At 42.8% G+C, this 144,179-nt stretch overlaps 3 protein-coding genes across 3 annotated transcripts; all 3 read right to left on the bottom strand.

Moving 5' to 3' along the window:
* Positions 1-22,144: 22,144 nt before the first annotated feature.
* Positions 22,145-27,694, bottom strand: SLC30A10 (solute carrier family 30 member 10). The gene is given in 5 exon segments (XM_056853371.1): positions 22,145-22,635; positions 23,890-24,129; positions 25,274-25,374; positions 27,148-27,271; positions 27,274-27,694. Coding segments are annotated over 5 exon segments (1,377 nt in total).
* A 26,500-nt stretch (positions 27,695-54,194) lies between these two features.
* Positions 54,195-118,170, bottom strand: EPRS1 (glutamyl-prolyl-tRNA synthetase 1). Its single transcript, XM_056853370.1, has 35 exons — positions 118,128-118,170; positions 116,485-116,569; positions 112,652-112,751; positions 109,485-109,641; positions 101,698-101,843; positions 100,423-100,517; positions 98,978-99,104; positions 95,352-95,544; positions 94,200-94,371; positions 91,673-91,906; positions 90,468-90,552; positions 88,598-88,657; positions 88,287-88,307; positions 85,686-85,796; positions 84,609-84,745; positions 84,135-84,342; positions 83,446-83,558; positions 80,571-80,688; positions 74,109-74,486; positions 72,760-73,005; positions 71,762-72,013; positions 71,170-71,403; positions 69,444-69,712; positions 68,290-68,341; positions 67,112-67,321; positions 66,682-66,754; positions 66,186-66,265; positions 65,221-65,322; positions 62,046-62,201; positions 61,771-61,968; positions 61,182-61,355; positions 59,530-59,690; positions 58,892-58,970; positions 55,590-55,654; positions 54,195-54,558 (listed from the first exon to the last, which is right to left on the bottom strand). Exons 1-35 carry the CDS (start codon positions 118,168-118,170, stop codon positions 54,408-54,410), a joined length of 5,085 nt encoding a protein of 1,694 aa, XP_056709348.1. The 3' UTR covers positions 54,195-54,407.
* A 5,292-nt stretch (positions 118,171-123,462) lies between these two features.
* Positions 123,463-138,782, bottom strand: BPNT1 (3'(2'), 5'-bisphosphate nucleotidase 1). The gene is made up of 8 exons (XM_056852849.1): positions 138,662-138,782; positions 133,915-134,019; positions 133,403-133,510; positions 131,656-131,704; positions 129,478-129,569; positions 128,564-128,761; positions 124,893-124,998; positions 123,463-123,635 (listed from the first exon to the last, which is right to left on the bottom strand). Exons 1-8 carry the CDS (start codon positions 138,779-138,781, stop codon positions 123,487-123,489), a joined length of 927 nt encoding a protein of 308 aa, XP_056708827.1. The 5' UTR covers position 138,782; the 3' UTR covers positions 123,463-123,486.
* Positions 138,783-144,179: the final 5,397 nt, after the last annotated feature.

Here is a 144,179-nt window from a genome sequence, read left to right as displayed (position 1 = left end):
TGCCTTAAGCAATGATTTGTAAACTAAAATGTTTCTAACCCACTTTCCTCCATTCCCTAAAGGGGGAGAAGGACATCACGTGATTGTGTCACCCAGCAATGTGCTGCATGAGGCCAGAGACAGTCCATGAGGCCTCTGCAGTACCACAGGGAGGGCATGGCAGGGTTGCCAGGTCCCTCTTCGCCACCATTGGGAGGTTTTTGGGGCGGAGGCTGAGGAAGGTGGGGTTTCTGGACGGGAGGAACTTCAGTGCCATAGAGTCCAATTGCCAAAGTGGCCATTTTCTCCAAGTGAAAGGATCTCTGTCGGCTGGAGATCAGTTGTAATAGCAGGAGATCTCCAGCTAGTACCTGGAGGTTGGCAATCCTAGGTCATGGTGAGCAAACAACCGCACTGCTTTTGCATTCCCTCCTGCTGCACTAGTGGGGTTGCCTACCTCCAGGTAGTAGCTGGAGATCTCCTGCTTTTACAACTGATCCCCAGCCAATAGAAGTCAGTTCCCCTGGAGAAAATGGCTGCTTTGGCAATTGGACTCTATGGCATTGGTCCCTCCCCTTCCCAAACCCCGCCCTCCCTAGGCTCCACCCCAAAAACATGGCAAACCTACAGGTAGGGCACAGTGAGCAGACAACAATACTGCTTTGGCTTTCCCTCCTGCTGTACTACCACCTCTCTCTGGTGTTTTTCATTCTCTTTTTAAATTTTATTTATTGATTGAGCTGGAAAATGTCTACCTCATTTTTTGTTATTATCTCAAGCCAGCATACAAAATATGGCTTAAAAGCATAAAATACAATGAATGCAACAGAACAGGCAGCTAAAGTAAATAAAGCAACCAGTGCTAACACAGTACAACTAACAACCCAACCCAGCACTGAAGCCAAGATAACATGGGGTACGACAATTGTCCGGGACCCAGTCATTTCGTGCATCAGCACTTCTTCAGCTACTGTGTGGATGTATGCAGTATGGCTCCAATTCTAACAGAGACGTTTTTTATTCTCAAACTCACTCTAGAGATCTATTACCACCTTTAATTTTTAGAAAGCAAATATATATATGAGTCACTTTGCTCTAAGGGTTCGCCATCAGTTTTCCAACACTACCCTTGACTTTCATATACCGGTAGCCTGCATTTCATATAGCCTGTTCTTTTTTCTTTTCTTTATTAACCAAATGTTTATTGACGGAAGATGCCCTTTTTTAAGTGGGTAAAAGTTTCTAGAAAACAGAAGTTCTTGTTCAACTTGTGTTTCTGAAGCACATATTAGACTTCAGAGCTGGTTACAGGATGGTGGAAGTTTCTGTTTGTTGCAGGGAAATCATAAGCCCTACCTGGAAATGTGGCAGCCCCACCTAGCGAGGAATGCTGGCTATGAACTTCTTCATGTTCTCTGTAACAGCTGCCAGTTTTCTGTCATGCTGTGATAATCTTTAGAACTGTAGCCATTCTCCACTAGAGGGATGCATTTCATCACATTTGAGGCTCTTATGCCCCTCATGACACAAGCACAGTCTTACTTTTACAAGGTTTTAAGAGTTCCTCTGATTCAATTTCTTGGGTTCTGGTTTTTAGTTTTTGTTTTTTGCCATCAAGTCACAGCTGACTTATGGCGACCCAGTAGGGGTTCTGTAGACCGTGTTTATTTACCAGGTTTGAAATATTTTCTTCATGAAGTTCATGATTATGTGTACTGAATTTGCATTTATTCTTACTGGCTTCTCATGGCCTGTTAAGAATTATGTGTGTGTGATTATCTAAGGTCCCAATCTAAGGTCTAATTCAAATTATATGAACAAACAAAGGTGTTACCCAAATTAGTCCCCATAGCAGGCCTGGAGAGCAGAACTAATATACGAGCCCCAAGACAAAAAAGGATAATTTAAGTCAGTTGCACACCCAACTTCCAGTTTGACACAATAATCCTTAAGGAGAAAAAGATGGAAAAGAGACATATACTTAACGAGCAGGTAACTATTCCCTTATCCAAGATACAGAGTAAAAAGAGGAGGGGAAATCAATACGTAAGTGCAAGACAACAAAACTGAATTGTTCAACTGCAATAATAATATGACAATTGACATGGGATGATGCAATTAAAAAAAAACATTCGCATTTGCACAATCCTAGTGTGCAGTTGCATTACTTTAAGACAAATACCCAGTTCAAGTTACTCCAGATTTAAGTTCCACAGAGAAGAGATATGTGTGAGGAAGCCCAAAAAGGAAGCAGAAGGTGCAGTGCGATACATGGAGAAGGGATTTGGGGAGAAAAGGGAAGGAGTTCCTAGCCAGCTGGGGATGGTAAGGGAAGGCCAGCTGGCAGTACGGCAGACTGACCTGGAACAGGGAATGGAGAAGTGATGAGAAGAGAGCTGGTAGGAAGATATGGAGGGTTAGATTTGGGAAGGGAAGCAAAATGGGAGAAAAATATACTCTTCCTGTCTTGACATGGAGGGTCCAGAGATTTCATGCTTGTGGTGCTGGAAGAAAATTCTGGAGGAGGAACCAGCTGATGGAAGCCATGGATTTCATTTTACAGATTAATCTGTAGAAGTCTATATATTTTTATCTTGCCTTTCCTACAAGGATCTCGAGTCTATGTACATAGTTCTCTTCCACCCCAACCCCAATTTAATCCTTGCAACAACCCTGTGAGGTAGTGTAAGCTGAGAGAAAGAGTGCCTGGCCCAAGGTCCCTCAGTGCACTTCAGTGTTAAGTGGGGATTTGAACCTGGTCCTTGTAGGACACTAACCAATACACCTGCTGTCACTTTAGGGCACAATTGATAAATATATACATTAAGAGTACAATCCAAAGAACACTTTCCTGGGAATAAGCCCCACTGAATAGACCAGAGTAGAATTCAGAGCAGACCTGTTTAGGTTGTCACTGCAAGACACCTATCCTTGCACACTATGCAGCTGCCAAGGTGCATTTGGAGCTGCTGGTTACCTATTTGGGGATTTAAATTTTTTTGGCATATCTTGTTAAACAGCCTTCTGACCTCTATTAATACTGAATACTGTATACAAGAAATGGATTAGCACCTTCAGCAACATGGAGTGGTGGGGGGATTGAGCAATGAAAATTGGGTTGTTAAAACTATGCCCCTGTTTTCATCTTCAAAATGCAGGAAGGTGTGCACAAACTGAGCCACTTGTGATCTTGTATCAAGAACTTAAATGCAGCCTGACAAGAAAACTACAGTCAAGTAACTTGGAGCAGAAATCAATGTCCAATCTCATTTTGAACCGACGTCACTAATTTTCCGCAATTTGATAAAAATACAGACATAGGCTAGGGTGCAAAGTCAACCAGCGAATAGTGCACATGTAGACGCTGTGAATGTTTTTTAAAAAATGCTTCTTCAAGGTTTTCTGAGCTTTTATTGCATACAAATAATAGTTTCAAGGTCTTGTTCGTCACCTCATAAGAGATGCTAAGATGACCCATGCTGCAAGGTGCATGCAGCAGTTCCAAAGGATGACTGATAGAGCCGGTTTAACCATTCCCACCATCTGCCTCTGATAACATAACAGAAATGGGCCAGCAATTTGGATCAATGGCCTCTGGAGAAAGCTGTTTGGCTGGATGTGTGTTGAGGTCTGTTTCTTACAAAATTGGCCTTCTTTTGTGGCTGCTCCAGAAGTAGATGGTGCTGCTGCAGTCGTCTTGCTTGTGGGCTTCTTAGAGGCACCTGGTTGGCCACTGTGTGAACAGACTGCTGGACTTGATGGGCCTTGGTCTGATCCAGCAGGGTCTTTCTTATGTTCTAAATTTGACTTTCCAAATTACTGTTGTTTTCTGCAGTTTCTACCTGTTACTCTGTGAAGAGAAAAGATGCTTTATGAGCTAAGCTTCTCCTGTAAACCTGCATCCCATTCAACTTCCCAGCGGGTCTATGTTGCTGAGTTCAAATATAGCACAAAACCTTGTTGTTTTTAACATGTGGATAGGGTTTGAAACCAGAATTGAGCTTGGTCATACAAATCTGGCTTCCCTTGCTAGATGGTGATTTCATTGCTTTTGCTCTTTCTTTTGCCATTTCAGAGACACCTGGCTGGTACCCCTGCCTGCACTGAGGCAAGTCCAGGGAACAAGCCAGAATTAAGCCAGGATGTCCACATTTGTACATCAACAAAACAATAGTCGAAACTCAACCAGCGGGTTCTGATCCTGGCTTGATGTATCCTAACTAATCAGCTAGTGGAGTATCCCACATTTAGACAATTGTGCTAACCAGAGTTTGTTTCATTAATCCATGATTTCTTGTGATGTCTGCACTGAACCAATAACTCCTAGTTCTTTACCTGATTATTGTTGCTAGCACACTTAAGGCTTCAATCATCAATATGCTCCTATAGAAATAAGACCGACTGAAAGTAATGGGACTAACTTCTGAGTAAATATATTTGGCGTTGAGCTGCAAAAACAAGTTGTCAAGGTGGATCCATACATCTTTCTTTCAGGAAGTCTTCAGAAGTGGAGAATATATTTTCTAAACCTTCAAACAACAATATTTTGCTGATGGGAAAATTTCAGTTTTCTGTTCTCCAGCTAGTGCAATGGCAGTAATTGGGAACGCTGCATGCAATGTAGTTACATGGGAACTGCAGGAACCTACTGGTTGGTGCCTGTGCTATCACTGACAAGACACGGCAGCTCCACACATACCCAGCCCCAATATCTGTACCACTTAATTAACTGTTTCCTAGAGGATGGGAGCTCCCACACTATGCCACTTACGGTACAAAAGGGAATGCTTATCTAGTTGTTTTAAATAGGGTGTTCTGAACAGTCTGAGCCTGCTTGTTGGGCTACTCTTCACATATTCATACAGTAAAATGCACAGTGTTTCATGCATGCACATTCTCACAAAGACCAATGGGTAGGGTTGCCAACTGTCAGGTAGTAGCAGGAGATCTCCTGCTAATTCAACTGATCTCCAGCCGATAGAGATCGGATCACCTGGAGAAAAATGGCCGCTTTGGCAATTGAACTCTATGGCATTGAAGTCCCTCCCCTCCCCTCCCCAAACCCCGCCCTCTTCAGGCTCTGCCCCCAAAATCTCCCACCGGTTGAGAAGAGGGACCTGGCAACCCTACCAATGGGAGTTCTACTTTCCCCTTTACCAACATACCCGTTCTCACTGCATGCTTCTCGGCAGCCAATCATATAAACAGTGAGCAAATCAGTCATATGGTGATTATAAATGAACACTGGGTGTTCTTAACTTTTACCATTTGGTGTTTTTTAAGTCCATGCTATTGATGTTATTCTATGAATGTGCATTTTTGTACAGTCTTATGGGCGACATTTCCCCCTGACACATCATTTATTTTCCTGTCCCAGACACCCCTGGCAAGAGTCATCTCAAAAATTGTGAAAATGCAAAAGTCCCTGCAAGGCAAGGAAACACAACTCTGCCAACCACAGCTACTTTGCGACTCCAAAATTCTTCAAAAGCCATTTATGGTGAACAGTCAAGCAGATTGGACATTCAGCTCATAGCTGACTGTGCCTGCAAAACATGTTCACCATGAAATTAACTGTATTCCTACTTTTAGCACAAAATGTAAAAGGCAAAAACCAGCAATGCTACCCATTCCCTCATGCAGCAATGACCCATCATTCCACACACTTTCTTCTTCTTAGTAGGCCATTAACTATCTAGTGCTAAGAAAAATCACTCCTAGTCTTTTCCAGTATTTGATGAGTAAAAATGACATTTACAGTACCATCTTAAGCAGAGTGACACCCTTCTAAGTCCGTTAAAGTCATTGGGCTTAGAAGGATATAACTCAGCTTAAGCTGTCGCGTAGGGCAGAACTACATGATATGCCCGACACGTGCTGGGTTACAGGTAGATGACTGAGCTTGCAGTCAGATGTGCACTTGGGGAACCCACCTTAAAAAGTGGTCATTCACTTGGTCCTGTGACAGTCTGTTGGAATTGGAAGCTCCTTCTCATGCCCTCACAGTGCTCTGTCACTGACATGAGAAGGAGCTTCCAATTTCCCTTATTTGCCAGCAGAAAGGTAGGTTAGAGGGCTTTCGCTCCCTTTCTCTGGCTCCACACGTCCTTTCTATAGAGCCAGAAAAAAAGTTTAAAAGCCCCCTGCTCATTTATGCTGGTTTAAGCAGTTAGGGAGGAAAACTGGAGGCTCCTAATCCCCCCAGGCATCACTCGCTCAAAGAGCTAAGCAGATGGGCAATTTTTAAGGTGAGTTTCCTCAATGTACATTTGACTGTGAGTCCAGTCATGCACCCATGACCTGGCACGTGTTGGGCATATAGTGTATGTTGCCTTTAATAACACAGGTAAAATGCCTACATGTTCACAAACATACTCTTCATGCAGAGTCAAACTAGATAAGACGATAGATCAGTTGATGGAGACTGGATTCTTTTTAATCTTTAAATTTCAGTCATGTAGAGTCCCAAAATGGATCAAAGCCATGGCAACATAGATGACCAGGAGTCTCTGCTAAAAGAAATGCCTGCTTCTCGTTGCTTCATGGAAAGGTTTAGCCTATCACTATTGCTGAGAGCCAGCATGGTGTAGTGGTTAAGGTGTCAGACTAGTTCAAATCCATACTCATGCCATGGAAGCTTGCTAGGTGACCTTGGGCCAGTCACACACTCTGAGCTCTGACCCTGGCTAATATTTGGATGGGAGACCTCCAAGGAATACCAGAGTCATAACGTGGAGGCAGGCAATGGCAAACCACCTCTAAACATCTCTTGCCTTGTTTTCCTTTCCATTCTCATTGTTGTTCCCTCTTTTCTCATTAACGTCAAGGTTTATCTTATCTGTCTAGGTAGCTTTATATTTGTATCTCATCTGTTCTCCATGGAGCTCAGTACACGGCTCTCTGTTTCCCCAATTTCTCCTCACAACAACTCTTTTAGATAAGTTAGGCTGACTGGCCCAGGTCTTCATGGCTGTGTGCAAATTTGGTCCAGGCTTCCTAGATCCTGATGCAACACTGGTTCTTCTCACCAAGGTGTGATGTAACCAAATAACTGGCCCCTCCTGTCTGACCTTCTAAAATCAAGCCTTATTGCAGAAGAGTGGGAAGCTCTTCTACAAGGACTCGGATTTACGCTACTCCTGTTTACTCCTGCTTGTATAAGAATTGGCCTGCATTTTGCCTACTGAAGGCTGTTGGGGTTTGCATTCTGTAAAGCAACTAGTCCTGCCTCCTCTCAGACCCAAACGAAAAAGTTGTTTAAGGGGAAGAGCAGGGGTGAGGATGCCTAAGGCTAGTCGCTTCCAGCCTGGCGTTCTAAGCAGTAGGGTTGCCAACCTCATCATTGATTTTCTACTTTGTTTACTTGGAGACTGCCATTGAGCTTTTTGCAATGAATTTTGTCACATTGTGAACAATTGTTGTATATATTGTGTACATAATAATTTTTGTTCCACTTGTAATGTCTTGTGTTGCACGGTTTTTTGTAATTTGGTTATTGATTATAGAGTTTGATATCATTGAGCCTGCACTGTTTTTTTTATTGCAATTGTTGATTTACCAGTGATTGTGAGTCTTTGTTACTACAGTACTTACAACCTCCAGGTACTAGCTGGAGATCTCCTGCTATTACAACTGATCTCCAGTCGATAGAGATCAGTTCACCTGGAGAAAATGGCCGCTTTGGCAATTGGATTCTAAGGCATTAAAGTCCCTCCCCTCCCCAAACCCTGCCCTCCTCAGGCTCCACCCCAAAAACCTCCCGCCGGTGGCAAAGACGGACCTGGCAACCCTACTAAGCAGATACTCTATTGGTCTGTCCAAAGGGCAGGGCAGGCAGGACATTTCCACAGAGGCTCAAGAGAATCCGGGGTGCTGATTACCCCCATCCCAAGACTATAGGGGGGGAAATCTCACCTGGATCTACTTGAGGGTTATTTTGTTTAAATCAGGGGGGGGGGGGAATGAAAGACCATGGACTTTAGTTCTGACGCATTACTTGCGTCAAAAATTTATGCAAATGCTTGAATCACACCAAACTCTGCTACCTTTGAGCTTCTTTTAATTAGGCAATAATGATTAGAGCTGTTAGTTTCACCTTTTTTTCCAAAACAGAGAATCAAGGGCATAAAGAATGCCCTTGTTTACCTATTATATTATATGCCTTTGGCAGAGATAATATAATTGCTTTGCAATACATTGTTCTGTAAGACAAGAAAGAGGCAGTCTGCTTAGCAGTCCATATCATGGCATGGCTGATTCATCTTGGAACATGTTTCCATTACTGCAGCATTTATATTGTGATAAGGCCATGAGCACTCCAAAAATTAATTGGCCAGATTTGTTCTTTTAAGCTCCCTTGATGCTACCTGATTCATTAGTGGTAACATTAGCAGATATCAAGCATGTACAATTTATGACCTCCCAAACTGAATATAATCCACTTTGGCAACCCCGTTTTTCCAGCGAACACCATTATTGCACCTTTGCTGGGATGCTGCACATAATTTTCAAGCTGCATCCAGCTTTGTGGGTTACAATTCATAGAGACCTGCCATAGTTTGGGGGAAATAAGTTTGACTGAACTTAGATGGGAATTTGTTGGAGTTTCATGGTATGTCCGCAAAATATTTGATTCATTCATTTATTTCAGTCAAATAGCTAGGGCAGCTTATTATAATGACAGACACAGAATTACAACAATTCAAATGCTAAGTAAACAGCAGTGCCCACACAAACAAATAAAAAAAAAACCCTCTGCAGCCCAAAATTCAGATGGGTGACACAGACTTCATTTGGCATGCAAAGGATGCACTGCAGGTGATGGGGAATATGTTTTTTATACCACGTCATGCTAATGATTTTTATACTATTGTTAAACCTATCAAAATAACCAAATTGAATGACAGGAGAAAAGATTGGGAATCTTTGGGAAAAGAGGGAGAGAAAGCAGTGGAGAAAACAACAGACCTGGAGCTTATTCTTTTAAAGAAAAGGGAGTTGACACATCCCAAGGTCTTCTGGCAATGCTCCCTCTCAGGATTATGTGATTGCCCAGCTTCTGTTATCTTCAACCAGAAGCTTATAGATGGTGAGAACTGTCACCCTGTTCACTTTTGCCGTTTACCTCAGCGGAATCATAAGGTTCATTGGGTGCGTTTATCATACCTTTGTTTGCTTTGCAGTCACCTGTAGCAGCACTCTGAGTTTTCCAGCCCCTGAGTTCAGTGGCAAAATGATTTCTTTAAAAGAAACTGGTGACTCACCAGCAGAAATAAAAGTATTATTTGTGAAAGACAACAGAAATGTTTTATCCACACAACAACCTTGTGAGGGTGAGACTGAGAGCGCATGACTGGCCCAAGGTCACCCAACAAGCTTCCATGGCAGAATGGGGATTTGAATCTGCTTCTCCCAAATTCTAGTCTAGTAGCACCTTAGAAACCAACCAGGTTTCGGGGGGTATAAGTTTTCAAGAGTCGATGCTCCCTTCGTCAGAGCACTGAATATCGAAAACGTATACCCTAAGAATCTTGTTGGTCTCTAAGGTTCTCCTGGACTCATATCTAGCTGTTCTGCTGCAGACCAGCTATCCTCTAAAAAATTCTAGTCTGATTCTCTAACCATTATACCATTATAGTCTGATACGCTAACCATTCTTGATCACTGACTAGCGATGGATGTTCATGTGGAGTTGCCAACAGGCTTGGAGACAAATGTCCTATCCCTTTAATGGAGGATTAATGTGAAGAAATGGGCAGCAGATGCTTTTTTTGGCACAGAGGTAAATAACATGATGTGGTAAATAACACCCCATTAAGTCTTTATTAAAGGGACAGGTCATTTGCTTCTCCAGGGAGCTGGCAACCCTACAGGCATGTTTCTTTCAACCTCAATATCTGCTTGCTATGCTAGGGATTCAAATATGATGATAACAAATATTTAAATTAACATACATTAAAAATTTAAATTCAAAACTTTGGAACTTACATTTGAATTTAAAAATCTGAATGTGAATGCAGATTTGAATTAGAATTTCTTCACCCTTCAAACAAGTTTCATCTTCATCTAATGCCATGAAAGAAACAGTGGTGAGGGTGAACAAAAATCAGCTGGATTCCCCTCTGTTTTCAAGTCCGTTTTGTTCTGACCTTATCTATCGCAAAAACAAGAGCCGGACATCCCTGGCAGCCACAGCCTCTCCCTGATATCATGGAAGGCAGTCTGGCTTTTTGGAGTCAGTCCCTTTGTTGCCCTGTTGGCTGTCACCCATCTCACCCATTGTTCAAAAATGCAGATATGGGCTGCATTCCCAAGAAGTTTTTCCTGGGATTAAGCCCCAGTGAGCCAGCATGGTATAGTGGTTAAGAGTGGTGGTTACGAGCGGTGAACTCTAATCTGGAGAACCGGGTCTGATCCCCCACTGCTCCACATGAGCGGCAGACTGTAATCTAGTGAACCAGGTTGGTTTCCCCACTCCTTCACATGAAGCCAGCTGGGTGACTTTGAGTTAGTCACAGTTCTCTTAGGGCTCTCTCAGCCCCACCTACCTCACAGGGCGTCTGTTGTGGGGAAGGGAAGGGAAGGGAAGGTGATTGTAAGCCGGTTTGATTCTGCCTTAAGTGGTAGAGAAAGTCGGCATATAAAAAACAACTCTTCTTCTTCTTCCCACTTTTGATGGGGTTCAACCTGGATCCACACCAGAGTAACATCAAGACTGGACTATTGTAATGCACTCTGTACAGGTCTCCCTTCAAAATCAACTCAGGAACTCCAGTTAGCGCAGATTGCTGTGGCTCGGTTAATAACAGGAACTAGGTGATGCATGCATGTTACACCTGTTCTGCAATCACTCCATTGGGATGCCCATTAGTTACTGGGTTCAATTCAAGGAACTGGCCATCGTGTAGAAGGAACTTCATGGCCTTGGACTCTCAGATGTGCGGAACTATCTCTCCTCCCTTGTCCCACCACCTTTGCTCATCGGAACAGGAACTTTTACAGGTACCGCTCTGCAGATGGGCAAGATCAACTACTATTTGTACACGTGCAGTCTCGCTAGAGGACCCCACCCTATAGAATGCCTGCTAAGGAAGTCAGGAAGACTCCTACACTTTTAGCTTTGCACAGACAATGTAAAACATAACTGTTCAAGAGGGCATTTCTATAAAGAAACAGGGCTGCTTTATAACAGAATGGTTCAAGAAGACATTTCAGTAGAGAGAATGGGACTGTGGACTGTACTACTAATAAGCATTTTCTGTTGCTGCATGTTTTTATTTTGCTTTCGCTACATTACATTTTGTCCTGACCTGGAGAGCCCCAGGCCAGCCTGATCTCTAGGGTTGCCAACCTCCAGGTACTGGCTGGAGATCTCCTGCTATTACAACTGATCTCCAGCCAATAGAAGTCAATTCCCCTGGAGAAAATGGCCGCTTTGGCAATTGGACTCTATGGCATTGAAGTCCCTCCCCAACCTCCTCAGGCTCCACCCCAAAAACCTCCCGCCAATGGCAAAGAAGGATCTGGCAACCCTACTGATCTTGTCAGACCTCAGAAGCTAAAAAGGGTCAGCCCTGGTTAGTATCTGAATGGGAGATGACCTCCAAGGAATACCAAGTGTGTGATGTGGGGCATGCAATGGCAAACCACCTCTGAACATCTCTCTCTTGCCTTGAAAACCTTACAGGGTCACCATACGTCAGCTGTGACTTGACAGCATAAATATATATATATTTCCATTTACATAATGCCATGTCTTTTATTGTTTAATATGTTGTGTTTAATACTCAAGCCTTGTTTCAGATTTCTGAAATCCTAGTCCTATTACATTGTTTTAGATGTCTCCTCATCCTATTGATTGTAGCAATTTACCTTCTGTAATCCCCTTGAGTCTGTGAGAAAGGCAGACTCTATATACATACATACATACATACATACATACATACATACATACATACATAAAATTAAACAATTAGAATGGTTCTGTTAGCTACATATATTCCAGCTATCCCCATTTACCAGTAATATGTCTACTGCCTCTATTTTATCCCTATTTGCATTTTGAGGAGATTCTGAGATGCCTTTTAAAAAATGTTATTGTGCACATAGGTGGTCTAGAGTTTTTAGGCTCTGCCCCTTTCCCTGGGTCTGTATATGTAACCCTCTGGGCAAGTGGAAGGAGCTGGTGTGGTGAGCCTGGTTCTGCTCTGCCTCTGCTATCAGCTCACCAGGTAGCCTAACTTTCTTGCAGGCTGCAAGGAAAAGAGGGGAGGAGGAGAGGGGGCAGGAGCTGCTTAACCCTTTCTGCCTTCTGTCCATTCAGTTCTGCAGTTTTGTCTCCTGCAGCAGAAAAGATGTGTCATCCCCATATCTCTTCCTTTATGAAGAGAACAGCAGCTTAGGGGGAGCAGTTCTGTGCAGACACATCAGGTAAGCAAAAGGTTAAGAGGGTGCTTCTGCTGCCACTCTTCCCCCTTAGCATCACAGGCTACAAGCTATTTTTAAAAAAAGAGTCCACCACATTTGCCTGAGGCCACTTGCAGTGCAATACCTTCTAAACCCATTGACTTGGATTTAGAATGACAGAACTCTTCTTAGGATAGGGTTGCCAGGTCCCTCTTTGCCACTGGCGAGAGGTTTTTGATGCATGGAACATGGGTGGGGTTTGGAGAGGGGAGGAACTTCAATGCCATAGAGTCCAATTGCCAAACCGTGCATTCTTGAGCCACGCCGGCAGCCAGGACAAAACTCTTGTGGAGGCCGGCGAAGGCCTGCCCTGGCACAAAAGCCCACAGCGCCAGCGACCGAGCAGCGTATGCCGATGTTTGTGGCCCCAGCATAGCAGCGCCAGGACGGGACACTGACGGTGTCCAGACACTGGCAAAGGCTGCAGCAGAATCCCAGGAGGTGTCCCCGGGGCGTCTCAGCGCCAGCCTGGGGGCAGGGCCACCGTTAGGGAGCCTCCTAAACCATTACGGCTTGGGAAAGCCCCTTTTTTTTAGGCTGAAGGCCCAAAACCTCCTTTGGAGGCAGCGCCACTGCGTTGCCTCCAAACAGCAGCACAGGCATTCCGCTCAGGAATGCACTGAAATTGGCCATTTTCTCCAGGTGAACTGACCTCTGTCGGCTGGAGATCAGTTGTAATAGCAGGAGATCTCCAGCTAGTACCTGGAGGTTGGCAACCCTAGCTTAGGATTACACTGCTGGTGTGTTGGTGGCAGAGGTGATGGCGGCCTCAGGCATGGATTTTGTTTGCTCTTAGGGATGACAGTTCAAGAAGCAGATAGAGCTGGCCCATGGAGTCCTCCGACACCGGGCCCTTTGCAAGGAACAGGTATTTCAGGACGAGGAACTGTGTTAATTAATAGGAGCAGATACCACAAGGATTTTCCCATTCAGGCACTACACCATCTTTGGCTGGAACCTGAAAAGAAGGTAGTGGGAGAAATTAACTTCCTGAAGAGTGACTTTTGTCTTCTCACAGAGGCCAATGGAATTCAGCTACTCATTTTCCTGAATAATAGCTTGAATAAATAGAAAATATGGAATATTAAAATCATTTTTCTTTAGGAATACAATGGGTATTGAGTTAGTCAACATTTTGTAACTATCCATAAGAGTGTATGGGTTGGGGGGTAGCCTATCTGGCCACAATATTCCCTCGTAATCACTTTGGCAAACAATCTTGAGACAGCTATACTATACATGATGGGATAATGAGTTCAAAGCTGTAAAACCTAGAAATCTTTTACCTCCGGTGGTGGTGTTATGGGTATTAAAGGTATAATATGAGTTGCCGACGTTGCCACCACAATCTCAAACTGATCAGGAGATGTGAAGCGGTGGCAGTTTAAGACTTCCTTTCCAAGAACTACTGTACTTAAACTATAAAACAAGGAACTCTTTGACTCAGCAGAAACATAATATGGTTGGCTCTGACCTAAGTTTACATTTATCACAGGTAGACACAAGCATACACAACTTTTTTAAACCCTCAAATACTCTACTTAATACAAATGCATTAAACATTCTGGTAGCCCGCTAAAGCAAGTGGGGTTGGATTATGGACCATAGTGGGAAAACAAGAGAAGAAGAAGAAGAGTTGGTTTTTATATCCTGACTTTCTCTACCACTTAAGAAAGAATCAAACCAGCTTACAATCACCTTCCCTTCCCCTCCCCACAACAGACACCCTGTAAGCTAGGTGGGGCTGAGAGAGTGTGACTAGCCCATGGCCACCCAGTTGGCTTCATGTGCAGGAGTGGGGAAACAAATCCAGTTCACCAGATTAGCCTCCGCCGCTCATGTGGAGGAGTGGGGAATCAAACCCGGGTCTCCAGATCAGAGTCCACTGCTCCAAACCACCACTCTTAACCAGTTTGCTTCCATGTACGTGGAGACAGATCGATATCTATGCACACACACACACACATGCATATCGATGACTAATTTATAATTAAGCACACCCACAAAATAACGCTAAGAATACTGGACTGCAGATATATTTCAAAGGCATGTTTAAACGTACTGCCTAGTAGACAAAACCAAAAGGGAGCACTAATGAGAATCTCGTTGAGATAGAGAAGGGTTGAGAAGGACCCCCTGAATGGTGCTTCTGTGTGAGGATCATAGACCAGAGATCCCTCAGTATTTTTACAAGAGCCATCCAAAAATGTCATGCAGGCTGAAAGATTACAAGGCTGGTCACAACCAGAAAAAGAAGATTGAGTCTGAACATGCCTGCAGAGAGCTAACTGGGAAAGCAAGATAACTGTGGAGGCATCTGGCATTGAGATTAAAGAGACTAACCATGACTGAGCATATTGTTTACAAGTATCAGGGCAACTGGAGGAACAAGGGTCCTTAAAAGAGGCTCTGGGTGGATAAACCTTTGAAAGAGCACATAATAAGCTTTGAACCTCTCTCACCAAAGCAGAAGCAGCAGCAGAAGAAGAGTTGGTTTTTCTGGGCCGACTTTCTCTAATTTTTAAGGAGAATCAAACCGTTTTACAATCACCTTCCCTTCCTCTCCCCACAACAGACACCTTGTGTGGTAGGTGGGGCTGAAAGAGTTCAGAAAGAACTGTGACTAGCCCAAGGTCACCCAGCTAGCTTCATGTGTAGCAGTGGGGAAACCAACCTGGTTCACTAGATAAGAGTCCACCGTTAAAGTGGAGTGGTTAATCAAACCCAGTTCTCCAGATTAGAGTCTACCATTCTTGACCACTACACCACACTGGCAGCTGAAGATCTTGGGGGTTTCATGAAGACAGTAGTGATTACCTCCATAAAACCTTATACGGTGTGCTGATTGATTTACATCATTATATTTGTGGGTTGTGGATGGCTGAAAATATTTCCTACTACATGTTCCATTGTTTTATCGCAAAACTATAAGGAAAAATTTCTTCCAAACCAATAAAAAATGTATGTTTATCAGTTAACACAACAGAAACTAGATTTATTTTATTTTTGCCAAACAGGGACACTACTTGAACTTTGGCAACTTGGCAACTGCAAAACAAAAGCAAATCTCTTATGATTCATGTATGGGCTGTAAGCTCTTAAAGACACTTCTCCTTATGATTTAACTGCTGTGTACCTTTTAAGGTTGCTGTTCTTAGATTTATTATGGTTCTTTTGATCTGACGTACAGATCCACTGTACAAAAGAGACTTGAACCCCACTCTGCCATAGAGAACTGAACCCCACTCTGGGTGAACTTGAGCCCGCCAGCCACTCTCTCTCTCTCTCTCTCTCTCTCTCTCTCTCTCTCTCTCTCTCTCTCTCAACCCAACCTACCCCACACAGGGCTATTGTTGTGAGGATAAAATGGAGTGGGGGAGAACAATATTGTAAGCCATTTTGGGGGCCTTCCATGACTGTTAAACTAGTGCAAAACCAATACAAGTTTTCTAATGCAGATATTATAGATGTAGCAAGAAATGGCATGGGTGATATTTCTGTTTGAGCATGTCTTGTGGCCAGACAAACAGGCTGCAGAGCCTCCCCCTTTCCCTATCAGTCTGAGAGAGAAAGTGGCTGTATGGATAACAATAATTTCTAAGTTGTTCAGCGATCAAATCAATGATATTGCTTCACTTCATTACTGAACTTCAGTCCTATGTAGTTACAGCGTGCTGTAGTGGTTAAGAGCGGTGGTTTGGAGCGGTAGAGTCTGATCTGGAGAACTGGCTGGGTTTGTTTCCCCACTCCTCCACAGGAGCGGCGAAGGCTAATCTGGTGAACTGGATTTGTTTCCCCACACCTACACATGAAGCCAGCTGGATGACCTTGGGCTAGCAGTCACACTCTCTCAGCCTCACCTACCTCACAGGGTGTCTGTTGTGGGGAGGGGAAGAAAAGCCGGTTTGAGAAAGTCAGCATATAAAAACTCTTCTTCTTCCTCTTCTTCTTCCTCCAAGTTCCAACCATTCTTAACTTCTAAGACCTGACGAGATCGGGCTATACCATGCTGCCTTCCCTTCTGTGGTGGATTGGTGATCTGAGTATTAGAGACACATGACAAGTTGCTTAACACCTCTCTTATTACTTATTATTGCGAAGATGACCTGGTTCAGGGTGTTCTAATTCCCTTAATTTTTGGCACTTTAACTTCCATCATCATTCTGGGGTTGGTGGCTAGTTGGCTGACCCATGACACCAGTTTGGCAACCACTGGTCTGGAAATCTGTAATGAAAGCTTTAGCTCTGCCTAGATTGAGAAAATAATTTTGGTCTAGAGATCAGTTGTAATTCTGGGATATCTCCGGGCCCCAACTGGAGGTTAACCACCCTGTTTGTTACATATCTCATCCTTGCACCAATGAGCTTTTAAAGCTCAGTTTCCAAGGTACATTGGGCTGGATTCATTCACGGCCACCCAGTGAGATTTATAACCCGTAATTTGAACCCAAGTTTCCGAGATTCAGACCCCAAACTCCAGTATGCATACCCATGGTCACTCTGCAGCATTCCACAAAAAGCATGGGAATGGATATGTGCCATTTCTTTCTTTTTTTGTTCACAATCTCCAGACTCAGTTAGAAGCATGTATATTTTGGTATCCATACCAGAGTTCAAAAAATAAGGTGGGAGTTTGCCCCAAGTGCATGGCTGAAATTAATTCCGAGGGCATGTCCAGAAGGTTCTAATTGTGAGGACTGAATGTTCTATTCTTCCATTTTGCTTCGGCCTACGCTGATAGAGCAGGGGCCAGTTCTGTCCAGACAATTCACATGTTTACCTTCTGATGAAGGGGGTATGGAAGAGGGGTAGAAAATACTTTACAATACAGGCTTGCATCCCTGCTTTTGAATATTGTAAAGAAACTTTAAATAAATGTTACAGGTGCACCTACTTTAAATAGGACAAGAGGATTGTGTTTCATAGCTCTGCATTTGTATACAAGCACAGACTATGAGAATCAGCCCCTTAAAAGTTTTTGACAGACAAGCACAGCATATAGTGTTTATTTAAAAATACATTTTTATTCTGTGTTAAACATTCTTTTCTTCAACAACTACAATGTACATGATGAAATTTCACACTGATGGCTTCATAAAAGCATATTTACAATGCAAAGTTTTCCACAATTTGGTAGAATTGGATTTCTGAAACATCACTGAATTCACCTAGGAAGCAACAATGTAACTTCACAAGTTATAACATCAGCCTTGGTATAGTGAAGCTCTCAACAACTATCCCATTCTCAAGATTAAAAGTGGCCATTTACAGAAGGTTTGTCAAACTTTCTCATTCAGACATGGATCCCACATTCCAACACAGAGATAAGTGAGCTAATACTCTTATGTAGATTGTGCCTGTAATATTTCTCAGACTATAGAAACATTCTGAATATTTGGGGAAGGATTCTTGCAGGCTTTTGACTTTCACATTCCAACATTACAATGATTTTCCTTACAATGATTTTCTCATAACATTCACACTGCATCGTGGCTGCATGAGTGCCAAACGGCTTTCTTCATCATGGATTACTTCAATAGAACTTTGGATCCAGATTTCATGCTAGGAATCAGAAGCAAAGCCATGTAGTGATATATGTAGTACAGCCTGATTAAAAGAAAACGAGCATCCACATAACACTCCCTTTAAAAAGATCTAGCAGCCATGCCTAAATAATTAGAAATACTCCCAAATTTTATAAGCTAAAAGAAAGTTGGAGACAGTCATAATGGCAAAAGGCAAATCTCTGCAAAAGTCCCTTCCTAAGGTTTACAAATTCTAGAGAGGTTAATTTGTTTACCTTTAAGGTGCCACAAGATTCCATTTTTGTTTTTCCTTATGGAATTGAAAGGTAGCACCATGGACAACCACTTTCACAAGTTTATAAACTGACTTGCCATGAGCAAAATTCTGTACTGTAAAATAACAGGCCAATTCCATGAACTACTAGACCAGCAAAGTAGCATGTCTGGCCTGGTGCTAAAGTACATCACACACTATGTACTGGTGTTAGTTCTCATACTGGACAACTTTATATCAGCCATGTAAAACCAGAGCAAACCTGAATGGGGTCAAATATGGGATTTCTGTGGCAAGGAAATGGCCTTATCGGCTGAACTGGATGTTCAAATGTGGGACTTTTAAAGTGAATTTCCTATTTTTCTGTTATTACATTTCTACAAAATATAATGGCACTTTCAGACTGATTTAAACAGATCTGGTTTTCATTCATGTTTCTTTAATCCTTATGTTTTTACTCACAGACATGTAAGATTCGAGGCAAAGTGCTTATGATTGACTTCACTATACAGCAGTGGTTCTCAACCTTTTTCGAGTCGCGACCCCCTTTTACAATTGCCAAGTAACCTGCGACCCTCGTCATATTTGCATAAATTTGCATAAATGACATTTTCAATAGGATAAAGAAAACACATTTGTTTTTTTGGCAGTCCAAGGTATCCATATATATAATTACTTTAAATTTTAAAGTTTAAAACAAACAAGAAAACGGTACTACCACCTGTTGAGCAGCGGCTGTGACTGTGTGGTGCGGCAACCTTTCCTGGCACGGAGGAAAGAGTGCCTCCGAGCATGCACTGCGTTCCTTGTCCTCCCCTCTCTCCCCAAAAACTCTTCCAAGCAGGCCGGAGCTCTCGCGAGGAAACCCCCTCTCTTGTGACTGGGACACTGCTTGTGCACAGAACTGCAGTTATCCCTCAAAGCGGAGCTCCGTTTAATCACTTCACGAGAGCGAAGGGCCAGGAAAGAGCCGAGGGCCACTTATCCCGCTCGGACTTTTCGTGCCTTTTTCTCCCCTCCGCCAGTCACCGCTCCTTCTGCGCCTCACCGAACCTGCGCGCTCGAGGGGGAAATCCCGAACTGCGCATGCACCTCGACTCTCTCCCCCTTGGCCTTGCCAGAGTGGAACTGATGACTCAGGGCAGAAAAGCGAAGCCACACTACAGACATGCGCACTTGGATTCTAGGCTGAAGCTCCCGCCCCACCCGAGCGCAGCTAAAAGTAAAAACAACGTGGCTGTAGCGGCCTCAAGGGAGACCGCCCTCTTCTCCTCCGAGACCTGAACTGGCCGAGCCAGGGGAGCTTCCTCGGCCTCCCACACATCCTGCCGCATCATCCACCCGGCGCAGGTGCGACCGCGCCCAGGGCTGGCCCGCCCACCTCTCAGCTGGGCAGCGAGGCTACAGCTGGTGTGCGGCGGCACGCTGCCGCGTCTCTGCAGCCCAGCTCCTTCTGGCTGTCGGTCAGCCAGTTCCTCACCTCTCTGCTTGGGGTCTTCCCTGCCCTCACGGACGGATCAGGGTTACAGGGCGTCTGGGTTAGTCCTGGACAGCCCGGGATGGGGGCTGTCCCAGGACAGTGGCGGCGACCCCCCAGAAAACACTTCGCGACCCCCTTGGGGGTCCCGGCCCCCAGGTTGAGAACCACTGCTATACAGTCTGGTTAGAGAATACACTTGCAAGAGCTTTGGCAACAGATAATAATTTATTTTTTTTAATCTTACAGAAAGAATATGGCTTATAATAGAATGTATTACTATTTATTCATTGCCTAGAGTTTGGAAATTAAAATTATATTTACCAGTTCCCCCAAACCTAAATGACTGCCTATTTGAAGGTATTTACATAAAGTTCAATTAAGAAGATATCTTTAAAAATTTGATTGCCATATTTAGGTGAATATATTTCTTTTCAAGGCAATATAAATAGATGGCTTACATATAAAAAAACATTCAAGGCAATGTTGCAACTGCAAACTAAAACAAACAAGAACCATTTCAAATTAGGCTACAAAAATACACACATTCAGTTAAATGGCAGAATAATATACAAGCAGGAGATGTAAGCCATAGGTTCAACTGAGGCTTTCAAAGAACCAATGGAGGATGAGCAGCAGCAATACTCTGGTGCACTGAACAAAAGTTCATTACCAGTAAGGCAGTTCTCTCTCTGCACCCAAAACTCAATGGCAGAATTAATGGCATAAGTATTACCACTCCCAAGAACGGGTCATGGTCCTGTCCTGATTCAATCTATTACCATTGCATTTGGCTATAATATAAAGCCAGATAAAATGGATCCATTAAGACTGACCGGCTTGTTTTCCAGTGACTATACAATCCCTGATCTTTGGGCTGCCTTATCAAAGTTTTAGAAGGTTATGACCTCTCAATATTCTAAAATCAAGGTCCATCCTGGATCACCTCATACTTTATGTTGTAAGAAGATACAGAATTAAAGGTCCACTTGGTCAAATAAGAAATCTGTGGGTCTTACTATCAAATAGGAATTATGGCATAAAATGGGTTGAGAAGTTATAATCCTTCAATGAATTCCAATAAGTCAGGAAGAAGCCATTTAAAAATGAAATCCTACAAAATGACTTGAAAGAATTGCCATGCTTCAATAAATACATTAAATAGCACCATATTGAAAAGAATGAGAAAACCTCAGTATCTCGTTCGTGACTAAGTATAACTACTTATTAATTTAACATAAATGACATACTAAGATTTTGTTTCTTGAAGAAATCACATAAATACCTCTTTCATGTGGCAAATTAGACCCATGAAAGTTATTTCAATCCCTTGTAGGGAGAAAGCAGCACCCCTTCGTTACTGTGGTAAAAAACAAAGGAAACATTTCCTAGTAAAGAAAATAAACAAATAAACAAAGAGTATTCTATCACTAGCTTCACAGACTTGCTTAATCCCATCGCTTGCAATTGGTGAGGATGGCTGCTGCAAAGGGGCGTACTGATTGGTCCAGTGGGCAGAGCATCACACTGACGTTGCCCCATTTAGACAAGTCTAGGCAGCCCTATGGGCAGTGCTCCCGCACCATGTTGGCTCCCGCACCATGATGCTGGGGGGCCAGTGCTACCACATACATTAGGGTTTTTTTTCTTTCCTCCTAGGTTCCTTCAGTACATGTTCTGCCCTATAAACTCATGCAGCCCTTTGCCTTCCTCTCTTCCTTTCATCCACATTTGACTTCAAGTAACATTTTTTTTAAAAGGCTGAGTGAAATTTCCACTTGTCTTCTTTCATAATGAAAGGGTCCTTCAAGCTAGCACAATCATGAGATCACTAATAGGCTTACAACCAGCAGCCCACCTCAGTAGGACCAGACAGAAACCCTCGACCACCAACTTTTACACCAAGACGGTGAGAACATAGAGATTATTCACAAAGGGGGGGAAATAGCACCCAGGTGGGTCAACCAATTAAGAGTTAAAACTGCACTGGACATATTTGGAGGAAACAAGGTCACCTTAAATCCAAAGATCCCATGACCAGAAAGCACTTCTCCTTGTGTGGGGGAGGTTCTCCAGCGGCGGCACCTCCCCCCGCCCCAAAAGAAAAACTAGATTGAAAGGGCGACAGGACCCTAAGCTCTGTAGTGGCTTTTCAGGGAGAACTAGGAAGTGCAGACAGAGGGGAGCCAATGACTTCCCCTGCACAAGTGGAAGTGCCTTCTGCTCACATAGTAGGATGTTTTGATGCGAGCCAAGAACACCTGCCGTGGAGTGAAAATTTGGTCATTGCATCTGGTAGCCAGCTATCAAAGGCTGTTTCCCAGGACCAGCACAAGCTCTGACACCAGTCATCTGCTATTAAGACATATAGGCTTTGTTCAAAGGTTTTGCCATTGATTAGTTACAAAGCACAAGCTAAACGGTCTAAAATCGTGTACTGCATACATATGGTCTACTATCGCCAGTTTCTTTGAACGCGTCCTTTTCACACCTGTCGTTTTTGACAACATCTTCCGCCCATATGGGTTCAATGGGAATCTCCACCGTATCTTTTTTACAGAAGGCTTTCTTCAGAGATGGAGTGATGCTGCCGTTTTTCTCACTGAAGCCATTCCCTGCTTGGACAAGGGTTGCTTCCTGCTGGCTACAGCATAATTGGGGATCACAATCTTTGGAGATACAGGGGGCACTGCACAGGATCTCGGGACTCTTGTGATCTGTGTACTCTGGCTGGATGGTCACTGAATGGACCCCTGCTTCATGAAACACCTCCCTCATTTTGTAAGAAGCATCTAGGTAATCGGAAGTGGTGTGACATTTGACGTGGAGGGTGGCAATATTCTTCCCACTGACAAGCTCCCAGACGTGCACCTCATGAATGCTGTTAACACCTGGCACTTCCGATAGTTTGTTTGCTAGAAAAACAACAGAAAGAAGGAGAAAGTAAGATTCCCTGCTATTACTTTTTTTTTTAAGCAAGGGGCTCAAAAAGGTATTTTAGATTCCCAAATATCAGTATCTACTTTAGGGTTTTTTTCCCAATCTTTCTCTGGAGAATATCTGATAACAGGATAACACTCGTATTCCATATAAATGTGGAAGTAAATAGCTTAGTTCACTCTATTGAATCTGTTGAACTAAGGAGTTTGGTTCGGACAAAATTTCCTGATAATTTTAAAAAGCAACATCAAAAGCAAAACAAAGCACATTACGTACAAGGTAATGTTGGCGAAAGAGCAAAACTAGGGCTATCGAGGTAGAGGTTTCTGCATACTTAGGAGTCCTCATAAGGACTGAAAATGCTTCAAAAGGGACAAAATGCAAAGAGCAGCTGAGTGTCAATTAGAAGGGGCCGCAGGAAAAGGACACCTCAGCCTGCTTAAGTCCCTGAGAGTTAAAAGATATGGGGGGGATAGACTTGGAATGGTGGTATGGGATTTCAAAATTGTTTATCTCAGACCCAGTATTTCCTTGCAGACTTTCAACTTCTACTCTATCATGCAAAACCATTGAGCAATGACTGGGCTAGAAACCTCTAAAAATGTACCATATTTTTCGCTCCATAACACGCACTTTTTTCCTCCTCAAAAGTGAGGGGAAATGTCTGTGCATGTTATGGAGCGAATGTGTGCACAGAGCCGGCTGGGTGTGCTGGAACGACGCAAGCCGGCTCTGTGTGCCCCGTTCCAGCGCGCCCAGCCGGCTCTGTGCGCCCCGGGACACACAGAGCCAGCTGGGCACGCTGGAACGACGCGAGCCAGCTTTCCCCACCCAGCTGGGAGGCGGGCGGGACGCACAGAGCCGGCTGGGCGCGCTGGAACAGCGAGCCGAGCCGGCTTTCCCCGCCCCGACGGCCAGCTGGGGGGGGGCATGTTATGGTCAGGTGTGTGCTATGGAGTGAAAAATACGGTACATAGCATCCCAACAAATACTTGCAAAAACAGCAGCTGAAGGTTTGCTTCTTTTTTTGTGTGCTTGTTTTGTAGAAGTACCACGTTCTCGAAATGCATGCTTTCACTAATCCAGCAAGATTTGAGTCATGTTGCTAAGACACCATCATGTGACTCAGATATTCAACGCTCTTGAGAATTTAGAGCTGGCGTGAATGTCTAATCCAGAGACTTTAAAATATGCTACTAGCAATGCCTCTGCAGTAAAACGGAACTCACCCAGAATTTGCATATTGACACTCTTGGGAACCATCTGCAACAAGATTATCGCTGTCTCCTTGATAAGCGGGAAGGCTGAAGACAGAATGATGATCACCATAATGATGGTGAGGCTAGGATCGATGTAGCACTGCCAGTTACACGGGGTATTCTCATCCAACGGAAGCGCATAGAATATTGACGCAGCGACAACCACGATAACTGAGCCAAGGGCATCTCCCATCACATGCAAAAGCACACCTGAAACAGGACAGGAATCATAGGCTTTGATGAAGACAAGAAAGGACAACTTCCAGGGCAGTGACTGTAAGCTAGAGCTTAATCAAAACTTGCTTTTGAAAACATCTAATGTTAAATACAATCAACACATGACTAGCTAGTCCAAATTTATTTGTTCAGGATATTTCTACACCACATCTTAAGAGTCCTGCTCGAGGTGTCTTACTATTAAAACTATGTAAAAATATTAAAAACAACCCATTGGACACAGACTTTGTAAAAGCTATTCATAAAACAGAAGCTGTCAATTTTAAAAGCTGGTAAGATGAAACCTCTAATTAAAAGCCAAAAGAAAGTAAAGTAGGTGCCAAGCAAGCCTCGAGGGAAGGCATTCCACAGGCAAGGTGCCACCACACAAATGTCTCTAGACGCTACCTGCCTCACCTTTGAGGGGCACAGAGAGCTGGGCTTGAGCATTAACAGAAATTAGTCAACAGAAGTGATTTAGAGAATTGCCTTTGAGAAAAGAATAAACTAATATGGGTCACTTCATACATGAAATTTGACTACATAGGAAAATTTGGCTAAATGGGAAAACTGTGTTCACAGCCATGCATGAAGGTCACACAGGTTCTCTTTGCCACATACACACTGCCCACTGTGCCTTCCCATTGCCTGTGTATGCAGTAAAACAAGCCTGATTTTCCCACACTCTCCCGTTCCCATATAAATAAAATGTCATGATTGTTGTTAATCTTCAAGGTGACACTACTGTTTATGTGTGAAGTGGCCTGATGTTCCAAAAAGCCACACGACTGCACAATTAACTTTCTCGGGATAACGTTAATATGAATTAGAGCCATAGCGGTCTGCACATTAAACCATCTATCCCTTTGCTTTCTGCCTACCCTCATTTTCGCCTCCATAGTCCAGCAGCTGTGTCAAAAGCTCTGCTAGTTAAATGGGGCCAGGCTGGCTGGTTTGGGGAAGCCAAAGTCTAAATATATTATTTTGTTTGGTAATTATTCTAAAAACGTGTTCTTGTATGCATAGTGCATGAAATCCAATATACACTTGTGTAGAAAGCTTGGTATTGAACAACAGGAGGTTAGCCACAAGGATGGTGGCCAAACTTTGGAGAAGCCAGCAACTGATTGTGCAGTACCTCTGATATTCAAGGCTTCAGACTTTTTCTCTTTTTTCTTTATCACTTCTTCTGGCTTTTTCGGGATATTTATAGAGTCACCTGCATTCAAAGAAGAAACGCTGTGTTGTGTATAAGTTCTACAAACAGAAAAAACATCAATCTTTTCAAAACCAACTTAAACAAATAGTCAACATTCAAGCTAGTGCCTGCAATATTATTTTTCTCACTCACATACACAAACAGCACGCATAACAGTACAGCACAATTACCAGACAACCAAGTACATCATGGACTTTGCTTTAATGATACTTGTAAAACGTACAAACTCCAACACACAGGAAGATAAATGTATAGTAATTTATTTGTATTTAAGAGAGCTGCAGCCTTCCTCTGTGCTTCTTGGTATACGAAAATCAGGAAAACTAACTTTAAGATGAGCATGAGAACATTCTGAAAACCAAAAGTATCTGGGGAACAAAAACCTAACAGAGAAAAAATGTTGCTGATGAGGAATAACAAATGTGAAAGACAAGGAGAGAGCATAAAGGAATTTGAAAGATGGGAAGAAAGTGATAAAATGTGCAAAAAAGGCTTGACAAGAATTTTAAAAACTGGTTGTGGCATTCAAAGAATACTTCATTCAATCTACTTTAATGGGATAAGAATTATATATTCCACATTACTGAACTGCATACTGAAGTAAAATTATATTATAATGTATATTATAATGTCTATACTATGTATTTATCAAAGGGGACAGGCCAAATAATGATAAAAGGAACGCAGATAGCTGGGGATGGGGAACATGGAATTGAGGGCAGGAAAAGACTTGGCAAGGATTTACAAAGACAAGCATTTGGGGAAGCTAAGTGAGTTTCAAAGATGAATGGGTTTGAAAAACAAGAAGAACACAGAATGGGTGGGCTAGTCAAATATCACTCAAAATATAAATTCAAACTATAAAGAAATATAGCCCTCAATTTGCAAGACCTGAGCAAGGCTGTCAAAGATAGGACATTTTGAAGGACTTCGATTCATAGGGTCGCCATGAGTGGGAAGCGACTTGATGGCACTGAACACACATAAAGAAATATAATATAAAGAAATTCCAAATATAAAGAAAAAGTTGAGTAAAAGTGGTTCGAAACAGCTGAAAGGAAGCCTCAAAAGGATGGAAAAGGAGAAAGCAATTGGAAGAAAATAAAGAAATCAGGGGAATATATTGATTGTTATAGTTGTAATGATGTTTAGTAACTATGTGTGTTAAGTGCCGTCAAGTCGCTTCCGACTCAAGGCGGCCCTATGAATGAAAGTCCTCCAAAATGTCCTATTTTTGACAGCCTTGCTCAGATCTTGCAAATTGAAGGCTGTGGCTTCCTTTATTGGGTCAATCCATCTCTTGTTGGGTCTTCCTCTTTTCCTGCTGCCCTCCACTTTTCCTAGAATGACTGTCTTTTCCAGTGACTCTTGCCTTCTCATAACTTGACCAAAGTACGACAGCCTCAGTTTAGTCATTTTAGCTTCTAGGGTCAGTTCAGGCTTGATTTGATCTACTGTATAACCCACTGATTTGTTTTCTTGGCCGTCCACGGAATCCGTCACCCTCTCCTCCAACCCATATTTCAAAGGAATCTCTTTTCTTCCTATCAGCTTTAGTCACTATGCTTAGTCATTATATTTTACTGTGTTTTGACCTTAAGTATAGGTTCGGTATTGTAAATTGATTATTTGCTGTTGCATGACATGTTATTGCCATGGTGAAGCTCAAGACCTTTGGTCAAAGGAGCTAGTGAAGAAATGGAAATGGGAAATGAAGAAAAGGGGAGAAGCAATGGAAGCGGAGGGGTGCAGAGGAGCGGGGGGGGGGAGCTGTGAAGGCAACCGAGGGGCACCTGCTGCTCGCTCCGTGCTGGAGGCCTGGTCCTCCCCTCCCGAGGGGCCCTGGAGGGCGGCGGGTGCGGGCCCCTGCCGGGGGTCTCCGCCTGGGCGGGCCGGGCGGCGGCAGCAGGCGAGGGGGCAGCAGGAGGCCCAGTCCTGGAAGACGAGCAGCCCCACGACGTTGACGGCCAGGCCCAGCGCGCCCACCACCAGCACGAGCGGCGCGTCGCGGATGGCCTCGGGCCGCGCCAGCCGCTGCAGCGCCTCCACCAGGATGGTGAAGGACAGGGCGGCCAGGAAGACGGCGTTGCTCAGCGCGCCCACCACCTCCGCCCGCCCGTAGCCGAAGGAGGCGCGCGCGCCGCGGCGCCGGCGGCGCGAGAGGCGCCCCGTGGACAGGCCCACGCACAGCGCCGTCAGGTCGGAGAGCATGTTGAACGAGTCCGACACCAGCGCCAGCGAGTTGCCCACGTAGCCCGACACCAGCTCGGCCACGAAGAAGCCCGCCGTCAGCGCCAGCATCACGCTCAGGCGGCACGCGCGGCCCGTGTAGCGCCCCATGGCCGCCCCTCAGGTCAGGCGCGGAGATGGGCGCTCTTCGCGCCTTGGCCCTTGGCTTTATAGGCGCGCGGGGCCGCCCCGCCCCGCCCAGAACGCCTTGGCGGCGCAATCGCGGGCGGTGGCGTCGGTTTTTCCGTCATTAGCGCGGTCAGGGAAAGGGTGCGAGGGGAGAGAGGGAGAGAGGGAGGGGACCCACCGCACGCACCCCACGCGGGCAGGGCCTCTGCGCCCCCAGGGCCGGGGCTGCTGCCATAGGCGAGCTAGGCGGTCGCCTCGGGCGCAGACCTCAGAGGGGCGCAGGGCTGGCCCGACTTGCACCGGTTTTAAACAGATTAGTTTCTTGGGGAAAAAATTCTGTACATACACACACACATATATATAGACACATATATACACAGGGGAGGTCTTGTCGAAAAACAGAAGCACAAAACCTTTTAAAAGACCTTATAATCAGTTATATTCCATAGAACAGTTCTATGGAGCTGTTCTAGCACCACAACAGTTCTATGGAATATCATTGATTATAAGGTCTTATAAAAAGTTTATATATATATATATATATATATATATATATATATATATATATATATATATATATATATATATATATATATATATATATACACACACACACACACACACACACACACACAATTATATTCTATAGAACTGATATATATATATATATATATATATATATATATATATATATATATATATATATATATATATATATATATATATATATATATATATATTAGGATAAGTACAACAGTTCTATAGAATATAATTGATTGTAAGGTCTTATAAAAAGTTTATATATATAATATATATATATTAGGATAAGTACCACAACAGTTCTATGGAATATAATTGATTATAAAGTCTTATAAAAAGTTTTGTGCTTTTATTTTTCGACAAGACATCCCGTTTTTGAAAATTGGTTAGCAATGGGGGCGGGGGGAGGCACAAGTAGTTAGCCTTGCCTAGGGCGCAAAAATGACTGGCACCGGCCCTGTGTGTAACCTGACGCCAGACTTTCTCATCCGCCGCTGTGTCTCAGGGGCGAGGTACCTGTTGAATGTCTGCTTTCCGTGCAGTTGGCAAAAGCGCTGGAAGCACCTGGGCTCAAAGAGCGGTGCCTTTTCAGAGACGCTGGGGGTGGGGGAGAAAGGAAAAACGTGGGGAGTAGGGGAATGGTACTTGTGTTATGATCTTTCAACCCCTGTCTAATTTTGTACTTGGTAGTGCTTAGTGTAATCCTATGCTGTACTAATCCTCTGTACTAAATTTTTGTTCTGAGACCGTTACTTCGCGTTTTGCGTTTCCATGGGGTTTTCAGCAGAGTTACCCTCTCCACTGAACTCAGTGGACTTAGAAGGGAGTAATTCTGTTTAGGATTACATTGTTAGTGTCAATCATAGAGTCATAGAGTTGGAAGGGACCACCAGGGTCGTCTAGTCCAACCCCCTGCACAGTGCAGGAAATTCACACTACCTCCCCCCCCCCACACACACACACACCCAGTGACCCCTACTCCATGCCCAGAAGATGGCCAAGATGCCTTCCCTCTCATCATCTGTCTAAGGTCCTAGAATCAGCCTTGCTGACAGATGGCCATCTAGCCTCTTCTTAAAAACCTTCAGGGAAGGAGCGCTTACCTCCTCCCGAGGAAGCTTGTTCCACTGAGGAACCGCTCTAACATAAGTCACAGTTGACTTATGGCTACCCCGTAGGGTTTTCAAGGCAAGAGACGTTCCGAGGTAGTTTGCCATTGCCTGCCTCCGCCTGGGCTGAGAGAGCTCCGAGAGAACTGTGACTGGCCCAAGGTCACCAACAGTCACACCCTTCTGTATCCATTCAAGTTAATGGGCTTGGAAGGGTGTACCTCTGCACTGTTAGTAAAACATCAGGTTTAGAAATGCTTCAGCATAGTGTCAGCTCCAGAGGCTGTAATGTACAAGAAACAATCGCACGTAGATCAGCCTTGTTGCCTGGAGACTTTCCACAGCACTGCCAAGCATTCCTGATGCTGGCTGGTGCTGCCATGGAGGCAGAGGGGGTCTTAACCATAGAGCAACAGGGCAGCTGCTCTAGACCCACGCTGGGGGCCTGACCACCTACAACCCCACCCACCCCAGCTCAGTGGGGACAGCCAATTGCACCTGCCCTGCTTGGAGCTTTGGCAGCTGGCTTCCTTCATTGGCTCTCACCCACCTCATACAGGGCAAGGACGCCCCTTGCCCATTGGAGCTTGTGGCAGGTGTGGGGGGCAGCAATGGGGTGGTGATTCTGGGGCCCCAACCTGGATTTTTCTCAGGGCAGAATCACTCAGACCGCCCCTCCATGGAGGCTCTCCATATGTTGGATCCATCCATACAGAGATTATTGTTCCTATGAAGTTTATTGCATGGGAGGGGAGAGAAAACACTTCTTGTTCATTAAAAAAAACACACCTCTTTCCTATCTTTTGCCAGTCTTGGGCATAATCTTTCATGAAACTAAGGCCTGATCCCACAGAAGGGCCATCAACAGAGCCTTTTCCTGCACTAGTAATTCAAGAAAGGCCTTTTTTTAAAAAATCGAAAATCCAGTTTAAGCGTAACTATGGGGCAATCCATAAATAATTTTAAAGGCCCTGGCTCTCTTAAGTGCAAGTTTGACAGTTTAGAAGTTATAGATAGCACCACTCTTAAATCCCTCATTTCCACTTGAACTAGGACTGCAGTAATATTTAATTCAAGCTTACATAGTTATTTCTTTCAAGATTTCTATGTAGTATTCCAAATTGGTTTGTATAAAAATAACATTAATTACAATAATTAATTACCATAATGTCAATTAAAATGACATTAATTACATTGGGCATGAAAATGGCAAATGAGTAAATGTAACGTGATGCATATTGGGGCAAAAAATCCCAACTTTACATATACACTGATGGGATCTGTGCTGGCAGCAACAGACCAAGAAAGGGATCTTGGGGTGGTGGTGGATCATTCGATGAAAATGTCAACTGTGTAAAAGGCAAATTCCATGCTGGCCATAATTAGACAAGGAACAGAGAATAAACCTACTGCTATCATACTGCCCTTATACAAAACTATGGTGATACCATACTTGGAATACTATGTACCTTTCTGGTCACCACACCTAAAAAAGAGCTTGAGAAGGTGCAGAAAAGAGCAACCAAAATGATCAGAGGGCTAGAGCAACTGCCCTATGAGGAGCAATTAAAACATGTAGAGCTGTTTAGCCTAGAAAAAACGCGAGTAAGAGAGACATGGTGTGGAGAGAATGGACAGGGAGAAGCTTTTCTCCCTCTCTCATAATACTAGAACACGGGGTCATCTGCTGAAGCTCAAGGTTAAGAGATTCAAAACAGACAAAATAATTTCTTCACAGAATGCACTGTTAACTTGTAGAACTCCCTGCCCCTGGATATAGTGATGGCCACCAACTTAGAAGGCTTTAAGAGGGGAGTGGGCATGTTCATGGTGGATAGGGCTATCCATGGCCACTTGTCAAAATGGATACTAGTCTTGATGCATACCTATTTTCTGCAGGATCAGAGGAGCCTGCCTATTATATTCGGTGCTTTGGAACACAGGCAGGATGGTGCTGCTGCAGTCGTCTTGTTTGTGGGCTTCCTAGAGGCACCTGGTTGGCCACTGTATGAACTGACTGCTGGACTTGATGGGCCTTGGTTTGATCCAGCATGGCTTTTCTCATGCTCTTATGTACTTAATTTTTACAGGAAATAATTTATAGGCAATGTGACTCTGTATAATGTATATATATGTTACAGTACAGTTCTGAAATGTGGAGACTTGAACTATCCTGTTATTCCCCTGAGATATCAAAAAAATCTAGACAAGCATTTTTTAGGGCTAAGGAGTTGGGATTACTGCTGTTGCGGTCCCTTTCAAAACCAGTGTTCTGAGAGATGGTCGGTAATGCTACTTTCACTTTCCTTCTTTCATATGAAAACTTTTATATGATTGCTGTAATCACAAACAGGGCAATGAACTCTCTGCACTACTCTGTATTGTAGAAGAGATTGTTTTATCATTTTCATGCTAGTTCTCAAACTGGCCTTTCGTTAACAATTGCTCGAAGGTACCTCTAGGCATGCTTCTCTGATACTGGAGAGAATAGGTATGCATCAAGACTAGTATATCCATTTTTGTGACATCTTCTCCGGAGGCTGCTCTTTTGTTGCAAATAAATGACATTTTCTTAGCATTGTACTCATTACATTTCATACCTGACATAAAGGCATTTGTCCCTCAACACATAATCCTATTTATGACAATTGTTGTATGGAATGTGTCTATTTGAATATGAAGTCCTCGGAGACTTCAGCATTCATGCAGTAGTTGTGTTGTCAGGAGCAGCTCAGGATTTCATGGCCTCCATGACAACCATGGGCCCATCTCAGGTAATAATTGGTCCTACACATTGTGCAGGTCACACTCTTGATCTGGTGTTTTGTTCTGGGCAGGATTAATGTGATCTGAGGGTGGAGGAATTAATTACTGTTCCTTTGTCATGGACTGCCTGCTTGGGTTTAGATTTACAGGGATATCAAAACTGTGCAGGAATTGGGGGGGGGGGTCTATCAAGTTGATCTTCCCTCGGAGCCAGATGGATCCAAATGGTTTTCTGATGGGTCTAATGCATTTTCCTGTAGATACAGTTGGTGCTCTTGTTGATGTCCTGGTTGACTTCTGGAATGAGGAAATTACCCAAGCAGTTGACACAATCACTCCCAGGCACCCTTTCTCAGGTGTTAGAGCCCTGGTAGCCCCTTGATTTACTGAGGGGCTATAGACGATGAAAATGTAAGGAGATGGCTAGAGAGACAGTGGAGGCTCCTGCTCAATAGGACATGGGGAAAATTCATTTTAAAGAGTATTCCATGGCAGTATGGCAGAAAAGAAACAATACTTTCTGCCACCATTGCATCTGCACAGTGTAGGCCAGTGGAGCTGTTTGGGTGGTCAAAGGGCTGTTGGCATCTGGCCTGCAGGAGTAGGTGAACTCAGTGGCTCATAGGGATGCCAGCCTCCAGGTGGGACCTGGGGATCCCCTGGAATTACAGATCATGTCCAGGCTACAGAAATCTGTCCTCCAGGAGACATGGCTGCTTTGGAGGTCTCTGTCCTCCCCAGGCTCCATCCCCTAATCTCCAGGAGTTTCCCAACCTGAATCTGGCAACCCTACTCCTCCGTCCCCTGCCAGTGGCCCTACCTGGAAACCCTAGTGGCTCGCTGTGGCCATTTTGCTTATCACTTTGCTGATAAAATCTCTCACATCCATTCCAACTTGGACTCCACATTAGCAGTGACATGGTCAGACGATGCCAGGGTGCAGCCTTGTTCAATTGTTTGGAATACTTTTCAGTTTATTCAGTCTGAGGATGTGGATGGGATCCTTAGAAGTTTGAGTCCTACCATCTGCTTGTATGACCATTGCCCTTCCTGGTAGGGTTACCAGCCTCCAGGTGGTGACTGGAAATCTCCCACTGTTACAACTGACCTCCAGGCAACATAGGTCAGTTCGCCTGGAGACAATGGCTACTTTGGAAGATGGATTCCTTGGCATTCTACCCTACTGAAGTCCCTCCCTTCCTCAAACCCCACCCTCCTCAGGCTCCATCCAGGTATTTCCAAACCCAGAGCTGGCAAACCTACTTCCTGGTTACACAATCTTCCAGTGGTGGGGACTGGCTAACTGGGTTCAACAGGAAGTTTATATTTCCTTAAAAGATTGGATGATCACCCAACCTTGAAACAAGCTGTGGTGTATCCACTTCTAAAGAAACCTACGATTGACCCATGAGATCTCAATAATTATTAGCCACCCTCAAATGTTGCATTCTTGAGCAAGGTGATAGAACCGTTGGTGGCTGGACAACTCCCAAGAATTCCTGGATGAGGCAAATTGTTTAGACCCCTTCTAGTCTGGGTTTAGGCTTGGTGATGGGACTGAAACACCCTTGGTCACCCTGGTGGATGACTTGCACCAGGAGATGGATAAAGGGAGTGCAACTCTGTTGATTCTCCTGGACCTCTCAGAGGTTTTCAACACCATCAATCGTGGTATCCTTCTGGAGTGCCTATCTGGACTGGGATTGGGAGGCACCGTTCTGTGATAGTTCTGGTTCTACCTGTTCAGGGTTCTGTCTTGTCCTCTGTGCTTTTTAACATCTACATGAAATCGCTGGGTGAGGTCATCTGGAGATTTGGGGTGGGTTGTCACCAATACGCAGATGACACTCAGCTCACATTTCCAGTTGATCCCACGGAGGCTGTAGAAACCTTGAACCATTGCCTGAAGGCAGTTTTGGATGCATGCTAATAAACTGAAGTTTAATCCCAACAAGATGGCCTAACCTGGTATTTAAGCTGTCACCCGTTGGACCCAAGCCTACTGCCGGATAAGCAAATGGCTGCTGTGGCCAAGAAAGCCTTTTACCAGGTTCCACTGAACAGAGATGATCTAGACACTGAGGTGCGTGCCCTGGTTACATCTAGATTAGATTACTACAAGGCACTCTATGTGGGGTCGCCCTTGAAATGTGTTCGGAAACTTCAAATGGTGCAGAATGCCAGGATATTGACTGGAATAGGTCATAGGAACCGTATCACTCCAGTCTTGGCTTGTCTACACTGGCTCCCAATTTGTTTCCGGGCACAATTCAAGGTCTTGATCTTCAAAGCCCTTTATGGTTTGGGACCAACATATCTGAAGGACAGCCTAATCTCTTATGAACCAGCCCGACCATTACAGTCATCTTTGGAGGCCCTGTTTTGGGTGTCCTCGGCTTCTGAGATCAGGTGGGTGGCAACCTAGGAGAGGGCCTTCTCAGTCATGGTACTCTTTCCCCAGGGAGATTCATATGTCCCCTTCTGTTGCCATCTTCCACCAGTGGATGAAGACTTTTTTTTTTTTCATTTGACGTTCCCTCAATGATGGCTTCTTTCTATCCAATGTTTTTTATGTTTTTATGCATTTTAACTCTGTTTTTTAACTCTTTTAAAATTGTTGTAATGATGTATGTTTGGGAGGTTGATTTAAAAAAATACCTTGTATATTTTAAATTATTAACCACCTTGGTAGCCCTTGTAAGGGCAGAGAGATAGGATATAAATGTTGTAAATAAAATAAATATGCACCAGTTGGGGATGGCAATGGCTATGCCATGAATGGTGCTGAGACATACTTCTCTCTATCATGCCTGTGCCATGTTGTGACCTTTTTTAAAGCTAAATTTCGTTCCCTTTTTTAATACTCTAGAGACTGAGTGCTACCTTTCTGTGTCACTCAGCACTCATTCGGGGTGGGGGGACGCAACCCTCCCTTCAAAAGAAATGCCTCACCTTTTTGTGAGCTTTTTAAAATAAAGTTTAGGGTTGCACCTGCACATTGTTGGATACTGTGCTATCATTATGTTGTAGCAACTTGATTTTCCAGGTGTGGGCAAGACAATCCAGTTGTGAATGCTTGTTATGGCACAGCAATAATACAATATCCAATTATGAAAAGATGCAGTTTAGGTTTCTGGGATTTGTGTGTGCTTCCCTCTTCTAGTGCTGGTGCAGTGTATATCTGCCTGTATTTTTGAAAGAATCAAATAATTTTATAACTATCCCCTTGCCCCTTAGCTCTGCCCTCATTCCATCTTACATCAATAATATGTATTGATTAGCTACCATGCCACTGTCTTTGAAAGGGACTTCAGAAACTAACATGTCAATGATATTTTTGTCATCAAAGCATGCATCCACTGAACATCTAGCTAAGCCAAATGTTACAGGTTCTGCACACAGGTGCTCTGATATTAAGTGGGAAATGTTGAATACGGTAACAAACCCAATAAATCTGTGCTGTGATCTGGTTTACCCACTGTTTACTGTGTCTTCATTTCTATAAGCAGAAAAATAAGTAGCAAACCAAAAAGTGATCAGCAAAACCGTCAGTGGAATAATAATGTGCCTTTTGAGAAAAGAACCAAAGGAGAACTGGAAAGATTTATCTCTAGCATAAGACTAACAACTGGTTTGCAACCCACCACACTTCATGTCCAGTGTAGCAGAAATAAACCTATAATATTGTCAAGATAAATGGTCACCTCTCTATCAGTCAACCTGACAGTTTAAACATCAGCAGTTGGCCATGTCATAAATTTAAAGCAATTGCCTGTTTCCTGATGTTATCCTGATGTTAAAGAATGTTCCTTATGTTAAAGAATCATATGGAGAGAGTTCCATAAAAAACACTTAGCACTCTTCCACCTGTTCCCAAGCTAAGATGAAAAGCTTGAGATCACACCTTTACATTTCAAAGTGATCTGACTTAACTGCTTTCAGCTATGTCAGATAGGAGGATGGAGTCTTGCTCCCCTTCGAGAATCATCTTTTGGATCACATTCTTTATTGGGGGGTTCAGTGGTCCAGTTTCCTATAAAGTTAGTCTATAACCATCTAGCACAAGTTTCCATGCTGGCCCAATAATCACATCAAGACCAGTAATGGGCCAGGGACCATCTCTCTGCATCTCCTACCTGCTGCTTGTTACTTATACTGATTTGCAGATGTTGTAACCTGCCTGCCTTCATGTCTGTAAGTGTATATTGGGAAGTTAGTTTTGTTATTCTATTGCACCTGCTTATTCTTGTCTTATGCTTAAACCTGAATCTTTTCTTTAAGCGCAGTGTAGTGGTTAAGAGCAGTAGTTTGGAGCTGTGGACTAATCTGGAGAACTGGGTTTGATTCTCCACTCCTCCACATGAGCATCGGACGCTAATCGGGTGAAATGGGTCGGTTTCCCCACTCTTACACATGAAGCCAGCTGGGTGACCTTGGGCTAGTCAGATCTGTCTTAGAGCTCTCTCAGCCTCACCTACCTCACAGGGTGTCTGTTGTGGGGAGGGGAAGGGAAGGTGATTGTAAGCTGGTTTGATTCTTCCTTAAGTGGTAGAAAAAGTCTGCATGTAAAAACCAACTCTTCTTCTTCTTCTTCTCTTAATAAAGCCTGTTACTTTTATTAGTGTGTTACAGTCCAAACTCAGCTTTGATCAAACTATCAGGAGATTTGTTCCAAGGTCCCAGGTTTGGGGATAGGAGAATCAAGTCATCCTTGCAACGACATGGTGAGTCAGGAAGAAAAAAACCCAATCTTTGACAAATATAGCTGACAAAATAGGATCTTTTTTATGCATCACATACCAAGTATAAATCAAGTTCTCCAAGCATTGTTGCAATAAAATTGCAACAGTATTAAGCAAAAGAATTAGCAGCGATGAGTGGAAGCCAGTCCCACAACCACGAGCAATGCATTTATATGATACGTTTGCAAATGTGTTTGTTGCATTCAGACTGTCTTCCCTACTGTACAGTTACACCCTTCTAACGTCCATTCAAGTCAGCTCTGTTTAGGACTGCACTGTGAACATTTAGATACATTTAGAACATCTTTGCTGTGCACTTTAAAATGTATGTGCATTGGTCTACTTCTATAAACTGTGACAACAGATTGGCATGTTCTTTCCATATTAATATCTAAGGTACTCTTAATTATTACAACTGCAGTGAAAACCCAGCTAATCAGTATCTATACATTAATCAGATTATTAAGTGCTAGAAAGCAATATTGATACCTCCATTGACGTCAGCAGGCTGCAGAGTTATCACTGAGGTGCAGAGTGTGAAGACAATTGGATTGCATAGCTTGGAATGTCCTTTACAATCTGTTTCTGCTCCTGGCAGGGGAAGTTTGTGCAGACTTTCAGGGGACAGGTCAAGTCCACAGGGTTGATTTCTTAAGTGAACATTACCTTTCCTTCCCCCCCATTAAGTATAACTTCCAATTTTACAAGTGTACTTTGGCCAGAGTTGTGGCTAAAGCTGAGCAGGAATCTCTTACAGTAACCCCTAAGAATCTGCCACAGATCCCCAGCATCCTGGGTTATAGTCTAGGGTGGATACCAGTTCATGACACCCAGGATTTTTGGGGCTCCCAAAAGTAGAGTGTGTTCCTTACAACACCCAATATTTCCTGTGCCTAGGGTTGCCAGGTCCCTCTTTGCCACTGGCTGGAGGTTTTGGGGGCAGAGCCTAAGGAGGGCGGAATTTGGGGAGGGGAGGGACTTCAATGGCATAGAGTCCAATTGCCAAAGCAGCCATTTTCTCCAGGTGAACTGATCTCTGTTGGCTGGAGATCAGTTGTAATAGCAGGAGATCTCCAGTTACTACCTGGAGGTTGGCAACCCTACCTTTTAGGGGAAATCAGTAGTGGTAGGGAAACCATCTTTTCTGGGAAAGCTCATCTGCCATTATTGTCTTTCGCTTATTTATTTTATTTACCTTTAATCTTATATCCCGCCCGTCTCCCAGCCGGAGCCAGTCTCAAGGCGGCTTACAACAATAAAACAATATAAAACATAACAGTATATGAATTATCTAAATGATAACCAACTGTCTCTAAATTTAAAAACCAGATGGCGCTCATACAATACACAGAGGCCAGGGGCCGGCCGGCTTGAAAGCAGCCAGGGTCGCCTAATCCAGATTTTAGAAGGCAGCAGTGGAACAGGAAGGGAGACCAAATATGTTGGGGGAAAACCCTGTGAAGAACTCCCGTGTTCTGCAGAATATAGGCTGAAGATCATTCCTCAATAAATGGAATTAGCAACTGAAGATGATAAGGTGGCAGCATATGTCAAATGTTGCTACCAAGAACCCAGCCACGAAGGGATTACATGCCTCCCTCTACCAACATCTAGTGAGAAAGAATCAACATACAACTTTCAACATTTTATTGCATTTATTTATTTAACATATTTGCATCCCGCCATCTGGCCTGGCTTGAGGACACGCAACAGCAACAGAAAGCAGAAATTCCATATTTTGGGGACAGATTGTGGGTTTAAGATTGTTACAGCCAGCAAAAAGAAAAGAAGTTGGGCAGTTTCTTTCAAACCAGAACAAATGTGGTCCTCTCTGGAGGATGCTGAACAGCAGGGCATTACTGCATAGACATTGCATACTTCACTCCAGAACCTCATGAGGGAATTTGCTGTAGAGCTCCTGCTACTTGTGATTGTAAGGGCTAAGAATTTAGAAGTCTTTAAAGGAGTCAAACCGCGCATTCCTGAGGGGGGGGCCGAGTTCTCATAGAAGGCGGCGTGACCTCGCCACCAGCGTAAGTGCGTCTAATCACGCATTAGGAAGCACGCTGGCGGCGAGGGCAGTTCCGCCGGCGCCCGAGTGCCGCAGAGCCACACCTTGCCCCTCCACCAGCACAGCCTCTCCATGGCGCAGGCCACGGCGTAGAATTGCCGCGCTGGCATGGGGGGCTTTCCTGGGGCAGGGCAGGGGGAGGAGCCACCAGTCGGCAGCTTCCCTGTCCTCATTCACCCCTTTATGCTGGCTTTTTAGCAGGCACAGCCTCGCTGTTTTCTATGGGGCAAAAGGCCCCGTTAAACAACAAAAAGCCGCGAAACAGCTTTTTTCTGTTTAACGGCCAATGGAGTTAGGAGATGGCTCACCTGCGCCTTCTCTCTGCCGTTCCCATACGTCAATTCTCAGGAATGGGTGGAAAGACTCATTTCCATTGTCTGGCCTTCTCCCACAGGTCTACCGTCTAGGGATTATTCATTCAGATTTATAAAATAGATCCTTTTACAGCAGTGACGATTTCTGCTTCCCCTCCCCACAACAAAACATATGCAAAACCTCTACATTTGGGCTACTTAACGAATAGTATTAGTCACATATACTCACACATATTCATAGAGCAGCAGCTCTGTGGATACCTTATGTAGATACTGAAGGATGCGTTGTAGAGACTCACCTAAAGTAGGGATGCTTAAGAAATTGTCCATAGCTGAATTTCTCCGCCGAACTTGATTTGGCCATTCATTGACATGACAAATTGGAATAGTTCCAATCCCGTTTTCTTTCTCCCCTGTCACTTCACCACCTAAGGAATGATAAGGTAAAACATACATGGCAATGCTTATTTTTCCAGAACAGTGTACAATTGCAGTGTTCAGTCTGACAAAGACATATGACAAATAATATCAAATGGCAAAGCAAAATATATATTCAGATACGTATTCAAGTATGCATTTTTGTGTAAAATGCTAAGGAAAAGATTCTAACAACAAATGTAAAAAGCCGAAGGAATGGAAAATCTGTTCAAATAACGATAGACCAGAGTCATGAGAATCCCTAACTTAAAGTTGGAAAGGATGAACAAGGATGAACTTCTGTAGACATTTTTCTCTCTTCCCAAAGAATAACCTCGCCTATAACATGGCCACAAACAACTTTTTCTGCAAAATAACAGTTCAGTACTATCTCTTTACTGGTGGCTCTTGTTAACCTTGCCAATGGTTCAAGACATGGTGAATTCATGGCCTAGTGTGTGCTGACAAACTTACTTTTTGAAGACCAATACTGTGAGCAGTCAGACCCTTCCTCCCATTAAAGGGCTTCATGGAGGCATGGGGACCTTAAAGACTGGCACCAGAACAAAGCGCTACTACCCCAAAATAGATGCCCCTCAGAGAGTTTTGAAAACCATCTTGTGCGTCAAGCCTGGGTAGGAAGAAGTCAGCAGCTGAACCTTTCCCCTGGCCTAAAGGTGTGCCTGGCTTAACAACATGGCTAGCTAAACACCATTGTGTTTAGCTAAGGTGACAATCAGCGCTCAATCAGACCACTGCTCACCCTATCTACACCCATCCCTCCAATCAATCAGCATTCAAGGGAATAACCCAGGCATTCTCTTGGGACCTAACGACACATCAAGCCCCACCTACCCTTTTGTCACAACCCTGGAAAAGCTATCAATTCTTTGGTCTCTGGCTTTCCTGCCAGCTTACCTCATACCGCCTCAGGACCCATTTGGGGGTATAAATACAGGTCCTTTGGCCATCATAATGTGTATCCGTGCACCCACCCCCACTTGCACATAGGCCTTTCTTCGCTCCCAGAAACTCTGGTCATTTTCCTCCTCAGTGCTGCTCTCGTGGGCGCCCCTTCACGACTGGTAACTGTCACCCTTCCCTAAACACTATCCAACTTCCTTCCTTTTCTCTTAGTCAGCTCTTGTATGCTTTGCATGTGTATGTTCATTGCTTAAAATATATTTCTTGTTTTTTATTTTATTCTTTAATAAAACCTGTTTTACTTATACAACCCCCTGCTCATTTAAGAGCTCTCACCGGGACAATCCTGGTACACATAGGTTATCGATCCTAGCTACCCCCCTCCTGCTCTCTGTCTCCAGCTAATTCCCCCAACTTAAGTGGAAACTGCCTATTCAAGGTAACAATACATGATGGCTAATGGTCAAACCACTTATAATATTTAGAAGACTGACATACATACAGTTCTCTACCAATGAGTACTATCAAAAACAGCATCCTGTGCATTTAAAAAGTTAGATTTACAATTATTAGTTAAAGACAGTGTAGTGTTTTATTACTTACCTATTTCAGCTTCTTGGTCGACAGAGGGATGGCAGTAACAGCAGTCCATGAAGACGACGTAATTAACCACATTGAAGAACAGTCCTACAAGTCCCACTATCAAAACGTATAGTGCTGCTTCTGTCTTCTGTGGGTTGAGATATCTCTTCACTGCTTCGATCAGGATGCTGAACATCAGGGCGGTGGCAAAGACGGAATTGCCAAAGGCACCCAACACATCAGCCCGAGCAAAGCCAAATGTGCTGTTTTTGTGCCACCTGATGCGGCTGACCCGAACCCCAAGCAAGCCGATAATCATGGAGATCATGTGAGACAGGACAGCAAATGCATCGGATGCTAGAGCCAGGGAGTTGCCGATGTATCCTACTGTCATTTCTAACACGAAGAGCAGAAAGGACACAATGCACATGAGGAAAAGCCTACTGCTTCTTCCTGAGTAGCGGCCCATGGTGGCAGCTTTTCTTGTTTTTTCTCTCAGAGGAACACTGACTGTCTAATAGAGGGGTCTTACAGGTATTAGCAAGTGATGTACTGTGGCTGGCCCCTTTTTATTGTCTCCTGCTGCTTGTTTGTAGAAGTTAATTTTTATAAGCTGCACTAAAACCATAAAACCTGTTTAAAGGGCAATTAAGCAAGAACATATCACAAACAGGCGGCGTTATAAGAAGTACGTAAAGGAAAATAGTATTTGCCCCCACCCATATTGTTCCACACTGGTATTTCATTCTTTATTATAGCCAAGTTATAAAATTAAATAGATGTTTGTTTATCTCATTACCCAAAGTTATCCTGTTATCCTTATTTAAGACTGTAGTAGTAGCTGCTTGGTATTCGCTTTGTCTGTGCAGAATAGTTACTATTGAGATGCTTGATTGTTTCTAAAATTTAATCTGAGGAATAGAGAAATGCTAGGGGCAGGGCCTTTTTGCCTGGGGTAGCGTTTCCCAAGCATCTGGTATCTGCAAATACTTGTGTTCTGAAATGAAACTGGAAGTACACTTCACTGTTACCATTTACTTTTGAAGTATGAGAAATCATGGGTTGGATCCCGGCTAAATTGGCAATTTCCACCAATTCCTCCTTCCCACAGCAGATCGCCTTCATGTTGTTTCTTGGGGTCCCCTGCCCCCCAGTAGCAGGAGAGATCAGTAGGCTGCAGTGGGAGGAGGGAGCAAGAAAGTTCCATTCTGCTAATGGAAAGTTTAGATTGGATGCAACTCAATCATTCCGTCTTGTGTTTTACAACCCTGTGAGGTAGATTAGGCTGCAAACTCTGACATTGTAGCCACTATACCAAACTACAATTACAAACCTCTTGAGATGTCTGCACTGTTTTTCTGCATGAGTGTGCTTCCTGGCTGGAAAAGGCAGGCCCAGAGCAGTGACTCAGTGGATTTTTATGAGCACCTCCTTCAAGGGTTGAAACTTGTCACATGTCAATATTGGAAGTGATTGAATGAGCCCATCACAGACCTACAGACCACAGAGATTGATTAGAAAGATACAATTAAATCATGCAGAGTCATGTCAGCCTCCTCTGTGGATAGGTTATTTGGATTTATTGGCACTAGGGGTGTGCAAAAAAAAAAAATATCCGGTAAATGTTCAGTTTATTGGCCTCATTTTTTTCCGGGTAAACAGAAATAAGCCAAATACCCATACCGGTATATGGGTATTCGGCTTTACTTCCAGGTTTCCCCCAAAAATTGGGTCCATTATATATGGAATTTATTTTCAAGGCTCTGGAGGGGGAGCGTTTTTCGAGGTAGAGTCACTAAATTTGCAGCGTAGCTGCAAGGGATTCTCCTTAGACGAATACCAAAGTTTGATGAAGTTAAATTGGGACAGGGGGTCCAATTTTAAGGATGCCCGCAAAGGGGTTGCTGACATCCTCCAGGCATTTGTGAGAGCCGAACTGTCAATTGGTTTTCAGGTTCAGAAGGTCAGTGTTGCCAAGGACTAGCAGAAAGAGCCGATTAGCAGGCTGGCACCTCTGAGTCTGGGGGCTCTGATAGTATCTGGGTTGCTTTGCATGATGTCCATGCAAATTAGCTTCCAGACTGAGGAAAACAGCTTAAATGCAAGAAAAATAAGGCAAGGAACAAAAAAAAACACTTCTTTTGGTGGCAAATGACATCCTGAGAACAGTCGTTTAATATAGTCTTCAAAAATCTGATTTCAAGAGATGGTCACGGTGCAGGTAAACAAAGCCACTACTCAGGGTGACCTTCGGTTTGAGAGCAGATTTTCATGGGGGAGGGGTGATATCGGAGCCAGCCAAAATCTCGACCAAGGCAGCTCTTCTGAAGGAGATTGCTCATCTGTGCGGCTGAGGTAGTCTTCTTCAGAAGCCCAATCAGCAGGTGTTAAAGCTGGTTCTTTTAGTTGGGAGGGCATATCCCTCCGGATGGGACTGGATGAGCCCCATCTTTTAAATGACCCTTCTGCTATGCAGATAGTCTTCTGTTCGGTGATGTACCTGAAAAGTTGGTCAGACCAAGTTGGCTCTGGTTACACAACCCCTACCTCAAAAGGGCCCCAAGTATGGGGTCCTAACAAAACCAGTCAAAGATAGAAAAATGGGAGAAGGCACAGAGCCATGCATCAGACAAAGGCAAATAGTTGAAACCTGAAAAAGCTGGATATCTATTTGGCTATTCAGGAATCGCCTATCCAGCTTTGTCCAGCTTCCCGGTTTTTAGTATTCGGCTGAAATTGAACCCGAAAAAAGCCAAAACAGCTATTTTTGGGTTTATTTTCGGTTCAGGTTTACCAATAAGCACAGCCCTAATTGGCACCTTTAATTAATTCATTTCTCATGGCATACCAGCAGCTCCCTACAGTGTTCCCAACAGACAGTTCGGGAATTACTGGAATGATCAATGGGGTTTGCCAGAGTTTCCCTTGAATTGGGGGGGAGGGGTTCTACAAGGTAGTGGTTAAGAGAGTGAGCTACAACTGAAGAAGCCTTCTGGTTGAATTCCTATGTCAAGAATTCACTCTATGTGATCTTAGCCAAGCCAGTCCCTCTCCCTCCCATCTGCAATTTGGAGCTAAATATAGTAACCTGCCCAATACCAAACCAAAGCACAGGCAGCTAGACTTTGTACTACTGGAAGATCTGACGTAGTAGCTATCACAGCAGTTCCCAACAGGAGACACAAATATGCATGATGAGAATGAGCAGAAAAAAACAGAAAAACAAGGCTGTGCAGTGAACAGAAGACTGTTATTCCATGTTCTCACACAATCCTCAGGTGTGCAGTCTGCCACTGACCTTTTCTTCTTTTGCTCACTCAGATTTCAGTGTGGTCTTTTATGCATAGCTGTTTCCCTCACCATCAGCCCTCTGATAACTTCAGGTCTTAGTGTTGATTATACATGCTGTTTCCGATGGGCAGAGGTCACCTCGTTCTCCCCCTGCATTTCCCCACGTTTTGCCCGCGTTTTCAGGGACCCGTTTTATCTAGGAAATGCAGGGGGAGAGTGGTATAGTGGTATAGTCAGTTGACTGCGGTGCTTTGCACCCTAGATGTTAACGCACTATACACAAACATCCCTACGGACGTAGTACGTGTTATAATTGCTGATTTATTGGACTCACGTGCTAACTTACAACCTCCGACCCAATTTCTTTTGAACTTACTTGACATTGTCATGGAAAAGAACTACTTTGTATATGATGAGGAATTTTATTTGCAGATACATGGGGTCGCCATGGGGAGCGCCTGTGCGCCCTCAATTGCAAATATTTATATGATCGCATTTGAATGTGCACATATATTGACTAATAACCCATTTAGTAATAAGATCTTTTATAATTTTCAATACATAGATGATGTTTGCTTGGCTATGCAAGATGCACATAGTTTTATGCAATTTAACCAATGGATTAATGAACAAGATCTAAATATTCATTTGAGTGGGGCATGTAATTTAGAGTCAATTCCGTTTCTAGATGTGACCGTTTACAAAAATTCTGATGGTAAATTGGGCGTTCGCCCCTATAAAAAGTCTATGGCTAGGAATGCTTTATTGCATTATGATTCTTTCCATCCGGTCCATTTAAAAAATAATATCCCATATGGTCAATTACTTCGATTGAAACGGAACTCAACTCAACAAGCTGATTTTTTCCAAGCAGCACATAATTTGAATGCTGATCTCCTACAACGGGGATACCCTAAACATGTCATTCTAAATGCTATGCATCAAACTAATAACAAACCTAGGGAATCATTAATTACAGAATGCATCACTCTTAAGCCTACACGACTTACTTATGTGATGCAATATACCTCCATGTCACCTCTAATTGGCCAAATCCTCTGTAAACACTGGCACCTGGTGCAACATCTACCCGGTTGCCAAGTACCTCCACGGATTGCATACAAATGCACCAGGTCTTTTAGAGACATACTAATAAATCCAATATCACGCCCTATGTCCTCATCCAATTTGCCTGCAGGTAATTTTAAATGTGGCTCCTGTCAGAGTTGCAAATACATGCTAAAAGTTCGTGAAATCACGAACCCAGTAACGGGTCGCATATTCAAAATTGATAGTTTTAATAATTGTGACTCATGGCACCTTATTTATGTGATCAGATGTGCATGTCCTCTCTGGTATATTGGACAAACCCAGAGACCTATAAAATACCGGATCAGTGAGCACAGGTCCAGAGTAAGAAATCACGTTCTGGAGGCTCCCCTTACCTCACATTTCCTGGAGAAAAACCACACTGATGAGGAACTTTCTTTTTTTGTATTATGGCGTTATACCAACACTAAGAAATATGAAAAAACTGACATTGAATTGATACTTAGACGTCAAGAGTCTAAGTACATACACATGTTCGATTCCTTACATCCTAAAGGACTTAACACATCGCTAGATCTAGCATGTTACCTGTGAGCAAGTACATCATTTACACTATATGGTTCTGTCACTTTAAAACATTCCGATCACATGGTCTCTTGTATCATGTGACTAGATTCTTTAAATGCTCTCCGTACTCAGGGCTACTTTGCCAACGCGAAAGCCAGTTAGTAACAGCTTGCGTGTAAGTATCAATTTGTTGTTTACTTTTATAATGCTTACTTTTGATTCCTGTGATTTATAGACCATTTGCATTGTATATATTGCTGTATTTTTGTAGTGGTCGCTGAGGAAGGCTTTTTTGTTAAGCCGAAACAGAAAGACAACCGGGCTTCTGTTTAAATGAAGAACTGACCTTACCTCTTGAACGACAAGACGTTCTATACAGCTAAAAGGACTGCAAAAAATGGACATTGTACCTATGCTTTGTACTTTAATTTTGTGTTCTTTGGAATATATGGTTCAGTTTGTAAACCAAGTTCATTGTATATAGTGTATATGATATATTGAATAACACTATTACAAGTACTTAATTTTGAATTATTCATTGTTTTTGCAACTTCCAGGTGGTGGCTGGAGACCTGGCAACCCTAGCATCTCCCCCCCCCCCCGCCACCGGGAGAGCTACACCTGGTATGGCCCCCAATGATGCTATAAATATGCAAATGGCCCTTTGCAGGAAAAAGGTTCCCCACCCCTGCGGTAGATGCTTTAAGCCGTGTTGGCTTAAATTGCCGTGTTTAAATTGCCGTGTTGGCACTTGGCGGTAAATAAGTGGGTTTTGGGTTGCAGTTTGGGCACTTGGTCTCTAAAAGGTTCGCTATCACTGATCTAAGGTAATTGTTCGTAAGAGAATCCGCATTTTTTGTAGAAATCCAAATTCCCAAGTATTTCACTTTAGTTGCTTTCTGCCATCCTGTCATAGCCATAAAATGTTGTTCCAATCCTGAAACATTCTTAAAGATCATTTGTGTTTTCTCTTGGTTAATTCTAAATCCTGAAAGGTGATTCTTTACTAATTAAATCTTCAAATTCTGTATTTTTTCTTATGCCATCCTGTAAAAAGCAATCCTGTCGTACTTTCATAATCATTTGATTGAAAGTCAGCCAGTCAATATTTTTATTAATCTTAATCTCATTCCATGTTTTTATGTCTCCTTGTTCATTCATCATGTCTTGGTATCGGATCATATCTACTTTCTTCTTCTCTCCCTTAGACAAATATGCATCTGTGGGGGACATCATTTGTGGAGGTGTCGGGCTTAACCTGTTTCTATTTCTAAGCCATATCTTCATTAGTCCATCTTTAATAACATGTTTCTCTCCAAAAATTTCTTTACTCTTAGCTTTCCATAGATAATAATGGAATCCTTTACTGCACACACCCTTTTCAATATTCAAAATCGTTTGATCTGGCTTTTTTATCCAGTCTTCTATCCATGCTAAACTAGCCGCTTGGTAATAGAGCTTGATGTTTGGTAAGGCAAGTCCACCTCTTTTCTTCTCATCTTGCATAATTCTAAAATTAATTCCTGGTTTCTTTCCCGCCCAGACAAATTTGTTAATCTGTCTCTGCCATTCTTTCAACGTCTTGTCTTCAATTTGGATTGGAAGCATTTGGAAAAGATATGTCAGCTTTGGTAATAAATTCATCTTTACAACTGCAGTCCTTCCCATCCATGATAAATTAAGTTTAGTCCATCTTTTTAAGTCTTGCTGTATTGTAAACCACAATTTGAGATAATTATCTTTTATTAATGTAAGGTTTTTCCCAGTGATATATATCCCAAGATATCTAACCGAATCTTCTGTTATCTCACATCCTGTAAGAATTTTTAGTTTATCCTCTTTACTCAGATTCTCCAGAATTATCTTTGTCTTATGTTTATTTATTCTGTATCCCGATACTTGACCATATTTCTCTATTTCATCCATAAGATGTTCAATTGATTCAGTGGGATTTTCTAATGTTAATACCACATCATCTGCGTAACATTTCAGTTTATACTCCTCTCCATCAGCTTTCAATCCACCTATCTTCTCATCTTGTCTTATTCTGTTTGCCAATATTTCAAGTGCCATGTTAAATAGTAACGGTGAAAGTGGACATCCTTGTCTTGTTCCTTTTTTGATTTCAATTTTTTTCTGATAATTCTGGGTTTCTGATGTTTTAGCCTGAGCCATAAAATAGCCTAACTGGGTACAAAGTTATAAATGTAATAATTTCGCTGCCTGTGCTTGCTCTGCATGGTAATTATTAAGTGGAAACTATTTTGTTGTCATTTTAGAAAAGGAAGTTTAGAATATGCACCTTGCTGTCCCCATCTTTTCGTATTTTCTTGAACCATGTACATTCACGTAGCGAGTAAGCCTGTGGGTAGCCGCTCAACCAGCAGGAGGTGGGTAGAGCTCTACTCAGTGAGATGTTTGCTTGGACAGCTTCCCTCCCTGTTTGAGAGGATGAATTACACTTTGGTCATAATTTCTATATCGTCTGTTCAATAATGTAGATACATTTGGGCTGTTTTTGCACAGATGTTTTCTTCTGCCATGGCTACAGCACCGCTGGTTTGGGGATCATCCACATAATGTCATCCTCTATTCATCCTGCTTCACTGCAGTCTTTCCCAAATCTGGGCTGCTCACAAACAAAAATTATCTGTGTAGATCTCACCGCTACTGCAAATGCAGAAACATCCCTAGTGGCCAACCACTCTTTTCCCCATGCTTTCCTTGCCTCACCAAAAAACCCCACCATTTCCCTCCTACACTGTAGGGGCTTTAAAAAAAAATGGAAATTGCTAGATTGCTGTAGTGTTATAACATCATAATGATTTACTGCCACAGTCTCCCCTTAAAATCAACTTGGGAATGCCATTCGGTGCAGAATGCCCCAGCTTGACTATTATCAGGAGCTTGACGGAGCATGCATATTATTACCATTCTGCAATCACCCCATTGGCTGCCCATTATTTACCAGGCTCAATTTAAGGTATTGGCTATCACATACAAAGCCGTTCATGGCCTTGGTCCCTCTTGTCTGCGAGACTGTGTCTCTCCCCCATGCTCTGCCACAACAGCTTCGCTTATCTGAGCAGGGCCTTCTGCAGGTGCCACCCTGCAAATGGGCAAGTTCTACACGCACCTTCTCTGTTGTGGCTCCCACCACTCTCCTGGCTTTCCGCAAACTATACTAAACTGAATGATCCAAGAAAGTTTTTCTGCACAGGTAATAGGGTTGCATTGTACAAAATGGTTTACAAACTTGGGTAAATGATTAGGGTCTATAGTACTATGTATAGCTTGCTGTAAGTAGGATCCTATATGTAACTTTTGCATCGTTTCATGTTAATACTTATACTTCACTTCAATTCTATGTTTTAGATTTCTGGTTGGTTCCAGACTTCTACAATCCTGACCCCATTTCACTGTTTATTGAATGTCCCATTGATTGTACTGACTCACTCTCTGTAACCCACCTTGAGTCCCAGTGAGAAAGGCAGGCTATAAATAACACAAAATAAATAAATCTTCTAGTTTACAGGTTTTTTTTAAGTATCTAGACCTTTTCTTGTAGAGATAAACTTATAACTTTGCAATGAAAAGGGCTACATACTTAGTTTTTAAAAATGAAAGCTGGGAATTCATTGTTGCAACAGATCACGACACTGTTACTAAACTACAAGTAATCTATCAATTACTGGGTTTTTTTTTAAAGCCTGAAAATAGCTTTCCAGTGAGAGGAGGAATGACAGCCATGGGGTGGCTGAGGCAAGAAAAGTGTGAGGAAAACTGCTGTGTGGGTGCTCCATTGACACAATGAATGCATTCACGGCAACAAGAGAAGCAGCCTTGGTTCCAGTACAGGTAGGAAGAGATCTCTGTATCCTTAACAAGAGGAGGCTCCATTGCATTCCCATCCCTTAGGGTTGCCAGGTCCCTCTTCACCACTGGCAGGAGGTTTTTTTGGGTGGGGGGGCTGAGGGCAGGGTTTGGGGAGGGGACTTCAATGCCTTAGAGCCCAATGGCCAAAGCGGCCATTTTTTCCAGATGAACTGATCTCTATCAGCTGGAGATCAGTTGTAACAGCAGATCTCCCACTATTACCTGGAGGTTGGCAACCCTACCACCACTGGTCTTTGCTTCCCCTGTTTCCACCTGCACTTTCCTGCCCTCCTGCTGGATCCCCCTCCAATGCTAGCTCCAGCTTCACTTTCCCCCTCCCTCTTGCTCAGCTCCCCTTACCCCTCCCACCACCTAACCCTGGTCATGGGGGCCATTGCTATGGAAACCCAATATGCCTCTGGATCCCCAAGGGCTTTTTTTCAGTGTCTGCCTAGACTCTGAGCCACGGGGCTCAAATGATCTATCTAATCATACTACCCTTTTAATTTTATTATTTTATTTTTATTTGGTGCAGAGTTGTAAGCTGCAGTACTGCAGTCAAAAGCTGTGCTCACGACCTGAGTTTGATCCCGACGGAAGTCGGTTTTAGGTAGCCGCCTCAAGGTTGACTCAGCCTTCCATCCTTCCAAGGTTGGTGAAATGACTACTCAGCTTGCTGAGGGTAAAGTGTAGACGGCTGGGGAAGGAAATAGCAAACCACCCCGTAAATATAGTCTGCCTAATTAACATCATGATGTGACGTCACCCCGTGGGTCAGGAATAACTCAGTGCTTGCACAGGGCGACTACCTTGACCTTTATTTTATATTTTACAGAGCAACACTTAAGTGGTGAATACTAGTTACAGTCTTGAACCCACTAAAGAGTTTCCATCAGTGGGACATCTTCCACCCATAGTTGGGAGATCCCCAGGACCAGCATCTCCGGGGACATTTTGGGCTGCAGTGGGAGGAGGGAGGCAAGAAAGTCAAATTCCATGGATAGAAATCCTTTCCTTGGTGGAGACCTTCTCATGGATTCATCTCATACTCCCTGCAGCTACTGACAGGATTTCAACATTTGCATTGCCAATTCATCTGAGCGAGGCTGCTATCTGCACTGTGATAATGGCATCAATGATAGAACTGGAATAAAAAGTAGAAAAAAGTAAACAAGGGTGGCTTTTGAGTCAAGTTAAGCGTCAAAGAAATAAATGGCAGATGCAAAGCAGCTCTGCTTTAATAAATGGCATCAATACTGCATTCAAATAGTTTCCCTCTGATTTTTTTCTAAAAACTGAGTGCACATATAAGATCAATAAGAAGGCAGAATTACATAAAGGAATCCTAGAGTCTTCCTGACATATAGTATATAAAAGCACTTTAAATCACAATGGATTACTCCCTCTCCTTCTAGCAGCGATTCCATATCCAAGATGGTCATCCAGAATAATCAATAAACTACACGATTGGGTTAGATCCTGAACATCTCCTGGAGTCAGGCTTGAGGCAAGCAAAATCATTGGTCCATCAACGCCTTGTGGATATCGAAAGTCAATCCAATTTTCCACTATTTCCAAAATCTTAAGTGTATTGAAAACCCGTGTTAGATCCTCAGCAACCCCATATCTGTCAACCATCACCTATTTTAAATATAGATGGGCTTTTTCAAGAGCACGTTTTGATGCTATGCCGTCTGCCGTATTGGAAGGAAGGTTCCAACATATACCTTTGGAGCAATGGCGTTGTCCATGTTCAGCTAACGTGGTCTAAACAATATCACATACTATTTTGCAGTGTGAATTTTACACTGATGCTAGAACTAATATAATTTCCCCACTGTTAGCCCGTCTTGAGCAATGAAGTTATTACTCGAGGTTAACAGCACTAGATAAAATTAGATACCTACTGAAAGATAAGGTAGCTCGTGTCTTACGCTGTGGCAAAATTTTGTCACCTGGCCATCAAGAAAAGAAATGACATAGTAAGAAAGAATGACGGCTAATAACTTTTAATACATAGTAAAACCATGAGTTGAAGTGATGGTTTACATTCTTTATTTATAGCAGGTTTGCTGGACAGGTTTTTTATGTTTAACTAGGTACATGTTTGGCTATGGACGTACATAATTTTTACTTTTATGGTGGTTTATGTAATTTTTTAAATGTGCACTGTTAATTGTATTTCATATAAGCGTCGGCTTAAGATTGTGTTTTATATATGTGCTGGTCTATGACCGTAACAATAAAACTAACTAGCACCTAAAAGCACTTTGAGGAATTCGAAAAAATGCTCTAAACGATTCTGTCAAAGCTGAGTGAGTTCAATCCTCTCCCAGTGATGCAAACAGAAGTTAACACATGCTTAATTTGGGCTGGATCATGCCCATGACATTAATATCGCTGCATGGTCAATGACCTCTTTGTCTGCCAGTAAACATTCAAACACAGAATCCTTATTTGTAAGCATGATGGATACATGAGAAACGTGCTTGCCTCCAGCTTCCCAGAGCATTATTTCCACTGTGTTGACAGACATAGCTATCCCTCCAAACATTCTGGACACTATCAAAACAAACTTCCAACCCATTGGCTTAGACTGGGGTATAGGACTGCTCTGCTACACAAGCATGTGTAGGGGAATCGATAATGCGTCACTGTCCACCACATCCTCTACAAGTGCACATCCTCTACAAGTGTACATATTCATCAGAGTGAACAAGGTGAACTGCCCTGTGGTATATTATGCCCTCCCCACTTGTTATTTTTCTAATTGGAGCTGGGTCATTTTTACTCCCAATTGAACTGAACAAGAGAATGCAACGAACATATAAAGTGAAATATTGTCGAAGGCTTTCACGGTCAGAGTTCATTGGTTCTTGTAGGTTATCCGGGCTGTGTAACCGTGGTCTTGGAATTTTCTTTCCTGACGTTTCGCCAGCAACTGTGGCAGGCATCTTCAGAGTAGTAACACTGAAGGACAGTGTCTCTCAGTGTCAAGGATGTAGAAAGAGTAATATATAGTCAGAAAGGGGTTGGGTTTGAGCTGAGTATTGTCCTGCAAAAGTATTGTCCTGTAAGTATCAAGATAATGTGCTAATGAGGGTATGGTATGTTAATATGGAACCATTGTATCCTGAAGTGATCTGTTAATGTGTGTAATCCAAAACTAATCTGTATGGCTATTGTTGAATGTTGTCTTTGTCTGGAGGTTTTTCAGGGCAGGAAGCCAAGCCTTATTCATTCTTAAACTCTCCTCTTTTCTGTTAAAGTTGTGCTGATGTTTGTGAATTTCAATGGCTTTTCTGTGCAATCTGACAAAATAGTTGGTAGAATTGTCCAGTCTTTCAGTGTCTTGGAATAAGACCCTGTGTCCTGTTTGTGTCAGTCCATGTTCAGCCACTGCTGATTTCTCAGGTTGGCCAAGTCTGCAGTATCTTTCATATGAACTATTTTGTCAGATTGCACAGAGAAGCCATTGAAATTCACAAACATCAGCACAACTTTAACAGAAAAGAGGAGAGTTTAAGAATGAATAAGGCTTGGCTTCCTGCCCTGAAAAACCTCCAGACAAAGACAACATTCAACAATAGCCATACAGATTAGTTTTGGATTACACACATTAACAGATCACTTCAGGATACAATGGTTCCATATTAACATACCATACCCTCATTAGCACATTATCTTGATACTTACAGGACAATACTTTTGCAGGACAATACTCAGCTCAAACCCAACCCCTTTCTGACTATATATTACTCTTTCTACACCCTTGACACTGAGAGACACTGTCCTTCAGTGTTACTACTCTGAAGATGCCTGCCACAGTTGCTGGCGAAACGTCAGGAAAGAAAATTCCAAGACCACGGTTACACAGCCCGGATAACCTACAAGAACCAATATAAAGTGAAGTTCACAAAATTATATTATCTCCCTGGTGTCTTGGCTGTTCTATTCCCACACTGCCAAAGGAAGTTCAGTGAAGTGTAAGGGTTTTTTCCTTTGCAGTTAATGTAACGCTCAATTGGATTCCCAGGGTTTTTTATTTCTCTGCCTTACTTAGGGATCAATTTGATCTCCACACCAGATTAATAAATACATTTTTTGTTCAGATGAGAATATAAGGTACCGCCAAACCCTTTGTTATCTTACCTGCAAAACTGATCCAACCACTGTGTGTACATTAACAGAGAGACAATCTAGTATCCTCCAATGTAAGTAAATGAAGCCAAGTAACAGCTGACAATACACATTTATTATTAGAGATGTCGTATACAGAAAAATCTATGCATTACTACGAGTCTGACTGACTGAAGTGGCATGACTCTATATGGCTTTATTAACCACTGTTGTTTTGAAAAGTAACAAAACTTGATAGGATCTGGGAAGATTTCAGTCTTAAAAAGTTGAGGACTCAAAAGACAAGGAATACTTTCAGCTAGAATCTTAGTAACTACGACCAAAGAGGGTGTAGAACTTGGCAGGATTCTTTCCACAGACACATTTTGCTCCTTTCTGCAGCGAATGGAGAGGTTTGAAGGGGATGCAGAGACTTTTTGCTCCCATAGATGGGGCACCCGGCTCAAGGTCTTGATCTCTGAAACACAAACCAAGTTTTGTTGAATTCCCAGCTGACTTAAATCATAACACTTTGAAGTTGTAAGCTAGGACAAGGCATCGTGTGTGAAATCACCTAGAGTTCATTTGTAGAAATCAAATCACTTTTAAACAGTAGCAAGCAGCACCATGTTTAACAGAGAGAAGGACAGGAGGCTAGTCCCTGTGTAGATCGGCAAAAATGATAAAGATGATCAAGGCGGGGAAGTCTGTTGCTCATGATTTGTGGGAATGCTGCACAATGACAGGCCTTGTGTGACATGGTTTTGTGACTGATGGGGCAGGATCCAGGGGGCTGACTGCTTCACGCTTGTGCAGGCCAGTTACTGAGGTCAGGAATTCAAGTAAGAAGGGAGCTTAATGGAAATGTTGGTTTCACTTGTGAACCTAGAATTCTTCACATTTTATTGCAGATTATACCACATGCCATGGAACCTCTGTCAATGTCCTTCCATAGGCCTAGTACAAATATCCTTTTACATTCTCTTTCTAAGACAAATCACACTGACTTGTGAGCAGATCCTTTAGAGTGGGACCCACTCCCTTATCCCTACAGGAATTGTGTTCACACAAACTTTTGAGAAATGCTATTGCGATTGTTAAGACACCCACTTTAATGCGGTGAGGGGTTTGTGTGTGTCAGCAAAGCTGGGAGCAATACCGTAAGGGGTTCAGACTCTGTCAAGAATGATCACAGCTGAGACACCAGTCTAATATGCATCCACCCCCTTCAGGGATTCCCTATTACTGAGTATGGGTGTGAAAGTTGGACAATGAAGAAAGGAAGAAAGTGGATTCATGAGAGGGATTGATTCCATAAAGGAAGTCACGGCCTTCAGTTTGCAAGACTTGAGTAAGGCTGTGATTAATAGGACGTTTTGGACGACATTGATTCATGGGGTCGCCATGAGTCGGAATTGATTTGACAGCACATACAACACAGTATAAGCTGTATTTCTTAATGTATACATTTATACTTATGAGCCCTGCTTATCTTTTCAATGTTTTCACCTGGCAGTGGTTTTCTTGATCCAGTCCTCACAGTCTATTTCACCACAAAATGGAATTTGCACTATCTGAGAAGGGGGAAAAACAACATTGTTGTAATTATTTAAAACATTTGCCTGTCTACCCAATTAGGATTCACAAGGCAGCAAACATAAAAACATTACAACATTTAAACAATCAAAAATACAATAAAAATTACAAAATTTGCTTAAAACTCATAAACAGACAACAGTAGAACACTAGAAAATTGGCTTCCATTGTTCAATATTAGTCCATGGATTAAACAGAAGGGACCCAACATAGTATTTCCCAGAATTAAGAACTTTGTTAACAGTGTGATGGGATTTTTAATGCACATTGAAAGAAAATAGAAAATCTCCTCTTTGTGGTCAAACTAGATAAAACATTACACAAAAATTAAACGATGTGAATGATGTCATATTATCACTTTGAAACTGAAGAAGTAAACACATTAAATACATAGAAAACAGTGTTATTTTATGCCCTCATTCTTACTTTTTCTATAGTGATTAATAAAAGGACAATTCTTTTTAGATTTCCCATTCCAGTTTCTTAAGATTTGTCTTGGATGTTCTCACATCTAAAAAAAAGAATTCTTAGATGTTTTCACATCTAAAAATCAAACAAAGTATGGTGTTGTCCTAATGATTTTTCAAGTTTCTGGTTTTCCTTCATATATTTCTATGCAACAGGTATTTCTTTTTTCCCGTTTTTAAATCACTGGTACCCACTTCAAGCCTTTAAGATGTGGAGAGGTTAGAAAGTAAAACAGGAGAGTCTAAGCCTGGTATTTAACATGGGGGGACCACACCACTTCTTTGCAAAGAACTGCCGCTTTTTCACCTTGTTCTGTAAATTTCTCTCCTTTGCTTTATTAGGACAAGTGAGAAATAAATTATGAAGGAGATGTGTCAAGGACATGTACAGGTAAAGGGGACAATGGCCAAAGCAATATGCATACTCACATGTCTGTTCTTCCATTCTATAAATTTGTACACCCTATACCAATGTATGTTTTAAATTGTCAACTGACTCGGTAGCCCTTGTGATGGCATAAAGGGTGGATATATATTTTGTAAATACATAAATATACCACACACCAACTCAACACAGGTTATTGGCCCAGGTTTAGAAGAGCCAAGCTAAAGGAGGCTGCTTAAATGGTTTAAAACAGGAGGAGAGGGAGGAATTAGAAAAGCAGTGCTGGGAGAGGTGGTGTTTCTTTCTCCCCGCTTCACCACTGCCCAGCTTCAACGACAGAGATATGGGTCCAAACAGCACACCTTCACACTACAATGTGAATTCAAAGCTCTCTCTCCAAAATCCAGTCAGTGGCTATTTTAGCTGCTGTGTTATGTATTTTCCCTGGTGCTATCAATTTAGACTGGCCTTAACCCTAAATCCCACATGATTTCCCAGGCACAAACAGAGCTCAGTTGGAGTGTGGAGGTGAGGAGACGACAGACGGGGACACTCCTTTCACTCTTCAGTTCAGCAGCATGTGAGTGGCTAGGAGTTCTTGAACTACAGGCAATTGTGTCCGCTTTTCAGTAAAGATGTTTGCTGCACTGTTTGCTTTCCCAGTTATAAAAAGCTTTACAATCAATTGCTACACTTGAAATTTGACATAAACCAAATCCAGACAGCACATTTAGCACGTAGGAAAGTTAATAATTTCTCATAATTCAGCATAATTTGAGTGACCAAGCTTCATTCTGTTTAACAAAGAGCGTTAAGTCCATAATAGAAAAGTCACAAAGTTTCATAAGTGCACAATAAGAAATGCTATTTCCTTTTCACTTAATCAAGGTATGAGAGGTACATAGTTTGCAAATGTGCTTGGGTCAATTCACCTGCCTAATACAGCTAAATAACTATCAATTATTTAAACCATACATCTATTTTAACTGTAACAAATAAAGAAATGTATGCTATTTACAAAAGGGACTCACCCTAAACACTGTAATGGATTTTAATAATGGTATCCCAGGGGAAGCATTCAGGTCCAGTTCCTCGAAGGAGCTTTACTTGGGTCGCACTGGTAGTATCAGATCATATGGAAGCCCCTCCCTTGGTGCAATATGTGTGGACTCCCTGGAAGCCCAGACTCTCAAACACTCTAGTAAGACTGGGTAGAAAACACCCTGGTCCTAAGGCTAAGTTTACTTTAAGAAGCAAAGCAACAGAATGCTTAAACTTTATCAGTACACTGTAAACAAGTCATTTACCCTGAAGGAGATATGGAGGAAGGAGACTTACTCCTTACCCTTCACACACACACAGTCAATGATGTTGTAAAATCAGTTGCATTAACACAACGGCTACTGTTAAACCAGCAGCTATGTTTAAGCCTCTCCCATGACAACCTGGAATACTTCATTGCAATCAGAGTGCTTCACAAACCCGGTAACCTCTTGCCATCCAAGATCTCTACATGTCCTTGATGCCTGCGGTTTTTTAATCAGATGGAGCAAGTTACTTGACGCACATAATGTGTTCTTTGAACTCTCATACTAGTTTTATTGTCCTATAATTATTTTAGTTATTCACACAGTGTGTGTGTGTAAAGTGCCGTCAAGTCGCAGCCGACTTATGGCGACCCCTTTTGAGGTTTTCATGGCAAGAGACTAACAGAGGTGGTTTGCCAGTGCCTTCCTCTGCACAGCAACCCTGGTATTCCTTGGTGGTCTCCCATCCAAATACTAACCAGGGCTGACCATGCTTAGCTTCTGAGATCTGACAAGATCAGGCTAGCCTGGGCCATCCAGGTCAGGGCGATCAGCTACTACTATTTAATAGGCCTGGTATGGTCATGTCACACTGAAAAAGCAGCAGGTTTGACTACAGGTTGTCTAATGATTTCGGGGCAACTGTTTCAGGCTTCTCTTTCACTCTTATTTAAAACCACACAGGAAAAACTCTGGCCCAAATGAGACATTACTTTTGTGGTATGTCTTTCACCACTAAGTGTTTGCCATGAGTCATCTTGTATGCTGCAATGAAAATATATGGATGTTTCTCACTTGTGTGGATAGTCACCCCATGGCTGGTGTCAGCAACCCTGAGGGAGAGGATGCCAGCATGGAATTTACTCACGTGTGGTGGAAAAGCTCACAGGAGCCAGCCTTCAAGGGAAATTTTCGAAGAAGTACATAGTGCAACATATCTCATACAACTACACAGTTTTACAGACCCCTAAAGGCAGTGTGCATGCACCTTGCTTCAACACTAGTTTCACACCTGTAGAAGAGAACAAGATTCCAGCCATATTTAAAATGCCTTACCTTCCCTGAATCAAGCTCCTTCTGAAATTCTTCCATTGTGTTGGCCACCACCATGTGTGTCTTAAGGTCTTCAAAAGCTCTAAAGGAGAAGAAACTCAATCAGGGTCAACAGATAACATGAATTTACTAAAAATATTATCTTCAGAACCAAGTCTGTAATGTAAATCAAGTGTGTAAAGAGATGAATGTTTCACCATCATATTCAGTTATATTACTAACACCTCCAAGGTTATTACACTTTGCAAAATGGATAGTCTACATTATGCTTATACTACTCTGCGCTTGACTGACTGCTTGTTCTTCTCTTCAGCCTATACCAAGCTATTCCCAGAACAAACAGCCATCATTCCAAATTGTAGCATGGCACAACTCAGTTCCACCCATCAAGGAAGCGTGAATGATCCACCCAATAGTCTATTAAGTTAAACTGTGATGATCCAGAGATGAATTGCATGCAGAGAGCACAAGCCAGACAAAAAAAAGGTTTTGTTACCAAGAACTGTGCATTAATTCTCAGTTCCATTTTCATAATACGATAATGTTTCACTGAGCATCTGGAATCCAATGACAGGATGACCAGACAGTATGAAATTTGTGTTTGATAATAATCACAGACGATGGCTTGCTCCAAGTCTAACCTGTTGTAAAGATTAGCGTGGATCTCTTCCAGAATGTGTCTGAGTCGGTCCACTGCTTCGCTTTCAGCAAAAGTCAACTTCTCTCCTGTGTCTCTTCTGACAGCTACGAACTGACAATTTTTCATATCTCGTGGTCCAACTTCAAGCCTCACTGGCACACCCTAAAAAAAAAAAAAAGAGTTTTGTATACCGCTCTGTATTATGTAGATCACAGACCACATGTTAAGGGGTTCCCTTTGGTTATATTCAAAGCTCACAAAATTACACCTGGCCAAAATTATGTAATACAAACAGGGAACCTGCAAGGACTCTCCCCCACTATTTCTTCCTACCCTTCCCTGAAAGTCCCCATAGTCTCTCCCCTTGTCCTGCTTCCTTCTTTCCTCTTCCCTTAACTTTCCCTACCCCTGGAATCCTCTTCCCAGGTAAACTCTGGCCTCGCTGCATGGTAAGAAACCCACAAGGACATGTGGGGGTATCTCGTTTCCCTCTGTACTCACCTCCCCAATATTTTATCTTTCTCTCCTCCTGGCAGCCCCCACATCCTCATCTTTCCCTGTTTCCTTCTTCCCATCCACTGGCCAACTTACCTATCATGTGCCCCCCACTTCCAGGTATATTTAATACGTATTTACTTCATACATAACCCATGTTTCTCTCCAATGGGGAACCAAAGCATCCTAGATCCTAATCTGAAACTCTAACCGCTACACCTCACTTGCTTTTGTGGACAGGGTGCTGTCGAAAAATAGCAAGCAGCAGGCCCTGGTTAAGTCATGCCAGCTGTGTTGTAACAAGTTGCCCGTGGCTGTTGCTAGGCCTGGCCTCAATAAGACATCCCTTATTGAGTCCTGGAAAGAGCCCTCCCTCTTGCCTTTTACTGACAAAAATCAAGACTTGAAGGCTGACAGTACTGTTGTGGTTGCCTAGCAATGGCCACTGAGGGCTTCCTGTCTTAAATCTACAGGTGCTGCTTCTACGGGGGGAAGTTTTACTAATTTTGCAAACTTTGGGCTTTTTTCAATTTTGTAGAAGGATTTGTCTTGTCTGGTGATGGCTCTAAACTCTGCATTTATGTATAGAGATAGGGCCATGCTGAGGATTTGAAATACTTGTTTTTGTTTAATATGGTAAGAGGGGATTAAAGGTTAAGTTATTGTTGAGCACAGTATGGAGAGATTTTTAAAAGTCTCTTTTTAAAATGTGATAAACCAGATCTACAGGGCCTATATTTTACCTGAGAAAAGTCCAGAATAGTCAAGTTCTCTCGTTACCAGCCCCTTCCCTCATCCGTTGAAAGAAAAACCTTTCCTAACTAAATGCAAAACCCAATATCACATAATATATTTTATTAAGCCCAACCAAAATGTGTGTACATGTGTTATGTACCGTCAAGTCACTTCCAACTTATGGCGAACCTATGAATTAATGACCTCCATAACATCCTATCATGAACAGTCTTGCTCAGGTCTTGCAAATGACACAATGTCATTTCCAAACAACTGCTTTGTTGGCTTTTCCCATTAGAGGTCAGAATGGAGCAGATAACTGGCGCTCATACATTCTTCTACACCTGCCACTGCCGCAAATTATCTCTCTGAAGAAAGCCTGACAATAAGCAAATGATCAAAGAGAACTGAAGCAAAATTTACCTTAAGCTCCCAGTGATTGAATTTCCAGCCAGGTGAATAGTTGTCTCTCAAGTCAACACGCACACGGATGTTAGCACTGTGCAATCGCATTCGGTATTCATTACACTTTGCCACCAGAGCCTCCCGATCTTCTTCCGAAAGCGCATTTGTGATACCGCAAGGAATAATCACAACCTGAACAATGATGCAATGTCAATGAAGTCAGATGCATTAATGAACATAAGGGGGCTGCAGCTTAAGGGGGAAGCAGAAATAACACATACATACATCCCTGTGCACGTTCATCTCAAATGGAGAGAGATTGCACAAATATTGGAGCGGGGGGAGGCAATTTCTGGAGATTCCCTTTTTTGCTCACAGCATCTTTTACTGCATCCCATCCCACTTGTGACGGTTTACTGATTTGCAGGGGCAGCTTCTGTAGTGGCATGAAGAGAAGGGGGAGTTGCAGGAATGAGGGGGAGAGATCCGTTCCGTTAAGTAATTCCATTCATGGTTCATTGGTTCCACTATATGTACAGCCATCATTCTATACAATGGGAATATCAGCATGAGAAAAATGTTCATATTAGCACAATATTTTATTCACCTGTACACAAGCTACTCTGGGTGGCAGCACCAGACCCATGTTATCTCCGTGAATCATGGCCATTACGCCGATGGTCCGAGTTGTGATGCCCCAAGAGTTCTGATAAGCAAACTGTTTCTCTCCCGGGACCTTGGGGTCTTCAAAAACAATCTCAAACATCTTTGAAAAATTCTGTCCCAAGTGATGAGAGGTTGCTCCCTGAAATACAATGTAGAAAGCATAGATCTCTTCTTTCTGTACATTAATAAATGGTACATTTCTGTGTTCACGCATACCTGGATAGCTCGCCCACTGGCTGATATAAAGGCCTCAACAGTGGTTGTATAATCTCCACCTGCAAACTTTTCTTTTTCTGTTTTTCTTCCTTTCACAACAGGGATTGCCATAAGTTCTTCATACACTCGAGCATACAACTCAAGAATCTGCAACACCTGGAATAATTAAAATCATTTAAAAATTAGAAGAAACTAAGTTACCCATGTACTTTTATGGGTCAAAAAATATTACTCGTTCAGGAAGTAGAAGTATATACAATATTCTACCAACCAGGCTATCTACGGTGGCTGCTACATAAGGATTTGCTGTTCTTACAGTAATAAGCAGTAGGAATGAGCCATGGGGTCCTACACAACATCTAATGGAAATTCTAAGGAATGAAATTCTCATTCATTTGTAAGTCCAGTTTTTCAATTGCTTATGATGACTTTTCTAACATTACTGTTAGATGTTCCACCAGGCATATGGTTGAGGACAGCGATGGTCTACACATAAGCTGGCCTCCCTCTTCCTTTCTTCCTCTCCACCTTGGGTCTCCAACTTTTATCCCCCGCTGCCTGCATCTGACGACAATCATTGGGGGCGCCAAGAGAAATCAAACAGTATATTATGTTTTACAGGAAGAGTTTTATTTTAATAGAAGTGGTTTTATGATAAGTATATGGTTGTATATTATGGTGTGATTGTTGTTGGAAGCCACCCTCAGCCCGACTTGTGTTGGGGGAGGGTGGGGTAAAATAAATAAAGTAATCGCCCTTCTTGTATACAGTAGCCAGGGACAGAAAGGGAAGAGAAAATGGTCCTGGAGCAAGACCCTGCTTTGTGCTACAAACCAGCACTGCAGAGCCACTCAATTCAGTGGGGGCGACAAAGGGCACTGGCTCCCCCACTGCATCCTCCCTCCAAGTGGATGCAGTGCTGCAGGAGACAATTTGTCAGCCAACACCTACTGCTGCTGCGCTGCTGCTGAGGGGTCTCAACCCAGTGACTCCTGGAAACTTTGGCAGAGTTGCTGGGTGGGGCTCTGCTTGCTCCTGGCCACCAATGTCCCTCTAGGGCAGTGTCCCACCAGGAAGCTTTCCTGGAAGTTGAACCTCCAGTCCAACCCTGTCAGTAGCATATAATTCTGTGAACATGTTGACTGATCAGGTGCCAATAATGATGGGAAATTACCAACAGGCATTCAAAGCAATTTTTGTGTATCACACCCCGGAAAAGCAAAACCCACTGATATTCAACAGTACATTTAAGTTTCCATTTGAATTACTATCTGAAACTAAACACCAGTTACTAAAATAACTGAACAGCCCAAAACCCTACCAATACAGAATGACAATAAAGCTTACAAGCCACTATGAGTTGGATCCTACGGAGACAGCGGAACAGATCCTTCTTCCCTTGACCTTTCCAAAGCTGCCCCCAAACCCAAAAAAGTCCCCTGCTCGTAAGCAAAACTCTGCCAATGGTAAAGCAAGCCAAAAGCAGACTGAGGAGACAATTTCACCCAATTTCCTTTCCTCAATGTGACTCTGTATACTGTGGCAATTTTGTTTACGAGCATCCCCTGACCATCAGCAGACAAATTCGGGATATGTAAGAGTCTGCTTGGGGAGGGCTAGGCAAAGAAGAAGAGTGCAGAAAAGAGCAAAAAATTATCACAGGGTTGGAACTGCACCCCATTGGGGCATACTTAAAACACCTGGAGCTTTTCATTTAGAAAAAAAGGTAACTGAGTGGTGACATGATACAAGGCAATGCACATTGTAGAGAAAGTGGATAGAAGTGGGGAGGGGCCGTGGTGTCTCAGAGGTACAGCCTCTGCTTGGCATGCAGAAGGTCTCAGGTTTAATCCCCAGCATCTCCAGTTAAAGGGACTAAGCAAGTAGGTGATGTATATGACCTCTGTCTGAGACCCTGGAGAGCCACTGCCGGTCAGAGTAGACAATACTGACTTTGATGGACCAAGGGTCTGATTCAGTATAAGGCAGATTCATGTGATCATGTGTTCAGAAAGAAACTCCCCCCCCCCCCATAATTCTAGAACTAGGGGTCACACTAAGAAGTTGAGTGGAATACATTCATTACAGACTAAAGGAAGTACCACTTCACACAGTGGGTAGCTGGCTTGGGAACACACTGTCACAAGCATGGTGCTCTCCACTGGCTTAAACAGATCTAAAAAGAGGGCCGGACAGATTCATGGAGAATAGATTTATGACTGGCTGCTATTCATGACAGCCAAATGTGGCTGGCAGGTCACTGGGATGCTGGGGGAGCAGCCAGCAGGTGAGGGCTTTGTCTACATACAGGTCTTGCTCATGAGCTTTCCAGTAGTATCTGACCGACCACTCTGAAAAAGTCTGACTACCGGTCTGATTTTGCATGGCTGCTTTTACATTTTACTGCGCCAGTGGTTTTTACAGACTTTTCTGTAGGAGCCAACCTATGAGTATATATACACACACACACAATTACTGCTGATCCCTGGCCTGAAAACCATCTGGCTGTCCTCAACCAGGGATAGGGCCTTTTTGGCTCTGGCCCCAGCTTGGTGGAAAGCTCTGTCAAATGAGATCCAGGCCCTGCGGGACCTGAAGCAATTCCGCAGAGCCTGTAAGAGCCTGTAAGAGCACTAGGCATATGGTTTTGGGCAGCGACGGTTTCCCTCTTGCTGGCCTCCTTTCCTTTTATAGTGCTGAAGTTCTCTAATTTATCTATTTATTGTTGGAATATGTTTTTTCTTTTATGTTTTCACTGCATGGTTTCCTGCTATGGTTATATTGTTACTGTTTATGATTTAGAGTGTATAGCTTTAATTGTAAATTGCAACTGGTTTTAAATTTTGTTGAAGCTGTTGTGAGCAGCTCTGAGCCTGACCTCGTCAGGAAAGGGTGGCACAGAAGTCCAATTAACAACAACAAAAGCACACAAAAACTGTATTATCTGAAGCACACAGAATTGTTCTCCATTGGTCCTGAACAGCTACTCCATTTCTCCTCCTGAGCTACTATCCTGAATTACGAAGTACTTCTCCCACCACCATCACCCCAAACAGAGAAACATGTGTGCAGCACGATAAAAGTGCACTACTTCTCAAATAATCCAGTCCCACTTATGCAATGAAATCCTATAAACAGCCTTTAAACGCCTTTCAGCAAAGCACTGAGTGTCTACCTCTTCCGCTGCTTCCTCGTAAGTTGAGAATGCCGTGTGTCCCTCCTGCCACAGGAATTCACGAGTCCGCAAGAAAGGCTGTGGATGTTTGAACTCCCAACGCTTCAATACAGAAAAACAGAACATTTGCCATTCAGTACTAAAGCGACACCAATAAGCTTACTTTTAAATATATATATATATCAGACGATACAAATTCAAAGTTGTTCAGATTTTTACATTGTACTATTCACACCATGAAGCTAACAAATATTTGGACCAAATTTTATTTACATAGTATATTTTCATAATAATGTGGAACACCTGTAATTACTTCAACTACAGCTGTCTACATGAAATCAGAGCTGCTTTATGCAATCACAAATCCTGGCGTATTGTAAGATCTGAAGGGACACAAAAGACTAAAGTATGTATATGTAACATGTATATATCCATACCATATGAGAGATTTTTCAGTCCTTCCTCTACTTCGTTGATTACAGAGGGAGCACCGAAATCAAATGTATGGGTATGGTACGCCTGATGCACATGATTCATGCAATGGGCCTACAATGCAAATGGCCTACAATGTTAGCAGCACTACTGTAGAATCAATTATAGGCAACGGTGCATTCGGTTGGATGGGAGACTAGAAATGAAATAAAATTGATCAAGAAGCCTAACATCCCCGGACCTAACTTTTTTAAAAAAGCAAATGGGGTGGGAAAGCAAGAGATACTGATTGGTCAGTCGACCGTATTAATACCATAGAAGAATGTGATGAAGTTAGTTTATGGCTTTAAGTGTTTTATTGATATATATATCAATATATATCTTTGTTTGTCTTTCAGCATATATATATATATACTGTGTTGTTTTGTTGTTGTTACCCACCCTGAGCCTGGTCTCGGCCGGGGAGGGTGAGGTAGATATTTGAGAAATAAATAAATAACACAGCGAACAGCAACAGTATGAACTGTACTTACCACCACATTACACCACTGATTAAGTTTGATTGGCAGATCCCTGTGTGACTGAACCCACTTTGCATAGGCAGGATACATTACTACAAAGGGGAGGGGGAGAAAAACAATTATAATGCCATTTTTTTACTTCTTGTTTTGAGAACCTAATTTTTTTGGTCAGCATAAAATGGCAAACCGCCTCTTAATGCCTCTTGCCTTGAAAACCCTATGGAGCCACCATGATTTACTTGCACCTTCCACCACCACCAAAAAGCCAGTATAGATAAGCTTTTGTAATTAAACACAGACTAAGCTTCTCCATTTCATCCATCCAGGAAGCAGGATGCTTCACTTGCCAAACTGCCTAATTCTTTGCTAAATTTTATTTCACCTGTTTCAAATCCACAACCAACAGTCTAATGCAAAGGTCACTGGCTGTTCTCATCACAACGTTCATAACCACCAGTTTGCAGTAAAGGAGAAAGACCTCTTAATGTACTTTACTTCCAAGGCTTACCTGTTTCGCTAGTAGGACGGACAGCTATTGGCTCAGCCAGCTCTGTTTTGCCAGACCGTGTAACCCATGCAACCTGAAACAAATAACTGTAAATGCTTAGAAAATGTTACATCTTTAAAAATACTTCACATCATTTTCATCCTTACTAGAAATGTAATTTAATTTAATTTAACTGTACAAATATCTACCTGCCACATGTATTTTCACCTTCACTCTGATGCAGTGAATGCAGGAAACAGCTCCTCTGCAAACATTCCCCATTCATCTCAAAGCCTTCCCCATTCATCTCAATCTCTACAACAGTTCTAAAGGTACATTCCACCGGAACTACCCCTTCATGGTGGCACATGCGTAAATTTCATATTTTGTTAGGCTAGTTTTTGCAATTTAAAAAATCCATATAGTATTCGAATGCAGCATCAAAAATTACCTCTGGGGCAAAGTCAGCAATATGTGTCTTCTCTTTTTCGAGGGCAGCCTGGGACACAAACATGGGAAAGTAGCAGTTTTCCACACCAAGTTTCTTGATTTCAGTATCAAAAAACTCCTTGATGGATTCCCAGACAGCATAAGCCCATGGACGGAGAATGTAGCAACCGCTGACATCATAATATTCAATCATCTCTGATTTTGTGATCACCTTTATAGAAAAATGGGAAGGTTTTAATGTGATGGGTATGATATTGGAAACAGAAAGTTTAAATGTACACAAGAAAACAGTAAAATGTACTAGAATGCAACAATTTCACTTCCGTAAAGATTAGGGGGGAAAGAATTATCTGATAAAATGGGGGGGGGTGTATTTTGGTCCTTGTTTATATATAAAATGAAGCTGGCACAATTAGCTGTGCTTATTATATTCCACGCCCTGACCTGGATTGTCCAGGCTAGCCTGATCTCGTCAGATCTCAGAAGCTAAGCAGGGTCAGCTCTGGTTAGTATTTGGATGGGAGACCACCAAGGAATACCAGGGTTACTATGCAGAGGAAGGCACTGGCAAACCACCTCTGTTAGTCTCTTGCCATGAAAACCTCAAAAAGGGGTTGCCATAAGTCAGCTGCGACTTGACGGCACTTTACACACACACATTATATTCCACTGTTTTTAGTGGGACTGTATTCTGGATTACAATCAATATGTCAGTTGGATAGTTTGGATAATACAAAATCTTTTGTCAGAGTCATGATCACCCAGAAGCTAATAGCTCCATTTAAGTGCATTTGGATATTCAAGTTTCTTGGACAATTTCAAACGGTTGCTGTAAGCGAAGCTGCATTTTTGAAACTGACTGTTTAGGACAGGGCACTTGTTTATTTTTGTGTTTTGGACACAGCTCCTCTACCTCAATTTTACCTCATAACTATTAACAGGAACTGAGAGTATGTTATTTAAACCTAAGCCATGAAATTCATTCCACTGTTATGTGACAGAATTAAACAAATACTGATAACGAGTGAATTTTCTGACAAAAGAAATGATCAGAACAAAATTTGGGAAATAATCCATTATTTCATCAACATAATTTACTCCATAATTTTACTTCTTAGAAGGTGATTTTGAAGAAAAGTTACATGCAATAACTCTCAGTGAAAACTGAGATCTACTTGCCTGAGAATACCATTCAGATAGATTCTCTTCCTTCTTAGCCTCTAGACCCAATCTGTAATATTTAAAAGAAAAATGAAGCAGCAGTTTATGCATATGAATCTCACATCTGCATAGTGAAGCACAGGGTTTGGAAAGATGCTAAGTCAACAAAAATATTAATAGGAAAAATATTTAAATTTGGGCTCAGATCATGGTCACATGATATGCAAACTTGTTAAAGCTGAGCCTAATCACCGTTTGAATGAATGAACTCTTGGGAACTCTATGTACAGTCTTGCATTCCATGGGATATTAAAGTAATAAAAGTCATAAACATATCTTCAATATTAGCATGTTGTGTTCAACATTAATGAGTGAGATTTTTTTTTACTATGTTCAAACCTCTCAAAATCCCAAAATAAAAACTCACACAGAATTTCAGTTTTCTTCATAGCATGTTTTGCATAACATAAACCAAGTTAAAACTTTTTAGATTCAAAGATCAAGGCAAGACTTGAGAATGAGTACTGGAAGATTTTTTCCCTCATCTAATAGATGGTGCTTTGTTTGAGAAATATTTGCCCCCAATACATCCACCCTCATTGAGTTAATTAATACTCATTCATTCAGACAAAGTTAATTAATACAAAGCCCCCACTAGCTTTTTTAGTATCCTGCCTTAAAATATTAAATTTACTTAAAAATTAAAATATGAACCACATAGACTTACATTAAAAGTTACAGGCAAATAAAATACTACCAACAGTCTATCAGAATTAATATACGTAGCATAACTACACCATTTGGAGTGTGTATAGCATTTCAGGGTACACTGTCACACTGAATGTGAACACCATGTTTTCTGCTACTAACTTTATTACATCTTTATAAAAGCTTTTTTCTCTACCTTCACCTTTACTGTAAAAGGCCTGGGTAGGAAATATGGCATTCCTGTGACCCACAAAAAAGACAGCAGATATCTGCAACTAAACAAACAACCTAATAGCAGAAGTAATAATATTAAGAAATAATTAAAGTACAGTTGCAGAAAAAGCAGAAAAATGCTTTCTGCCTTAGTTCTATGCTTCACATGCAGTGCCAATCTGAATGTTCTGCTTTTCCTTTTTATAATGTTGTTCAGACTCTATTTGAAGTAGGATTGTACTTTTTTTTACCTGGTTTGTTTCTTGGGTCCTTGACCATCTCCTGGTCCATTGGAAGACAGGTTGCTGCTCCCACCCTGATCCTTCTGTGGTTCTTTCTTCTGGCCATCACTCCCCTTCTGTTGTTTATTCTGCTTTTCAGATTTGTTCTCTTTTTCCTTGCTCTTCTTGTCTTTGTCCTCTACACCAGTTGCAGAGACTGGCTTATAGTCTGCCCCTGCCAGAAATTTGTATTGCTTCTTCAACTGAAGAAGATCTTGCACTGCTGCATCAACTGTAGCCTTTGGAAAGACAACATGTCCTTGACTAAGCAAGTAATCCCTTTCCCGGACAAAAATATGCTCAACACACTGAGTAGGGGAAAGCCACAGAACTCAGGTTAAAGGAGGAAATTTAGAGGAAACAACACTTTGAAATGCATTATGACTTTATTATTTCATACTGTTTTTGTAATAAGAGTAAAATGCAGTAGTTGTTGTCACTAGATATGAACCTCTTGGAGAACATCTAGAGAAGCCTCCAAAATGAATACCAGGCAACCCTGTTTGAAGTCCTTTGGTCACTCTGACTACCCATGTGGGAAGAGCTTTTGTAACGCTACACTAAAGAAGAAATAATTTATGGGGGTCCTCTACATGGTGGAAAGTGCCGTCAAGTCACAGATGACTTATGTCGACCCCATAGGGATTTCAAGGCAGAAGATGTTTGGAGGTGGTTTGTCATTGCTTGCCTCCTTGTGGGCCGAGAGAGTTCAGAGAGAACTGTGATTGGCCCAAGGTCACCCAGCAGGTTTCATGTGGAGGAGTGGGGAATCAAACCTGGTTCTCCAGATTAGACTCCACCACTCTTTAACCACCATACCAAGCTGGGGGCCTCTACAATCAGCATAAAATCAGCCTCCAATGAAGATAGTTGAGCTAAGAGGAAAGCTATTTTGCAAGTGGAATTTTCGTGTTTTGAATCCAGAATATAGGTACTATTCTTCGTTAAGAGTTTGTAGCCCAGTAGTCCATCAAATGCTTAGCATGCAGCAAGTTTCAGATTTAATCACCAGCTACTCCAGTTCATAGGACCTTGGGCAAGATGCTGCCTAAGACCCTGAGGAGCTGCCAATTACTGCAGACAGTGTTGTGCTAGATGGACCAATAGTTCAATGCAGCTTGATGTGTTCTCCTACCTCCCCTTCACCTCTGCCAATATTGAGAGTGTAATTTCTTTGGAAACAACCTGTACTTATTTTATTTGCCTGTTGCCCTGTAAAGAAACATCTATGTTTAATGTATAAATGAAAAATGGTGCTGACCCAAAGAAAAACTTGTGCCAAATGCACTTAAGCCTAAATACCCACACTCTTCCTTATTTTAGGTGTTTTTTTTTTCAAGTATAGGATTTTGGTAAGAGGAAAGGTGCAGTCAAGACAGACTGTTCTACAAGTGGGGAAACCGATTTCTCTGGAGTGAGAGGGCCACTAGTTCCTACTAGTTCTGTTTAACTTTTTTGGGTAAACTGGTGGATGTCTGCAGGATTTATATTTTAAAAAATGAGTTCTGCGACACAACTGAAAAATGTTGCCAAACTTTACATAAACATCTGCACATTTAAGAACTGCCCAACACATCATTGAACAGAGGCCATCTTGTAGACCTGGGACAGGTTGTTAGCATAAACAATAAAAACGAATAGTATGCACGCCCAAGCTCTACTCAAATATATAAAAATGTTTACTAAATGTTGTTACCTTTTCTGCCTTCTCTGCTTTTAACTTCCGGACCACCTCTCCTTGGGCGGCCACCTTGTTGAAGAGAGCTTTAGCTTCTGGTGTGTCGGGGCCGCTGGTTGCTGTACTCGTTGGCTGGATCACAGCAGGTGCCTGAAATGCTGGCAGCTGTCCCGGGTTGTAGTCCTGACCTGTCTTGTCTTTATACTCTGCTTTCAGGGAAAGGAGGAGTTTGACGGCCTCGTCCACTTGATCCTATGGAAAACAGTAAACGAGATGTTCCAAGGGGTATGCATCTTGTCTGTTGCCTGTATATCCCAGTAACACACAGCATGAAACTACTGCAGGTAATCTCCAATAGATTTGATTTAACCTCTGCAGTTCTTTCTTTAGTTATCACCAATAATTATACATACAATGAAATCTAGGTATCCAAGCATCAGCTGTTAATCCCAGATCCCTACAGAATTCCCTGCACATCATGGTTCATGTATGGAGGAAGAACACAAGAGACTTGGAACTATGCCTATCCATAGTTGGGACTTTACTCACATTATAAATGGTAGATACAGAGATACATGTAAACCAGTGCACATATTTACCACTATTATACCTTGGAAACCTTTTCAGCTTTGAGTCTCCGTACCACCTTGCCTTGTTCAGCTACCTTATCGTACAGAGCTTTTCTGTCTACGGGGCTAGAAGATGCCAAGCCATTGCAGAATGGAGAAGGATCAGAAGCACAAGAGGACAAGAAGGAAAGAGGAGCTGCAGGTGGGTTTCCAGGTTTATAATCTTGTCCTGTCTTTTGTTTATAGTCTGCCTTTAGAGCAAGAAGCGCTTTCACAGCAGCATCTATCTGATCCTGAATCAGGAAAAGAATAAAAGGGATCAGCAAGAGTAGAAATATTTCCCAAACCCCCCCCAGAAGGGCATGAAGCAAGGGAAGAGAGGGGGAAATGCCAAAGTACCATATTGTTGTGACTTTCCCCCCAATTTCATGTATGCATTATGATCGTAAGGCGCACTGAACATTTTGAAACTGAAGATTTTACATAAAGGTAACAAAGTCAGATCTTGGGTAGACAATTCATTGAGGATTCTTTGCTTTACTTCATTTTATTTATATTGTCCAAATATAAAGTGGAAAATAATTAAAGTGGCCTTCATTTCCAAACCATTCAGAGATACTCTGGACATAATTTTCTCTTACATAAACTGCAACAAAACAAATGGCAGCCATCCCATGAACAAATCTGAATGCTTGCATTAAGCCCCATACAAGGCTTTATATACTGAAAATGTGAACTGAAGATGATGCGTGCCAACAAAAAAGAGAAATTATCACTTATTACTGTTCTCAATTTTGATTAATTTCCACTATCATTTAATTGTTCCCATCCATACCAACATTTTGATATGTCCGAACAACAAAATTAACCATCTTGCACAAAAGAGGACAAGATACTGAGAAATCAAACATAATGATTCTTGGACTGACAATGCTAAAAACAAAAAAGGAGGATGAAGGTGTGGCTACCGTTCTGTTTTGTACGTTTTCCCAAGGATCTGCTACTAATTAAATCCACTACTACAGGCTGGTCATTATACCTTTGAAGCTTTCTCGGATTTAAGTCTACGAACCACATCGCCTTGTTCAGCTACTTTATTGTAAAGAGCGTTGCTGTCTACCAGGCAGGGGGATGCAGGAGGAGGAAGAGGAGAAGGAGCAGCAGCAGGAATTGAACTAGGAAGGACACTCTTTGGTGGGTTTCCAGGTTTGTATTCCTGCCCTGATTTTTGCTTATATTCTGCTTTTAGAGCTAGAAGCAGTTTCACAGCAGCGTCTATCTGATCCTAAAACAGGAAGTGAAAGAAGAATTAGAGAAGAGAAAGCAGAAATGAAGATCTGGGCACAGATGCGATCGTTAGCATGCCAAGGTGACAAAAAAGGGATTCATAATAACCTAAACTTGTTCCCCACTGGACAAAATATTATTGAAATGTAACACAGTTAAGAAGAGTATTTTGATTTGCAGACTATTCTTTATTAAAGGCACCTTTAAGTGTGTTTTATAGTATCTGTTAGCTTCTAGGTCCATTGCTTAGTGACACTTTGAACAGTCCCCTCCTTCAACAATAGCAGGAAAAGGAAACAAAAGGTAACAGCATTTTCTCTCTGTATCTTACACCTCTAACTCCCAGAGAAATTAGCAACAGGTTGATATGCTTACATCTGGATATCAACCTGAGGTGGAGAAGCTGTAGAGGCTTCTACCATTTATACAAAACAAGTAACTATCTAACTATCACTTCCTGTTTAGATTTGTTCTGGCCAATATAGCTGTACAATTACTGTGTTTTGGCATGTACTTTGCATAAATTTCAATCAACATATGCTTTTTTGTTTGTTGCTCACAAAAAATTATTCAGAGTTTTGGTAATGTTAAACAACTCACTGGAGAACCACAACATCTTATATAAGTCCTAATACAGCTGAGTGAGGTTCTGGAAACAAGAAGGGAGCATATGCAAGGTATTCTATCAAAAGCCACATATACACTTGAAGTAGATGTGGATTTAGAAGTACAGGAGAACCTAGGATACAAGTAATCTGCTCACAGATCACATGCCCTATAAATACAACTGTACCATCACTGACAGTATTAACATATGAGCTAATCCATATGAAAGATCTCAGGAATGCAAAAACGTCTGAAACAGAGATCAAATTTCATTTACAAAATTCCTGCTGTATTTTAGCATTGGTATAAATCACCTTGGGATTTTTTTAAAATGGAGAAGTATCATAGATATAGATATGATACATACATCCAAATATATATATATATATATATATATATATATTCAATAACTCTGATCTACTATTTAACTCATAAAAGGATAAAATACCACTTAAAATACTACCCCTTCCTGATCTAATTTCTCAGCACACTAACCTTGGGTGCTTTCTCTGTTTTCAGCTTTCGAACTAGTTCCCCTTGCTGAGCTACATTATCATAAAGAGCTCTGCAGTCTAGACTGGCGGTGGGGATCTCGGAAGACTGAAGCTGGACTGCTGGTGGTGGTGGTGGATTTCCAGGCTTGTATTCTTGACCAACCTTCTTTTTGTATTCTGCTTTCAAGGCCAACAGCTGCTTCACAGCAGCATCAATATCTTCCTTTGTTGCCTTTTTGGCTTTCAAGTCACGAACTGCATCACCTTGAGCTACCACTCTGTTATAAAGAGCTAAGTGGTCCTCGGATGAAGAGGAAGATGCAGGACAAGAAACATCGGTCACAAGTGGAGCAGATTGTTCTTTCAATGCAGTGATGGTCTTTGGAAAGAAAAAAAGTACTCTTTTTTTACACTGTACATCAGCTGGATGAAAAAAATTAAATCATGACTCCTAGTGGGGGGGGGAATCCCACTCTCTTCTGTGTGTATAGGGTTATTACAATTATCTCATTTTTTGACAAAACAAAACAGAAACTCTGGAGATAAATAATATAGCATATTTTATTGGAGCTCCTTTGGTTGGCATTGGATATTGCTTTGATTACTCATTCTGAGCAATATAAACCCTGGCATGCACCTATGTTAACTGTAGCTAGATCAGTAAGAGGTCTTAGAAGACAAAATAAACTTTAAAAAGGTACATTGTTTACTTACCGAGAAGGTCCTTTCCGCTCTGAACAAGAAGGTCATCTTGCAGCGTGGGTGTTTCTCGTCCCATTTGCTAGGAGAGGCAGGACTAATTTTAAAACAGCTTCCTGTCTCGGGGCGAGGAACGCTCACCTACTTCCAGTTCTTTGACTAGCTTACACTGACAGGAAATGACAGAACAGGTTAACAAACAATTTACGAACAATTCACCCCAACAGGGTGAACGAGACTAATTGAATCTAAAATTGGAACTCATTTCTGACTTGGATGAACCGTAGAAACTGTAGTATGGTGCAGCATCGTCTGCCACCCTTGGAAGATGACTGGCATCTCCGGGTGGGGCAAGATGACCTTCTTCTTCAGAGCGGAAAGGACCTTCTCGGTAAGTAAACAATGTACCTTTCCCGCTCTGAACAAAGGTCATCTTGCAGTGTTGGGATGTCCAAGAGCTATTCATTTGGGTGGGAATCTGATTCGTCATCTTCCACCACATGTTGCAAGACGCACCGTCCAAATGCGGCTTCCGCCAAGGCGATGGTATTGATGCAGTAATGGCTGATGAACGTAGAAGGGTTGGACCATGTGGCTGCACAGCAGATCTCTTCTGTGGAGGCTTGCTTGAAAAAGGCGGCCGAAGTGGCCGAACTTCGCAAGGAATGGGCCGTGATTCCTGTTGGAGGTGTGATGCCACTGGCGATGTATGCCTCCCTAATGCATCCTCGAATTGTAGAGCTAATAGACTGTCGGGACATTGGCATACCCTTATTGGGGTTCGTTATGGCAATAAACAGTTGATCCGTTTTTCTAATGGCAGCAGTCCTTGAAATGTAGATGCGCAGAGCCCTGCGAACATCCAAGTTATGCCAGGTGCGTTCCCTAGGTCCCGTTTGATTAGGGCAGAATGAAGGTAAGTTGATTTCCTGAGCTTGATGAAATGACGAACAAACCTTGGGGGTGAATGAAGGATCAGTCCGAAGGACCACTCTGTCTTTATGGAAAATGCATAAGTCACTGCGAACTGACAGAGCGCCCAATTCCGACACCCGGCGAGCCGAGGTGATGGCTACCAGAAATATGGTTTTCATTCTAAGGTATCTGAGGGAGATCTCTCTCATTGGCTCGAACGGTTTCTTGGTAAGTGCCACTAGGACTGTATTCAGCCTCCAGGAAGGGAAACGATGTAATACAGGGGGGTGGACTGGGTCACCCCCTTGATAAATGCCTTGACCTGCGGGTGAGATGAAATGGCAGTTCCTTCCAAAACAGGACAAACTGAGGCAATAGCCGCTATCTGTTTCTTGAGAGTGGAAGCTCTGAGGTTCTAGCGAACTCCATCCTGCAGGAATTCCAAGAGTTGTGTCAGAGATGGAGAAGTTGGATCAGCTGCCTTCCGTGCGCACCAGCGTGCAAAGGTCTTCCACGTATAGTCATAAATCCTGTTAGTGGATGGTTTTCTGGCCTTTAGAATAGTGGCAGCGACCTCTCGGGACAGACCAAGGTCTAGGAGCCTTGTCCTCTCAATCTCCAGGCGGTCAACTGAAACCAGGCCGGGTCTGGATGAACGATGGGCACTTGAAGAAGATCCGGTCGTGTTGGCAACTGCCACGGTGGAGATATGGACACTTCCATTAGGGCTGGAACCATGGCCTGCAGGGCCAGTTTGGAGCGATTAGGATGATGTCCGCTCTCTCGGTCCGAATCTTCCGGATGACCTTCGGGAGGGTTGGAAGAGGAGGGAAGGCGTACAGAAGGCCCCGGGGCCAGTGGGCCAGGAGGGCGTCCACTTGTTCGGCTCTCTGGTGGAAGAATCTGGAGAAGAAGTGAGGTACTTGATGGTTCTGCTCCGAGGCGAAGAGGTCCACCTCTGGGACTCCGAATCAGTCCGTCAATGTTTGGAATGTCAGTGGGTTGAGTGACCATTCCCATTCTTGGATGGTTTGTCGGCTCAGCCAATCCGCCTCTAGATTGTGAATGCCTCTGATATGTTCCGCCCTCAAGGAGAGTAGGTGTTTTTCCGCCCATGTCAAGATGATGTTGGCCTCCTGACTCAGGGCTTAGGATCTGGATCCTCCCTGTCTTTTGATGTAGGCTTTGGAGGCCACGTTGTCTGTTCGAATGAGTACGTGGTGATTCCGCAGGATGTGCTGGAACTTGAGCAGTGCTAGTCTGATCGCTTTCAGTTCAAGTAGACTGATGTGAAGCTTGGCTTCCGAAGGAGTCCATGATCCTTGGGCGAACGTTCCCGAGGCTGTCGCGCCCCACCCTTCGAGGCTGGAGTCTGTGAAGACCTGAATTGGATCCTCGTGAAGGTAGAGCTGGCCCGAGGCTAGGTTGGTTGTTTTGGTCCACCAAGATAGGCTGGTTCAAACCTTGGGATGTAAGGTAATGCGTTTGTCTATCTTGTGTGAGATTAGAAGTTGAAAGGGTTGAAGCGCTGTCTAAAGGGGCCTGGAATGGAATCGCATCCAGGGACCCAAGCCGATGCAAGAAATCATTAAACCAAGAAGTCTTGTCATGGCCATGAGTCGATGATGATTTGATCTGAGGGCCGACCTGGCCACTGCGGCAAGCTTCAGAGCCTTGGACAAGGGGAGCGAGACACTGTTTTGATTGGAGTCGATGACAGCTCCTAAGTGGACGATCTGTTGTGCTGGTGATAAGGAGCTTTTTGCTCGATTGATGAGGTAACCGTGAGCTTGTAGTGCCTGGATTACTCGGTTGGTGTGTGTTGTTGCAAGCGCCGGAGACGAAGCGCATATAAGAAGATCGTCGAGGTAAGGGTGGAGTTGGATGCCCGCCCTCCTCAGTGACGCTACAAGGGTCACCAGGATTTTTGAAAAGACATGGGGGGCAGATGTGAGGCCGAAGGGCAGGGCTCTGTATTGACAGTGCCGGTCCGCATAATGGAAACGGAGGAAGCTTCGGTGTGATGGATGAATGGGGACATGGAGGTATGCCTCCGTGAGGTCGATGGAGGTCATGTATGTGCCCAGGCGAAGGGCCTCTAAGACTGACCTAATGGTCTCCATCCAAAAGTGCTTCTTTAGGACGAAGCGACTGACAAATTTTAAGACCAAAATCGCTCTCCATTGTCCGTTCTTTTTTGGCACCGTAAAAAATATGGCGTAAACTCCGGTGGACTGCTCTTTGAAGGGGACCCTCTCTATGGCTCCTATCATTATGAGTTGTGAGATGGCCTCCATGGTTATTTGGTGCTTGGTGAGGGTGTGATACCTTGGAGATGTCATGAATCGATCTGGGGGTAGTTGGCGAAACTCGATTAAGTAGCCCTGTTAGATGGACTGCAGAACCCAGGCATCTGCCTGGGAACTGCACCATTGTGGGAGAAAGTGCTGGAGTCTTCCCCCCACCGCCATGGATATGGCGTCACTGTTTGTTCCCCTTGGGGAACTTGTCAAATTTGTCAAATTTGTCCCCTCTGAATGGCTGGGATTGGGGGTGGTGGTGTTAAATTTGTTAAATCTATGAAAGGAGCCTCGTTGGGATGACCAGGAGGGGCGCCTTTGGTCCTGTCTAAAGCGAGACAGTGTGTGAGAGGAACGAAAAGTTTGGAAAAAGTGGTTGTTTTTTAAATCTTTTCTTTGATTTCTGAGCATATATTTATTTTTGTCTTTGGCAACAGTTAGCATCTGATCCAATCTTTCCCCAAAAGGTTTTCCCCCTTTAAAGGGATGAGCTAAAAGAATGGCTTTAGAATGATAGTCGACTTGCCATGGTCTCAGCCAGAGGGCTCTTCTGATGGCGGTGTTAGAGGCTACAGCCCTAGAAGCAAAGGTTAGAGTATCTAGAGAGGCATCTGCCTTGAATGACGACGCCTGCAATACCCTGGACAGGCCTTCAACGACTCTTTTATCTGCTTTGGGTAGTAGTTTTATGATTTTCTTGGTCCAAGCATTTGTAGCTCTAGTAACGAGAGCAATGGCAGTGGAGGCCTGGATGGACAGGGCTGAGGCTTCGTGAACCTTTCTAGAAAGGAAGTCCATTTTCCTATCTAGCATGTCCTTAATAGAACCCCCCCCCCCCAACCTCAGTGAAAAAATCAGTGAACTGAAGTGCGGTGATGGGGGCATCCACCACAGGTAATGGCATCAGGGGCCATGTCATACAACTTTTTTATCAGGCCTGAGAACTGTTTATGATGTAAGGGTTTGTCCCATTCGGTTCTGATTAAATTCTCAAAGTGTTCTGGCATAGGAACCTTCAGTACGTGGGAGTCCCCTTGGGGAAAATAATCCTTATATCCCCTACGTTTTGCTTTGGGTTTAGGCTCTTCAGAGGGATTGGGCTCATCCAGGAGGTCTAGAGCAAAGAGAGCCTTGGCCAGAAAGGACTGGTAATCATCAGGACTGAACAATCTGGGTTGTTGTTCCTGAACTACTGGGACTTCTTCATCAGATATGAATTCTCCTTCCTCTAATTCATCAGCCACTGAGCCCCTGTTGTCTAAAGATGCATCATCTCCCAGGTCTAAGGCATGCGTATTGGGAGCAGCTTTCAAAGCAGCTTTTGTTAGCCACTGCTTATTCCCTATGGACTGAGAGCAGCAAGGGTCTACAGAAGACAAAGAAGAAGTTTCTGAAGCAAGGGATTCCCCACCCCCAGATTCTGGACAGATAAAACCAGAACTTGGAGCTTTTGGAAGTGGCAAGAGAAGGTGTGCTCAATTAAGGCATTCACCTTTTCCTCAGTTAGAGTCTGGGAAGGGGCCCCACTCTCTTTCGAAGGGGTTACTTTACCCTCTGACGTCTTGTTAGAGCGCTTGGAGCTGTGTCGATCCGAGGAACCGGCAGGGACCTTGGAGGTCGAGGCGGCACTCAGTTTGGTATGGCGCCTGCGGTTTGTCCTTTTCCTGCTCTTTTTGCCGCCATTCACGCCCACCTTCTCCGATCCCTTTTTCCCCCCTTCCTTCTCAGTCGATAGGGAGGGCGGCAGCGCTTTAACTAATTCCCCGTCTGAAAGACCGCCGGAGCGGCTAACAGGGGGGCTCGCTCGGGGCTGATTGCTGAAGGCAGCATCGTGATCGTTGTCAGAAAGGAGCTCCACTTCTTCCTGATGCGAAGCAGCGGCGGCCATTTTCCGTGCGCATGCCCTTCCCACTCTTTCTCTCCCTGATCGGTGTGAGCCGGCAGAAGCCGCCAAAAAAGGCGAACAGACCAAAAACAGTAACGCGGACCGAGACAAAAGGGAGGACGGGAGGGGAACAGGTTGAAAGGTCAAAAAAGGAATCTAAATCTCCTCAGTAGTCTTCTATCTAGGTCCCAGCTAGGGCTGGGCATGTCCTCTCTCCGTCAAAGACAGAATAACTGGAAGTAGGTGGGCATTCCTCGCTCCGAGACAGGAAGCTGTTTTAAAATTAGTCCTGCCTCTCCTAGCAAATGGGACGAGAAACACCCAACACTGCAAGATGACCTTTGTTCAGAGCGGGAAAATAAGTTTTAGATATCCCACAGAATTACATAAACTAATCTTTACAATACTTTTCATTTTAAGCAAAAACAATAGGGAAGAGTGAAGGACAGCACTCGTTTATTTATAATTACTTGAGATCTACAAAATGGTGAAAATATGAGATGCCAGGAAAACTAACAGTGAAATCCTATGCAAAGTTACTCCAGTCTGACCTCAATGAAATCATGGGCTTAGACTAGAGTAATTCTGCCTAGGATTACACAGTAAATCAACCTCCAAGAGTATCCCTCTTGACTAACAATCCATATAAACTGGGTTTCTTTACCTCTTTGTTTGCTGTTTCTGCCTTAGACTTCTCCTTAGATCCAGATGTTGGCATTTCTTTTGTGTGTCCATCAGGGATGTAAATCAAAATGCACGGGGCTTCTTTACAACTGTACGGACTACAAGCAAATATTAAATTAACAGATTTTCTTAATAGTGATTTTATATTGATTGAACTGATTCATAAAAACAGTAAAAAAAATCAAGCACTTCTAAGTTCCTCTGATTCCGATGGGTGAGGGTTAACCACATGCATGCTCTTCCTGCTTAAGGCAACAGGATGCACAATCCAATCCCACTCGTGTTTACTAAGTTACAGTAAGTCTCACCAAGTTCCACGGTACCTGTGGGACTGCCTCTCCCGGTATGCCCCCCAAAGAGTGCTGTGCTCAGCAAATAACAACTTGCTGGTAATACCGGGCCTGAGAAATGTCCAGCTGTCCTCAACCAGGGCCTTCTTGGCTCTGACCCCAGCCTGGTGGAGCTCTCTATCTTGTGAGACCCAGGCCCTGAGGGATCTGGTACAGTTCTGCAGGGCCTGCAAGACTGAGATGTTCCGCCAGGCCTATGGTTGAGGGCAGCAAAGGTGTCCATCGTAGCTGGCCTCCCTTCCCCCACCCTAATTGGTTTTGATTGGTTGGGGGATCCTGACCCAGGCTAGCCGCTGACCTTTGCGTCATTTAATTGGGCGCCAGTTAAATTTTAGAGTTTATTTTAGAATTGTGGTTTTAATTGTGAAATTGTATTTTTGTATATTGATAACATGGATTATGACATGACGGTCTGATGTGAGCTGCTCTGAGCCTGGCTTTGGCTGGGGTAGCGTTACCCAAATTAGATTGTCTCTCCTTGTGGCTGGGGAATTAGCTGGGGAGACTTTATTTTGCAAGAGGCAGGGGTAACTGGAATCTTTTCCCTTCATATACAGAGATCAAATCCCTGTGAAAAACTCTTAATAAAGAGATTTGTTTTAAAAATTAATTGGTTTTTATTGTAAAAGCAATTTTAAACACACACACAGGAAAACACAAGAAAACCTGATACACTCAAGAACTAGGAAATAAAAGGTAGGAGGGGGTGGACATAAGGATATGAGGTTCCCAGGTGAAAGTATATTTACCTATCAGAGGTGCAACGTCCAATATGGCAGTTGCAGTAAGGGAAAGAGAAGGGGGCCCAAAAGCAGGCAAGTGGGGGTGTGCGCGGGGGTTCAACGCACACACTTTGCCATTGTGAGAGGGGAGATATTGATACCCAAAATGTATCCTGGGGCACTATGTCTTCACCGGTGACCAAACATTACCGGTGGACAAAGGCTTGATTGCTCTTTGATTAGTTTATTAGTTTGGTTAAGAAAGGACACAGAGCCCCGTGGCGCAGAGTGGTAAGCTGCAGTACGGCAGTCAAAAGCTCTGTTTACGACCTGAGTTCGATTCCAACGGGAGTCAGTTTCAGGTAGCCGGCTCAAGGTTGACTCAGCCTTCCATCCTTCCAAGGTCGGTCAAATGAGGACCCAGCTTGCTGGGGGTAAAGGGAAGATGACTGGGGAAGGCACTGGCAAACCACCCCATAAACATAGTCTGCCTAGTAAACGTCGGGATGTGATGTCACCCCATGGGTCAAGAATGACCAGGTGCTTGCACAGGTGGCTACCTTTACCTAAGAAAGGACAGGCGGTAGAAATTGATAGGAAGAATATCTAGGTCGTTTTGATTAAGCACTGTTAACTATTTACAGATTTACAGATGAGGGAAGATGTCTTGAAAAATTTTCTCAGGAAGGAAGGGATGACTCAAGAGGGTTTGGCTTCTACCTACCTTGCAATTTTATGGTTTAATTTAGATATCTAGATATAGAGAGGAAGGATTCCAGGTTCCCTGAATGGGTCTTAAGCACTGATGGCATTAAGGCATTTTTTTTTCCTAACAGTTGCCAGGTGGCCTGCAAGGAGAGCGTGAATACTTATGCTAAAGAGCCTGTTTCATTCTCACTGTTCTCCAGGTTTCACCTGGCATAGGCCTGGGGGAGGTTGGCAGACAAGCCCGTACTTGCCCTGTCAGTTCTAAATGGTTGCCAGGAAACTTCCATTTTGTTTCTGGCTGGATATCAGTGCCCTGCACCTTGCGGGTTCACTCCAGTCCTGTACACCTTGCAGGAGTGTACCAGATAGCCTAGGGTGTCCTCGTGGGGGTAACAGTAGAGCCTATGTTGTGTACGTTCTCACAATACAGATTACACTCGATCCAATGTTAGATTCGATTGTGTCTAGTCTAACAGGGATTGCTCTTTTGACATGGATGAAATTACCAGCTATACACAGAATTTCAAAAGAAGGGTGGGAAACTATCCATACTTTTGAAATTTGGGAGGGGGAGCCTCCTAAAAGCCCACCAAGCCAAAGTCAGTATTTTTAACTCTTTGTGTCCGTTTCACCTGGTGGAACAACCTACCAGATGAGGCCACGAAGGGTCATATATTAGTGGCATCTCACAGAATGTGTAAAGTGGAACTTTTTAGGAGGGCATTTCTCAAAAAGGGACATTATTGTCGATGTTGTTGAAAGTTTGTGGATGGATTTTATTACATTTATTGTTGGCTTTTAATTTTCCACTCCATCTTCAACTTTTTTGAGATAAATGGGCTATAAATGAAGTGACAAACTTTTTTCACACCCCATGAAACAGCACACATTAAACACAACAATATTGTATCACAAATGAAAATCAAGCAAACAGCAAGCAAGGCTAAACTATACAGAACCTTTAAAATGCTGTACCCACCCACCAATTTCAGCTATCGGGAAAAAATAAACCTCAAAAGGTCTTATTCACATTAAATGGAGCAACAGGGAACAGAATTAGTTTCCAACCGCTCACCTGATGGGCTCGTACGGCTGATCACAAATATAAAAGCCTCTTCTCTGAAGCTGGATGATGTCTCCCTTTTTCAAATCTTTAAGGCAAGGGTCACCTAACATCAGTTCTTCTTTCTGTAAACAGTTAAAAAAAAAAGTCAAAGCTTCTTCCCTGAAATAAGATATATTCTGTGCTAGGAATTAATGTAAACTGCACTGGAAGACCAAGGTTAACAAAAGGTTAACACACCAAACTGAATCTGCCTATTATCATAAACTATTGGATAGAATAAGAGTTCAAAGCTAACGGGTTGGGTTCTACTTAGATTTTTGCAGGCACAGGGGAGGGAAGCATTTTCAGCAATTCCCCTCCTGCAGCAGGCTAAAACGCCCTGTTTCTGCTCCTGGAGATGGGGAACTCCCAGAAATAGCTGGGGTTGGCAGGTTGGAGGTCTCCTGTGGGAAGGGTCTTGGTGAAAATGCTCCCACACACACAGAAATCTCAGTGGAATCTAAGCCGTCACAATTTCACATCTACCAAGCCAGAACAAAATAAAAGATAGCACCAGGACTTGAACAGAGGTGAGAGTCTGGTCCAGTTTCTCAAACTTTGGCAGGCAGAGATAGAATCACATTACTCTGGACTCCAAGTTGCTTGCAGACCATTACAAAAACCACAACCGCTCATGTAGGTGGCTTATTGTGAGTTACCTTGCTATCTCTGTTGACATACTGCTTGAAATCTTCATCTTTGCCTAGGACAGGTTTGGTGATCAAATGTTCATAGGTGACACAGACAGTTGGGATCGGAGGCACACGAGAGGTTTCTGCTAACCAGGTAATCTTAGCAGTTTTTTTGTAGTCTTTGTTCTCCAAGTTGAGAGCAGCATGAATGGATGTGGTTTTTCCTGCAGAATTCCTACACAGAAAGCAGGACAGATACTGTGGTTAGGTGTGTTTTCTGCAAAGAAATGATTTAAAACTTACCAAGAACATATCAATGACATACTGGGTCCTGGTTAAAAGTTTCTTTTCAAGACACAGGGGGAAAAAAGAGTTAAATTTACCAACTGAACAACAGTGCACGCTGTTCTTCTGGATTTAATAAACCAGTGCCTATGTTGTTAATGAAATACTTATGGTGAAATTCAACACCCAAATTTGTTTTATGGACCAGAAACTCACTTGTGTATTTTGGTAATGACGACGTTGCCCCAGTTAATAAACGTAACAGTCTCCCCTTCTGTCAAAGTCTCTGCATCCGCTCCTTCGATCAGCACTTTGGGACTGTACCACACAGGCTTCAAGCCAATTTCAGCATTCTGTATGTGGTGAAGGAAAAGGACAAAGAGCTGACTCAGTTACTTGGTTTAGTGTTTAACTGATTTGGACAGAAAATAATCCGTTCTGGAATAATGTGCAAGTGTGTCAAGAATGTCTGGCATTAATGTGAATAGCTTCCCTGTAGAGGAACACAACAGACTCCATTTACTTATTTACAGTTGTCATAGACAGACTTTAACAAAAAACCAAAAACTTAAGGGTATAGTGCAGGGAACAACTGCAGCAACAAAAGCAGCAGCAGGCTAGTTAGGCTAGGCCAGATCATGCCCACCTACCCAGCCCAGCTACCCCCGCACTGGCTAGTGATAAGGCCTCTGTTGACTGGCCTGGTCAACAAATTCCACAGGAGGTACTGATCAGGCCTGTCAATCATTTGCTACCTCCCTCTGGGGCTCTTCCTCTACTGCTTCTGCATGGGCAAACATTACCTGCGCCCATGAAGAGCCTTCCCTCCCCCTCCCCTTGCAATTCGACAGGGGGAAGAATAGCTGTGCATAGGAGTCTTTGTCGGGAGGAACAAGATCTCCAAAGATTACTATGGAAGAGGCTGGAAGGTCCCCCCCCCTCCAGTGGAAGTAAGTATGAAGGTAGGCAGGAGGAGATACACGGCAACTGAGCCTGGTGGGGCAGTGCCCCGTTCACAAGGATAGGCCAGCCCCCCCTCCCACACTACCCAAGAATTTTCACTTAAGGGCCTCTGTCGCTTTGTGCATGTTCACATACCCATCGTGAGCACTGCCATTCTTTCCACCTCTCACACACAGGCATTCTACCTAACGTTTGTTTTCTCTGTTACGCTTTAGGAGTCCTGAATGCTTCTTCATGACAAGCTTGTAAAGTCCACCCCAGTTCTCAGTTTTATAGAATTACAACATCTCCTCCCCACCCCCAAAAAAACCCAACAACTGATCACCAAACCTTTGGATGTTTGGCCACCTCTTTCATCTCCTCTTGAGCTTCGGGAACATTCACTGTGACCACTTCATCTTTCAGCAACGCAGTATACCGAGGTGCCACTGGGTCGATAACCTATATGTCAATGACAACCAGAAGTGATCACAACTATTCAGCTCTCCCACAACAGATGAAAATCAGTGCCGTGTGAACTAAAAAGTATACACACACACACAAACAAACGTACACACCATTTAGGAATATGAACCGGTATTCTTTGTGTTACTGCATGTTTGACTACACTTTAGTTTTCCTTGAATCAACATTGTAACAGTAAAACAAGCAAGAGAATATAAACTCCAAAGCCAGCAACACATATGCAAGTCTGCCTTTCAAAAGGAACAGCCTTTAATTAAAAAGCAGACATTGGCTGACTTTAACATAAAGCAGAAGTTGCAAGAACCTCAATTTTAAAAATCACCTAAAATTTAGTGTCGGTATTACAGAGGTTAATGCTGGGCTTCGCTCAAAGCAAATTCATTCCCTAAGTCTCAGGCAAACTTACACATGTACACCTATGTGAAAGACTGCAGGAAAATTCTATGTCAGCATAAGCTTTATCTCATGTGTAATTATACTAAATCTATATGGGGGTGGGAGAAATTCTGAGTATCTTTCAGTATGACCCTCGACATGCACAGGGTCATCAATGTAAATGCGTACATATAAATGCTACATGACTGTGTTCACTTTTCTCAGCCAATACAGCCATGAATAGAACAGAAGAGCTCCACGGGATGCTCCTAGAGGGTTCAACTGAACCAATTCTGATATGTTTTCAATAAGGCAAACTCTGAAAGTACCTTGCAAGTGCCTAAATAAGGCTAAATGGGAATCATCCCTTTGTTTTAACATTAGTATGATTATATTTTTTAAATAAAAATGTGATGTATTTCTAGATATTCCCTGTCTCATACCATATTGCTAAATTCCTATTAAACCAAAAGATTGGCTATGTATTCATTCTGTCACCTGTACTTTCCAATACAATAATCATTTAAATACAACAGCATTAGACTACTATAATAAGGCAACATCACAGCAATGAACTTAAGAAGAGCTTCTCCACTTTGTCATCCTGGGCAAAGGGGTTATGCACTTCCTCCAGCCTCTTCCAGCAATTTTCTTCCTGTTTTCATCTCATCTACTATTTTATTGGCTTAGGCTTTCTAATCCATCCCATGATGTCCTATTACTCAGTATTATATGGAAATGATTTAGACAAACAGAAGATGTGAAGCTAGAAAGAATACACACATATACAGGGTTAGATTGGTAGAAGAATCAGAGGGTGGAGTTTATTTTTTTTATCTCTCTATGTTGAAAATAGCTGCTCCTAAGAAGATATTCTATATTCTGCCTTCCTAACTTTCTTCTACTGTAACAATAGTCTAACTAGAATACAACAAGCAAAAAATTCACAAAAATATGTTTCATAGCCATATTCCTCTTATACAAGGCTAGGATTACCCATTTAACATCCAGTGCAGATGTTACGTTCTTGCAACTACTTCAGATACCATCATTACTCATGCCTTTGCCTACCCACTAGAAATATGAACAAATTGCTGACACAGTGGATCCACACACTCCAGAATTCATAAATCTGGCCCTGAAAAAGATCCATCTATCAGTAATTTTCCCATTATATTTTTAGTGGTTATGCAGAGGTACAAAATTATTCTCTTATTCATAAGAAAAGAATACCTTAATTTGGCCCAGCGCTTGCAAGAATACCTTAATTTGGCCCAGCGCTTGCAAGAATAAGGGTACTTTGGATGTTCATGTAACATCTAACAGTTTGTTTTTCTTCAGTGCTACCAACCCAATTGTTTTGCAATTTATGTGGCTCATTCCTACAGAACAATTCAATGTCTTCACAGTCACTCCAATCAGACTGCACTGTAACAGGCAATATGCAATACCAAAATGGAGTAGCCCAACACCTTAAATTTTAATATATTACGGTGTTTATAAATTTGCTACACACAAAAAAGTCACCCTATGCAGCAACAGAAAGAACCAATTGATAATCCTTCATATAAATGAAGAGGGAGGGAAATAGAAAGGGCTATAAGAGAATACAAGATGCATGCCAGGCAAGCAAACACTTAAATCTGGAAACAGCCTGGTTGAAAACAAGCAAGAATCCAGACACAGGTTAAAAGAATGGGAACATCCAGAGAGTTTTGCAGACAGACACTAATGGTTCGCCTTATTATAGTGTCCAAGCACCTGCTGCCAAAAAGCAACTAACCATGTCAAGATGCAGTATTCCTTATTTGAAATTCAATTAGCACAGACAATATCAGGTAACTTGGAGTGACACTCTCTTTTCTACTGAGAAATCAAGGCTGACCCCCCCCCCTTTGGAACAGGAATAATGCATTTTAAGATGGATATAAGATATCTATATAGATATATAGCTATATATGCATATATACAGCCCTTGTTATGTAAGCAAATGTGTTTATGCTATGAGACGCTGCATAATGATGGCTTATGCTATGTATGCTTACAATCCTGTAAGCTATATGCTAAGGCAGAAAAAGCATTAAGTAATACCTTCTTACAGATAGCTCGCAGCTTGAAAGCAGAAAAATGAAATGCAGAGTTTTCATATCAGATTTACATCAGCAAAATTCCATTACCTTCCCACACAATCCAAGAAAAACAATTCAGTATTGGTTTGGCAAAAAATCAGTAAGATTAGTGCTAGCCCTTCTTAGCAAGAGGGGGACATTCCATTTTCCTGAAAATGAGCCGGATGATGCAACATACTCAATTGCAACTCTTTGAAGAGCATTCCAAAGAATGCCGGATATGCTACCAGCACAACCAGAACTATCATCACACTAACATAGAGAAGCACATACCTTTTTGTTAAATGACCAAATCTTATCCCATTCCATGTTTACAACTGACCGAGAAGAACCCTGTGAAATAAATTAGATTTCTTTAAAAAGGAGGAAAAGGTATTATAGTCTTAGGACTGCAACATCAATTCAGTACAGAATACTATTTGAAACAATTCCACAAGTATTGTTCATCTTATCTAATCAAAATATAGAATGAAAAGAAGTACAATATTTAGTTTCTCAGCCTATAGCCTGAGGACATCTAACTTAAGGACTGATTATTAGATCAGGCTTCTGTCATACAATATGCTGTACCAGCTGCTATAAACATACTTATTTGAATGCCTCTGGTATGTTTATCTGGACCACTATAGCAGGATTTCAGTCTAAACACCATATGTACTCAAACATATACGTTCCCTTGCCTATAAGAGTAATAAAGTATAAATAAACTTCCCACATAGGAAAAAACGCTCAGGGACATTTTCAAGTCACATTGGCTGTATTTTGTCTACTTGTCAGCTTCCAGAGTTAGGTTAGCTAACCAGGAGCAATACATTATCACCCAATTCCTTTTGTTGCTCTATTAGATTCTTTTGTACCTTACAACCATCAAGAAGTCTGTTTTAATACTTAAAGAAGCACAAGACAACAGCTGACACCACAATGCATCAACATTTGACACAAACAATTCAACTCAAGAACTGCAAGATCAGTTACACGTTAATTAACCAGACCTAATAAAAGCAACTTCAGTAAATCTATAAGACATTCTAAACAAGGTTCTCTCTAACATATGTGAACACACACACATAAGTACAGTGACCAAAGATATTCTGTCGCTACTAAAACCTCTTCAGTGGTTGAAGATATAAACTAAGTTAACCAAAACTTCCACCCTGGAGGGACGCAGTACCTATGAGCTTGCCTGTAGCCTCTGCCCACAGCAAATGTTTTAACGTTAGTACCTGGAAATGGGTAGAGACGTTGCCCCAGTAAAAATCCAGTTAGCAACACAGTAAATACTAACTGAAAGAACAAAAAGCTTGCTGGCAAGAACAGCTCAGCTGCAAGCTGCCAGTAAGAGGAGGAAAAGAACCAGAAGGGAGAGGCAGGTTTCCTCCCAGGGAAATATAAACAATTGCTTCTAACTTTCACTTTCTGCTGAAGCTCCAGTGCAGGGCTTCCAGAATTTCCCCACTACAAACAACAGAAGCTTTTCTTTTACAGAGGAGAAAGCAAACAGGGATGGGGGGGTACACTCAGTGACAGCAGTGGTGGTGGGGAGGCTAGCCCTGTTCCCTGCCCCAGCTGACCTCCACCACTAAGAATCAAACTGCAAACCTTGATCAAACAAAAGTGTGACAGATACAGACAGAGGGTAATACTCATTTGAATAAATGAGGAAGACTGCTTCCCAAACATTACTGGGAGATCTGCATTTTGAAGCAGCCATGAAACTAGTATCCCCCCACTCCAGAGTGAGGCCAGGCCATTCCTGTCGAGTCCCTCTTTTGCTGCAGCCCCTTAACCAAATAGCATACTGTTCTAGAGCCCACCCACAGGGCTGAGAGAGCTCTAAGAGAGCTGAGTCTAGCCCAAGGTCACCCAGCTGGCTTCATACGTAGGAGTGGGGAAACCAACCCAGTTCACCAGATTAGCGACTGCCACTCATGTGGAGGAGTGGGGACTCAAACCCAGTTCTCTAGATTAGAGTCCCACTGCTCCAAACCACTGTTTTTAACCACTATACCATGCTAGCTCTCAAGAAGAAGAGGGTGATAAAAATTGCTTCTGAAAACTTGCTCCATACACAGATACATAGGGTCCAACCTAATATCTATAAGGACACGCCGGCGGTGTGGCAGAACATGGAAATAACACCTACCTGTGCAGCAATAAACTGTTTCAGTCCTTCAACTGTCATGCCTCTTCTCAGCACTCCACGCACAGTGGGGAATCTGGGATCATCCCTGACAAAGAAATGCACACTTCATTTAAACAACACACAAATGTTTCAGCTTCAAGACAAAAAAAGTATTCTTGTATGAACTTGGAGCATTTTATTGAATTTCTCTTTTATATCTTGACCCTCTAATGATGGTTGTTAGATAAATCAAGCACATTAAACATTAACATTTCTTACACTGGTTAATTTAAAACATCTGTTTAATTATTAGGGTCCCCCTTGGCGCAGACTGGTAAACTGCAGTATTGCAGTCACAAACTCTGCTCATGACCCGAGTTCAATCCCGACAAAAGTCAGTTTCAGGTAGCCGGCTCAAGGTTACCTGAGCCTTCCATCCTTCCAAGGTTGGTAAAATGAGTACCCAGCTTGCTGGGGGTAAAGTGTAGACAACTGGGGAAGACAATGGCAAACCACCCCACAGACAAAGCCTGCCTAGTAAACGTCGTGATGTGACATCACCCCATGGGTCAGTAATGACCCGGTGCTTGCACCTTTACCTATTTAATTATCACTCATCCTTCCAGGGTAAAAAAGAAGAAAAATGTTAGACAAACATAAATTGCAGTAAGAACCAGAATGGCAGATCTGGAGGGAACTGATGGAGGAAAGTACATAGGAAACTCCCATATGGAAGCTCCATTCTCAATAAGCATGCCTCTGCATTCGCACCTGTGTTAAAACCAACAAGGAATGTCCTACGAAGAACCAGGGATATGCCTTTATCATTACATGGGAGGGAAGACTTCTGCCATTTTGTGTACCCCTATTTGGTAATCCCACTCTTCTGAGTTATAAAGAAGGAATATGCTGTTGTCAAACAGGGCAGGCACAACTCTTTTTCCTTGACTTAAAGTCTGCAACAGAATGCATCCGTTTCACTCAGAATCTAAATATTCCTGGAATTATAATTTGCATGTATGTATATAAAGAGAAACATGAGTTTTATCAGTTCAGTTGCCAGTCTAGCATCTTGTCTCTTTACATCTGTATCAACTGGCTACTAATTAAACATTTTTAATTAATTGAAATAATTTGATCACACATCAGAAGTTGTTGTGCAACTAACTGTGAGACCTAAAATAATCTGGTGTACATGTGTGATGTGGTTCTTGCCCTTTACGTACCAGCCATCCACTAGCCCTTCATTGACAAACCAGGTTAGTTTTCTTTTAGACAGCACAGTGTTGTTGAGGTTTAAACGGCTATACTCCCAGATATATGGCTTCCTTATGCCAAGGGCTTCAATTATCCAGTAGAACTGCTCATCTCTGTCGTGATATTCTGTTGTTCTTAATGCATGAGTAACACCTTCAATACTGTCGACTATAGGGCAGGCAAAGTCATATGTGGGATAGATACTGAAACAGAAGCAAATAACAAACTTACGTTTCTTGTTTACATCACAAATATTAAAAACTATATATACCGTTAATATATACTTTGAGAATTAGCTCGCTGTAATGCATACGAGGGAGGGAAGGCAGCATGGTACAGCCCGATCTCCTCAGATCTCGGAAGCTAAGCAGGGTCAGCCCTGGTTAGTGCTTGGATGGGAGACCACCAAATAATACCAGGGTTGCTATGCAGAGGAAGGCACTGGCAAACCACCTCAGTTAGTCTCTTGCCTTGAAACACCCATAAGGTGGTCGTCAAAAGTCAGCTGCGACTTGACAGCACTTTACACACACACCATGAATGTGATGATAACAGTGCAAGGAGTATTCCACCATCTCTGAGCCAAGAGCAATTACTTTATCTTCATGATGAAACTTATATTGTATTCATGGGCACTAATGTGCAGTTTAGGGCTGCCAGGTCCCTCTTCGCCACAGGCGGGAAGTTTTTAGGGCAGAGACTGAGGAGGGTGGGGTTTGGGGAGGGGAGGGACTTCAATGCCATACAGTCTAATAGCCAAAGAGGCCATTTTCTCCAGGTGAACTAATCTCTATCAGCTGGAGATCAATTGTAATAGCAGGAGAGCTCCAGCTAGTGCAAGGGAGTGCAGTTGCTGACATTTGCTTCATTATTTCATCAGTGGAATGAGTTAGCAGTTCCCAGAATAGATGTTCCAGGGAGAAACAGAAAGAAAAACTAGAAAGGTTTCGCTTTCCAGTTCATTTATAGCAGTGGAGTCAGTTTGATTCTGATTGTTAGTTAATAAAGCAAGTTTGTTTTTGAGAAAGCCAAACATTCCAGAGGAAATGTCCCAACCCTACACTAGCAGAGATAAAGATCAAGGTCACATGGGGCACTTACTGGAAGAACTGCAAGAAGTGCTTAGCTCCACCTATGCCTGCTGGTTCTTGCCTGCAAGAAATCCCCTTCCCACAGGCTAACTTCCCCCCCCAGCTCACTCTCAGTTTCAGAGCCCAACCAAGGGAAAAAGACTGAAAATTGCTGGGGGGGGGGAGTATTTACAGGGTCAAACTGGTGAGCAAGAAAGGTACACACTCCTCCCTCACCACCGATTTTCCCCTGCAACTGCTCTCTGCACATTAGTGTTAAAAGGGGAAAACTGGACTGGAAATACTGTGTTTTTCTCAAAGTCTCATTCTACGCAAAGTTTTCATTTGAATGCAACTTCATGCGGAAAAAAGATTTTCGATGAGAAAAGAAAGCAGACCACAACTAGCAACCTACAATCTGCCTTTTAACTGACAAAGTACAACTAAAAATAGAAATGGTTGCACTTTGTTAAACATCATTATCTTTTGGTCTGAAGCATTTCAGTGCAAGGTCAAGGATAAAGTATCATTTCACTGTCTCTTCTCTGATGAATATATCACAGTGCAGCTGGAAATAGGTGCTTTAAACTAGTGGTCAATTGTGGCAGTTTGTCATTAGGTAGACTCCGATCAAACTATGCACAGTTAATTCTTCACACTGACTACAGACAGTAAAATCCATGTCGCCAATCTCTGCAATGGCCTTTTTAAGAACTGTAAAAGTAAAGTCTCACAGACAAAACATCATAGAATTATAGAGTTGGAAGGGACGACCAGAATCATCTATTCCAACCCCCTGCACAATGCAGGAAATTCACAACTACCTCCCCCCACACCCCCAGTGACCCCTACTCCATGCCCAGAAGATGGCCCAGATGCCCTCCCTCTCATCATCTGCTTAAGGGGACATCAGATGGCGATGGGGGCACAGAAAGGGGAAAAAGATGAAATTCAACAGTTGATGCATTGAAAAAAAATGCAAAAAATGAAAACCATTTCCCTATGTAAGCAGACAGTGAACAACCATCTGTGGAAGTCAGCAAGTCAACTGGGGAGATCATATGTTCAAACAAATGCACAATTTCTCCAGTTCACTCACTCATTCCCCCAAACACACACAAACACACACCCCATGTGCAGAAGATGGGATCAGAAGTACCGGAAGTTTTCTCCCAATTCCACTGTAAGCAGAATGAATAATCAATCCCTATAGAATAGACAACACATTGTTCTCTACTGGTTCATGATGCATTTTGTACCATTAGATGCTTAATGACAGAGGCATTTGTTAGTAACAAATTCTAAAACAATGGCTTGAAAATCCAATGGTCAAGTGTTGTTTCAGAGGCGGTCTGGCTGCATCCTCAGGAAAGAGCACTGAATGGAAAGGAAAAGAAACTTTTTTTTTTTTTAACAGAATACGTACTTGTACTTATTTCCAGTACGTGGGTGTGGCTGGTTTTTGCAACGATAAAGAGTTGGATCCCTCAGACATCCATTATTACTAGTCATGTCAATTTTTGCCCGTAGACAACAGCTCTGCCCATATTCTGTTCCTTTTTTCATTTCTTCCCACATCTGCCGGTTTTTTTCAACAGCTTTTGAATGGAAAGCATCCAGTTCATATAGCATACACATTCATCACCTGTTCAAATCTCACCTCTATCAAGAATTCACTTAGGTGCTCTTAGTATTGTAATACAGTGATAACAATACTGGCCTACCATGTAAGTCTGTTGTTAAGTGCTTTGAAAACTGAAAATACTTAGCAGCATTATTATACTTTAATAACCTAGTTCCGATACTGTATTTTCTCAATCAAATGTTAGACCCTTCTGAACAAGAACATATTTAAATCTAGTATTTATAACTAGCATTATTTGTGGCAATAGGATTATTGTTTTCTCAACTGACATTGGATCTCTTCAGTTTCTCTTGGTAGGTCAGACATTATATGAAAGTAAACTAAAGGGAAGTCATGGTAAATCCATATTTTAAATGCAAATGATTACATCAAGAGACACATTAAGAAACTTCATGTTTTGGGTCAGTGTTTTGAAGATTTTTTTGTTCACACATTAAGCTCCCTTACAGCAAATCAAGTCATTGGTCTACCAAGTTCAGTACTGCCTATTCCCAAATGACAGACAACCTCCACAGAAATCTGTACCAGCCTTGCTACCAGACTGAACTGAAAATGCCACAGTCTGAAACGGAGGCCTTCTGCAAGAAAAGCATGTTATTTTAGTCCCTCCCAATTCTCTCTCAGGATCTTGTCCAGGGGCTGCTTGCTTAAAAGATAACTCTCTGCAAACTACATCACTAACATTGCCATCTCAAGCAGAGATACCCTCTTCTAAGCCCACTGGTGTCAATGAACTTAGATGGGTGCAACTCTGCTCGGTATGAAACTGGAATAGTGGGGGTTGAGCACTCAGGCAAGGTCACTTTAAATAACTAATTCAACATCTGAAGGCTTCTATGAGCTCTTAGATCCAATAGATTCAACTAATTAACAACTTCCAGAGAGATTTCATTAACAAAGTAAAGATAACAAAAGCTATATGAAGCATCTTACAGTTATTCCTATGCTTGGATTCAATTCTCTGCTCTCGTTCCATTTTCATTTGTTCAGCAGGTGTGTTGTCTACATAAGCTTTCCCTTCCTGAATGAGCTTTTCAGCGTATTTCATTATTGTCTCAAAATGATCAGATGTGTATGTGAACTGGTCTGGTTTAATATGCAGCATTGCAACATCTTCCAAGATAACCTGCAAACATCAGAGTAAAAAAAAAACTTTTTACCATATATACACATTTGCTGTAAAAGAATTCTAGCTTTCACTTGGTACGCTTTTTAGGATTTTTGAATAGTTAATCTCTCAGAAGGTACCGTATATACTCGCGTATAAGCCGAGTTTTTCAGCCCAAAAAAAGGGCTGAAAAAGCCGAACTCGGCTTATACGCGGGTCAATATGGTAGGGGAGGGGGGAGGAGGGAGAGGAGGGAGGGGGGAACTTACCATTCTCACCGCCGCCGCCGGCCCCGCGAGGGTTCCTCCGGCCGGCAGGGGCCTCTGCAGGGCCGGCAAGGCCGCCCCGCCCCCGCCGCCGCCCCCGCGAGGGTTCCTCCGGCCGGCAGGGGCCTCTGCAGGGCCGGCAAGGCCGCCCCGCCGCCGCCGCCCCCGCGAGGGTTCCTCCGGCCGGCAGGGGCCTTCTGCAGAGCCGGCAAGGCCGCCCCGCCCCCACCGCCGGCCCCGCGAGGGTTCCTCTGGCTGGCAGCGGCCGGCAGGGGCCTTCTGCAGGGCCGGCAAGGCCGCCCCGCCCCCGCCGGCCCCGCGAGGGTTCCTCCGGCCGGCAGCGGCCGGCAGGGGCCTTCTGCAGGGCCGGCAAGGCCGCCCTGCCCCCACCAGGGTTCCTCCGGCTGGCAGCGGCCGGCAGGGGCCTTCTGCAGGGCCGGCAAGGCCGCCCCGCCCCCGGGCCAGCGAGGGTTCCTCAGGCCGGCAGGGGCCTCCTGCAGGGCCGGGAAGGCTGCGCCGCTGCTGCCGCCGCCGACTCTCCTGGTGAGTAGGGGGTTCAGGGGCTCTTCCCCCTCCCCCCTTGAATGGCACTGGGGTCGGGGTGGGTTGGGGTGGGTTGGGAGGTCCCGGGAGGCCGGCGAGAGGGCAACCTGGGGCAGGGGCAAGATCTTCCCTGCGCTCTAAAATGGCAGCCGCCATTTTAGAGCGCAGCTTTACCAGAAAAGGGAATTTCTTATTGACCCTCGGCTTATACGCGGGTCAATAAGAAATTCCCTTTTCTGGCCTCAAGTTTGGGGGGGTCGGCTTATACTCGGGTCGGCTTATACCCGAGTATATACGGTAACTAGAAATTTGGAAGTTGTGTTTCATATATAAAAAAGAACCTAGACCTCATCTTGCCCATCAAAGCACTGTAATTAAATGAGGAAAGCATATAGTTTGACAAATCGAACTTGGAGCTCAGATTCTTCAAGAAAGAGTGAAGCCCAGAGGTAAAGCAGAAATTGGCAATATATGTTGGTATATCGGGGATTTTCAAGTAAGAAATCTTCTGAGCAGGGAGATGCTAAAGCTGCATTTTATACAATGCAGGGAAACAAGAGGCAGTGAAGCACAAGCCGCTCTGAGCAATACAAGAGCCAGGGACAAAAGTCAGGGAGGAGTGCACCCCCTCGAATAAGAGGCTTGCCACCTTTTCTACTAAAAGCTTTTCCACACCCAGCAAGTTTCAATGATGTTCAGTGTGCTCCTATGCATATTTAATCAGAAGTAAGACCCAGTAAGTCTAGTCAGGCTTACCTCTGGGCAAGTGTACAAAGGGGTGAAGTTGTGAATGTATGAATGCCTTAAACCAAGTCAAATGGAATGAGAATCATATATTATTCTGGACAAATAAGACAAATGTGAAGTTCTGAAGATTTTTATGAATTGGGATTAGGAGCCGGCAACCCTTCTCTACCAATACGGAAGAGATTATTTAGTTTTATTGATTAACTGATCTACTGGTGTTGCATTGTTGAAGAGATATCCACCACACATGGAAGAAAAAGCTCAAAAATTGCATAAGACTCTTGATTCTATGCCAGTAGAATTATTGATTGTAACCTTGGATGTATTTTAGTCAGTATATATAGGTAGTCAAAAGTTTTGTACATGATATATTAAATCTATTAGTGCATGTCCCTCAGCCACATACTTTTGAATTTTAAGGTTTAATTATACCAGGTCAGACCATTGGCCCATTTGTAAGAAGTCAGACCGCTCCTCCCATTAAGAGGTGCCATGGAAGCACGGGGGCCAAAGAATGGCATAAGAGCAAGACATTGCTCCCCACAAAATCGATGCCTCTCAGAGGGTTTTGGGATCCATCTTGTGTTTCAAGCTGGGCAGAAAGGCGGTTGGCCACTGAACTTTTCTGGTGGCCCTAAGGGGGGCTTGGCTGGACAATGAGACCAGCTGATCCCCCTTGTGTCACCCTAAGGTGATCAGAGCTCTGAGCAGATCATTACTTACCCTATCTGCTCCCATCCCAGCAATCAATCAGTATTCAAGAGAATAGTCCAGCCATTCTCTTGGGCCCTGATGACTCATCAAGCCTCTTTCTATCTATATAGATATCTAGATAGAAAGAGGCTTGATGAGTCATCAGGGCCAAGATATCTAGATAGATATCTAGATAGAAAGAGGCTTGATGAGTCATCAGGGCCCAAGAAAAGCAATCAATTCTTTGTGTCTGGCTTTCCTGACAGCTTCTCTCATACTGCCTCAGGACCCATTTTGGGGTATAAATATTGGTCCTCTGGCCATTCATAGTGTGTATGTGTGTGTTCTGGATCTGTGCGAGCACCCCCACTTGTGTGTGGGCTCTTCCTTTTGCTCCTGGAAACACTGGTCATTTAAACTCTTCAGCACTGCTTTCCCTGGGCATCCCTTCAAAACTGGTAACTATTCCCCATCCCTGAAACCCTATTCAACTTCCTCCCTTTTTCTTTTAGTCAGCTCTTGTATGCTTTGTGTATGTTCGTTGCTTAAAATATACTCCTTGTTTTCATTATTTTATTATTAATAAAACTCAGTTGTTAATTTTACAGCGGCCTGCTCATTTAAGAGTTCTCACTTGGGACAATCCAGGTATACATAGGTTATTGATCCCAGTTACCCCCTCTCGCTCTCTGTCTCCAGCTAATTCCCCCAAACTTAAGTGGAGGCTGCCTGCTTACGGTAACACATCTAGCCTATCACTGTCTACTGTGACTGGCAGCAGATGTCAGAGTCTCGACTATAGGTTGTTGGAACCATGCTAGCAGAGAGCCTTCTACCTAGACATGATAGCAGTTAAACTCGGGACTTGCATGCAAACCACGTGCTCTAAACTAAATTACAGCCCCTTTCTTTAACTACAGAAACTGTATCCAAAAAGTGGAGTCTCTTCCACAGAAGTCACTGAAATTAGTTATGTTGAGAAATACTACTTGTAAATATATAGCAGTGTCTTCAATAAACAATTTTCTTCAAGGTATTTTTCAGCAAATATGTGTAAACAGCATACAAGGTAACTATGCTCTGCTTGCATTCAAATCTTCACAAGCTACAGTACAATGTGAAAAATTAAGCAATTAACCTGGCTTAATTCAGTTCTGCACCATCATTATAAATGAATGGCTTTCATAGCAATTCTAGCATACCTTTTCAAAATCTTCCTTTTCTTTTTCTGGATTTGTATCATCAAACCTCATGATCAGTTTACCCTTGAAGTTGACTTGGTAGTGCTGATTCAACAAAGCAGCTTTTGCATGGCCAATATGTAAGTATCTAAAAATAAAATAATTATATAGAACAAAGAAATGTCATATTTTGGACCAGAGGAAAAAGGGCAACAGTCAGAAAAGAAAAAAGGCAATACAGAAGTGCTGCCCTGCTACAATATTCTCAATAAAATAAGTTTTATCTCTTGTAAACGTAAATACGATTAGCTCTCTGTATGCAACAAAGAAGAAAGCAGGGCAGAAGAAGGAAGGAATCACCAGAGGAAATATGTCGCATCAGTGAAAGGTGGGGGGAACAGGCAGAAGGGAAATTAGCAGTCTATAGTATTCTGGAGGGCATGAGGCATGCATCCTAGCTTTAGTTTATATTCCCCAAATTCTTCAAAATACCATATGGCATAGTACTGTTTGGGTTTGGATGCAGAACCAGAGGTTCCTGCTTAACTCGCCCTTAACCCCAGCAATCAGTGCGATAGAGCAATTGAACCAGGAAGCTCTAGGCCAGGAGCCTTTAACCCTTTGGTAAGGACAACAGGTGCATCACATTCTCTCATTCTACATATACTGAAAGGAGTACCAGAATGATGAAGGAAGATCACTCGGCAGTCAAGATGCTTCCTCTTCCAGTCACATGATTCTGTCCCTTGCCTGTGATGTCATGTGATTTTGTCACATGCTTGCAGCTCATTGGCCCCACACTTCTACCTGAACATTAAGAGTAAGTCCCAGGTCTGGAAAGGTTAAAGATCACTGCTCTAAACTGAGGTTTCAGGTAGCCTTGGAACTTAGCTGTAGAGAAGGGAAAGCTACTCTCTTCCACTCTTTCTACATTTTCTTGCAAGGCCCCCAACGTATGTAAACTAAAGCCTCCACAGATACAGAAATATTAAAAATATTTGCATTTTAAAATTAAATTGATGTGGAGAATAGCACTGAAGTGTTCAAAAATGTCACAAGATAACAAATCAATGCTTGCATAAGAACATCGGCAGCCTTGCATGATCAGACAATTGTTCCACCTAGTCCAAATCTGTACAACTTCCTTTTAAACCCATCTAAGCCCTCATGACAGTGTGTCCCACAAATCAGCTACCTGTATGAAATGCATTAACAGTAATCTATTCAGTACAAATTGGAAACTAGTTATCTCCTTTCATAGGACACTTTTCATTTCAGTTACATAAGAGCAGCATTTAAAGGAAGCAGTTTATTTTTTTTAAAGCCCTACATTTCAAATGAAATTGACACAATCTAATTTTTAAAGTCTCGTTTCTTAAATGGACATTGCAGAGGACAAGCCTATTAATTCCATCACCTATCTCTCCTTTTGTGAAAGGAATGTGGATTAGATGTGCTCATCTTACCCGCTTGCTTCAGGCGGAAATCGAACTATGACCTTCCCCACCTCTGCACCAGGGAGCTCAACAAACTTCCCAACATCTTGTTTCTTATCTGCAGCCTTAAAGTTAAAACAATAACATTATCATAAACAAATAACAGCAGAGCAATTAAATACTTATTGAGAATGGGCTGCATTAACCTCCGGTCAGGTATCCAACCAACTGTGAATGGAGCTTGGCACGTGGATCTGCACCCCCTCACTGCCTCCCTCCGTAATCAGCACCAGGAATGATGGAGTGAGGGGGATCAGGGAAAATCACCCCCCCACCTTTACCAGCAGAAGTGCCTTTGCCATGGCAGAAAGAAAACCATGGACGCAACTCACTGTCTCACACTGCAGCATTGTCAATACAGAGCAGATCCTAAAGCTGACACTGGACAATACTTTTAAGGGTTGTTATGTGACTCCCCGTAACAGCCAACATCAGCTCCTCACCTTCTCTATTCAAAAGTAAACATTTCTTTAACTTGGTTCTTAACTTTTGGTTCTAATATTGCCTAATTGTGTCATCCACTGCAACTTCCCATTTAAATACTCCTAATGATTCCTTGGGGAGGAAAGGCAGCATGGTATAGCCCGATCTCGTCAGTTCTCAGAAGCTAAGCAGGATCAGTACTTGGGAGACCTCCAAGGAAGACTCTGCAGAGGAAGGCAATGGAAACCACCTCTCCTTAATCACTTGCCTTGAAACCCCTTACTGGGGTTGCCATAAGTTGGTTGTGACTTGTCGGCGCTTTACACACATACTGGTTCCTTAGAAACTGTGCTACCAACAGTCCCAGTTCAGATCCTGCATGTCAATATACAGCAGCCCCTGGTGACCTTTTTTGATCAGCACTTTGCTGAGCCCCGTGGCGCAGAGTGGTAAGCTGCAATATGGCAGTCCAAGCTCTGCTCACGACCTGAGTTCTATCCCGACGGGAGTCGGTTTCAGGTAGCCAGCTCAAGGTTGACTCAGCCTTCCATCCTTCCGAGGTCGGTCACATGAGTACCCAGCTTGCTGGAGATAAAGGGAAGATGACTGGGGAAGGCAATGGTAAACACAGTCTGCCTAGTAAACGTCGGGATGTGACGTCACCCCATGGGTCAGGAATGACCCGGTGCTTGCACAGGGGACCTTTACCTTTTTTACTCTGCAGATAAAATCACTAGCACTCAGTCTTACTTGCCAAAATTACAAAAGAATCTGAGCCAGAGTTGCCCAACCAGCAAAAAACAAAAGAAAAGAAAAACTTACCACTTTGGCCTTGGAAACAGGAGCAGGTACAGACCACTGTGTACCTACTGACTGAAAAACACCCTGAGCCTCAAGAAAGTTGTACCAGCGTTTTATATGAACTGGAGCCTTAGCTTGAACTAACTGCTCTTGCCACTGATTGTTGCCTGTTGAGAAACAATGCACGTTTAATTAATAAGGAGCCAACACACGACTTTGCAAGATATATTACCCACATGACTCTCAATTAACACTCAGGGTAATATCTGGAGCTTTCTTACAAAAAAGTGAAATACTGCCAGAAAAACAAAACATAATTGTCCATGCCTATACCATATGGTTTTTTAGAAAAAATATATAAGATTATTCACAGATGAAAATGGCAAAGCAGCAACAGAGAAAGCTATTTGAACTATGCTATGCTGAATGTTTTCTATGAACGGACTTTAACATATTAAAGTACTTTATTTACACAAAGATGTCACAATTCACATAGGAAAAATGATGCTTATACTTGATTAAATAGCAAAGATGCGGGGGATTAAAAGGATTTGGATCTGTGCCTTTTGTTTTCTATTACACATGACAACTTACTACCACATGTGCTCCACTAAAATACACTAATGAACAATTACACTGGTGTAGTGGTCAGTGTTAGATTAGGATCCAGGAAACTCAGGTTCAAATGTCCACTCTGCCATGGAAACTGACTTGGTGACCATGGGCCAGTCACTCTCTCTCAGCCTAACCAAGCTTATGTGGCGAGAATTCTTTTATTCTTTTATATTAAACATTGGTTTGGGTTAAGAAGAACCAATTTTATTAATCTGTAGCTTAGAAGCCATATGAAGACCTGACTTTTAATTGACCCCAGCCTCAACTAGACCCCTGACCTTAAAAGGGGTATAGGAAATTGCATTGCTGGGAGTTAATGAACCAAACACATTATGTGCCTAAAATTATGTTTAGAAACAGAAAAGGTCATTTTAGACCGGCTGCAAATTGTCTGCCTATGCAGGGAGAATTGTTTTTGGTACACGAACTGACAGATAAGCAAGCAGTATCAGAGACTCTGAAACTGAGTAACTAGTTTTGAAAACAGGATATTTCCAAATAGTCATGATTTGTGAAACTCGAGGGACTTCCGGCTTTTGAGGAAGTCGGTTGCAAGATTTTTCACTCCGTTGGAGATAAGTTTTAACGTTGTTTTAAACCTTTTAAACTTTTAAAATTGCTCTTTTAAACGGTTGTTTTATTTTGTGAGCTTTTATCATTTCCTAATTTTAAGTTGTTACTCTTCTGGATAAGAAGAAGGATTGAAACGGCTGGCCGCTAAACAACCTACTCCCTGTGCGATTGCTTGATTGTTTAATTGCCCGGTGTTTGGGTCTGCGAAGTTTGACTGTTTGCCAAGATAGAATTATAACATCTCTAATATTCCAAGCCGGACATTCTGTGATTTTAATGTCGAGTTGGTGCTGCATGAGTGAAGCAGGAGCTCTGGAATAGAAGAGTGCGAAAGGCAAAGGAAACTCAAAGGAGCTGAGTTATACGTTGGGATATGGGCCCTAAAAGAGCTTACCCTTTTGAAGAGGACTGTAAAACGCCTGTGTGTAAACAGTCAAGGTTGGAGGACTTTTTTGCCCCATTTCAGCATGCAAATAGATTTGAGTGCCTGGCTGTGGAAGAAAGTGTCTGCCTCTTGGAACAAACAATTAACTCTGATAATGGAGCAGCTACTCAAGATTTGTGTTCCCCATCTCCACAGCAGCAGGCTAGCAGAGCTGATGAAATGAGTCTGCTAGCAACTCAGTCCCAATTAATTGCGGAGTCTCTACACAATATTTATGAGAAACTTGATAAGATAATAGTCTTACTTTCTGAAAAGGAATCCAGCTATCCATTTAAAAATGAGCCGCAAGATTTCAAAGAGAAGCAGACGAAGACCAGAAGTATGGACAAAGGCAGAGTTTTGGAATTGAGACCTAACCAACAAATGTACTTGGAAGGCCTGGATAGAAAGTCAGAAGGCCCTGGGTCACTAATTTATGATTCTAAATGTGTTGTTGTTAATGTCTTCCCTTATCAAGGAAGACATATAAATTGGTCGACAAGGCGATGGGCCACAAATCATCTGGCATTTCTCCTCAAAACTAACCCATCTGCATTAGATCTTATTAAGGTAGAACGGATTTTTGGGTCCCTGCGACATGAACGTTTTCTTTTGTACTTTCGATCCAGCAGCATTCCATCCCAGGTGCTTGCTCACGGATATGAATTTATTAAATATGGGGTCAGGTTTCAGAGACATTTTAAAAATCCTACAATCCAACCTTTAGTAAAATTGAATCCCCAAGCACCATGTCAAAATGTGGGTAGAAATAAATTAAATAATAAAACAATTCAAAGAAAAGACAGTCCAGAGGGATCAGAAAATTTAATGCAAGTTGTCCATTTGCATTCTCCTAGTAAGGTAGTGAACTTGCAAACTCCTATAACTCCTGAAATTATACTCCCTGCTATATCTGAATCAAAGGAGGTATTGATAAACTTGGAAACTTCTGGAACAGTTGAGGACATGGAGTCTGCTCTTTTATCATCTTTTGGTGCTCTCCCTCCTAGCGAACAAGATGAGTTGATAAACCGACTTAAAGTCTTAGTGATTTCGCTCGATGATATTAGGAAGGGCAGTTTGGTACAAACAGATCCAAAAATAGAACACCCCCAAGTTCATGTATTCCCTCCTAAAGTTAGTGATGAACTCCCTCAAATAACAGATCCTCTGATCCAAACGACAAACCACATCCCCTTAGAACCAGTAGTTTTAATCAATAATAGAAATACTAAGTCCAATTCAGCTCCCTGTCAGGGAACTATGGGATCTGCCCCTCTATCAGACTGACTGTTTTCGCCACCACCTCCCTATATTAAAATTTTATCATGGAACATTACAGGTTGGTGTAACAGGTTGAGAGATCCTGGTGTCAGGACCTATTTGTTGGATTTTCATATTATTCTGGTACAAGAAACTTGGGTTAGGGATACTATTGATGTACCTGGGTATGTTGTTTATACTGTAGATGCCGTTTCTGGTCCAACCCGGGGTCGTCCCAAATCGGGGTTGGCTTGCTTGGTTTCTTCAATTTTAAATTGCACAAGTATAACTTTGATCCCTTCTTTTAATTCTGTAATTGTTTTATTGCTGAAGTTCCCAGGGTTCTCTTTTATAATTATTACAAGCTACTTCCCTCCACTAAACTCAAGAAATGACATTAGGATTCTTTGGGACAAATTGGGATCCCTTTTGGATAAGATCACTGTGCGATATCCCAGAATTCCATTATTGGTAGCAGGTGATTTTAACGCCCGTATTGGCACCAATGATGAAGCTGGGTTAGTTTGGCCCACGACGGAGCTGCCCCCCCCCACATTTGTGTGAGAGATTCTCAAAAGATTCTAAGGTTAATTTTGCAGGAAAACAATTGTTTGAGTGCGCTGTGAATCAAGGTTTGGTAATTTTAAATGGGCACAGGCAGTTTGATCCCACAGGAGATTTTACTTGTGTAACGTTCAAAGGGGCCAGTGTGATTGATTACATGTTAGTATCAGAAGGTTTGCTACCGCGAATTCACGATTTTAAGATAGGAGAGTATTATGGAGGGGACCATCTTCCCTTACAATTAACTCTTTCATTGTCTCCTGATTGTTTTTTATTCCCCGGTTTATCAACAAACCTATTACAAGGACGAAAGGCCTTGAGGCCCGTTAGATGGTCACCTGAGTTAACTCCTATTGTAGTGAATATTATGCATTCAAATCAATGTCGGTCCGCCCTTACTGAATTTTTTAAACAGAGGGATACGGTGCAGATGATAGAATCGTTAACTAATATTTTAAACCTTTTTAAACCAATCTATTCAAAACCATCATCGTCCCGAGGATTCCAACGTAAAAATAGCTGGTTTGATGGTGAGTGTAGAGAAAGTATTAAAAAAATAAGATCTCTTCACCGCTTATATAAAAATACCAGCTCAAATATACATCTGTTAGATCTTATACGGCTAAAGAAGTCATTTAGGTCCCTGATAAAGTTTAAAAAACAGCTGGACATATATAAATGCTGGAAATTACTCATCTCAGCAATAAATAATAACGAAACCCAGACTTTTTGGAATCTAGTGAATAGAGGACTCTCTACGGTGGCTAGTATCCCTTCATGCATTACTCCTGGGATCTGGGAAAAATACTTTACTTCTAATTTTGTAACGGTCCCTGGTTTTGATTTGGATGAGGAACTGGTTGAACCCCCCCAAATGGATAGTTGGCCACAGGTCTCCCCTGAATGTGTGAGTGCCTTAATTAAACAATTTCGGTCAGGTAAAGCTCCAGGTCCTGATTTAATTCCGGTTGACCTTTTGAAAGTAAATCTGTCTTGGTGGAGCCATATTTTGGCCTCTCTTTTCACGCAAATAAATAACACAGGAGATATTCCCGCAGCATGGAAACATGCAATAATTGTGCCACTTTATAAAAAAGGACCAAAAAACGATCCCAAAAACTATCGTCCTATTAGTTTGCTTTCATCAATAGGTAAAGTATATGCAGCCTTTTTGCAGTCAAAATTATCGAATTGGCTAGAAACTGAAGAAATAATACATCCGGAACAAGCTGGGTTTAAGAAAGGCACCTCTGTCTTGGAACATTGTCTTATATTATATCATCTTGCAGATAAGTATTCTTCATACTCAGGGGGCTCTTTGTATGTTGCCTTTATGGATTTAAGGGCAGCTTTTGACTCAGTGCCTAGAGGCCGACTGTGGGCTAAATTAAAAACCACAACCATAGATAAGAGATTACTTTGGCTGATTTTTAAGCTTTATGAGAACCCTACCGCTCAGGTCCGTTGTGGAGTTGAAGGCCAACTTACTAATAGTATTCACCTCTTAAAGGGGGTGAAACAAGGTTGCCTTTTGGCCCCCATGCTGTTTAATTTTTATTTTAATGATGTGATTCCGTTTATTCAAAAGACAGCTTATCATGCACCAATATTAGCTGGTCATGAGGTTCCCATTTTGCTCTATGCGGATGATACAGTCCTTTTGTCTAGATCTGAGGTGGGCCTTCGTAAGACTATTAATAGGTTTATTGATTATTGTAACCAGGAGGGTCTATCAGTTAACTATAGTAAATCAAAAGTAATGGTTTTCTCAAAGAAGATCAAAGTAAAACGAAATCCATGGAAAGTTGAGGGGGGTGAATTAGAGATGGTGTCCCAATTTAAATATTTGGGAGTTACTTTTAGTCAAAATTTGTCTTGGAAACCTCATCTTAGCTTGGCAAATAAAACTGCCAAAGTTAATTCGAATGCTTTGTTAAGATTCTTTTATTCCAGGGGAGGCCAATATGTTCCTATGGCTATTACAGCTTTCAATGCCAAAATAATCCCTCAGTTTCTATTTGGAGCTCCCATTTGGATTAATGAAATCACGGAGTCTGTTGACAATATACTTATACATTTTCTGCGGCGTTTGACAGGCTCTCCAAAGTGTGTGGCGGGAACGGCACTTAGAATGGAACTTGCACAGTGTTCTTTTGAATCTAGGGCCTGGATTGCTGCCTTCAAATTAAGGCTGAAGGTTCTCTACTCAACTCCTAACATCCAAGGGGGCCTGTTACATAGATTAAAGGAAGATAACTACAGAGGGACGTGGGGAAGACATATAGATAGTAAACTGGTACTGCTTGACCTTCCACCATTAGTTCTTAACAACTTAAACTTTTCTGAAGCACTTAAATTAGTAAGGTCAAGGGTGAGAAATCTTGAGTGTGTTAGCACTACATTCCGCGCTAGGCGCGTATGTTCTACCCTTGCACTGGGGATTCCCCCTCCTGAGTTCGTGCCCTCTTATGTGAGTTTGCTGACAATCCCAAGCCATAGACGTGCCTTTATGCTTGCCAGATTAAATGCTTACCCAACTGCAGAGATGTCAGGTCGTTTTGCGAAAACTCCATACTCAGATCGAGTTTGTGAATGTAAATCTGGAGATATTGGGACTTTACACCATCTCTTATTGTTTTGTCAGCACTGGTCAGCTCCTCGGTTGCGTTGGATCACCCCAATATTGTCTAAATACAAACTTCCCTTGGAGTCCTGGGTGATATCCCACATAATGGGAGATATTCATCCTGATATCACTAGTTCTGTTGCAAGATTTTTGGCGGAGGTGATGTCGCTCAAACGTCAAAATAAAACAAGCACGTAAACTACGAGTTGAATGTTGAAACAGATTTTGTGATTTCAATGAGACTGGTTCAGGGGGAATATATTGTTATGGTATTAGTGATGCTATGTTTAGTAATTGTTTCTACTGTGTTTTAACCTTAAGTATACGTTGGGTGTTGTAAATTGATTATGTGTTGTTGTATTATGTATTATTGTTATGGTTAAGCTCAAGACCTTTGGTCAAAGGAGCTAGTAAATAAATGGAAATGGATTTGTGAAACTCATTTCCTAAAAGAATTTGGAAGGAGGGGGCCGTTTGAGAACCTCTCTCACGGTTCAGGCTATAAAAGGCTGGTCCAGTTGTCCAGTCCTTTGTCCTTCCACGTAGAGACCACAGACCCATTGAGTGGTTGCCATCTCTGTCTCTCTCTTTGGAAGTGACCCAGAGGCCTCTGTAACTGTTTGTCTGTACGTCAACTTGTGTGTGGGTATGTTAATTTCTGTCTTATATATTCAGTCAAGTATTTGCTTTTTTTCTTTGCCTTATATTTCTCTTGTAAGTTAAAATAAACTGAATGGTTCACTGTTAGACGTTTTAGTATGCTGTTTGAGAGTGTCTTGCATGAAAAGGGTCTGTCTTTCCTATCACATCCTCTGGTCCTTGCTTCTGGTGAGTAAAGCACCCAGAGAATTTCCTATTATAAAAAGAACCAAGACAGGGGAGAAGCAGGGAAAATTCTCCCATCATCTTACAGGGTGGTTGGTTTGATAATAAAACACAGGAGGGGAGAATGATGCTATAAGCCACTTTGGGTAGACGACAGACAGCTAAGTGCAGATGCCTTATACCGGCCTGAAAACACTGATTGACAGGGGGTTCAAAAATGGTTTTTACTGTATTGTAGGATTCATAGGGTCGCCATGAGTGGGAAGCAACTTGACGGCACTTAACACACACACACAGGATCAAGGGGGATCCTGAGATAGGGAAGCGAAACCGGTAGTCCTTCCCTGAGGGAAATAGCTCTAAGGAAAAGGGGTTGATCCCTATCAAGTGTTAAAGAAGGAAAACTGGAACTTGTGTATGTTCCTGCCTCCAAAGACTTTAGAATTTTTGTGTCAAAGCAGCTTATACCTGTTTATTTAAGGAGTGCCAGCCAAGTGCTCTCTCTCAACAGTTACAAATACCTGTCCACAGAACAAAACAGCTACATTCTTGTGACAAACTATCTATTGTATTACAAGAGGTTTCCCTCATTCCTGTTCCCTTTTCACCTGCCAAGTTTAAACCTGAAACCTCCCTGACAGTCTAACCTGACCATTTCCCCATAAGAGTAAAATAAAACAGTGTATGTGTTAAGAATTCACATCAGCCTCTCATGTGCCTTATTCACAAATATACTAACGAAGGGTATTTCAGTTCCTCAGCTTCCTAGGCTGGGACAGAATACATGTATATACATTTTATATGTCTGGGAGATTGGAGAAACATCACAGGTCCCCATTGGGGAGCAAAGCAAGACACAAATATATATTCATGCATACAATTAAACAAACATTTAGCATGTTTCCTGTGCTCTTTTACCTTTTAATGTTGCCCAGACACTGAAATCCGCAAGGCTCAAGGAGTTCCCAACCAAGTAGGTCCTCAGAGAAAGGGAGTTATTGAGTTCTTGAATTGCTGGAGCAAAACAGTCTGGATCAGACAATTTTCTAGCACTGAATTCCAGCCAATGATCAATCTTGGAGAAAGATAATAGTTAAATAGAAATGCTTAGTAAGTTAAAAGAAGCTGTGAATAATGGCCAGCAAAAATGACATCCATTGCCAACACATTGTTAAATTAGCATAATTATTAAATTAGCATAATTTCATTAAAATTTAAAACATGGAAGCAATATTGTGGTTGAATATATTACCACATTCCCTTTTAAATATTTTAGAAAACCATAGGAATTCTTCTTGCAGTTCTCTTCTTCCTGGACTCTTATCTCTTTATTCACTTATAATACTTCTGAAAATGATACCACCCTGATCCATGCATAAATATATCTTCTTACAAGAAACAGAAAATTAATCCCCATTTTCAAAGAGCTTAGCATATTAGATGGAACAAAAAAATGAGTTTTCATTGTTTAACTGAGACAATGTGTTAAACTTCAATTTAATATGTATAGCATAAGAATCTTTCCTCACAGTAATAACTCTTACATCATACAAAAACTGACTAACATCTACCTTAATAAAGAGAACACAGTCTCCCTTTTAGATTTTAAATCCCCCTGAAAGACCAATATTTGATGTTATAGAAGTTTATTCATTTTAGAACATTTAAAAAGCAAATTATCTGATCATTAGAAGAGAAACAAAAGGTAGACCCCATGAGAAGTTGCAGGGAAAAGAAAATGCCATTTTTCTGCTCCCTTCCCACGTGGGATCCATCTTCCCCCCTTCAATATAATCCCCTCCCCCGCCCATTCTTGCTTTCTCCCTCTTTGCCCTTGCGTTCTCCTGCTCATGGATGCCATCACCCCCTCCTTCTCCTGGCTACTGCTGCATCTTCGGCAACATCACAAGTTTTCATGCAGCCTTGCAGGTTGCCATGGGAACCCAAACCATGTTAGCAATAACAGGTCAGATGGTGCTAGGATGACTACTGGTCCAGTTGTTTGGAATATTTTTCAGTTTATTCAGTGTGAAGATGTGGAAATGATCCTTGGAAGTTTAAGACCTTCATGGGTGACCCTTGCTGGCTGCTTAAATCCACTTAGCGGGGGCTGGGTCCAAAAGGCAGTTAATGCCTCCTTGAGAGAAGGGATGATCACTCTAGACTTGTGCATCCACCACTAAATAAACCTACCCTGGACCCAGGAGGTGTGAATAATTATTGTCTAGTCTCAAGAGTATAATTCTTGACCAAGGTGATGGGTAGTGAATGAGCAACTCCAGGGATTTTGAATGTATCAGGTTGTTTGGATGCTTCCAGTCTGGTTTCTGATTATGGGACTGTAACAGTCATGGTCACCCTGGTGGATGACATGGGCCAGGAGATGGACAGAGCAAGTAGAACTCTACTGATTGTCCTGGACCTCATAGCAGTTTCCAATGCCATCAATCATGGGATCCTTCTGGGCTGCCTTTCAGAATTTGGACCAGGAGGTACCATTTTGCGGTGGTTCCACTCTACCTGGAAGTTAGGTTTCAGTTGATGGGCCTGGTGGCCTCTGGACTGTGGGTCCTGCAAGGCTGTATCTTATCCCCCAGGCTTTTCACCACCTACATGAAACCACAGGGTGAAGTCATCTGGAGATCTGGGCTGGACGGTCACCAATACCCTGGCTCTTCCGGCATATCCCAAAGAGGCTGTAGAACCCCTCAACTACTGCCTGGAGGCAATTTTGGGGTGGATCTGGGCTAATAAACTGAAGCTTAATCTCAGTAAGACTGAAGAGTGATTAGTGAGCAGGACTGACCTATGATTTAAGGTGTCACCTGTTCTGGATGGGGTTGTACTCTACTTGAAGGAAAGGTCTGTAGTTTGGGGGTGCTCCTGAACCCAGGCTTACTACTGGAACAGCAGAAGCCATCTGTGGCTAAGAGTGCTTTTTACCAGCTTCAGCTGGTAAAGTAGCCGTGGCCTTTCCTGGGCAGAAAAGATCAGTGTAGTACATGCCATGGTAACATCTAGATTAGATTACTGCGATGTGGACTACGTGGGGCTACCTTGGAATGTACTTGGAAGCTTCAAACGGTGCAAAATGCTGCAGCCAGGATGTTGACTGAAGTGGGTTGTAGGAACCACTTCACTCCAGTGAAGCCCATCTACACCAGCTTCCAATTTGTTTTCAAGCCCAATTCAAGGTGCTAGTGTTCACCATTAAAGCCCTATATGGCTTGGGACCATACCATATGAACCTGCCTGACCACTCAGGTCATCTTTTGAGGCCCTCCTTCAGGTCCTATACCTACACAGATTAGGCAGGTGGCAATCTAAGAGTTGGCACTAAAACTATGGAACTCTTTCCCCAGGGATATTCATCTGCCCCCTTCTGTCACTGTCTATCACCATTGGGGGAAGTCTTTGTTTCATCTAGCATTTCCTCAATGATCTCTCCTTCCTTCCCTATGTTTTAATTACTGTTTTATGTGGTTTTAACATGCATTTTAGTTTGGGCTTTAATTGTTCTTATGAAATATTGTTATAGGTTTTGTTCTTACTGTTAGTCCCTTTGGTTGGCCTGATCGGGCAGAAAGATAGCATACACATTTTGTAAATAAGTAAATAAAAATGGCCCCCAAACTCCAGTGAGTTGCTGCTTGAGCAGACACTGTGCATGTGCAAACATTGAGCAGACACTGTGCATGCTATTTTTCAGTGTTATGGCATTCTTAACCTCAGATTGTAAAAAATGGCTAAAACGTTCCCCTACATTTGCAGACCCTTAAGCGCTAGTCTGGCCTGGCTTCATTGCACAATTTAGCTAACTGAATGGGGGGGCTGCCCTTTGCAAGTAGATATTGGTGATGATTATACAACAATTTAAGGAAATATCTTCTACCATCAAGACCTTTTAACTGCAAGAGTGGTTGTACGCAAGTCTGTGGTCTCAAAAGCTAGGACAAATATCAGTCAGGCTACTTTATAAAAGCCAAGGTCAACAAACAATAACATTCTGTGATTTTAACATGCTCATCAAGTAGGGGGGGAAATGCAATTCCAGTCAAATTCTAATACAAAAGACTGCTTCCCACCTCGGTGTGCTCCAGCAAATTTGATCCATATAATCTAGCAGAAGGGGCAATTCTGGCCAAATAGCGAGCAATGGAAGTCGCATCAGTGAATGTAATTTGACTGTGTAAAAAATGAAACAGAAAGGAGCTTATCTGCACTTGGAATATAACTGCATTAGAACAAATTATACAATCAAACTAGCAAAGCGGGTATACTTTCAAGCAAATTAAACACATAAATAAATTCATTTATTTTCAGACATTTCTATTTGGCTCTACTACATTAATTTGTGGAGAGAAACTACAGAATATGTTAACAATTTTCAGTTAATGAACAACCTACGTTTTTCTTCTAGTTCAGATGTAACACAAGTGACAGTTCATCACAGAACAGGAAGTATCTAACAGTGAAATCCTAAAAACAACCGAAGCTCCACTGAATATATCCTAGTAGGATTCAGAGTTAGACTCGCTTAGCATTGCTCTCTAACTAGCTTATTATATGTGCTTGTTTATGCAACCCCTTCTCCCATTGAGGCACCAGTTCATGGTTTGACATTATATATTATCCAGCTAATCCTGATTGATAGAACAGTTTTGCAGGAAAAAATATCACAGCTGCTCTGGTTGTCACTGGCTTAGTTGTTCTGATGTTATAAAGAGGCTCCATAGTTTTTGCCACGGCAGCTAAGTACAACAATAAATACATTTCTAAGTAGCTGCTCTCATTGACTTGAACATCGCAATAATTCTTTATATACTAATATCACCTTGTTGATGGGCCCAGTTTCAGGCCTTCCAGTGGGAGACCAGTGATTCAGACTTGGGGGAGGGGCCGTGGCTCAGTGACAGGGCATATGCTTGGTGTGCAGGAGGTCCCAGGTTTAATTCCCGGCATCTCCAGTTAAAGAACCAGGCAGTATGAAAGACCTCTGCCTGAGACCCTGGAGAGCCACTGCCAGTCTGAGTGGACAACACTGACTTTGGTGAACCATGGGTCTGATTCAGTACAAGGTAGTTTCAGAAACTTGATGAGAAAATGCTTCTTATTTCAAGTACCACTTAAAGAGACATTGCTGTTATGGAGAATCACTTCTAAGATTTATTAATAAGACGAAGAAAGCTCAGTAGAAGAACAAATGGATCACTCAAAAAATACTCAGCAGTGCTACAAAAATGCAAAATGATCCAGAGTACTTTGAGGCTGCCTCTGTATACATACATAAGAACTCATGAACTCCCCATCCCCGACTGTAGATTTCTGACTGCCCCCTCCTCCCCGATACTGCCCAACCTGGGACTTGAGATCTGCACAAAGGGCCTTCCCTAGGAAACTAGGCTTAATCTAAGTTGGATTGTCTGGGACAGAGAGGGAAGGCCTTTTCCGCTACAGCATCCAAGTATGGAATGACCTCCTCTAGGAGAAGAGAGTGACCACACACCTGAGGGTCTTCTTCACTGGTTTAAAGATCTCCCAGTTCCATCTGGGTTTAGGGGCTGCTATGGTTGGTGCTGCCCTGGCCTGGATAGCCCCAGGCTAGCCTAATCTCATCAGATCTCAGAAGCTCAGCAGGGTTGGCCCTGGTCAGTATCTGAATGGGCAACCTCCAAAGAATACCAGGGTCGTGACATGGAGGCAGGCAACGGCAAACCACCTCTGAACATCTCTTGCCTTGAAAACCCCACCAGGTGTCGCCATAAGTCAGCTGTGGCTTGACGGCAGGGGGGGGGGAGTTGGTATTGCTAGAAGAGAGGACGTGGCTATTCTTCATTGTTTTAATGATTTTTTATTTTATGTCAGTTGGTTTTAAATTATGTTTAAATCACCCTGGGATCCAGATATGTTTGAAAGGAGTTCTAGAAATATACTAAATGAATAAACAAACCACTGCTGAAACTGGGAGACATTTCAAAAGCAGCTGAGGATACAGCATGAAGGAATTCTGTTTGTGGGGGGGGGTGTTAAAAAGCACCTGCTACATGCACATGACTTTTTGTGCACGTGTAAAGGCCCTCCCAGGGCCACAGATACAAAATAAATTCTGTACGAACTACAGATATATACCCCAGGAGCTTTATCCTTGTTTATTTCTTAACTACAACTCATAACTTCCTGCCACCTTACTCACCCCTATAGTTCTACGAAGGAGTGTTAACTCATTAATCACCCACAACTGAAAAAAAAGAAACCATAAAACACTGAGTAACAACTGCTTTCATCCAAGTGAATCACTAACAGTAGGAATGTCTAGTCAAGGATAAAACGTATGATGCCATTTCCCAGCTGACATTAAGTATTATCACTGAATATATCACTGTACGTCACTGAACGTACGTGGTACATTGTAATTATCACCGAATGAACTGAGAAGAGAGAGAGAGACAGACAGAATAGGCTGCATCCAGTGGAACAGCTCATGAAAGGAGTTGGCAGAGCAACGCTTTTCTGCCCTTCCCTTACAGAAGCAGCCTGTCCATTACCCTGAAACTCCTCTGGAGGGTTGGGAGAATCTTGCAAGAAAAACATGCCACAGGATGGGGGGAGGGGGCTGCAGTCTGAGTCTCTTTCTCCCTCTTTCACTCATGGTTTGTCTCAGCAGAGGAGCAAGAGAAAAACCATTTTACCCAATTCCCTATTTTTGATGTAGGAACACCCACCCCCCGTGGTCCATTTTGTGTACAAGACTCTCCCAGCAGGCTGCTTGGGGAAGCCACTAAGGCTTTCTGTGTATTCCACCACTGGATCCACCCCATAGATCTTATATGTATAGAGCCCACTGCACTACTGGCTACTGTGGTAAATGCTGCAGATTGCTGCCACCATGAGGGGAACGCTGTCACCATGTGGGGCATATCAGCCAATGTCTTTCCCTCCTTTACCTTTTGCAGCCACCATTCTGGGCAGAATTCAGCCCTTCTCTCTCGCATGTTGTTACCTGAGTCCAACGCCACAGGGCATGCCGAGTAGCCAGGTGGGTGGGTAAGGAAATGTGCATACTCTATCTGATTAAACTCTACCTACATAAAACTCAGGGTGCTAAAAGACAGATCTAGGTGCACTAAGTAAAATAAACAAAAGCAAGGTTACTATCTAGGTACTTACAATGCATGGTATACCTAATCTTTATTAGTTGCATGATGTCCCCCTCCCTTGGCATATCTGCAAACTTCTTTCACATAGAAGAGACAGCCCACAAGGAGCAAATAACAGCTTCCCTAATGAACGTGCCAAAACAAAGGAACAGGTTCCCTTTTTAGACCTCTCCCCATGTAGACTCCCAGGGCCTTAGCTAATTTGGGTGCCAGGTCCTGGGACCCAAGCCCGCCAGAACATGGACCCTCCAATCAAAGAACTAGTGTGTTTTCTCTATTGGTTGTAAAGGATGCTCCCGATCAGGAGAAGAGCACCTTTCCCACGTTCTCCCAGTTAGACACCAGCATGCCCTTCCATTACCATAACTGTCACAGTATCTCTTCCCCCTGCCTCTCATCCACAACACCTACACTATCACAAAATTGTGTAATTGCACTAAGGCTCAAGGCAAGTAGAATGTGGCTCACTGGTCAAAAATAACAGACCCCTGAAAGAAGCTATAGTACCCCATCCCCAAAGTAAATTGCACAATTCTGAATCTCAACAGAAGAAATATTTGCCCAGGGGCCTGAAAAGCATACACAAGGACTTTTACAGTAATAGTAGCAATCCAAAATTGAAGATAATTTTGGAATGCAGAGGACAGCAATTGTATATGCAATCATTAATTCTGTATCATTATTTCTTCCATTCTGTATTAAACAGGGTGAGCTACAATTGCCTTTTAAAAGCACTCATGGCAGAGATACAAGGCACTTACTCAGATACCCGCAGGATGGTTTCTTTGCCTTCTTCAACTGAAATTTTAACTTGATCCTTTACAAGTTCTGCAGTCAGCAAGGCTCCTGGTTTTTAAAAAGAAAACATTTCATAATCAGAATAGAAGAATACCATGTCTTTTTTTAAAAAACTGCCTTTTTAAAGAAATTCGGCATTTCTCCTTATCACTCCAAGACCAAAATATTCAAGGAGGAAATCAGTTGAACCCTATATAAATTGGCTTATTGTTCCTGGAAGTCCTTAGGGTAGAACAGAAGGGTCAAAAAAAACAGAGTACTCTTCAGCAGTGACCTCAGCAAGGATTGGCTATAATTTCATTTCTTGGCAATGCTGCATAATTTAAAGTACTGCACAAAGTAAGGGCGTGAATCACAATTTTAATGCACTACTGATTTAACCCTTTCATTAAATCAAGGAAGGAAATATCCTGTTCAGAATTCCTGAAAGTGACACAGTAAACCCCATGTGAAAGCCCTGTTGTGACTTTTATAATACCCTTAAGGACTTCAGTTCTTGTAAGATTTCTTCACATTATGAATTCTCCTCCAGGTCTGTCCCACTCAATCAGGTCACTGCAACATCAGGTTATTACAACATGTGATTTATGGGTGGATGAGGAGGTGAGTTAAGTGTGAGTCCGAATGCAGGAAGATCTTAAAGCTAAAAGTGAACAATACACTACACTACAGTTCCACTTAATACAGCACATATCATCAGCAACTAATGAGATACAACAGCAAATGTTCAATAACAATTAACCTGGTCTGAAATCTGAGATTTGGTTTGAAACCTCCCTCTATCTGTACATAAATGCATTAAATAAAAGGCAGAGGCAGTACCTATCCAAGGACCCCTGACATATATGCAAGGAGAATCAGAGATTGGGGAGTGACTGTGTGTAAGGGAGAAAACCCAACAATCCATACACTCATATGCTCGGCCACTGATCTCCAACCACTTATCACTTTTGGCTCAGCGCAGACAATTGCAGAACAGAACCCATGATTGATTGACAAGTGAAAAGTATAAGTAAGATCCATCCTTATGCCATCCTTCATTATCACGACTGTGAGGAAAGCAGGTGGTTAAAGAGATCAACTACAACCCAGAGACGCAAGACAGATGCTTGTGGCCTATCTAATCCGGAGAAAAAACTCCCAGTTGTCAATCTCCCTGCTCTACCATTGGCGCCACGTGTCAACCTCTTTCGACTCATCCCCCCCCCCAGCCCATCTTCTTCCTTCCCCGCCTACCCCCACCCCCATTTCCAGTCTGACGGCTCTTCAACTTCTTCGCTCCACCCCTCCTCATCGATAAACCCCTTCTCTACCCCCTCTACCCAATCTGTCCTCCCTCCCCCCATATCTTCGGAGAGCGGGAAGGGGGGGGAAGCCTGGTTCGCCCTCTGCTCCCCCACACTGGGCCCCGCCCAGAAACATCTTCACAGGGCCCAGCCACGTCCTAGTCAGGGGGACCGTGGGGATGAATGGACGGCGCTTCACAGGCACCGTCTGGTGCAACATGGAAGCAATAGGCCCCGCCTCACCTGGCCTCTGGAAGGGTCAGGGGAATGGGACCGGGGTGTGCGCGCACACTGGGGGGCTTTTAGCACGAAACGCTTACCGAGAGGGAGTCGAGCGGGGTTCACCGTCAGACTCAGCGCCATTCCGGCGGAGGCGACAGCGACGAGCCGGCGGCAAGATGCGTCGGAGACGCTGCGCGGCGGAGGAACAACCCTCTCCTCCCTCAGCCGGGCCTCGTTCCGGCCTCCGCCCCGCCCTCTTGGCTTGTCACGCGCAGTGGCGCCGCCCCCCGTCAGCGCGGAGGGCTTTCAGTCGCCGGAGGAGAGGCGGCAGGCGGCGCCCCACCCCCACCCCGACCGTTTACGCACGGGAGGTTTTGCCACTCACTGGTTGCACATTTTCCCCATCCGCGCGCTCAGAACTCAACAATAAGACCCCCCAGGCAGAGTTTGGAGAATGTGGGTGGGGGAAACGTGCATCTCGAGAGCGGCAAAACCTCCTCCCGTGCATCAATGGCCTTTGTCTCCGCCCACCCCGCCTCTGGCCAGCCGGCCAGGCCACCTCGGTGTGGTCACAGACCCTCCCTCTGAGCTAGTGAGTTATAGAAACAAGTTTTATTACTTTTTTTTATTATACTGTTAATGGAAATTTTTAAAACTGTTCAGACACTTCTTCGGAAGTCGGGTGATGGGTCACTTTTTAAGGTGGGTGGAGGGTCAAAAGGGTATTTTTTGTTTTCTCAATTTTACAATTTTGTAACTATGAATGTATTAATAAGATACTCTTTTGTATTTTCTTTTTATTTCTTATTTATTTTTTATTATTATTGTATTTGTTTGTACTTGGTTTTGTTTAATGTCATAAAAATAAAAAATAAAAATAAAAAGAGACCCTGCCTCTGTACCACAGCCTCAACCATGCAGCTGGGTGACCTCATGCCGGTCACTTTCAGCCCGCCCTAAACTACCTGGAAGGGTTATTGCGAAGATACAAGGGAGGAGGGGGAGAGCCCCAAACCCCAAGCTCCTTAGGGGAAGGGTTGGATGGAAAGACGAGTTATACACTACTAATATCCATATCAAAACCTTTAATGGCATAAAAAACTGAAACCATAACAATGTATTACATGTAGATCAAATTATGTTTAGGGTTGCCAGGTCCCTCTTCGGCGGGAGGTTTTTGGGGCGGGACTTTAATGCCATAGAGTCCAATGGCCAAAGTGGCCATTTTCTCCAGCTTCCAATTCTCTTCAGGGAACTCGTTCCACAATGTGAGCAACAATGGGAAAGGCCTGGGCAATGATTAGGGTTGCCTGCTATTACAACTGATCTCCAGCCTATAGAGATCAGTTCACCTGGAGAAAATGACCACGTTGGCAATTGGACTCCATGGCATTGAAGTCCTTCCCCTCCCCAAACCCCGGTCTCCTCAGGCTCCGCCCCAAAAACCTCCCGCCATTGGTAAACAGGAACCTGCCAACCGTAGCTCTGATAGTTGCCAGGTAGACCACTCTAAATGGGCAAACAGCCAGGAGGTAGCAGCCCTAAGACTAGCTAGCTCACAGGAACATAGAGGAGGTTACTGGCCTTCAGGTATGAAGGCCCCAATCTATGAAGGGCTTTAAAGGTCATAACCACATTGAACTGAACTCAAACAAACTTGAAGTCAATGTAGCTGTTTCAAAACAGACAAGATACGTTCCCATCTGCTAACCCAAGACAATAATCAGGCTGCCACATTGTAGACTAGTTTCCAGATTGTCTTCAAAAGCAGCGCAACATAGAGCACATTAATCAAATTGTGAGGTTACAAAAACATGGATGCGTGACCAGATTAGCTGATTCTAAGAAAGGAGCTTGGAAACCAGACGCCACTGATAAAAGGTATCCTTGACCATCATGCTAGCCAGCTTTTCAAACAGCAAAGCTAGGTCCATCAGCACCGTCAGGTTCTTAAACTAATCTGGAAACCTGCACTCCATTCACTACAAGTAGATCCAATGTAAGCAAACGGGTTGCCAATCTCCCGGACTGGTCATGGCAACCCCAACAGATGCGTGACACCACCTTTCCAGACGTGACGGCCAGCCCAAATAGCCACTGAAAGGGCTCCTATCCCGCCTCGCGAAACAGGCAGCCAAGGAACCACGGCCAGGTCAACCCCTCCTGTGAACCAGAGGGAATCCATGTTCCTGAGCGCCCATTCCAGCAGAAGCCATGTTGCAAGGAATTGTCAAGCACGTAATCATTGCCAATCCCCCCCCCCTGCATCTGCATGATTGCTGGCCCATCGGAAAGCATTGATATAGCAGTAATGGAGGATCGCTCCCCCGGCTATGCAAAGCGACCCGCCTCGGACCCAGCTGCACGCGTCTTTGTTCCAGCTCGGTAATCCCATCTACGAATGACTCCCGGTTCTCCAGGAATTGCGCAAATCAGTAGGAGTAGAATAGTATCAATTACCCTTTTGCCCCACCCTGGCAGCCGACCATTAGGGTTATTGTCACCTTTTGTTTCACAACGGGAACCATGAAGGGGTAATCTCGTCAACCCGCCCCCAGGAAAGGGTATAACTGGGGTCTCCGTAGTCCATACCTTAAGTCTTCCTCTTGCATATTTGCTGTCACTCTGTTGGATTGGGTCTTGCGCAGCCTGACCACGCTCCCCTTCCGCCTCGCTGGTCGAGTCCCGGGAACCCCTCTTCTTCTTCCCGCTTTCCCAGTATCTTAGCCCACGGAACCCCGGACGTCTCCGCTTCTGGACCAGGTGCAGTATTACCCATCTTCAGAAGGCCTGCCACATTGGCAAACGTCTCTACTCTACCACCTTTATATTCTCTAGGCTCTGTGTGTATGTTTTATAAAAATCTGTTTTGTGTGTGAACATATAATCAAGTAAACACCTTTTAATTTTAACTCCATTGCTTCTGCCTTATTCTTTGAACCACGGAACAGACTCTGGTAGACAAAGGCTTAGATCCTGCACTTATGCCCATTGCCGGTTATTGATTCGCTAATTCCCCCATATAAATATTCATAACCGAGCATTTTGGCTAACATCAATACCTATAAATCATCAGCCTTCCCAACCAGCATGGTTTCTGTCTTGTCTGGATTCAACTTCAGATTATTTTCCTTTAACCACCTGATCATGGCCTCAAAGCAGCAGTTCAGATGGGATTTATCTGGAGGCTTGGATAATGAAATCTCGTCCACAGAGTAAATATCAACCAGTCGAATCTGCTACTCCAGTGGAAGCTCTTTACATTAAATATATTAAAATCAAAACAGGAAATCAAAGAAAAGCAGGCTAATGGCATTTCATTACTTTGAGAAAATTTGGAGTAAGCCCAAACAAGAAAGAACAAACTTCTATGGTTAGATCTGGGGGCAGAATGACACAGGGTGTGCAGTTCAGTGATCATTTTTCCAGACAGTTTTTTAAACAGAATCCACAAGAATCTGCGATTTGAAAGGGGAGAACAATGCAAGGGGAGGGAAGCTATTTAACCATGTGCCCTTTTCCTAACAAACATCAGCAGACCAGGCTGGATTTATCCATTACAGAGAACATGTATGTTGCTAATATTTCCCCCCATATCAGAGAAAACAGTGTGTGCAGGGGGGGATTGCAATTTTTGGCAGAAAATCAGCCTAAGGGAAAAGAGTTAAATAGTTCTCTCATGCTGGCCTTCTTTAAAATTATAGGCCCTGTGGCTGTATTCTAAACAGAGAGAGAGAACTGAGGGAAATAATCTCATAAACTACGCATAACAGAGTTATATTCTAGGAGAAATGTAGAAAAATTATACTAACCGAAATATTCTAACATGAAAGAATAGTCATGCACATTATAAAATTACATTATTTGACCCTACACTCTCCCAATGGTTCAGGGGAAGAGTACATCATTCTCCCAAGGACAGTGGGCTAGGATGCGAGAAAATTACTAGCCCAAGGTCACCCAGTAAAGCTTCATGATATGATTGGTTCTTCCTAGTCCTAGCCTGATACCCTAACCATTATATCACACTGGCTATCTTTGCTAAGGAAGTCTTGCTAGGTAATGGAGCCTATAACATTCAGCTTATCAGTAGCATCAACATAAAACAGCATGTTTCAGTTAATGAAAATTATTAATGTGTTGATTTCAACAACTTAAACACAAAGCCAGAAGACGGTTGCTCCTACTGGGGTCACTATTGATAAGGCAAGAAGCAAACTATGATCACTGGTATGCCCTAATTCTAAGCCTACAAGGTGGGTCTTCCTATCTAGGCCTGGTTGATCATGAGAATTTATCCGTCCCTTTTTGGGTATCTTGATTGGGCCAACTGACAAAGTGCTCACCTTCAATTAGCGCATACAGAGCTGGAAGCTGAAAGGCCATGAAGTGCGAGACGCATGCATCAAGACCTTTCCACTGCAGCCCTCCACCTTTTTTTAAAAGGCTTTTTTATTTTTGGCCAAGTTGGAATACTTCTCCATAATACGCTAGTTTTGGATGTGCAAAGGATTGTTTTGTATACCCACCCATGATACACACTAGAAACAGATTTATATCCCACAGTGTTTGGGAACCAGGCTTAGCAAATGAGTGTCAATAACAAAAAATATGTAACTAAACATTTTCTATGCCATTGTAAGTGTAGCTGTCTTTGCAAAGCTCAGTTTTAAATTTGACCTAAAAAAGATATTTTAGTTAAGCTGCGAACGGAGTCATAACCTAAATAATGTTTCTGCCATTAAATATGCTAATGCTGGGTTTTATTAAAATATAGTTTTCTTCTGAAATAAATACATGTTTTAAGTATCCTATTATTAATTCTTGATAGAAATCAAGTGAATGCACATAAGCAAAGAGCTAGATTCATACGAGAACTTTTTTCCAATCTTCTAAAATATTCTTTGTGGAAGCTGTAAAAGTCAAGCAAGACAGTGAGTGGGAATTGTTAAACCTTCAGTATATCAATTCCTTGAAAGCTTTTACAGATATACAGATGTAATATAGGAATCATTACTTTATTCTCTGACATTTTGAATCCACTCAAGACAAATGATGTTCTTTGTATAAAAGTTGAACTATGTACATTTACATACAAAAGTTACTTGGTACCATCAAAAGGCAACAGAGGCGTGATTACAGTTTTTGTGTCTTTCCTTCAGTTAACAAGCTAATGGGATTGGTCTGGGATCCAACTATTCAATAGGAATGTATATTGAATTGTCAAGTTCAACATATATTTAGGACGTTAATAAAAAGAAAATCAATTTTCCCATCCAAAATCAAGTCAAACTCCCAACCAGTACTATACTGTATACCAATTTAAAAAAACAAAAAACAAAAACAGATCACTAAGCATTATAGCAGAAGGGAACATTAACCCAGTTCCATAAACAATTCCAGCTAAGAATAATACAGAAATTCCTTCCCAACTAAATGGAACGCACCATCCATCTTTTAAGGCACGAGAGCTTGCTTAACTGCCTCAGGAACTCTAGTGGCATAATAGTCATGATTTCTCAAGGTAGCAAGGACGCCTCCTGAATTCATGTGCTTGACCTCTTTATTATAATTAAAGAAATTCCCATGAATATCAGTAAGCTTGCCTGAAAAAAAGGAAAACAAATACCGTATTAGTGTTTGTGTATTTAGACACAGCAGTTGCATTTCTACAAAGAAATGCTAATGCAATGCAATAGACCTTTGCTAATGCAATAGACCTCTCTTTTCCCTTGATTATCTACATTGAAATTAATCCACACCAGTAATAGCTAACATGATATCCACAGACCCCATAGTACTTGCCAATGTGATTGCTGGCACCACTTCTTTCGTCCCTAAAACACTTATTTTCCAGAACAGAGACCCAATTTCAGCTTTTATCCACCTCACTGGCACAAGAGGTGCTTCAAAAGGCCATAGGAGGTTTGCTTGAACCTCCCAACGTTTTGCACTTGTCCCCCTCTTGGCAGTCATTTTGTGCCTGCCGTGTTGTGGAGGCACCTACTCTGTGTGTGTGTGTGTGTGTAAGTAAAGTGATGTCAAGTCACAGCTGATTTATGGTGACCACAGCAAGGGTCTTTCAAGGCAAGTGAGAAGCAGAGGTGGTTTGCCATTGCCTTCCTCTGCAGAGTCTTCCTTGGTGATCTCCCAAGTACCGACCCAGCTTACCTTCCAAGATCTGATGAGACTGGGTTATACTATACCGTTCCACATGGCACCTACTACCCTTTCTCAGAATTTCAGAAGTGCCCACAAGCTCAACATGGCTGAGGACCCCAAATCTAGACTATAATCCTAACTTAAAATAGTTTTATAGTATGTTTCCCACTTAAGTTTGTTGCTAGGGAATATTAGGGTACTCAAATGAAAAGCTGGAAGACCTATGATCAGATTGGCCCAGCATTTAAAGGAAAAGAGTGTGAGTAAGTACGAGTGTAAGGAGGAGAGATCTGGGTCAGGACCATGGCACAGAGGGAGAAAGGAAATCCGTCCCCACAACTTAGGTGAAGCCATGCAGGTGAAACCTCAGCACCATGGCTCCAATCTGAATAAATTCTCCTCTCAACTTTTGCAGCTGCAATTTACTTTTAAAAACACTGGAAAGATCCAATCACAAATCTCCCCAAGTCACATTTGCTTTGGCCCCTAACTTTATTAAGACGAAGGAGCATCAAGAAAACACAACTAACTGTAAAAATCGCACAGGTCATAAAGGCAAAGCAATACTAAAGTAAACTCAACACTTAGCAAACTGCAAAAAGATACACCCAGCACACAAATTTCAATACTTTTGTGCTGCATTTTTAAGTACGTTGAAAACGTTTCAATTAGTCTAAACAATGTCTTATCAGTTAACTCACCTCCTACTGCATGCAAAATAGCTTCTGGGGCACAAGTATCCCACTTTTTGCACCCAGGGCTGGCAAATACATAAGCAGAAGCCTTGCCTTCTACAAGCTGAATGATCTGACAACAAAGAAAGAATTCACAGAAATTTTTCACAATTGATACCCACATAATGTCTTAAAAAACTAACATTCCCACAAACTTTATCAATGATTAGGGCTGCATACTTGTCTTCTTTAGTTTCAACAGCTACACAGCAGACTTGTGCGTGTATTTTTCTTTTTATCCATCACACTGCTGCTATAATAGGAAACACTGAATCAGCTATGCAACAAAGGGAATCCTTTTCTAGATGAGATCTAAGCAGCCCAAACTGATTACAGCAACAACAACAACAACAACAAAAAACCACTTCTGTATGACATTTTTAGCTACAGGTAAGGCATGCACCTATTTCATTAAAATATGCCTCTTTTGGTTTTGATGCAGGAGTTCCATATATTTTTAATAAGCAGTTTTTACTTGTAATGTTTACAAGGTGAACGTGTTTGATATTCAGGAACATTAAGTCCATAGGGAAAAGCAGCAATTCCTGAGGGGTGGGCCAAGGCTCCTTGGCTTACTTGAGAGAAGAAGGGATGCATGTCCTCTGGAAAATAAAACTATGATAGAATCGTAAGGTATTTTTCCATTATCGCTTGTTCTACCCCACTAATCCCCAAGGTCATTGGCCAGCACTATTAGGACCATTATTAGTGTGCTTCCCAGGCCAGGCTCAGAATGATCTTTGTCCTCCTAAAGCAGGGGTGGGGAACGTCAGGCCTGGGGGCCATTTAAGGCCCATGACATCATTTGGTCTGGCCCTTTGTGGGTCCTGGCAGATCTCTAGCTCAGAAGGATCTAAGACTGGTGATCTGCCCCCCACCCACGGCCAGGAGTAACCTCTATTCAAGGCAGATGTGAGTTTGTTTTGCTGAGAAAAGGAACCTTTTTCCCCCCTTGCAGAAGAGTCATTAGCTATGGAGCTGCTAGGACCACCCAAGCAACTGTGTTAACCCTTTCCCACCCGGGCCAAGGAGAAACGTATTCCCTCTGTACTACAAGAGGGCTGGGGGCGGAAGTAGCGACAATGGAGGGGTTAAGGGGGGCAGGGCCAGAATGTGCGCGGGGGGGGGGGGAGTTCTTAGCCAGTGTGCCCTCATTTCATCCCTGCAGGCGGAGGTAGCAGGAGCCGGCTGTAGAATCCAGCCCCGACCATGCAGAGCAGAAGCAACTCCAGCGTGTGGCTGGATGGCTACGCCCAGCTGGTGCAACAGACCATCCTGTGCCAACAGGTGGGCGAGTGCGCCACTGGTTGGATGCCTGCCTGCTTGCCTGCGTGGGGGGGGGGTCATCTGGGGCAGCTGCCTGCTTGGGGCTTGGTCGGCTAATTTTTAAGTTGATAATTTTGTACGGACCGCGAATGATGTTATAAATATCCAAATGGCCCTTGGTGGAAAAAAGGTTCCCCACCCCTGTCCTAATGCTAACCGGGTCCCAGGATTCAATGAGAACTAAAGTAGTCCACAAAGCTTTTGTAGCACTTGCATAAAACGGTATCTAATTGGGATTAGAGTGTGTTTATTTATATTTATTTGAGTATGTATGTCCTGCCTTTCTCTCCAAAGGTAGCTAAAACAGCTTTCAACAAAAAAACAAGTACAATGTAAGTAAACACAAACAAACAGAATAGTGTACATTTGATCTGTGATACCACAGAGTTTGCTTCTAAAATTTAATCCTTGTTCCAGGATTTGGGGTCCTGAACAGTTTGGCTTAGAAGAGGGAATTCGGCTTTGCACCATGCCCATGTCTTGCACCATTTGGCTGCAAAGTACAGTTCTCAAAAGAAGGGAATGCTCTATGCTGTATTTATTGATCTGCAAGCAGCATTTGTCTCAATCTCCCGCAGACGACTTTGGAAGAAACTGGAGGCTACTTCAGTATCACCTAGGCTTTTAAATGTAATTAAACGTTTTTATGCACCCTCCAAGTTGAGGGGACGATAAAACCCCCAGGGTTATTTAACCAGTCCAATTGCAGCTACCAGGGGAGTAAGTCAGGGCTGTGTGTTGGCTCTGCAACTTTTTAATCTCTACTTGTATGACCTTTCCCAGAAACTTACTGCAGATGATATTCATGCTCCTAAACTGGCAGGTCATCCAGTCCCTATTCTTCTCTATGCTGACAATGCTGTTTTACTTTCCCTCTCAGCAAAGAGCATGCAGCAAGCTTTTAAAATCTTTTCAGTTTACTGGTTGGCTGAATTTCTCCACATAAATTACCATAAATCCAAAGTAATAATCTTTTCCTATTCTAGACAGCATCACTCTCTCTTTTGGTCCTTAGATAAACAAATAAACTTGCTCAAGATGATGTTTAATTATTTAGGCTTATTACATCATGCCTCTCTCTCATGGATTCCTCATTCTCATCATACCTTAGCAAGTACAAATACCAACATGGCAGTTATCCAAAGGTTCTTCTTTACCAGTGGTGGCCAATATAGCTTTACAGGTATTTCAGGCAAAAATCATAGTCTATCTTCTATCTTTTGCTTCCCACATAGAAGCCATTCAATCATCTTTCCTCTGAGCATTATTTGCCACTCCCAGATGTGTGTCTTCATCAGTCCTGTGCCTTGAAAGTGGCATGAAACAGCTTGCCACTTCTGCTTGGTTTGCTGCCCTAAGGTTTAGACTATTCTTACACTTTTCTCAATCCCTCCCTCTCCTTTTGCTTTGGTCACACTATGATTCCTTTGGAAGTCCATGGTCCCAATTTCTGGATTCTAAAATAAAATAACTAGGGCTTTCCCTCTCTAGCTCATCTGAGCTAGGCTTTGATAGAGCTTGTACTCTGATTAAAAAACAACTTGAACTATTAGACCAGTATCATGTTCTATCAGATGCCCAATGAATTTGCTCTCCATCGTGCCTGGGTTTTACTCCTTCAAGACTGTTTGTCGCAATAAGTGTCTCTTCCCTTTTATCGCTGTCTCTTCTCCCTGGCCCGTTTCAATGCATTACCTATTGCTGATGTTTTTGGAAGATTTTCTAACATGCTGCACCTTCAAAGGATTTGTTCTTGCAGTCTCGAGGTGGCTGAAATCCTGACACATTTTTTCTTCACAAGCAAATTCTACGGTAATTTAACAGCTTCTCTGATAACTCCCCTTGTCACTTTCCCCAGCAGTTCAGAGAATTATCACTTAATCTTCTGTCCAGAAATGAAAATCACATCTCTCTGGCAGTTGCAAAATACATCTTGGCTGTATTAAAAATTTGAGCTACCGCCATTAATTTAGTGCCAAGTTAAATATCCAGTGATTCTGTGACTATTTTACTTGTAATTTTAATTCGTTATTTTAAAATATGTATTCAGTATTTACTTTTTCCTGAAGTGCTGAATGTTCCTTTTTTTCATGTATTTCAGTTATTGTTATATTATTTTGTCTAAAAGCCTATGTGCTATGTAGTCTTCCTTGAATAAATGAAAAATCCTTGTTCCTGTCTCCGGAAAGCCGAGGGAGTGGGGGAGGAATGCACTAGCTTCATTCACGGAATAACTTCTTGTTTTGATTTTCTAAAAAACAACAACATTTTTTCCTCACTTTCGTAAAGCTGAAATAAAATTATCTCCGTACCTTGTTTCCTGCCCCTCCAACTCTCACCACAGTATCGGGGTTCATAGCACTAATGCAGTCGTTGACCAGTTTGCTGCTGTGTGACCGTGTAGTGGTGATGATATGTTTCCCGGCCAGCACCTCTTTGAGCTGAAATCCAAAGGCACCCAAACCCAGGACTCCCCAGATTGTTCGGCCCAGGGCTGCATCTGCACCTGCCTGCAGATACGGTACAAAATTCAAGACATGGTAACGATGGCCTTCAGCGAGGCATTAAAGAGAAAGATGGAAAGTATATTAAGTGGAAGTATTACCAGCTATATTGTTTAAAGAGAAAAACTGATTCAGAAGCATTATTGTAATATCTCCAAATTGTATGCATTTGCTGTCCAGTGTAGTTCTATCACGGGCAGTGAGTATGTGATAAAGGTTAAGAAGTTCATCCAGACCCCGTGGTTCTAGTACCCATCTGAGCTCCACAAAATGAGCTGTACAAAATCTGACCTGTACAAAATGGTTTTACAAACTTGCTTGGATAAATCATTAGGGACTGTGGTCTATACTGCTGTGTATAGCTTATTGCAAGTAGGATCACAGCCCATCTTCTATATGGGGTCCCTGTATGGATCCAAACGTTTGGATCCTACATAGACTACTAGGAATTTTGAACAGTAATTATGAATGATACTCAATTTTGTTAATGGTTTATGGAGAGTACTATCCCATGTCCTCCATAAATTGCAGCAGGTTTGCAGAGGTTAATAAGTATTGATCGTTGGTACTATATTTGACAAGAGGGATGTCAGAAAAAAAATAAGTTACCCAACCCCTTCAAGTTAGCTATGGACAGTTAGCAGTGCTGTGTACAGAAATGAGCATGTGCCCTTAAAATAAGAATTATTCAATAGTTTCCAGCAAATTAAATAGTCTTCTACCTCATAGTTGTAGTAGGGTTGGTTGATAACTCCTGCTATTGCTTTTCCTTCATAAGCAATTCCAATAAGAACAGTTACATGATCAAGAAGACCTGGAAGAGGTAATAAATATAGTTGGCTGCAGCTATAAAAAAGAGGACACATGGAAGAAAAAGACAAACCACATATAATTCTAACTTTCTGCCACCGTCATACCACCACCCTGTGAAGTAGGTTGGGCTAAGAGTGTGTGACTGGCCCAGTGGTCACCCAGTGAACTTCATGGCAGTGTTAAGATTTGAACCTAGGTCTCTCAGATCCTCATCTAAGAACCAGCATGGTGTAGTGGTTAAGAGCAGTGGACTCTTATCTGGAGAACCTGGTTTGATTCCCCACTCCTCCACATGAGCAGTGAACTTTAATCTGGTGAACGAGGTTTGTTTCCCCACTCCTGCACATGAAGCCAGCTGGGTGACCTTGGGCTAGTCACAGTTCTCTCTGAACTCTCAGCCCTACCTACCTCACAAGGCGTCTGTTGTGGGGAGAGGAAGGGAAGGAGATTGTAAGCTGGTTTGAGACTCCTTAAGGTAGAGAAAATTGGGGTATAAAACCCAACTCTTCTTTTTCTTCTTCATCTAACACTAATAACTATATCAACTCTTCTGGAGGTGAACCTGAGACAGATACATCTGCAAATACAGACATATTGCAAATGACGTGCGAGTGAGCTATAGATCATGGAGACTGAGGTTTAGTTTTTGCTGTTGTTGCTGTCAAGTCACAGCTGACTTACGGTGACTCCATAGGGTTTTCAAGGCAAAAGACATTCAGAAGTGGTTTGCCATTGCATGCCTCTGTGTAGTGGACCCTGAGTACTCCTTGGTGGTCTCCCATCCAAGTATTAAACAGGGTTGACCCTGCTGAGCTTCCGAGCTCTGATGAGATCAGGCTAGCCTGGGCAATCCAGGTCAGGGCAAGGTTTAGATTACAGAGTTGTAATTCTATTGGGTCCTTTAGCCAGAATTTTCAGCACCATAACAAGAACAAGATCTTCAGAAAAGTGTGTGTTTGTGTTGGGGGTGGGGGGGGCAACAAGCCACACATTTTTTCCTTGGTACAGAGACGCATATTTTCTTGATATAAACGATCCAAACAATCCTGGCTATAATTGTTCTCCTGATGCATAGCCTGGGTTTCTCCTAATTCTTACGTAATTCATGCACTTTGCTGACATACTGATAAAAAGGGAGAACTAAGACAGACCTCATTTCTCCCAACATCACTTTACAACTATCTGGTTTCCCACCCTAAAGGATATGTCTAGAAAGAAAGAGGCTACTGGCTGCATCACTGCCATGTAAAAAACAATCTATTCTAGTCATTCCTTTTATTCTTGTATACAAAATGATTGGCAGTATTTCCCTTTCTTTCACTGTCTGCACAACCACCCTCCAACATAGGTTTTCTTCAGAGATGATGCTCTGCTCTAGATCTCCTAAGACGTTTAATGCCCAAGTAGTAATCAACTGGATCACAACTAAGCAGCCACCTGCTCACTGAACTTTTGTTTCCAGGGGCCTTTAGAGAAGCAGTAGTTCCTCAATTGCGGCCTGACAGACCTGTTCTCAGAGACTTTCAGGATAGTGGAATTAGCCTAAGTCTGTGTTCTGCAGGCTGCTTCGTCAGGGCTGTATGATTTACCTGAAGCAGGTTGATACAGGGAACCATCATTGTACACACCAGACTATCTTTTTCACTGGCACAGCAACTATTTCACAGAAATGATTTCTCACAAAGAAAATCACTCATGTGATTTCTTGCTTCAGTGACAAACAAGGTCATGGTGGGCCTTAATCATAATAGAATCACACCAATGGAAGAAGAATGAAAAACAGCTCATTCTTCAGCAGAGTTAGACCCTTCTAAGTCTTCCATGTACTTAGAAGGGTGTTACTTTGTTCAGGGCTACATTTTTTGTTAATTACAAAACTGATAATTCCTCTTGTAATGCAGTTTTTATTGTACTACCAAAACCAATCTTCTAGGTTTTCAAGTGATCACAACCTCTATCTGTCTAGTTAAAGGATGACATATTTATGCATGAAAGGTTAAAACTGAATATTCCAGAAACATTCCGCATTATGCTTATTCAAAATAAAAAAACTCTCAGTACATATAAAGAAGAAGAAAAACCCAGACCTTCAGTGTATTCTTTGGTTCCGTCCAACGGGTCAACCCATACAACAAGCTTTGGAAAGAATTAAAACCAGTGAGTTTCAAGAAGAAATACAAGTCAACAATATGCAAATTCTGCTAGCAGGAAGGAAGAGGTCACATGGTTATTCTAAGGGCGGAAATGACGGTAGTATGAAAGAAATGAGTGCCACTAGAAATTTAAAGAAAGGGATGTTAGGCTTTTTGCAGCAGGTTCCTCCAGCACTCTGATACTTGCTGATAAGGACCTGCTCCAACTTCCATCATATGAGAATGCAAAGTATGCATTAACCAGCTGCAGGACCTAACCAGTTATTGCCCCAATACTGGAAGACCAGTTCCCCCTAGAGGATCTTCTTGCTCCCCTCACTTTGCTCTTTTAGAAGGCTGCTGAACACTTTTTTTCCTATCAAATCCTTTGTACTGGTTCCTATTTAATTCTGAAACCTGATGCCTCTGTTTTTAGAGGATGTTTGTTTCTATATTCTCAAACCAGTGAAAGGTTTTAACGTGACTGGCTGACCAGCAAACAAGGACAAGCCTGCTTTATCCTGGTACCCGTGTACTCCCTTTCCACCAGCTTAACATGCAGAGTATTGAACAGTTCCTGGTTTGAAAGAAGCCACAGTTTGTTGTGAAATCCTAAACTGAGGATCTCTAACAAATTGCAGTTTGTTTCTTGCCTACAAACTGGGATTCTAAATCATGGTTTACAAACTCACTTTGAAAGCAAGAAACAAACTGCAAATTTTAAAGCATCCTAAATGGAATGTCAGAAAATTCAATTATTTTCAAAGTAGTAAATTTAATAGCTGCTCTGTGTGCAAAGGAAGGGAGAGGGGATGTGCAAATCAAGCTTACAAACAAACCAGAAGTTACAGCTGAATATAGCTATTGTTTTTAGAGGCTTTACCTGTGAACTACATAAAAAACCTTGGGTCTCAGTGAGAAAGACAGACTATAAATAACACAAATAAATAAATAAAATCCTTTTCAAGTTAAAAGAGGTGAATAAATACTGTAAATAAACACTTGAAGCTGCCTTAGTATATAAGGCAGACCGCTGGTCTATTTGCAGGGGTCTCCAACCTTTTTGAGCTTGCAGGCACATTTGGAATTCTGACATAGCATGGTGGGTGCAGGAACAAAATGGCTACCGCATAATGGCTGCTGCAGGAGACAGAGCCAGCCACAAAATGATTCTCACAGCCTAACTTCATTAACATTGTTCAGATCCTTGTGCTGTAGTGGCAGCTGCTGCCAAAGCAACATTTAAAAACAAATCTGCACAGCTAATCAACTCTCCAATAGTCAGTCAGAATCCTTGCTGGGCAACAGCCCTACCAGGCCCCACGCACTTCCAAAAACACTGGGTGGCTGCCAGAAAAGGTGTTGGCGGGTGACATGGTGCCCACAGGCACTGCTTTGGGACCCCTGGTCTACTGAGTCAGTATGGTCTACTCTGACTGACAGCAGCTCTCCAGAATCTCATCATATTTAAGCAGAGATGCCAAGGATTGAACCTTGGACCTTCCACATGCAAAGCAGAAGCTCTTACCACTGAGCCATGGCCTCCTGGGAGCCAGCAATAATTTAACACCAACTTACTATTGGATTCCTCAGTTGTGAACCCAATAGTAGCAGTGGCACGTTCAGCAAAAAACTAGCATATTGGAACAGGGCCTATCATACTGGAACAGTTCAATCATTAGTAAAACCTAACTTTAAATACCTCTTCCTCTTTGACAGAATTATACTGGGGAGGACATGCTTTCTTCAGTATCTCCTCACACTGGCCATCCTCAAGCAGTTCTTCATTTACCTCTTCAGAAGGAAGATCCTGATTAAAATAAGATACACACATTCAAAGTCAACAATGCTCACCCAATCTAGTAAACGGAAACTCACCTACTTACGTCTAAGAAGCCAGACAGGGAAGCTTTTATAAGCTGGATAACATGGGCTCAGTATGCCACAAATTACTAGCAGAAGCAAGAGGCCCATAGGGCAGTGGGACTTCTGCCCCACCACTACACACCTCCCTACATATGAGCATGCAGATCTACACAACTGCGGACCTTATGGGAGGAATGCTCACAATGAGAGGGAACCATAACTAAATGGTACAGATTTCTATGTTGGGGGTGTTCCAAAATTAACAGGTCAGAACAAATAGCATATCAAACTAAGCAAACAATCAATGAAAAGCACAAAGGGAAAACTGCAGGATGTCACAGTCCTCACCTCTTCCCCGATAATTGTCACCTTTGGGAACTTCCGTGCCAGGGAGGAACAAATACTCATCTGTACCAGTCTGTCTGCTTTAGTTTGCAGGTCATTAGCTCCACACTAGAAGGAAGGAAAAATCAATTAGTTTATGTTCATAGCAATAATACAGATCATATAGAACTCCCACCCTCCCACTCCCAGTGGGAATACGCTAATATCAAAGATATTGCAATCTTAAGCAAAATCATAAATTTCTAAGGCCACTGATTTTCACTTGGCATACTCTTCTAGCAACAGAGAATATAAAATGTCTGCTGTCTGGGATCCTCTTCTTTATTTTCTTTCAAGCTTTCATTTTTGATTGTCAGTAGCTACATCTCTTTTGCTTTAACTGCCCTTCCCATCTTAGGTGAGTATTCCCAAACAACAGAGTGAATACAAAGACAGACTGTGGGTTAGGCTGGCAGTGGGTGACTGGCCCAAGGTAAACCAGGGAGCTTCCATCGCAGAACAGGAATGTGAACGTGAGTCTCCTAGATCCTAGTCAAACTCTAACCGCTACATCACATTGGCTTTCGTGCAGTGACTGCTGTTGAATAGTAGCAAGAAGCCAGGCCTGAGTGAGTCATGCAAATCATCTGTTAGCAGGTTGCCTGTGGTTAGGGCTGTCAATTCGGTTCGGCCCGAACTGAAAATCAGCCGAATTTCCCTTGATTCGGCGGTTTTTAGTTCGGACGGATCCGAACTCAAAACTGGCGGGCAACCGGGGGGGCCGAATTCAGCGAGTTCGGGAGTTCGGCGAATAAATTCGGCCAATTCGGCCGTCAGTAAGCAGCATAACCGTCAGTAAGCAGCATTCTCCTCCCCCGGCCAATCGGTGGCCAAGCTGGGTCTTCTTCTGGCCAATCAGTCAGGATTGAGTGCTGGAGGAATCAGCTGATGTGCGGCCGGCCGGGGAAAGAGAGAGAGAGAGGGAAATCCTCATGTGTGTGTGAGGGGGTGCTTGTGCACATTCGCTCCTTTCCGTGGCTGCAGGGGGCGCATTTTTTGGGGTACCGACCCCAAACTTTCAGGGGATATTCAGACAGGTTTTTTTAAGAGACCACCCAAGTTTTGTAAACATTGGGTCAGGGGGTCCCGAGATATGGGCTCCCCCCCTTTTTTCTTTCCATGGCTGCAGAGGGCGCATTTTTGGGTGTGCCGACCCCAAACTTTCAGCGGAGCATCAGACTAGGCTTCTTAAGATACCCCCCAAGTTTTGTAAACATTGGGTCAGGGCCCCCCGAGATATGGGCTCCACCCCTTTTTCCTCTCCCCCCTTTTCCATTTTCGTGGCTGCAGGGGGCGCTTTTTTGGGGGTTCAGCCCCCAAACTTTTGTCATAGCTTCAGAGAATCCCTCTTAAGAGACCACCCAAGTTTTGTAAAGATGGGTTCAGTGGGGGCTGAAATATTGGCTCCCCCCCTTTTCTCTTTCCATGGCTGCAGGGGGCGCATTTTTGGGTGTGCCGATCCCAGACTTTCGGCGGAGCTTCAGTCAAGGCTTTTTAAGAGACCACCCAAGTTTTGTAAACATTGGGTCAGGACCCCCCGAGATATGGGCTTTCCCCTTTCCCCTATTGGGATGAATGGATCACCCTCGAGAGATGCATACATATGGATCTTATATTGGATACAAATGGAATCATATTGGATTACCCAGCCTCCCAGCCCCTCCTGCTGGAACAGAAGACAGCCACAGTAAGACCCCTTTGGGGGCTTTAATCTATATTTTTTCTTTTCTGTGTGTGTGTGGGGGGGAAAGCAGAGTCTGTGTGTGTGTGTGGGGAGGGAGCAGTTTCTGTGGGTGGGGGGGGGAAGCCAAAGGGGGCTTTTGCCGGTTCTGCCTGGGGTGTGTGTTCCCCCTCCAGTCTCTCTCTCCCTGGTTTGAGGGGGGGCTTCATTTTTATTCTTCAGGTTTTTCCTCATTCATAAGATCAGTTAGGTTATTGATGCTTGCTCAAAACTGGTTTTCAAATGGTGACTTAAAGAATGTATCTGCCTGGTCCCAAGTCCAATGCAAAAGGAGACATTCTACCCCCTCCTGCTTATTATGCATAGCTAGCTGCCTCTGTCCCTTTCCATGGTATGCAAACTCCCAGGTGTCAGGTGTTGCTATGCACTGTTGCAAAGGTTTTGCATTGCGTGCTTGTGTTGCTTTGCAGTTGTATTGTTTTGCAAAATTCTTCACACCTGCCCCGCCCTTTGCATATTTGCAAAGGGGTTGCTCTGCAGTTGTGTTGCTTTGCAAAGTTCTTAGCACCTGCCCCGCCCTTGCTCTCATCAGCTGTTTGTCGGGCCGGGAGCTTTGTGCGTGGGCGGCAAGCTCTGCGGAGAGATCCACATTAAGGGTGGGGGGGACCCCTTTCAGGGCCCATATCTCAGCCCCCCCTGACCCAATCTTTACAAAACTTGGGGAGTCTTTCAATATACGTCCTTTGATGCTCTGCTGAAAGTTTGGGACCTCTAAGCCCAAAAATGCCCCCCCCAGAGCCGCGGAAAGGCGCGGTTGTGTTTTTAATGGCTTTATTCGGCCGAATTTTTTCCCCGAACTTTGAATTCCCGCCGAATTGAACGGATCCGAAGTGGGGGAGTTCGGACTTCGGCACGTACCGAACCCACAAGGGCCAAATTCGGCCGAATCCGAACTGTACCGAATTTTTTTTTTTTTGACAGCCCTACCTGTGGTTACTGCCAGGCCTGGTCCCAATTAGTCCTCCCCCAAAGGCCAAAACAACCCTGGAAAATGTCCTGCCTTCTCCCCTGCATTTTATTGACAGAAACCAAGGCTTGACAACTGGCAATATTACTGTAGTTGCCTAGCAACCCCCACAAAATCTCAAATTGGGAATTTCCCAAATTGGGGCTGACAACCCTTGCCAGGCCTGGCCCCAGTGAATCCTCCCTCAAAGCCCAAAATAAGATTAGAAAAGGGCCCTCTCCCCTCTCCCCAGCCTTTTACTCACAGAAACTGAAGCCTGCAGCCTGCAATCTGTGGTTGCCTAGCAACAGCCACTGAGGGAATCCACTGCTTAAAGCTACAGGCACTCTGTTTATCATTTTTAGATTTTTTAAAGCCACCAAAGTATATTTTTTAGATTTCTGATTTTTCTGCAAACCTGAAGCCCTTTTCAGGTTTGTGGAAAGATCTGTCTTGACCATTCACAGATCCTGTCACCAGATTTAAGTATCCAAAGATTTGGCTGACTTTACTATTAGGGTATTAGATACATTTGATGCTTCTTTTGTTATATGTCTAAATTTTTATCTTCTATTTCTGTGCTTTAAAATACCCCCAAGTTTTGCCATGGGGGATGCAAAATTTGGGCCTTAGACTAATATAAGCATTCGGCTTTTCTTTCTGAGATACTTGTATAATATTCTTTTGGAGCACAAATGGCAAAATTGATTCGATAATAGGTGGAAAAGAATGATTACAAAAACACCAGAGGAATAAATATAGTAGTATGAGTGAAGGCCACCAAGAAGGGAGTTTAGGGGCCTAACAACATCATGAGGACTATTTCTTTAAAACAAAAAAGATGTTCAGGTATCCAGTGAGTCAGTGTGGTGCAGGTGGTTAAAGCTGGGAAGACTTGCGTTCAGATCCTCACTCTGACTTGAAGCTGCTGAAAAACCTTGGACAGGTCACTATTTCTTAGCCAAAACTAACTTAAAGGGTTATAAGGATAAAGGGATAAAGGGAGGGGACCATAACACATGCTGTCCTTCACCTCCTGTAGGGTTGCCAGGTGCCCGATGGTGGCAGGCAAACCCCCAGCAATTCGCCCTCTGCCCGCCGAACACCTGAGGATTGGGGGGCAAACGTGCACACACGCACACACACCGCATGCACAGCACTTCCGGTTTACAACCGGAAGTGCCGCCTAGCGTGGGGCCTTTTCCTCTTAGTTTGAGTGGTAAAGGGCCGCTTTACCACTCAAACTAAGAGGAAAAGGCCCCTCACGAGGCGGCACTTCCCATTGTAAACCGGAAGTGATGCGTACAATCCCAACCGCAGCCCATAGCCTCCCACCGGAGGAAAGAGGGGACCTGGCAGCCCTAACCTCCCGCGATGTGAATGATCTTCATACAATTTATACTGATCATCTCTCTCATGCACATTTTTCACAGCTTCATTTATCCATGAAACAAACAAGAACCAAGCCATTAATAGAGAAGATCTGCTTCCAGCAAGTAGCCTTAAGCAAGGATCCTATTCTATATTTTGTTGCAATGGAGCAGAAACTGCTTCAAGCCTCTGCCTGGGCATGATTAGCAAATCAAAATCAGTATCACATTTGGCTAGTTTAGGATCTAGTTAGTCTATATGAAAGGTTATCCTACTGACTAGACAGTACCCAGTAAATGGCTTAAGCTATTCTGCTGCCCCATGCCAGTTTTCCATTTCAATAATAAGTTACTCATTTTTGGCCTTGCGAACAACATTTTTTCTTTGCTTTGTGCACTAACTGGTACACAGTTAAAGTTTCTAGTATCAATAAAAAGATTAATAAAATTATATGTAGAGGCTATTTGTTAAAGGTTGACTCCCATTAAATCTAGATGGTGAACAGACAGACATATTGAACACTTACAGAAGATTTAAAATTGTTCAAGGAATCAGCTTTTTTCTTGCAGTCATCTGATATTGGCAGGATTTATATCAAAACAAGCCCAGATTTTTACAAGCAAAATTGTACAGGTATCCATCAATAGAGTTACCTTCTCCACTATGCCCAAGTCTCCACCAGCCATGACTTTCCTGACAATTGTTCCTGCTTTATTAGCAACAGAATATGCTGAAGCCACCAGACGCATTAGAACATTTGTATTAGAAGCCATGTTTACTGCAGAAGGAGGGGAAAATGAAGAAGCTTGTGAATGGCACAACCAACAGCTATCTGAAACAAACAGAGATCATAGGAGTAGCACAATACAATTCAAGTGGAAAGGAACAAATTACATTTGGAGGACCCATTATATCAGAAGTAGGCTATCCTCTATCATTACTTATATATCTATATCTTGCTTTTCTCCCCAATGGAGACCCAAAGCCATTTACAACATCATTATCTTCTCTATTTTATCCTCACAACAACTTTGTGAGGTAGGTTAGGCTGAGAGAGAATTTCTGGCCCAAGGTCACCCAGTGAGCCTTAATGGCAGAGTAGGGATTCAAACCTTTGAATCTAGATCATAGTCCAACCAGTACACCACTACTGCTGCCTTGTTAGTGGCAATGGCCACATCGGAAATCCATGCAATTAGTACATCACTTTGTACTGCTACGGTCACATTACTGTTTTTGGGTGTGTTGCACCCTTATCCTGGTTGGCACCATTACAATTTCTTTAAGGATCAGTCTTTGTTAGATGGACTGTCATGACAGATGTTTAGGCTGCTGAGTGATGAAAGGTTGACTCAAACCCCTCCCCCATTTCTAGGTGGGCAATTTTAGGACTCCCAGCTTTCATCAAACACAATATATTTCAAGTTCTCTTATATGTGGAAATGTGCAGTGAGGTTAATCAATGCTGAATAGCAAAGTAAAATCCTGCATAGCGGAAGGGCAGTAAAGAGGTACTTATAGCTGCAAAGGGCACGTCCCTAAGATGAACAGACCAGTTCATCTGGATTATCAACAGAAGCCAGCAAACTTTGAATTAATCTGTTATTTTGTAAGGAAAATTTCCATGAGTTCACTTTGTTTGCTTTACTCCTTATTCTCAGAGGTATTTCTTACCTTTGATCCATTTACGCAATAAACTACTTTTCTTATTTTAAAGAGGTACTTCCTTATTTGAGTCATATTACAAACCAGCTTTTATTAAGTATTGCTTTGCCCTTTCTTCTTTTCTTTAAAAGAAGTTCCAAAAATGTCAGTGTGTACCTCCTTCAGTTTTGGAGGGGGGGAAAAGCAATAAGCTTACCTAGTTCATCCCTAGCAACATGGGCTACAATCCTGTGAGCCCCAACAGGCTTCTCTCACTTTCTGAGAGAGAACCAATAACATCTCTGTACAACAGATTCTATTCAGCATACTTAACACCAGAGTATATTTTATTCTGGATCAATTGATTTAATATCAGCCACCAGGTAACCTCCTCTTGGAAGTACACATTAACACGGTGAGGGGGTTTCTGTGTGTCAGCAAAGCAGAAAGCAATACCATAAGAAGTTCAGACCATGTCAAGAGGCTAAACCTCTAGCAGAGTCCCTCAAGGAAGAATGGTCAGAGTAGAGACACCAGACTAAGATGAATCAGTGGCCATATCAGCAGAAGAGGATGGACAGTGAGACAATCCAAACTAAAAAAGATATAGCGCTGGAAGACAGCACCCCACCCCACAAGTTGGATAGCACTCAATCAGCTACTGAGGAAGAGCAGAGAACAAGTATGAGCAGCACTATTTATAATGACATAACTAGATTAAAATGGAAAGGATGTTCAGTGGTTGATGTGAATGTATGCAAAAGGAAAGTCCAAACCTGTTCGACACATATAATGGGAACATGGAATGTGAGAAGTATAAATCAAGGTAAGCTTGAAAACATAAAAGATGCCTGCCACAGCTGCGGGCGAAATGTCAGGAAAGAAAATACCAAGACCACGGTTACACAGCCCGGACAACCTACAAGAACCAAGGAATTTGAATGTTTAAACATTACAATCCTGGGAGTGAGTGAACTAAAGTGGATTAGGACAATTTCAGTCAGAAAATTACTCTAGAAATGACAAACACAGAAGAAACAGAGTTGCTCTAATAGCGAGGCAAGATAAAGCAAAAGCAATCAGGGGTTATAATGCAAAGTCTGACTGAATAATATCAGTTGAACTTCATGGAAACCCTATCAACATAACCATCATTCTAATTTGCACCCCAACTATAGATACTGAAGAGGAAGAAACTGAAAGCTTTTTCGCTAGTGTGTCCAGGAAGAAATTGATCACACACCTAACCAAGATGTGCTGTTCATCATAGGTGACTGGAATGCAAAAGTGAGAAACAAAGCAGAATCAAATACTGTTGGAAAATTTGGGCTAGGGGCATGAAATGAAACAGGAGAGTGACTCATAGAATTAAGTGAAGACAACAAGTTGTTTATTGCGAGCACATTTCAGGCAACCTAACAGATGTTTGTATACACTGACAACATCAGATGGCTGATACAGAAATCAAGTAGATTACATAATCGGAAGCAGAAGATGGAGAAGCTCTATCCTCTCTGCTAAACAAGAGTTGGAACTGATTGTGGTACAGACCATTAACTGTTAACATCCAAAATTACAATAAAGCTGAAGAAATACACCAGAACATTCATGGTGCCAAAATACAATCTAAACAACATTCCTGAAGTGTTTAAAGACACTATCCAGTGTAAAGAAATAGAACAACAAAAAAGAAAGAACAAGAGATCGGTTCCACAAGATCCAAGAAATCAAGGAGAAATTTAAAGCATGGTTAGGCATGCTGAAAGATCAACATAAAAATACATTAACTGAACAGGACAAAATAAAGAAACAATGGGGACAATACATAGAAGAACTATACGAAAGCAATGAAAGGATGACAAATACCTTCCAAGAAGAATCTTTTGAAAAAGAACCTACAATTTTAGAAAGTGGAGTGAAAGCTGCACTCAAACCAATTAGGAGAAACAAATCACTAGGAGTAGATGGGATATCAACAGAGCTATTTCAAGCCACAGAAACTGAGTCCATCAAAATCTTAACAAGAATATTCCAACAAATATGGGAAACAAAACAATGGCTCAAAGACTGGAAATGCTCATGACAAAGAAACTGAAATTGTTAAACGATTTTCTGTTCCTTGGCTCAGTCATCAAGCAAAAGGGAGTCTGCCACCAAGAAATCAGAAGGAGATTGAGATTGGGAAGAGCAGTCATGAACGAGCTAGAAAAGATACTTAAATATAAGGAAGCGTTGCTGGAGACTAAGATCAAGATAATTCATACCATAGTAGTCACCATAACTATGTATGGGTGTGAAAGCTGGATGGTGAAGAAAGCAGACAGGACAAAAGTTGGTTCATCTGCAATGTAGTGTTGGAGGAGAGTTTTACTGTGGACCGTCAAAAAGACATATAAGTGGGTTCTAGATCAAATCAAGCCTGATCTCTCAGTAGAAGCTAAAATGACTAAACCAAGGCTATCATACTTTGGTCACCTTATGAGAAGACAAGAGTCACTGGAAAAGACAATCATGCTAGGAAAGGTTGAAGGCAGCAGGAAAAAGTAACACCCAACATGAGATGAATTGACTCAATCAAGGAAGCCACGGCCCTCAGATTTGCAAGACCTGAGCGAGGCTGTTAACCATAGGACCTATTGGGGGTTAGTAAATCATAGGTTTGCCATATCAAAAGTGATTTGATGGTACTTAGCATGCTCACTGTAACATGCTCTGAATTTTTGTTGCTTAAATAACAGAAATTCCACTCTTTATAATCAACCTGACTGTATTCAAAGCAGCCCAATCCTATACTGCACATGGTTGTTTTCAGGAGTATGGGCACATGATTGTTGTCAAATTTTAACATGGATTAGTCATCTCTTAAACATAGTTCGGCCACTTTTTACTAATGTAACAAAAAGGCAGCTAGAGAAAGTTCAAAAGGTGTGCCTTTCTCCTTTCTTAAAGACTAACAAAAATATTTTCTGGTAGGGTATGAGCTTTCGTGAGCCACAGCTCACTTCTTCAGATACAGCTAGAATGTGAATCCATCGGTCTTTAAGTAGAGGAACAGAATGTAAATGTGAATAGCAGGCTTGATGGGATTAGGTGTGATATGCAGAAGAGTCTGTGATGTCCAGGGGAGAGATGGGTGTGGAGAAATCAGCATTGGTAATGGGCCATGAATGCAAGGTCTTTATTCAGCCCAGGTAAATGCATTGACTTTAGTTTGAATATCAACTGTAATATCACACCTAATCCCATCAAGCCTGCTATTCACATTTACATACTGTTCCTCTACTTAAAGACCGATGGATTCACATTCTAGCTGTATCTGAAGAAGTGAGCTGTGGCTCACGAAAGCTCATACCCTACCAGAAAATATTTTTGTTAGTCTTTAAGGTGCTACTGGACTCTTGCCCTTTTTGACTACTGCAAACAGACTAACACGGCTACCCACTGTGAATTTTCTCCTTTCTTGCAACACACATTTATGTGCACAGGCGGGATTGTTACACTAATGACTTATGTCCTAATCAAAATACGGCAGTGATCCCAAACTAGCTTATTTAAATCACAATCACGCACTCTAGAAAGCTCCACACCAACAGCCCAAGAAAAGCGTGCAATGCATCTTGCGTAACCCTCCTGTCTAGCAATGTCCACCGAAGGCAATGGCATGCCCCTATTTATTTCCTCCCCCACGTCGGTCTTCACAGTCACCGCATGTTCGCAGACATGCCATTAGCTATGGAGCAAACTGGAAAGGGATGAGGGAAACTGCGAGGCGAGGCAGACCTACCTAAGCTTGCAAAGCGCAGCTCACAGCCCAAGATTTTCGCCCAGGGGCTGCTTCCTCCGAGCCCAAAGCCTCCAATGACTTCCTCGACTGCCCGCCCAGTCTCCGCCTCTTCACCGGCATCTACTGGGTCCTACACACCACGTGTCCTTTTTTCTCCCAGTTTCAAGCCCTCGCCGGATGTAGGCAAATATTGACTGCATGCATCGCTTTGACTATGTATTCAGTGGGGTTGGTGACCCATCGTAGCCAAGTTAGGTTTCTTTGCAGCAGCACACTACTCTGCACCAGGGAGTGCTTTCTTTTTTGACAGCTGAAGCAGGCGGTTCATGATGTTGACTAACGCATGGTCTTTCTTTCGTAGGAAACAAGCGCACGGAGAAACTCGACATGTTTGAATTTTAAAACCAAAAGGAACACCTGGCTTCTCTGAGAGTAAATCACATTGAACGAAACGGGATTTTACTTCGGAGCGCACCGGCCCAATCGTGTGCATGCTTACTAGGGTTGCCAGGTCCCTCTTCGTCATCGGGAGTTTTTTTGGGGGGGGGCGGAGCCTGATGAGGGCGGGGTTTGGGGAGGGACTTCAATGCCATAGAGTCCAATGGCCCAAACGGCCATTTCCTCCAGGTGATCTGATCTCTATCGGCTGGAGATCAGTTGTAACAGCAGGAAATCTCCAGCTACTACCTGGAGGTTGGCAACCCTGATGTTTACGCAGAAAGAACTACGGGTTAGTTCAACGT

This window comes from Euleptes europaea, chromosome 7, assembly GCF_029931775.1.
Source record: "Euleptes europaea isolate rEulEur1 chromosome 7, rEulEur1.hap1, whole genome shotgun sequence".
NCBI lineage: Eukaryota > Metazoa > Chordata > Lepidosauria > Squamata > Sphaerodactylidae > Euleptes > Euleptes europaea.
Note: the sequence above shows the minus strand (reverse complement) of the source record. Positions and strands in the feature narration are given on the sequence as shown.

Coding starts and splice junctions, on each gene's coding strand:
- EPRS1 (XM_056853370.1), bottom strand. CDS start 118,170: ATGGCGCTGAGTCTGACGGTGAACCCCGCTCGACTCCCTCTCG. Junction 109,642..112,651: donor ATTTGCTGGAGCACACCGAG/GTGGGAAGCAGT, acceptor TCTTTCTCCAAG/ATTGATCATTGGCTGGAATT. Junction 80,689..83,445: donor CAGCCGTACGAGCCCATCAG/GTGAGCGGTTGG, acceptor ATTTGCTTGTAG/TCCGTACAGTTGTAAAGAAG.
- BPNT1 (XM_056852849.1), bottom strand. CDS start 138,781: ATGGCTTCTAATACAAATGTTCTAATGCGTCTGGTGGCTTCAGCATAT. Junction 124,999..128,563: donor TTGGAGGGGCAGGAAACAAG/GTACGGAGATAA, acceptor CTTTGTTGTCAG/ATCATTCAGCTTGTAGAAGG. Junction 123,636..124,892: donor TATTTTGCATGCAGTAGGAG/GTGAGTTAACTG, acceptor CCTTTTTTTCAG/GCAAGCTTACTGATATTCAT.